This window comes from Felis catus, chromosome D1 (assembly GCF_018350175.1).
Source record: "Felis catus isolate Fca126 chromosome D1, F.catus_Fca126_mat1.0, whole genome shotgun sequence".
Taxonomy (NCBI): Eukaryota; Metazoa; Chordata; class Mammalia; order Carnivora; family Felidae; genus Felis; species Felis catus.
In genome coordinates, this window is record NC_058377.1 from 107,596,089 (window position 1) to 107,717,984 (window position 121,896).

Consider the following 121,896-nt stretch of genomic DNA (forward strand, 5'->3'; position numbering starts at 1 on the left):
TAGAATCTGTCCTCATAGGGTTAGCGGTTGGTGGGCGTGCTGACATTGGGCCTCCGCCTCCCCCCTCCCTATGCCTCACAGGCGGGAACGCTTTTGATCTATTCTCAGAAGTCCCCAGAAGTTTGCTCCAGGGCCTGACTCAAGGTATTTTTGTAAATTACTGTTTGTTGGATGAATGAATGAGTGAATGAATGAATGGGAGCAGGGAGAGCCCGAAGAGGCCAAAGAGAACATTCCATTGTTCCCTTTGCCTCCACCTGCTGAAAGTCTAGAGCCCTGTCCCCCCCCCCCAAGGTTAGCGGGTGGCCAAGTCTCCAGGGACCCCCCACCCACCCACAAATACCCTCTTCCACTCCCCCTCCGGGCACAGACATGAGATCGGGTTCCCTGCCCGTGTCCCTCGTGCCCCCCATGGCATCACTGGGAGGCACTGTGTTCTTTGGGTCCAGGAGGCGGCACGTGCCCTCACTGGGCCCCCCAGAACCCCCTCCCAGGGTGTCTCTAGCCAAAATGAAGAAAGAAAATCAATCAATCGGCCCTGCTCTGGGAGTGAAGCAGCAAAGATTGACATTTGGGGGCATCGGCCGCCGTGCTCTCCACTGTGTGTGGAGGAAAGAGATGTGCAGCGAGACCGGAACCACAAGAGAAGCAGAAGCAGGGGACAGAGGTAGTATTGCAGCCCCAAGGCGCCACACCGCCAGGGCGCCCCCTCCTCCCGTTACCAAAACCCAAGTTTGGCTGCCGTTGCTCGTGGCTCGAAAGGCCAATACTCCGGAGAAGGGCTTCGACTGGAAAGGAGGATGAGCTTTATTCCGGAGGCCGGCCACCTGATTCTCGTCCAAAGGCCGGCTCCGAGCTTTCTGCCTGGCCCAGAGAATTCTCAAGGGCGTACGGTGATCAGTGGCATTTCTTGATTATGCGCAGACTCAGACGATACCAGCTGGGGAGTCGTCTCCGTGCTCGGAGGTTGAGCAAGAGGTTTGGCCAGTCCCACCCAGGCCAGGGTGTTCTCATCGCTGCGGGCCAAACACGGCCTCCGTCTCCTCAACCCTCGCCAGCTGAGGCCAACGGTGCATACGTGTGTGCGAGCGTGTGCAGATAAAGGCTGGAGACTGACCTGAGGTTTCTAGGCTACAGAGCCCTCGAGTAGAGCCACAGAGGAAGAGTCGCAAGCCCCGTGGCAGACAGAGCCGCCAAAGGGGACGCGAAGTAACCAGGAGCCCGCAGGCCCGACCTTCCTTCCGCACCCCCGCCCCCTCCTGCCTTTTGTTCAAACAGCTTGGACGCGGAGTGAGCCCGAAGGTCCAGCCGCCCTCACATCCACACAGGTGTTCCTTCTCGAAAAGTAAGAGCTCCTCGTTAAAGCGGCCAAGCAGATATCAGCCATATGTGAAAAGATGAATCACATTTTGACCCAGATTTACAGCAGCGTCACTCCACGGTGTGTCGGGGCCCGTCCTTCAACCAGCATCTATCCCCGCTTGAATCTGACTCGGGGCCAACCCCGGCTGCCCATGAACCCTTCTCAGGTCAGCTTCCAGGGGAGCCCAGGTGTCTCCCCGAGTCCTCACTGCCAGGAAAAAAAAAAAAAAAGGATATTACTAACGCCTGCTGGGGACTGTTACAGGTGATCCGCGCCAACTCGCTTTGTCCTGAGCTTTGTGAGGTCAGAACCACTCTCGGCCCCATTTTACAGAGGAGGAGACTGAGGCACAGAGAGGTTCAACTCCTTTCCCAAGGCCACACAGCCCGGGCAGAACAGGAATTCGAAATCCAGGCGGCCTGTTCCAGAGGCTGTGTGCCTAACTGCCTCTCGTTTGGGGAGAGTTCGTGGGTTTGTTGAAAACACGGCTGGCGCTGGCTACTCTGATGGCAGGCTGTGCGCTTCCCGTCCCCAGAGGCGGAAAAGAAAACTCCCGATCGCCCAGTGTGCTTGCCCGCTGCTGTGCTTTCCGGCCAAACGAGAGGGATTTTGCCAAAATCTGCGGGACACCTTCCCGCGCCCTCCCCCCAGCTGGTCCTGGCATCCGCCTAAAACGATTCCTCCTGACATTAGGCTGCAACTCGCAAAACCAAACAGGGTCGGGGCCCTGCTAGAGGATTCGGTGTTCCTAAAATGCAGCTAAGGCGGCTTCTGACTTCTTCAGGAAAGATGCTGGAATCCTGAGCTCTGGGGGCCCCCCCGAGGCAGGGCTCCGGGCACTGGTGGGGGCAGGAGGGGGGGGGGCGGTGTTTGCACCCGGCCTTGTTAAAATGTGCCAGCCGGTGGCTGCCAGCGGTGGGTGAGACCCTCCACAGAGCGAGGCAAAGTTCAGCCCGTCCGCGCAGCCCGCGCTCTGACGAGCCTTATTCCGACGGCTGGTTAACATCCCTCTGTTGAATTTTAACACGAAATATCTTTTTGACGCAGCAAGGAGAGCGAAGTCCCTTTGGCGAAGGAAGGCCAGACTGGCCCGCTCCGCCAGGCACGTGAAAGGAAGGCTGCCCAGCGCTCTCCTTGACCTATTTAGAGCGCATTTGTTCAATGGGCCAGGGGGGTCCTGCGCCAGGGGGGCTCCTGGGCCTCGGAGGCAAGGGACAGGAAGCAGGGCTTCTGTGGACGAGGGCCACCTGGGTACGAGGCAGGTCCCTCGTGGTGCGGCAAGCCGTGGGGGGGGGGGGGGACGCGGGCTGTTCTGGGGGTGGCTCTGGAAGTCGGCTTGGGGAAGGCCCCGTTTCTGTCCGAGGAAACCGCTTACTGAGCTTCTTGGCAAGATTAAAGTAAAGCTAAAATCTGGTCCAGTGGGACGGGAGGCTGAGCTGGCAGCCTGGTCCCCGGTGAGGGGGGCAGTGGGGGGGGGAGGGTGGTTGACAGGGACTGAGGAGGGGTTCCCCTAGGGAGGTGCTGAGCTAGGAGACGGGGACCCTGGCGCTCAGGGAGAAGAGGACAGGAGGGAGAGGCCGCTCATCGGAGGGGAGCGGGGCCCCCGTGAGAGGGACAGGGGCGCCGAGGCTGGGACGCTTGCCATGGAGTTTTCAGTGGCTTCCCAGCATCCTCCTCTGCTACCCTCCAGCCTTCGGCCAACCTCAGGAGTTGGAAACATAGCGGGGGCGCCGGGGTGGCTCAGCCACTTGAGCCACTGGCTCTTGGTTTCAGCCCAGGTCACGATCTCACGGTGTGAGAGTTCGAGCCCCGAGTCGGGCGTTTGGCTGATCGCGTGGAGCCTGCTTGGGATGCTCTCTGCCCGCGCTCTCTCTCTTCCCCTCCCTCGCGCCTCAAAATAAATAAATAGAGTCGAAAGCATAGCTGCTGGGGCTGGACGGACCTGGGTTGGAGTCCCGATTCTGCCCCAGAGTACCTGGGTGGCCTAGACTCACCTCTCTGAGCCTCAGTTTCCACATCTGTAAAAATGGATGTAAGACTGGAATACCGAATTGGAAGGGTTGTGCGAAGGATTAAACGAGTTAACGCAGGGAGAGAACGTAGGATCGTGTGCGACACATAGTAAAGACTCAGCGACCATCGGGTGTCATCCCCACAAGCGACATCGTCATGGAACGCCGAGGCGTCTCTCAGCTGTGCTGGGGGGAGTTCTGAGTTGAGCCCGTGGCCACGTTTGGGGCACATCTTGCTGGCGACGAGGAGGAGAGGGGCCGCTGTGTTTGTCCAGCGAGGGAAGCTCCAGCCTTTCAGAACTGCCCAGGATAGCATTTTGGAACAAGTAACACAAGCCGGAGACCGGATCCTCAGACGTTCTGGAGAAGCTGGAACTCTAAACACCGCCGTGTGCGCTGGGGGGGTTGTCTCTGGAGAAGGTGAGGACCCTCTGAGAACCACGACTTCTTGTCTTGGAAACGACCTTGTGAGGTTGGGGGCGGGGGAGGGGGGCTCCATGATGCTCTTTCCCCAGGTGGCGAACTAGAAGCTCATCAAGCCAAGTCCATGGAGACCGCGTGGCCCCTGCCCTGCCCTGCCCGGAGCTCTGATCTGCGCGCCCGTTCCCATTCTAGGCACTTTCCTGGACACGATGACTCAGACCCGGCCCTTAGGAGGCATGTAACCCGTTATCTGACAGACAGAAAAGCCTGAGACCACGGCAGGGGCAGGGCGATCACGGAGCTGTGCAGGGGCAGGAGGGGAGAAGCTTGGAGGGAGGGGTGGGCTCGGGCTGGTGGGGTTGGTGGCAGTGGCTCTTGGACAGAAGAAACGGCAAACAAGGGAAGAGAGGGTGCGGGGCATTTCTGGAACGAGGCGTGTTCAGTGGGGACCGGGCCCAGGCCACGTGAAAGAGGCAGCTAAGCGAGGGCTCTGATGATGGGGGTGGGGGTGGGGGTGGGGGGAGGAGGACTCCAGGTGGCTTGGCCTTGGCTCTGAAGCACCAGGGTATCAGCGAAGGCTTTGGGCAAAGGCGACAAGCTGGAGGCTAGCAGACATCCTCAAAGGGACCGACCCAGAGTGTTGTCCCGGGGTAGCCATCCTGTCTTAAAGAATCCAGCCCGTGGAGGCGAGGGAAGGGAAGAAGGAGAGTGGAGGCTCAGAGGCCACGTGAAAAGGAAACTCTGGGGACCCCGGAGGCATGAGCAAACCCAGTGGGTTCTGGCTGCCGCCTCCTCCTCCAGCCGCCCGCCTGGATTGGGCCTGGGGAATTTAGCCGCCTGGGCAATTTGCTGAGTCACTGACGGTTAGCAGTCCTGCCTGCCCTTTCTCCTGCCTGGCCTGGGACCAGAGGCAGCTGCTGTCACCACAGGACATCGGGGGTTGGGAGGAATCGCAAAAAAAAAAAAAAAACCTGCCAAACGATCCGGCCAGAAAGATGTCCACACCGCATCCCCGGGTCCAAGAAAAAAACCCACGCTGGCGAACAGCTTTGGCCTGTGCCCGTTTGCGGACGGTCCGCAGGCTCCTAACGCCTGAAACTCACCAAGGCTGGCTCGGGGCACCACAAGCCTTCCCGCGACACCACCTCCCCTCTGTCTTCTGCCCAGTTGCCTCGCCCTCCGCTCTGTGACCCTCTCTTCGCCCACCGCCGTGACCTAAACCACCCATTTTTGCTGGGTGCTCCTCTTGGGCCCCCAAAAATGGGAGACCGAGGGCTCCATTTGAAACCTCATCTTTTTGCTGTGAAAGGCCGCTCCCCAGGTGAGCTCCCCGGTCCTGGACTCGAAGTGCCTCTCAGCCCTAATGACATCAAGGGGCCGACCCACCCACCCAGCAACATTGTCTTCAGTCTCCTTCCCTTTTTTTATCGGGCAGAAGATCTTGGGCTGAGATGGAAATCAAAGGATTCCTATGTTCTAAATTTAGCGCGGTTTGTCTTTGGAAACACTTTTCTTTCTCTCTGGGTACATAGTTCCATTTAAGCTGCGGGGAGAAGGCCTTGTCGAAAGTTCCTCCCAGGCTCGGAACACCAGCCTCCAATCTGACCAATCTCTGGCCACAGAGCTCCTTTTCAGTCCTTTCAAATACCTTGTTAAGTTGCAGTGGCGACAAACGGTACACGTTCCCGGCGCCATCGACCGGCTCCAGGGATGTGAGAGGTGCGCCACAGACAGTGTGCAAAGGGTACCGCCCTCCCAAGATCCAGGGCCACTCGCAAAGACGGCCAAAAGAGAGAGGTCTGAGACACGTGCCCCGAGAGCTGGCACCAGACGCGGGGGACCCTAGCTGCCAAGGGGGTGCAACCCACACTTCTGTCCCACCATGTTTTGGGGCTCCCGACCCGATGGTTGAGCTGTCGGCCTGTGCAAGAACCGATAACCCGCATGCCCCTCCCTTGTAGACGGGAAGTCAGGCCAAGTTCTCAGCACAGGAGACTGGACAAGTCTCTTGTCCAACAAGAAGGCCATGGCTGTCCCTGGGAGGGGAAGGCTCCACAACCGATGGGAATTCACGAGAGTCTGGATTTAGAAAGGAAGGGACAGTGTGAAATTTTACGTTCCTTTTCAACAGGGCTCTGCAGAGATCCGGGAAGAGCTGACTCTGGTAAGAATTCTTAGCCTATGGAGGCTTCTGGAAGTCTTCCCAGGGTCCCCTGCAGTCTGTAGCCATGGTGCCCGGGCAGGAAGTGGCACCACCTGGGGCCTAGAAAGGTGTTCCAACCGGCCCCCACGCTTGGGTGGTGGGATTAAAGAAGCCCTTGAAGGGGCCCCTGCGTGGCTCAGTCGGTGAAGCGTCCGACTTCGGCTCAGGTCATGATCTGGCGGTTTGTGAGTTCGAGCCTCGCGTCGGGCTCTGTGGTGACACCTCGGAGCCTGGAGCCTGCTTCGGATTCTGCGTCTCCCTCTCTCTCTGCCCCTCCCCTGCTCACGCTCTGTCTCTCAAAAACAAATGTTAAAAAAAATGTTAAGAAGAGGAACGAGGACACAGCGTGTGGGGAGAAGAGAAGGGGCCAGCAAAGGGGACAGAAGCGTGTGGGGAGAGTGGCGGCCCAGAGGGAGGAGGGCCAGCGGCTGAGAGGGCTCAAGTAAGAGGAGCCCTGAAAATGTCACCGAACGCGGCCGCAGCAAGGTCACGGGGGACCGGGGCGTGACAGGGACAAAAACCTGATGGGAACCAATCCAAAAAAGAAGGAGGAATTGGAGGCGAATGGCAATAACGCTTTTGGGGTCTTGTACCTAAAGAGTACCAGGAAAAGGGGTGGAGGCCAAAGACAGGCATTAAAAGGGAGGGGGCTTTTCTGAGGATGGGAGGGAGAGTGGCAGATGGGGGGGGGGTGGTTAACTTTTAATTTCTTTTTGTAAGTAACCTCTACCCCCAACATGGGGCTCAAACTCACGAGCCCGAGATCAAGAGTCACATACTCCTCCGACTGAGCCAGGCAGGCGCCCCGGAAAATGGCGTATTTGTACGTTGCTGGGAACTATCCGGCCGGGAGGGGAAGGCAGTTGCCAAAGAGGCCTTGGGCAGGTGGAGAGGTGGGCCGCAGGGCGCACGGCGCGGGGCGCAGGATGAGTGCGAGCGCGTGGGCCATCGGGCTGGCAGGAGGAAAGGCAGGATGCGGGGGCACCGAGGCGGGCGGGAGGATGAGACCGCTGGCTTCTCCGGACTTCTGTTTCTTTAGTGAAATAAGGAGAAAGGGCATCTTTTGCGAGAGGGTGGAGGAGGAAGGAGCTATCTGAACAGAGGAGGCGGCACAAAACGCAAGACTCTAGGAGTATTTACACCAAGCGTCAACAGTGGTGATCACCAGTTGGTGAGTTTAGGAGGGATCTTTGCTTTCTTCGCACCTGTCAATACGTTCTGAAACTTTTGAAAGGCATGTACGTTAATTTTATAATCAAAAGAAACAGAAGCTGCTTTTTTTTTTAAATGTTTATGTATTTTTGAGAGAGAGAGAGAGAAACGGAGTATGAGCGGGAGAGGGGCAGAGAGAGAAGGAGACACGGAATCCGAAGCAGGCTCCAGGCTCCGAGCTGTCCGCACAGAGCCCGACGCGGGGCTCGAACTCACCAACTGTGAGGTCATGACCTGAGCCGAAGTCGGGACGCTTCACCGGCTGAGCCACCCAGGCGCCCCTGAGAAGCTGCCTTTAAAACCAGCGGGAGCAAGTCTTTACGGAGGCTGCTTTAGCTGTCCAAACCCGTGCTGGTCCCAAAGATGCTCCAAAGAAGGGCTCCTGCCCTCCGGCAACTGGCTGGACATGAGACCAGTTGGACAATGATGAAAGGGTGCAGGCCAGAGCGAAGATGGGGCTCTACTACTAACTTAGGGCCCAGGAGGGAGGCAAGAGTAAGCAAGGAGAGCTCCCTGGAGGAGAAGGCCCCTGTGGTACGTTCAGGATGGGGCATTCCAGGCTGGGAGCACCAGCCAGGACAGGAGCAAGGCTAGGAGCCCGCGGAGCTGGCACAGGGCGTGCTCGGGGTGGGGGGCACAGAGGCCAGTGGATGGGCAGGGGGAGAGTGGGCGAGACAAAAGGCAATGGGGAGGGAGTTACCCCTAAAACGGGTGGCCTCGTGCCCCAAAGCACAGAAGAAACGGTTAGGTCACTGTCATTGTTCCCACACATCATGCACACGTGTCTGGTGACACTGGGGAGAACTTGCGAGGGCTCGGAGAGGGTGACAGCAGAAGAAGTTTGGGGGCATCAATGGCAGCAGATGATGGGGGGTGCTGGGCCACACAGGATGGGAGGTGTGGGTTCAGATGGCTGCCCATAACTTGGGACACACACACACACACACACACACGCACACACACAGGTCCCAGCAGCCCACGGGATGTCGCTCCAGCTCCTGCCAGTCCCAGGATCAGTAAGGTCCCTGCCCTTTGAGGCAGGCAAGGGTGTGGAGGGCAGGCAGCAGCCTACATCACAGTTGGGTTAAACTTCAACCAAGCCTTAACGCCTATTCCGTAAGCGTCACCTGGTCAGTGTTTTATTCCAGTCTGGGTGACTTCGGTCTCCACTTTCCTCACTTCCTTTATTCAGCTCCTCCTGGAGGTCCAGGGCCAGCTACGTCTCCGGAAGGATGCTGGTGGCTCAGGGGTCACACCTAGCAACCCCTGGTCCGAGTCGGAGGCACCCTGAGTGACATTTGCTGGGCGGGCGCCCGGAGAGTCCTGGCCCAGGGGGAGCGAAGCCGGAGGCCACTGCCATGCTCCAGGCTTCTCAGCTGACGAAGCAGGTGCTGCTGTGGGGGAAGCAGGTGGCCGGCCTTGGCCCCTTTGCCCTGGGCCAGCTTCTGTGAAGTGGGCACCTCCCCTGGGCCCCGTCGGCGGGCTCCATGGCGTTTTCTGAGCTCCTGGACCAAGTGGGCGGCCTGGGCAGGTTCCAGGTTCTCCAGATGGTGGCTCTGGTGGTCCCTATCATGTGGCTGACCACTCAGAGCATGATGGAGAACTTCTCGGCCGCCGTGCCCAGCCACCGCTGCTGGGTGCCCCTCCTGGACAACAGCACCGCCCAGGCCGGTGTCCCCGGGGCCCTGGGCCCCAAGGACCTCCTGACCGTCTCCATCCCCCCGGGCCCCAACCACGAGCCCCATCGGTGTCGCCGCTTCCGCCAACCCCAGTGGCAGCTCCTGGACCCCAACGGCACGGCCACCAACTGGAGCGAGGCCGCCACGGAGCCGTGCGTGGACGGCTGGGTCTACGACCGCAGCACCTTCACCTCCACCATCGTGGCCAAGGTAAGGGCCTCCCCTGACCCCCTCCCCAAGTCCTGGCACCTTAGAGGCCGAGGGCAGAGCTCACACTTGACTGGACTCAGCACGGCCCAGTCCTGGGAGGGACCTGCCCTCTGCAAGCCTCCTCACCCGCCACCGGTGCCCTCCTCCCGCACCTGCCCTACAGGGGAGTGGGCGGCAGGACCCAGCCTACAGACAGACACTGGCCCCTGGCTCGTGGAAGAGTGGGTGCTGCCCGTGACCGCCAGGCCAGCCCCGCTGCCGCTGATTAGCTGTGACACAGGCAGCTCCCTCCACCGTGACCCCAGTTCTCAGACCCCGGGGCGGGGGGGAGGCATCAGGCAAACGCGGGCGAGTGGGAGGGGCCCCCCACCCCGGCCAGGGGAAGGGGCCTCTCTCTAGAAGGGAGCGGCCCCGGGGGAATCGGGAGGTGACGCCAACTCCGGCTGGCGTTGCAAACCGGGTGACGCAGGGGAGAGATGAGGCCAGAGAGAACTTGACCCCGGACCAGAGGGTGATGTGGGGAGGCTTAGCCCTGCCCCACCACCCTAGAGGTCACCGGGCCATCCACCCACACCTGGTTCCCTCAGGCTTTCCCATCCTACGCCTCCACCCCTGCTTGTCCGGGCTCAGCTCCCCACTCCTCTCCCGCCAGTGGGACCTTGTGTGCGACTCCCACGCCCTGAAGCCCATGGCCCAGTCCATCTACCTGTCGGGGATCCTGGTGGGAGCTGCCGTGTTTGGCCAAGTCTCTGACAGGTGAGTACCCCCCCCCCCGCCCAGTTCTAGAAGCCCCCTTGTCCCTCACGCCTCTGTGCTCCCATCTCCGTGTGTCTCTCCCCTGATGCCTTCCGGCTCTGCCACTGAGGAAGCCCTGTACCTGCTCTAGGCCTTTGTTTCTGGGGTTGTAGAGGGTCGTCACTCCTACAAAACACCGCTAAAATCTGCCTAAAACCGCTAAAAGCTGTTGATCGCTCCTGCTGATGGGGAGCTCGTTCTCTGCCCGGGGCCGCCACCTGGGCCTACAAGCCTTTCTTGGGGGGGGGGGTGGATAACTCGGGTCTGGACCCAAGAGTCACCGTGACCTCTGCTCAGACCCCCGTGGCCGGTGCCGTGGCGCCCCGTGGACCCAGCCACCGCCTGCCCGTTTGTGTGCCCGCAGGTTTGGGCGCAGGCTGGTGCTGACCTGGAACTACCTTCAGATGGCCGTGTCGGGCACGGCGGCCGCCTTCGCCCCCACCTTCCCGGTGTACTGCCTGTTTCGCTTCCTGGTGGCCTTGGCCGTGGCGGGCGTCATGATGAACACTTGCACTCTCCGTAGGTCACCTGACCCGGGCCAGGCGAGGGAGGCTCGTGTGGGCTCCCAGGCTGACCCTTGCGGTCTCCTTGCAGTGATGGAGTGGACGTCCACGCGTGCCCGAGCCTTGGTGATGACTTTGAACTCCCTGGGCTTCAGCTTCGGCCAGGTCCTGATGGCCACAGTGGCCTACGGTGTGCGTGACTGGGCCCTGCTGCAGCTGGTTGTATCCGCCCCCTTCTTCCTCTGCTTTGCGTATTCCTGGTGGGTGTCGTCCCCCCTCCTCAGAGAAGGCCCTGCCTACCCTCCACCCTGGGGGCAGGGACCAGGGGCGCAGGAGGCCAAGGGAGCCCAGCCGGAGGGGAGCCACGGGCCGGCACAGCTGGCGGCCACAGGCCCACGGTGCTCACCCACCCCGGCCTGGGGGCTCCGGCGCCGGAGATCGCTTCTCCCTTCCTTGTTCCTCCCGGTGCCTCCTCCCCCTGCACTCATCCTCCCCCCTCCCCTCTTCCTTCCATCATCTCTAGGCCTTTTCCCTCTTGACTCCTTGCTTGCCTTGGCATGTGTGCCTCTGGGCACATTTTCTGAGCCGAGGCACTAGGCCAGGCTGAGGGGTGAGACACAAATACAACACACACACACACCGCTCCTAGGACACAGCCCCAGTCAGCCTTATGTACTGATATTTTACTAAAGAGCAGGGACCAAGACCCAGTGGTCAGAGGGGACCCCCAGCCCCCCACACAGGGCTGAGATATTAGAGTTAGGAAGTGTCTGTGCTGCCCTGAAATAAATCAGGCATGGCTCTTGCCAAACTCCCGGGACATAGTAGGTGTATGGGAAATATTTGTTGGATGGATATCTGGATAGATGGATGGATAGATGGATGGATGGATGGATAATCTCGGTAGATAGATAATAGATAACAGGTAATAATAGACAATAGATTATAGGTGGTGGGCAAGAAACGAGCTAAGCTGAGCTGAACAGGTGGCTGGAGGGGTAAGTGGATGAATGGATGTCCTTTGGGACAGGGCTGAGCCCGGCTCATTCACGCACAGACCCAGCAACTCTGGGTTTTTGGTTGGCCATCGTGGCCCCTGCAGAAAGACGTCCGGCAGAAGCCCAGGGGAGGACGGGGCACTGGCACCGGGAGGAGGGCTGACTTTACAGATCTCTCCAAGCCCCGCTGATTGGAGCAGACACGCTCTTAAAATGGAGCCCTGAGCAGCTAATTTGCAGTCACTCTGCAGAGCAGGAGACAGTCACGCTTCCCGCACTGGCCCTGAGAGGAAGCCATTCCAGCTGACGGGTGGCTTTCTGGGATGGCCGTTTGACCCCCGGGACCAACGGAGCGGAGGCTGGAGGGTGGAGGGCAAGGGTCAACGGTGCAGCTTCCGGGGCCTCCTTCCTGGCTCTCTGAGGCTGACGCTGCTGGCTCACGGGGGAGAGCCTCACTTTTCCTGACAGACGTGCCCACCCAGGTGCCGTGCACGTGCCCACAATCGTGCGTCACCCACCACGCCATGACTTCGGCAAACAGCTACCGGGTGCCCGCCAGGGGCAGGGCACTGGCTGATGCGGGGCTGACGACAGCGAAACAGGCACACTGCCCCGCGGGGAGCTGGCAAGACACCCCACACGTGATGGCTTGACGAATAAGAGGGGGACCATCTGAGGGCGGGAGCCCATGGCCCGCGAACTCCCACCAGCTTCTCTGCTTCTCTTCGAAACCCATTTCTCTCCGTGACAGGTTGTCTGCCTGTGCCGGCCCCACCCCCCTCCCCGTCTCCTCGAACCCGCCCGACCACCAGGCTTCACCCACGACGGCCCTGGCGCCCCGGCTCTGCCCCCACTGTTCTCGCCCCTGAATCGGAGGAGGGGTGCCCTCTCCCAGGCGACCTAACCTGTGTCCCCTGTGCCCTCTCCAGACCTGCCCCTCCCCAGACTCCAGCCTCTCATTTCCAACCCGCCTTGTGACATCGCCATGACTGATGTCTCGGATTCACAAACGTGAACGTCTTCTCGCACCTGCTCTTTCCCAAGGCTTCCCCAGCAAGGGTGGGGGGGATAGCAGCCCCCATCCGCCGGGTCCCAGAGTTAGAGACACCACGTCACCTCCCTGTCCCTCACTGACCTCCCCGCCCCACCCTAAGTCCAGCAGGTCACTGGATCTTGTCAACTCTACCTCGAAAGTATGCCTTGAGCCCCCCTTCTCTCCCCTGTTCTAACCCGGGAGGACCTTCGGGCCCCGTGCATGCGGAGCAGGTGACCCCACGCCTGGCTGCTGCTCCCAGGGGAAAGCGTGCCTGGCTGGGGGGCCTGCCTGAGCAGAGGCCTGGAGACAGGAGACAGGGTGGAATGGTGGGCGTGACTGGGGCCTCGGTGGGCTGGGCCAGCGCAAGGGATCTGGGCCGATGTCGAGGGGTGTGGGGGCAAGGTTAGGGTTAGGAGCTGGGCCCTGGCATCGGGGTGTGGAGCCGGGATGCGTGGGGCCAGCTGGCATCCAGGAGACAGCAAGTGTTGTCCTGACGTGGGCGACCGGGCCACAGGCGAGACAAGGGCAGGGGGGCGGGTCAGGCGCAAGCGGTGCTGCTGGTGGTGACAGGACTTGGTGTCTGCCTGGGTGCAGGTGGAGGGGGCTGGAGACGCCAGGACCAAAGACCCTGCCCCAGGCCTGAGCCCCCGGTTGGGTGGGAAGCTGGGGAAGAGCCAGCTCAGGAAGGAAGGCGCAGCCTTGGGGGTGAACAGGAAGGCCACAGATGTGACATCGGGCAGGTGCCTGGCCTCCCTAGTGAGAGGTGGGGGACCCCAGTGGGCTTGTGGCTTGTGGCGGGCTTGCAAGACTACAGTCTTCACTGCAGACAGGCTCACCCAGGCCTGGTTCCCGGGGGGGGTGGTGCCAGGGAAGGGCCACAGGGTCGGGAGGGAGGCCGGAAGGGGAGGATATGGACTCCCAACCCCAGTCCGAGGAAGAGAAGGAAAAAGGCAGAAAAGGTGGCCTGCGGGGGAAGGAGGGCGTCAGGTGGTGTGGCGTCCCTGAGCCTGGGGCCTATGGGCACCAGTGAGGCCACCCCCCTGGACAGAGGCAGACAGAAGGGCAGTAAGGCTCACGCAGCCTGGGGCCACAGGCCGCACCCACCCATCCTCCGCCCTTGACCCCCTGCAGGTGGCTGGCGGAGTCTGCCCGATGGCTCCTCATCAAGGGCAAGCTGGAGCAGGGCCTGCGGGAGCTACAGAAGGTGGCTGCCATCAACGGGAAGAGGGCAGCGGAGGACACACTGACTGCAGAGGTGAGGTGGGGCGGGGCGGGGCGCTCCCCCAGGGCTCAGCCCTCAGACCCTCTCCCTGCCCCTGCACAGGCCCCTGGGAGGGTGAGGGTCTCAAGGAGGAGGACCTGCCCGGTGCTCCCAATGCTGACAGTGACTCCCCTCCCGCCCCGCCCCACCCCACCCCATCCCTGCAGGCCTTGCTGTCAGCCATGCGGGAGGAGCTGAGTGCGAGCCAGGCTCCTGCCAGCCCGGCTGCCCTGCTTTGCACACCCGGACTGGGCCTCCGGACCTGTGTCTCCACTCTGTGCTGGTAGAGGCCCCTTCACCCACCCGGGGCCCCAGCCTTTGCCTCAGGCCTGCCTTGGGCAGCTGGGAACCTGGGCTCAGGCCCTGACTAGCATCCAGGCAGGGGACGTCTACGGACTCTCCTGTTGCTCCCGCCTCCAGGACCAGGCCTGAAGCATTCCATTCCCCACCCCCCCACTCCCCTGCTAGTAGTCAGGCTCCCAAAGGAAGCAGCCAAGGCCAGGTGGGGTCAGGCCGGGGAGAGGGGATGGCAGAGACCCCTAAGGAGGAAGATTCACAGCCAAGACGCTGGGAGAGCTGAGTTGCCCAGCAGGCCGAGGAGGCCATTCGAGAATAAGCGAGGCGAGAAGGCACACCCACCCCAGTATTATCAGAGCCCAGGGAGCCAGTCTCACCCAGCAAGGACACAGGACAGGACACAGGACGCCCAGAGGGAGGGAGGAAGGCAAACCCTGGCCTCTCCCCCACCCCACCCCACCCCCTGCACCTCCAGCCCCTCACCAGTGGCTCCCATTGGCCAAACCTACCGAGGGGTGTCACTGGGGGAGGGGGGAGGTCTGGGGCCAGGTGGTGCACAGAGACCAGCCCTCCCCTATGCAGAGCCTGCAGGGGGAGGCTGGAGGCGGGTCTGAGGACCGACCAGCAAAGGAGCAGCCCCCGCCCCAGCCTGACCCCACCTGCCCGGCCCGCCCGCAGGTTCGCCTTCGGCTTCACCTTCTACGGCCTGGCCCTCGACCTGCAGGCCCTCGGCAGCGACATCTTCCTGCTCCAGGTCCTCATTGGGGTCGTGGACATCCCGGCCAAGATCGGCACCCTGCTGCTGCTGAACCGCCTGGGCCGCAGGTCCACTCAGGTGGCGTCCCTGGTGCTGGCGGGGCTCTGCGTCTTGGCCAATATGCTGGTGCCCCACGGTGAGCGGCCAGAGGCTTCCCTACCTCGGGGTGCTGAGCCAGGGACAGGGGCCCCTGCCCCCTCCTCAGAGGGTGCTGGTCTAGAGCAGGGGCCCAGTGGGGAAGGAGGCTGCTGGGGCATCTGGGACAGATGGTGACGGCCCGCCCCAGGCAGCAGGAACAGGGATGGAGTGGAGGGGGTGGCGTCCTGCAGGGGGAGGGGAGGGGGCAGGGGGCCAAGGAGGACTCCCAGGGTCTGGCTCAGGGTTATCGGGTTGGGCAGCAGTTTGGGGGGCAGCGAACGGAACCACGGTGTCACCTAGGATGTGGTGCGTGTGTGCGTTGTGGGGGACACCCAGAGGGAGGGGAGTCATAGACATTTGGGAGGTCAGGGAGAAGTCCGGCCCCCATCTGACCTGGGAGCCCCGCCACCAACCTCGCTACCCCCTTCCCTGTCCACAGAGTTGGGGGCCCTGCGTTCATCCCTGGCCGTGCTGGGGCTCGGGGGCCTGGGGGCCGCCTTCACCTGCATCAGCATCTACACTGGTGAGCTCTTCCCCACCGTGCTCAGGTGAGGCTACGCCCAGGCCCGAAGAAGGGGTCACCCTGGGCTGCGAGGGCAGGGTGGGGGTGGCCTTCCCCAGCCCCGGATGTTCCCGCCGCCATCCCCCTCCCATGTGGTCTCAGGGCTGAGCAGGTGCATTCTGCTCCCCCCCCCCCCCCCCCCGCCCGCCCGCCCGCCTGAACCACTGTGCCTCCCTGGACAGAGTGGGGCTGGGCCGGGCTGGGAGGCCCTCACGGGTGTTTCTGGGACTGCAGGATGACAGCGGTGGGCCTGGGCCAGATGGCAGCCCGCGCGGGAGCTATCCTGGGGCCTCTGGTGCGGCTGCTGGGTGCGCACGGCCGCTCACTGCCGCTGCTGGTCTACGGGGCGGTGCCGGTGCTGAGCGGCTTGGCTGCATTGTTGCTGCCCGAGACACAGAGCCTGCCGCTGCCCGACACGGTTCAAGATGTGCAGAACCAGTGAGTGAGCTCGGCCCGGGGCCCGCCCTCTCCGTTTCCCCCCCTGCCCCCCGCCCCCACCCCGTCACTGGGCAGAGAGAGAAGCAGAGGCACAGAAAGGGACGGGATTGGCCCAGAGTCAAACAGCACATCTTTGGGAGAGCGGAGACCAAGGGCCGGGGCTCCTGGCTGACAGTGTGGAGTTCGTCTCCTGCTCTGGGCCGGAGGCTGGGCCACCCTCGGGGCCACCTTCAGAGGCGTCGAGGGGAAGGGAGAGTGTAGTCGTTTGTTAAGAAGGACGGGCCGAGGGTGTGATGGGCGTTGCTGGGGGAGGAGGGGTGCTCACCGGCCCCAAATTCTACCACGAAAGCCCCTAGATGGCTGGCAGGCTGTCACTGACCCCCCCCCCCCACTTCCCAGCACATGCCCATTCCTGGGCCCCCAAAAGCAGGGCAGTGGTACCTCCTGAGACCTCAGGAGGGACCCAGTTCAGGGGTCAGAGGTCACTCTGCACGCACGAGCCACACCCCTCTTGTCTTTCATGTCTGAACAGGGCAGTGATGAAAGCGACACACAGCCCCCCGGGGCGCACTGTCCTGAAATCCACACACTTTTAAGCTCCCGGACATTCTGCGATGGGACATTGGGAGAAGCACCCTCTCTCCTTCGGAGAAGGCAGGACGACAAAGGCCACCATCTCCAGAGGGTCCACGGGCGGCCCCGGGCACCCCACCGGACCCTCCCTTGTGACTTCGAAAAGGATCAAGGACCAGCAGGACCCTGTCTACCCCGTGCTCCCCTCCTCGCTGCTCACGGCCCCCAGCTGTCCACTGTTCCCCCCCTCCCCCCTGCAGCCCTCCCCCCCACCGAGCTTGGAGGCCACCGTCATCCAAGGTCAAAACGTCCCAAACTCATCGCACTACCCCGAGATCTCCGCACAAGTCTCAGCTCCTCAGTTGTACCCAAAGGGCAGCTCTGGCCCCCGGTCACCCCTCTGCACACTCCAGCCACGGGACCAATCCTGCCCCGCCCCTTCTCTACCTACCAAACTCCTCTTCAGCTTCCTAGACTCAGGGCAACCGCCTCCTTCCAGGGGTGCAGCCCGAGGCCATAGTGAAATCCTTACGCACAGCCACGCACCTGTCTCCCACCCTGCCAGCTATGAGTTCCCAGAGGATTGGAGTGGCCCCCTTGCCCCCTGATCTGACCCGGCCCCCGCACAAAGCCTGGCAGGAGGGGCGTTGGGGGGGAGGCGACAAAAGAGTGAATAAAGGATCAAATGACTGCCCCTGCCTGACTCCAGTGAAGAGCCACAGGTGGGGGTGGGGCAGAGGAGAGTTCTGGGGAGCTCCTCTGGGGGCTGGCCCTTTCCCAGGCCAGCCTATCTGCCCTTTCCTGCCTGTGTTGTGGCCTAGGCACCATCCTGGGCATCTCATGGCATCATCTCATCTCTTCCCGAGCCCTTCGAGGAAGATGCCCCATTTTACAGATGGGAAAGTAAGGCTTGGAGAAACCGATTGCCCATGATGCGCAGCTAGGAGGGACCGAATCAAGAGTCAGGCCCAGGTCTCCAGAGCCCAACCCTGGCTACGACACCCCCAGCCTGCCCTCAGGCCTCGAGACCGCTGGGAGACAGGAGCACTCCCTGCCTGGTCTTGTCAGCATAGCCTCGGGCCTCTTTAGGGGGGGGGATCGTGTCTTTTAGCCTCCTGCCTGTGGCCACCCCTCAGTGAAGAACCCCTCCCCACACACACACACAAGGACAAAGGGGACAGGGGTGGGGATCATGTTTGTTAAGATGCCCAAAGGCAAGGTTGTCCCAGCCTGCCCTGAACTTTCTGTCCTGTCTGCCTGCTGCCCAGCTGAGCCCCAGCTACTTCCTTACCATTGCTCAGCATTCTTGGGACCCGCTGGTATCCAGAAGCTTCCAGAAGAGAGAACCCAGGACTGGTGAGAGATGGCTCCTCCTCCCCGCTAGGGTATCCTCCAGTTCACCAAGTGGTCAGAGCTATCCCTCTGCCCACGTTCAGAGCAGCCTTGCTCCTGGCCCTTCCAGGCGGTCACGGTCTTCTAGGACCCAGGGCCGACCTGCTTCCAACATGTCTCCCCTCACTCAACAGGATCTGGAAGCTGGGAGGGTCCAGGACCCGGCCCCTCTGGGGCAGCTGGGGGTGAGCGTCATCCCCGTGGCAGAGTGGGTCCCCTGCAAAGGGAGAGGGGTCTCCCTTCACAGCAGTCCCAGGCCTGCCTTCTAGATGGGTGCTCCACTCAAGCGGTCTTCACTTGGGAGCCCCCAATTTACTGCTCACCACAGGGAGCACCTGCCCCCTGAGGCTGCAGGGACACTTGCAAGGGAAGAGCCCAGGAAACCGGGCGTGGGAAGGAAGTGGTCAACAGTCTCACAGTCTCATTCGCCCCATGGAAGTAGAGGCCTCTAGCAGTGGGGACAGGAAAGTGGCTTCGGACCCACTTTGGCCATCCTCCTGTCTCCAGCCAGGACTGCAGCTCTCCCAGAAGGGTGTGTGGGGAGGGCTATGCAGGCTCCTTCGGCTCCATATCCACCTCCAGGAAAGGGATGTCCTTCCAGAAGAGTGCCAGGACTGGCTGACCTTGTGTTCCCTCCACCGGGGGTTTGGGTGGTAGGGCAGGTCTTCAAGGTCAAAGGGATCAGCTAGACTCCACTTCGAGCTTCTTCCCCGGCTCGGTCCTTGCTCCTCCCCAGGTGGAATCTCCTGGTACATCCCTGATAGAACCAACTGTCAATGAGCGAGGTCCCTGGAATTTCAGTCACCCCCAGATGCTGTTTGGACACTCCTGAGGGTCAATGCCAGGCCAGCCAGACTCCAAAGGACCTCAGCTCAGGCCCAGGTGATAGGTTCAACATCAGATGCCCAGACGAAGGAGCTGAGACTGAAGTGACCATATCTTACAGACAGGTAAATTGAGTCAATGGTAGATTGACTCACAACCAACCCCTTGAGTGACAAGGAGCTCTTAGTCTCCTTACAAAGAGAAGAAAACAACCAGTCCTACACCCCCATGGCAATGAGCAGGACTGGGACCCATCCTTCCAACTCCTCCACTGTCCCTCTTTCTGGCCCCCTACTCTGACAGGCCGTTCAGGGCCATTCTAGAAATTTCTAGAATAAGAATGAATTTCTAGAAATTCTGGAATAGCAATTTAGAATTTCTGGAATAGACAAATAGAATTTCTAGAAATTTCTGGAAGAAGAACGTTCCCTTCTTGACACCAAGGAACTCCTGCCTGCCTCTCTTGGTTTTCTTTGGCCAGTGACGATGGGGCGGGGGAACCTGAGATAAATTTCCATCCCTCGGACAAACAGAACAGCAGCGGAAGACGTGGGCGCAAGGCCACGGCCAGCACAGGGAAAGGATGTCCTGGCCAGACCACCCTAAGTCAGGGCCTCCCCGCAGGCTTCCACAGGGGGTTACAGCTGACCTCAGGCTCCTGGGCTGTGAGCAACTGGGCAGAAGCAGGGCCCATGCCTCCCCCCAGGTGGCTGGTTCAGGAGGGCAGCTACTGGAGAACCCGCTCTCCCACCAGTGATAGGACTCTGGGGCAGGGCTCTCAAAGGCCCCTGGGGGCACACCCCAGGGTAAGGAGGATCCTGAAACAAAAAAGCTTCATCCCAGGATGGAAGGAAGGACGAGGAGGTGAGGCTCCTGTGGACACCAAGCCCAAAGACCTGGCAGATGTCCACGGACCAGACTTGCGAACTGGAAAATGCCGCAAGAATGGGCTGGCCAGCAACAGAGCCACCTGTGGATGGGAGCTTGGGGAGCAGCTTCAAGTGGCCCAGGGCGATGGCGAGCCAAGGGCACAAGAAAGCAGAACCAAGAGAGGGGAGCAAGATCCACCAAGCAGAAAGTGGAGGGGACCTGAGTGACAGAAGCACGGCTGAGTCAGGGCTCACGTGCCCAGCGGCATGGCGATCCCAAACTGCCACCTGGGAGAGGAAGACCATCCACCCTCCTCTCTCCTGAGGACGCTGGCACCTCACCCTCACCTAAGAGTTTCAAATCCAGACCCATCTCTCCGCGTGTTTGGGACCGTGGGCTTGTTCGGTGTCTCCGTGAAGGAGCAAACGCCCTAGGATGAAGCTCTATTTCTATCTACAGCTGCAGGAGCTGCCCACAGTCAGCCGGCGAGCAGCGTAGACTGGGGCAGTGTAGACGGGGGCCCGGGAGGGGGTGGGTAGGCGGGGTGGCAGAGATTAGGTTCCAAATCCCTAGAGATGCAGAAAAAGCAGAGACCCTGGAGTTGGGCAGAACTGGGGGCAAATGTGCACTCAGCCACTGGAGCCCTGGCCACCCAGGACCACCACCACCTTCCCCAAGGGCTGTAGCAAGGCCCCAGCAGCCCCCAGAGGCGTGGGCCCGATGTGGCCACTAGGGGGCAGCACGATGCTCTTGCCTCTGGTGATCTGATCCCCTCCAGAGCTCAGGTGGGTGGGCTCAGCCAAGACCACAGACCAGCTGCTTACCTGGCCCGATCCTGGGGCCAGGAGGGACATGGGGGTGAGACAAAGACAAGTCGCCCCCCGGGAGCCCAAAGCCATGCTCGGCCCAAATCTTTGGAGGCTACTTACCAGCTCTCATGGGCCGCAATTCGGGCCCAGACCCCAGGCCAGAGCCAGGACCAATGTCCCGACGGTACCCACCCGGAAAAAAACTGCACAGGACCGTTGGATTTGGAAAGTTTTTGTTTTCTTTTCCCACACATTTCCGGGGTTGGGGTGTTTTCCAAGACTCAGACACATTTGTTAACAAAGAGAGAAAAAAAACTGGGGGAGCAGGGAGCCCGTGGGCAGAGAAGTGACCCCAGCAGTCAGCGGGCGATGCCTCGCTCTCTCTCTTCCCTGGTGCCCGCGCCCAACGGGTGCCACAGGCCGCTGCTCGCGGTATCTAGATTATTTGTCTTTAATATATATCTGCATTTGCCTTTCCCCTCCCACCCGCCCCCCACCCCTGCTCCTCCAGCAGCTTCCCCATCAATGCACGTCGCCCGGCGGCACACAACAGAACAGGCCTTCGGCGGCCCGAGCCCCTTCCCTGGGCGGCACCAGGCAAGCGCCTCCTCCTGGTGGGCGGAGTCGGGGCGCTCGGGGCAACTCCCACTGCCCCGCCCCGCCCCGCCCCCTCCCCGCCCCACGCTGGGCCTCTCGGCCCACCCGCCCGCCCTTCTCCCACCGACTCTGGAAACCCAAGGGTAGGAAAGGAAGGGAGAAACCAGACACACGAGAAAAGAAGTGGAGAGAGGGAGGGTGGGGACCGAGAGACACGGCAAGCCTGGGACGGGGGCCGGAGGGCTTGGGAGGAGAAGGAAGGCAGGAGGGACAGAGGGCGGAAGAAAAATTGCGGGAAATTAAACAGGACGAGGAGCGGACACTTTACAAAACCCCCAGCCTTCCTTCCCGCCCAACCCCACCAAAATAAAACTACCCCCCCCTTAAAAAAATAAATCAACCCAGGGCTGTGAGCACGTGCCCTGCCCGGCAGGCGCAGGGCTGAGAGGGACAGACAGCCCCCGGGACTGACGGTGCCGCCGCCCCCGACGGCAGGAGGAAGGGGACGAGCACGGGGCTTCCTGTTCTGTTTTTCTCTTTTCCTTCTTTCTTTTTTTCTTTCTTTCTTCCCTCTTTTTCTTTTCTTTCTTTTTTTCCTTTTTTTTTTTTTTTTTTTTTTTTTTTTTTTTTGCGTTTCCTCTTCGAGAGAGAAGTCTGAGTGAGGCAGCCAGGGAGCGGGTCCCCAGAGCCCCCGGCGGGGAGAGGGCCGCACCCGCCTCCCGGGGCCGTCCCGGGAGGGGCAGCCGGCAGTGGGGCGCGGTGCCGGGGCTCACACGTAGTACTCCTTGTCTTTGTTCTTCTTGGCCTTGCTGGGCGTCTTGGGAGCGGCCGGGGCCTTCTCTTTGACCACTGCCCCATTGCTCTGGGCCGAGTTACTGATGTAGTTCCGGCTCTGGTCCACCTGGTAGGAGCCCTCGTCGCGGTTGCGATACTTGTACATGGCGTAGAGGAGGATGAGGATGCAGAGCGCCGCGGCCGCCACGATGCCCACCACCATGCCCGTGGTGCTGCTGGACTCCCGGATCACCTCCACCGCGCCGGGCGGGCCCCGCTCCCCGGGCCCCGTGGGGTTGGCTGTGGGCAGATGGGGGAAGCCGGGGGCGGAGGTCACGCCCGGGCGCAGGGGCGGGGGCCTCCGCGGCTCGAAGGACGTGGGGGCCCCGGGCCCCAGGGGCGGGTTCTCCAGCAAGGGCTGCAGCGGGTCTCGGTGGTTCATTTTGCCCGCGGGCAGGTTGGGGGCCGGGGCGGAGGGGGCCAGCAGCACCCCGGGGGCGCCCGTGGCCCCATCTGTCCTGAGGTGGGGCCGGGGAGCGGGTTTGCGGGGTGAGAGGAGGGTGGTGCGGTCCGTGACCAGGGGAAAGGTGGTGTAAAAGTCCTCGTCGTCCGTGGGGGGGAGGCTGGAGTCAAAGACCTCCCCGGACGCAAAGCCCGAGGCCTCGATGGGCTCTTCGCAGTCGCTGTCGTCCTGCTCGGCCTGGCACGGGCCCCCGGCGGGCGGGCGGCGGGCCGCGGGTGGGGGCAAGGTGTCTTGGGTGGCGCCCACGCCCGTGAGGAAGGGATAGAAGGTGGGGGGTGGGGGCACGAAGGGGGATCGGGTGGCCACGGGAGGGGGGTCTAAGGAGTCCTCCGTGATAATGGGCAATATTAACTCTCCTCCTAGAACAAGAGAGAGAAGAGAGAAGAGAGGGTGTCAGCGAGGGCCCAGGGCGCAGGCGGCTGGCACAGAGAGAGAAACAACAGCCTCACACACCCAAATCGGTTCCAATTGGCTTTGGCGGAGACTAGAGCGGGCTGGGCCCGCCCGCCAGCCTGCCGGCGCGCTGCGCTTTAAGCGGGCAGCGGCTCGGATGCCCTGGGCACCCCACGCACGGGCTCTGCGGCTCACTGGGTTTTGGTCTTTTGTTTGTCTTAAGAAACCAAAAGGAACAGAAAGGAAAGGAAATCGAAAAGAAACGGAAAAAAATAATAAAACTCTACTGGTTTAAGGGTTAAAAACAGATACAAAAGCAGCATTTAAACAAACCTAACAACAGTATCTTTTAGGGTTTTTTTTTTTTTCTAGATTTTTCTCTTTTTTTGCTTTTTGTTTTTTTTTTTTTTCTTTTGTTTTTTAAAAAAGAAGATAGCATACCACGGAATTCAGGCAACTTACATCAACAAATAGGCCGTGTGATTTTAGCATGAAGAAAAAAATTACAAACAGAGCTGTGTAAGCGGGTTCTCCCGGAAAAAATAAGAAAAAACAACTTTTCCGTACAACGTTTTCTGTCTATCTGTTTGGCATCTCCCTCCCTCGCTCTTCTCTCCCTCTGGACATCTTGCTTCCTCCTGCACGCTCTCTCGCCTCCCTCACTTGTGCCCTCTCCCCCTCGTTCAACACAAAGCTACGATCCGCACAGTGCAGGCTCGCTTGGGGAAACTGTTACCGCCACTTGGTGACAGCATGGGAGGAAGGAGGGAGCAGTGGGAAGGAGGGCTTGGGGGAAAGGGAGGTACTGGCAGCCATGGAGGAATCGATACATAGGTGAGAGGACTTGGGGGGGGGGGATGGTCATGGGAAGCAGCTTTGAAGGTTAATTGCAGGCTGGCCATGGGAAGAGGAGAAAACTGAGGTGGGAGGTGACAAAGTCCATGAGAAAGAGTGGGCAAGGAGGAGACAGGCTGGGGGAGGGTCTTGTCCCACAGGACTCTGGGAGAGGGTGTGAGAAGCCCTGTGGAGGCAGGGAGGTGGGAAGGAGGGGGGGGAAGGAAGGAAGGAGAGACAGAGGGAGGGAGGGAGGTGGACAGGAACACACGACTCCTGCGCTAACCCTAATTCCCCAACGTGCTCTTTCTTCACCCTCCACCTCTGACCCCCACTGGCTTCCCCCCTCCCCCTCCCCAGAACCCCCATGGGCCGCCAGGACCTGACCAGGGCTGGACTGCCTCTGGCCCTCTTATTATTCTTAAAACAATAATAAAACAACGGAAAGAAGAAGAAAGCAAAAAAAGAAAAGAAAATACATACACAGCCATCTGGGAAGGAAGCACTTGCTAATATAGGGCCCGGGGGGGGGGGGGGGGGGAGGGGGACTAGTCGGGAAGGTTGGGGGGCGGTGATTAGGTCTCCTCCCTTTCTCCCTTAGGTCTCTTAACTGTGGTACCCTGGGCATAAACTGCAATTCCCATCAGCCCCAAAGGGTGAGAACTACAACTCCCATTAGCCCTTGGAGCCGGGGGAGGGGGGGCACAGACTACAATTCCCATCAGACCCGGGGTCAACAACTTGACAACCCTCATCAGCCCACTGCCCCTCTGGCAAATACTGCATCCCACTGGTGTGGGGTAGATCCAGCTGGAGTCTAGGTCTAGGAGGCTCTAGGTCTAGGTCTAGGTCTGAGAGGGCTCTCTCTTAGAGGGACACCTCTGGGCCTGGTTGGGGCTGGAGATTTCCTCTCTAGCTCACCCTACACCCAAGCCCTGCCCCCATCTGAGTGCTTCTCCCTGGTCTCTGCAGGGCATGGTTTTCACAGATCGGGCCCTAAGCTCCCTATCTCCTCCAGAGGAAGCACCCCGGGGGCTCCACTCCCAGGCCCTGCCTGCCCCACTGCAGCCACGCCCGGCCATGTGCCACTGCCACATCTTGGCGTCTCTTCTCCTGCTCCCTGCCCCCTAAGCCTCTGTGTCTGTTGATCCTTCGGATCCCAAGCTCTGGCAAAATCTGGCAGAGCTGTCCTTGGCCACCCTAGCCTGCCACAGCCAAGGTCTTGCCATTGAACTCGTAGCCTTGCCTAGCTCCCCGGGCTGCTCCTCCCACCAGGCTCCCAACTCCCCCTGGGCCAGGGCTCACCTGCACCCCACATTGTGAAGTCCCAGGGCACCTGGCCCTCCAGGGGCTCAGCCACACTGAAAAACTGAGCCCAAAGCAGACAAGCATGTTCTGTGGAGCTGGGACCGTCCAAAGTTAGCTTTGTATGGAAGAGGATGCTGAGGCCCGGGGTGGGGAGGACTTCCCAAGGTCACTCGGTGTCTGCATCAGGCAAGGTGAACAAATGGACTCGCCAGTCCTTTCTGTGGCTCTCAGAGACCGGGAAAGGGTCAAGTTCTCACAAGGAGCCTGGAAAGGCCTGATTCATCCTCCCCATGCTTGCAGTAATCTGACTCTTGGCTTGTTAACCTGGGAGGCCACAGACCTGTTCTGTCATTAATTACTGTGTGACCACGGACAAGATTCTGTCACGCTCTGGGCTTCCTCATCTATAAAATTAGGGCATTGGGCTCCAGGCCCAGGGTGAGGCCAAGGTCTGGCCCTTGTGGACCTCCTGCCTATGGATGAATAATTGATCTCCCCATCCCCTCCTGAGCCCTGGACCCACCATGGATGGCCCAGCACCCTGGTCCCTGGGTAAAGGGCACATTCAGCTCCCAGCTCTTAGGGGGAGGCTGCCAGCCTGTGTCCCGTCACGGCACAGTTCCCCTCCCTGCTGGGCCACACCACCGGCCCTCTTCCTGACCTTTGCCTTCCGTTCCGAACACCTCGCCCCTGCTAATATTTCACTCGTGCTTCGAGTCCGGCCAAATACCTCCTCTCCCGAGAAGGCCTCTGGTGTGGGCTCACTGCTAGGGAAGGTTCAAGGCCCATCTGTCTATCTCCCTAGCACCCAGCACTGGGCCTGGTGCAGGGGGGCTCATCGTGTTTTGACCAAGGGAAGGGGAGGAATACTCACCAGGCATTTCCTCTGGGCCCGGCCAGGCTAGGTATCTGGGGATGGGGTGGGAGCCCCTCACGGGTCAGAACAGCTGGGTTTTGAACACCCTTCCTCCCCTGACCCACACAGAGCAGCACCGCTGAGTTCGGCCTGACCCAGCTCTCACCCATCACCATTTCTACCTTTGATGCTGGATGGGGCCACCGGTTGCAGGGGTTAATCAGGCCAGTCAGGGCACAGACCTTGCCTCTCTACCCTCTCACCCCCAGATAGCCTAGGGGTGGGGGAGGAGGGCCTCAGGCCTTGGACCACAGACAAATCCCGCCCAGCCTGAGCCCTCTGCAACCTTTGGTCCCAACTCACTGGTTCTTTAGGACCTTGGGGCACACAGGCCCCCCAAGATCCCCCTGTGCAGCATCTCCCAGGCTCCAGAGCCCTCCCAGGCCTGGTCACCTTGACTCTTGCCCCTGCCCTTCAACCCCAGCTGTGTCCTGGCCTCCATATCTGGGTCTCAGCCCCGTCCCTGTGTCCCCCAGCTTCTCTGGGAGCTTTCCTTGGGCCTTTCTCTGTCCAAGGCTTTGACGGCGTCTCCTGAGGGTGTCCCGCTCTCACCCACATCCTCCACACCACCACAACTGCCCCTCGGTGCCCCCTTCTCATGGCCCTGCACCCCAGCCTCCGTCTCCTCACCCCACAGCTCCTGCTGTCCCCACAAGATAACACGCTGTCAAGACCCCACGCTGTCTTCCTTCCCCCACATTCGATCAAAGCCGAACTGACTCTGTGGCAGGCAAGCCGCATGTAACATAGGGCACTGGGTTTCCCTGGGGTCGTTCACTGGTCCAGGGTCCAGCAAGCTTGTCCTGGCGAGGAGTTAGCAGGCTCTGGAGGAAGGGAGGACCCCTCAGAGACTCCTCACTGTGAAAGTCCAACCAGGGGCTCCCCTTCCCACTGGGCGTTTGAGGAAGACTTGGGGTGCCTGGGACCCCGGGTCCAGCTCTACAAGGCTGTACATTGGGATGGGGTGCTCCCGGGAGCCTGAGAAGGACTTCCCACCCCTCCCCCACCTCAGGCAGCTACAGCACTTGGGAAATACTCACAGGAGCACGGATCACAGAAGCCCCCCCACGCCCCACCCAACTCCTAAGTTGAATGCCAGGACATGTCAGTCCCACTTACTAGAGAGAATGCCATTCTGGCCAAGGAGACCAGCAAGCTGAGCCCTTTCTGCCTTCAGGGCACAGCGACTCCTGACTGGAAATGTACCCAAGAACCCCATTCCCACCCAAGCAGGGCGTGCCTACTCCCAAAAGAGCACCTAGCACTGAGGTTGAGCGTCACAGACTGAGCAATCGGCTGCCTGAGGCCCCGTCCGCCAGCGCGGGGTGCCTGCCCAGGCTGTGACAGCAAGAAAGCCACTAGCCCACAGGGCGTTTCGTGTGGGTTCGCAAAAAGGCAGCCCCTCAGTGTGGCCACGGACCTGCACGCACACGACTTGGCGAATAGCTTCTCTTTACACAATTAAAAAAAGGTACTCTGGCTTCCTGGAGGCCACAGCCCTGCTCCAAGGGACCAGGACACGCAGCTTGGTGAGCAGAGAGCACTGGCTAGATTTCAGCCCTTACTCACCTGTTCCAGTAGACAACAACCTGTGCCCAACTGCGTGCAGTGACCTGGAAGGTGGCGCCCCGCCCCACTCGGAAACAGCAGCGCAGCCAATGGCAAGCGTCAAGGCGGATTCAAGGTCAGAGCGGATGCGTATCATGTGTGTGTGTGTGTGTGTGTGTGTGTGTGTGTGTGCAGGAACGCACCCCTCAGAGTCTGTTCCTGTGCACCTGGGCATCGTGTGCACACGAACCTCAACGGATCTGAGCACGTGAGCGTCAGGGAATCTGCACAGACGTGTGCGTGTAAGCGAGCCCCTGGCTGTGCCTCGGTCCACCTGCTTCTGAGCCTGGGTCTGAACTCCTGTGTGCATGCGTGCATGCCCCACCGAGAGCCTGTGAGCATGCCCCCGTGGGTCCCAGCATGTGAGGCAGGCCTCTGTGAATGCCTCTTTCCCCAAACTCATGGTCTCCTTCTCCTGGGCTGCAAGACTACATTTCCCAGCACCCCTTACAAGTAGGTGTGGCCGTATGACTGAGCCGGGGCCGCTGCTAGTAGCCGCCTGGGAAAGTCTCCCGGGTGCGTGCCCTTTCCCCTCCTTCCAGTGACCTCGCAAACTGCCTGCTGAGTACGGAGGAGCTACCAGGAGGGAAGGAGGCTGGATTCCCAAAGCGCCCCTTGGGGCGGAGCCACCTGCTGATGGGGAAGCACCCTGGTGGGCTTTCACTAGGGAGAGATGCTTCCCTGGAAGAAACCACTGAGATCTGGGGGTTATCTGTTACAGACACACATGTTGCGCTCACAAGTACGGATGCCGAACCAGACCCGCGTGCCCCCCAAAACCCGTGGGCTTCAGGTAACAAGCCAGGGAAAGGGCTGGAAAGATGAAGCAGCGTACGATGCGGGACCTTGGGTTCCAGCCTCCGCCTGTGATGCCCTACGGGGCAGAGCGTGGGCTGGCGGAGGCCGAGGCCCCAAGGGAACGTGCCAGGAAAGTTGGGGTGACGATGCCGGCTTTTCCTTTCGGCTTTCAGTAATGCATCATAAGAAGACTGAGTTAGGCAAGAGTGAGTGGGGGCTTTGCAAGCAGAGACGAAGGCAACAGAGAGAGCCCGGAAACGCGGGGCTTGCCAAGCGTCCAGAGAGCCGATGCTTCCAAACTACAAATCGCGAGAGAGACCGAAGATGGCTGTGAGGGACAACGACCCCGGGAGCCGTCTGCCTGCACAAGGAGGCCTCGGCCTCGCCTCACAGATCAGATGGGGGGTGTGGCCTCCCCACCTGCTGTTTCGAAGGCCTTCAGAAGCGTCATCGCTGAATGAAGAGACAGGCTCTGACCCCACGATCAGAGCAACACGGAGATAAACGGGCTTCGCAAGTGCGTCTGGGAAAGAACGCTGAGGGCAGCCGCTTTGACGGCTGGAGCCTGAGAAACCACCTCTGGGCCCCCAAATATGCAGGGGCAGGAAGTGGGCCGAGTCCCCAAGGAGGACGTTTTCCCAACACCCACTTCCGAGGAGGCCACGGAGGATAAGCACTGGGAGACCCTTCACAGAGGCAGCACCAGGGCCACAAACCAAGGAGAGGGAGTTTCTCGAAGACAGTAGAGGACGGGGGTTAAGGAAGAAAGTTCCCCACCGCAGGGGTGGAGTCTCGCCCACTGCAGGGGGGGCTGGATTTCCTCAAGGCTTAGAACTAGGGGTCTTGGGGGGGTTTTCCATTCTTCTCTCTTTTTGCATGACAGGTTTGACTGTGATGGCTGACTCTGGCCCACTGGATTCGGGGCAGGGCTGAGCTGTGTGGTCCGTGAGATCAATTACCCTTTTAGTTCACGGGGATCCAGACCACATGTGGACACCCAGGAGCAAGTCTGGACCCGGCCAAGCGGGCCGCCATCTCCCAGACACCCTCTCCTTTGCGGTGACAGCCCTGAGGGGGTGAGGCTTCAGGGTGTCTCCCTTGCGGGAAGGAGGGGGAGGCATGCTCTGCGGGTGTGAGAAAGAGTGAAATGGACTGTTGGTGACCCAGAGGCCACACTGGACACAGAAATCGCTAGCTGGTCTGGTCACCGCATCTGTTTCTGCTTCCTCCCCGGGGGCACGGCAAGGCCATACCTCCCAGCCTTCCTGGAAGCTGAGCGGGGGGCCAGGAGACCGAGCTCCGGATGGCCGCGGGCAGAATCGTCGCAAGCAATGAGCGCCCCTCTCCACCCTGGCCCGTAGAACCCACCCGCGCGTGACCCCACCGTGGGTCACCTCCCGCAACTCGGGACCTCACCTGGTGGGGACAGTGTGGCTTCCAGACGGAAGGCCAGGCCCTGGACGAGTGCTTGTAGAGGAGAAATAAATTTCTAGGTATTAAACCACAGGTGCTGTGGAGTTGATCTATTATGGCAACTGGTGTTATCTTAAGAAACTCTGGAATGTGAACTCATTTGTGCTTCTGTGAATTCTGAGCTAGACGTGTGGGTCTGAGCTCGTGCGCCCGCGTCTGTGGGGTTAAGCCTCTGAGGGTCTCCCGTACGTATGCATGGGCGCAAAGCCTCCGAAGGGTCGTGCCTACACGGGGTAAGTGCACGAGCTGGCTCTGTGGGTCTGAGCCACGTGGGGGGCTTATATGAATCTGAGTGCTCGCGCATGTGTGTGCCCTCGGGGGTCTGAACAGCGGCATGTGCTCACCTGTGTGTGAGCACAGAGGCATGCGTTTTATTGGGCCTGAACACGTATGTGCGGCCTGAGGGCCTGAGGATACGAGCCCATCTGTGAGCAGCTCATGTGGACATCTGAGCATACGAGTAAGTGGACATCTGAGCATACGAGTAAGCGCATTGGTATCCGTGGGTGCCCGTGCGGGCCAGTGTAGACGTGTGTGTGTGTGTGTGTGTGTGTGTGCGTGCGCGTGTAAACACCACTGCAGGGCTCCGTACGAGTGTGTATGCCCTGAAGGGTCCGACCATGTGTATGTCTCCAAGCATGTGTGGATCTGAATGTACGTGTCTCCGAGTGTGTGTGCGTGTGTGTGTCTCTGAACACGTGGGTATGAATGTAAGCATGCGTCTCTGTAAGACCAGGCACCTGTATGGGTTTGTGCGAACTTACTGGCAGGACACGGGAGGCCTGAACATGAGTGTGGACTTGGGTGGAGCCGTGACACGCGGCTGTATGGGTCTGTGCTTCTGTGGGTCTCCGTAGCCGTGTGTCTGTGTGTTACGGACGGCGCGTGTGTCTCTTTAGATCTAAGCGTGTGTGCGCCTCCTTTGGTCTGAGGTGCGAACGGCCTGTGACCGTCTAGGTTTGAACGTATTCACACCTGTGCGAGTGGGTGTGCGTGAGCTTGCTGGTAGATCCCTAAGTGTGTGTGCACGGATGTACGTGCGTGCGCCCCTGGTCAGACACGTGTGCACGCATGTAAACGTGTGCCTCTGTGGATCTGAGTCCGTGTGCGCCCTTCCTCGGTGCCTCAAGGGGTGCAAACTCAAATCCCCACAGGGCACCATACCCTAATGTGCGGGTCAGGCTGGCGAAGACAGAGGGGTGGTGGGCCACATTCCCCACGATGCAGAGCACGCCCCCGCTGAAGGCACTCCCTCTCAAAAGAGTGAAAACACGGTGCCCATCAATCCATACCCTTCTTTGGCTGGCCAACCTCACGTGAAATAACCACGTTGGACGATGATCTCACCGAGCTATGGGAAGGAGGAGTGGGGCCTGGGGTCTGGGAAGGGGCCCAAGTGGAGAGGAAGGGTGGAAAGCGAGTGGGGACGATCCCAGGCTTGACATCTGGACCCAGGGAGGAGGATCTGGCAGGTGGGAGGGATGCCAACGGCCTGGGGTCCCTGGGGTCAGTCCCTGGGTAGCCACTGTCTCTAGCCAGGCTGCCTCCTCCTCTAACACTGACCTCGGAGCCCAAGGAGGCCCGGCCCTGTGCTAGAGAAAAGCCTCCCTGCACCCGGGGCACCAGAGGGTCTCTGGCTGGAGTCCCCTTTCTCGGTAGACGGGGCGGGTGGCATGGTCTAGATCAGCCTGAGGGGCTCTGGAGTCATCTTGGTTTTTGCCTGGCCTCCCATCAGGATAAAACTCCAACCTGAAGCATATGGGACGGGTGTGTGTATGAAAATACACACACGTGCCACGCACACCTGGGGGAGAACCTCTGGCTTCTGCCGGTCTCCTCTGGAGGCTTACACGTACGCTCTGCCCTTATTTTCAAAGCCCGGTGCCAGGCTGTCCACCAGCCTCTCCCTACCCCCCCCCCCCCCCCCCGCCCCCGGCTTCTAGTCCTCCTCTACCCTCCACCCTCCCCTCAGGGGCTTGGCCCTCTGATCCAGGGAGGGCGGCCGACCTGCCTACCTCGGCTCCCCTTTACTCCCTCGTCCCAACACAACCTAAGGGAGCTCGGCCAACCGGTGCACGCACTCAGCGACTCAGCGTCCGTCACATCCAGGCCCCTGACAAGACTCCAGGTGGCGGCTGGAAAGTTCGAACCTCGGGGAGTGTGTGGCCCCGGTGTGGCCCAGTATGCACTGCCTGTCCCTGCGCGGTGGCCGTGTGGCCCCACACTCCTCTCCACGGGGTCTGGGGAGAGCAGACCCCTCCTCTCACCCCACAGTCCCTCCCCCCCACCCCCCAGAGTGAGCACATGCGTGCAAACACATGTGATGGGGCCAAGTGCCCTTTTCTCAAGACCCACACAGCCCTGTGTCCCCGGAGTCCTATCCCAGGGCTCTCGTGGAGCTGATCATCACGGCCCCTTTCGGCAGGTCCGGGCTAGGGGAGCTGCTTCCATATACGGGAAGCCCCAGTAACTGACTGGGTAGAGGAGGTAAAGCAGGGTTGAGGGGGAGAGTGCTGCGTGGAAGCTGCCAGATGCCCAGAACCTCCCAAAGCAACGGCAGAGCATGAAGGTGCGTCCCTGAGCTGAGATCGCCTAGTGGGATGCAGCCAGATGGCCCCCCCAGCAGAGGGGCCTCCCCGCAGTGGACGGCGTCTGTTCCAGAAAGCACCAGCTCTCGGCTGTGGATGGGGAGGCCTTTGCAGCCCAACAGCCTGCAGCTCCCCCACGCGCCTCAGGGCCCCGGACCACCAAACAACGCTCTTCAGCTCTGGCCTGTGGGGTCTGGGGGCCTGTGCCCCGACTCTCCCCCTGCCATTGGTCTCTGGAACCTGAGCCTCTGCCCCAAGGCTCCGTGGTGTTTCTTGCTCTCCCCACACTCCTTCCATGGTTGCAGCCTACCCTCAGCTTGAGCGTCTCCTCTGGGACTGGCAGACCGCCCCCGCCAGGCTGGGTTCACAAGCTATGCCCCAGTGATACTGCCCCCCTCCCCTGACCCCATCACCGTCGCCAACCCCGCAGGCATCTGCCCCAACCTCCAGAGCCCAGGTGCGACCCACTGCAAGGTAACCAGAAGTCTCTGGAAACCCAAGCAAGGGATGAGGTTCCCACAAGCTCATCCAGGCCACCACCGGGTCCCACGATCCCTTCCTGGGAAATCTGGCCACATTCAGTCCTTCCTCCGTTCCCGCTGCCAGCCATAAGCACCAGGACCTCAGCTCCTCAGGCCCTCCCTCCCCCTGGCTCCTCTCAGCCACCCCCAATCTGCTCAGCTGAGCAGCCCTCGCACCCACTGTGCCACTCCATACCCCGCACTTCTCAGTTGGCAGTCGAGGCCCACCCTTGCTTTGCCAACCTGGTCTCTCGCTGGGGCCGAGCCCAGCTCTCCAGCTGGAAGGATCCAGCAGAGGCCTGGAATGCCACCCCCGGGAAGCCTTTCCTCCCAGCACCTGCTCTCCTGTTGGAGCAACTGCCCCTCTAGAAATCTAGACCAGACCTCAGGTCCCAAGCTCCTCAGGGGTCACGTGTCTGGCTAGGGGCACATCTCCTACCCCGCCCCGCCCCAGCCCACTCACTGCCTGGCACAGAGCTGCCGTGTGGCATAACTGCCCCAGCTTGGCCTGGCAGAGTGTCTGGCCACCTCCCTGAGACTGGGAATGAGGAGGGTTCTGGATCCAGCGGAGGTCTCCTCTACTACTGACCCAGGGAAAATCAGGCCTCAGGGACTGATGGGAGTTGCAGTTCTGGACCCAAGAGCTGATGGGAGTTGTAGTTCTGGACTCAAGAGCTGATGGGAGTTGTAGTTCCTAGGCCTGCGCTCCCCCTACTACCCCACCCCCAGCTCGCACCCCATAAAGACTCATGGGAGCTGTAGTTATTCATCTTTCTCGGGGAAAAGTCCCCCTCTTTCCCTCCCGGCATTCCTTGACCCTCAACCCCAGGATCCCAAGCTAAGGACCTCACTAACTCGGAGGGCTGGGGTACCAAAAGGCCAGAAACGGCCTTGCCAGAGGGACAATTGGAGGGACCTGGAGGGGAATGGCAGGAAGGCAGAGGAAGCTATCAGGGCAAGTGAAGGCCTGGCAGCAGGCCCCGTGGGCTTGGGCCAGGTGGCAGGGACAGTCGCCCCCCTCCCATCAGCGTCACCCGGGCCCGGGGCAGGGGAGGGGGGAAAGGCACTCACCAGTACTGGGCTCACACTCCTCCAGGTCCTCGTCGTCACTCGGACACTCAGCAGAGGCCACCAAGAGGTCATCTGTGTTCTGGGGGCGAGAGGAAGGGTGGGGCGGGGGGGAGAAGAAGGTTCGCGGGTGGGTCAACAGGTCCCAAAGCCACCTCTTGAGTAGGACCACACAGGAGACGGGTCCTGGGCTAAGACACACACCCTGGCCCGTGGCTGGATGGCCGAGGGCCTCCCTTCCCCCGGATGTGCAGAGCGAGGCTGGACAGCACCCGCCCTGCAGCAGCTGCCCGGCTCCTGGGGGTCGGTGAGCCAGCACATGTTGTGTCTTTTATTTCTAGGAAGGCAGGGAGGCTGGACGTTGGACCTGGGGGTGCAGGGCTGGAGCAAGGGGGCCCGGGGCAGGGGGGAGATAAGGCGTGGGGGCCACCGGAGGCCAGCACAGGCAGAGAGGGGGAGCAGGGCCTAGGGTGGGGGGTTGGGGGGGGTGGTTCTTGGCTCTACCCTCACTACCCCCCCCCACCCCCATCTCTCTCCCAGCCCCCTTCCCAGAGCCCGGAACCAGGCTGCACACAATAATTAGGGCTGTGGTTGCCATGACAACTGGAGACGACTTTGTCAGCATTTTCTCTCCTGATTGCAGAGAAAGAGAATCCCCAAGATGAGCGAAATGTAAGGGGCGGGGAGGGGAGTGCGCTCAGGGTGCGCTGGGGAGGAGACCCAAGCGGGGAAACCCAGAGTCCAGGCGGCAAGGGAGCCCAGGAGACTGCGGGATGTGGGGAGAAGGCTGCTGAAGGCCAAGGGTGGGAGGAGTCTGGGGTGGGGAGGGGTGCCTCTTCTCCACCCTGCCCCTCCCCCCACCCCCCCATCTTCAGATCACTGATTTTCCTTCTGCACCCTGGCCCCTCAGCACCAGTCCGTCCTGCGGGGGCTTCTCCAGCACAGCTGTGGCCCCTGGGGCCCCCCCCCCACCTCTCTTCCACCTGGATGGCCTGCCCACCTCCCTCCCACTGAGACCGGTGGGCCTCTCTTGCCCATGGGCGCCGGGCACAGTCACTGCCCAATCTTGGGTAGGGCCAGGCCTTTCTCCCGGGGCTCCCCGCTCCCTGGGGCAAGGTCTGGCATTCGGGTCCCCCAGCTTCTCTCGGCAGCAAAGGCAGAGGGGAAGGGGGTGCAGACTTCTCGCTCGTGCCCGGATGAGGCCGTCAGCCAGTGCCAGGCCCCCCTACACTCGGACTGGGAGGGAGGAGGGGATTTAGTGCTCATCGAGTCCGGCCCTCATTTACAGACGCTGAAGGCAGGCTGGCGGCGGACTCGGGGTGCGGCCCCCTGGCCGCCCCCTCCACCCCCGACCTCTCCCTCTCCCCGGGGAGGACAGCGCTCTCTCCAGGCACAGAGGCCCGACAGCCACGGGCAATGAGGGACAGAGGTGGCTCGGGCCGCGGGGACAGGGTGATTAAATAAGGTCTACCATGCCAGGTGTGATCCCTCCCTGGGCCGACAGTCATCGATGGCAAGAGCTAGAAAACTCAGCCAGGCCCCCCAGTTGCCTCTGTGAGTCACGCGTGCTCCGTTGGCTTTTGGCACCAGCAAAGCCGGGCCTGTCCTGCCCCAGCGCAGCCTCACCCCCAGGTACCACCCCCTCCAGGTATAAGAGAAGATAAACTCAAGTCACTTGGGCTTGACCTGATCCAGAGAGAGCACCTGAGCAGGCGAGGCAGGCAGTGTGGGGGGTAAAGCACCAGGCAACTGTCTGTACCCACACCCCCTCACACCCACAGCCACACAGGGCACTGAGGCCTGCTACGCGGTGGCACCTGCTCAAGGTCGCAGGCGGAGGACGGGCTTGCGGTCCCACCGCGAGGACACCAGCAATCAGGGAGACGCCGCTCTGGGCCTCCACCAGCCTCCAGAGGCGGGGCCGCCACCAGCTGGGCTTCTAGCCCCTCCAGGGCCGTCACCTACGTGCCCTGCCCAGAGCGATGCTATCCTGGCTCCATCCATCTCTCTCTCTCGCTGCCCACACAGCACTGGGCATGGCCTTTGTTATGGGGCAGGCAGATGGGCTCATTCCACCCTCACCCCGGTCCAGACTTCCTCCCTCTTGGGTAGGGCGGTCTTCCCTGGTCTAGCTGGAGTACCAAACTCCCCCTTAGCCCTGGGAGTGGTCCCTAGAAACAGTGCCCACCCTCCCATATACAGCATCCCTGGTCACCGGGGCAAAGGCCGCCTCGCGGAAGGAGACCTTTCCCACCTCACCCGAACCATCACTGTGACAGGGATGAGGTGGCAGCCTCCGGGATCCCGCCAGACCCTCCCAGGCCCTCTCTGGGGCGCCCGGGTGGCTACGTGGGCATCGGCCCTCTCCCCCAGCCAAAGTCTCACTCCTTGTCCGTCAGCCCAAAAGGCCCTCACCTGGGTGGTGCTGTCCCTCAGTGTGGGGGAGCGGCCCCGGCGCGTGGTAGTGGTGGCCATGGTGGTGGTGGTCTCCATGATGGTGGTGGCCATGTCGGCCAGCAGGGTGGTGGCCGTGGTCTCCGCGCTGAGCAGCACGGACGGCCCCTCCCCCACCAGGCGCAGGTGGCCCTCGGTCCGCACATTGGGGTCGCTCTCGGCGGCCAGCGCCAGCACCTTGAGCCCATTGTAGTAGAGGCCGGACACCTGGCCCTGGAAGGGACGGCCCTGGTCCCGGCCCCCGATCTTGATGGCAGCCTGGCTGTTGAAGATGGTCAGCTGGCGGCCTGGCGGGCGGGGGGATTGGTAGGGGTGACAGAGGAGGGACGGGCAGTGGGGAGAGATCAGAACAGGATGGGAGAACAGAGGGAAGCCAAGGGAAGGAAAGAGGAGTGGAGAGGGAAATCAGCAAGGGGGTAGGGGTGGGGGGGTAGGAGAAACGAGGAAGGGGCAGACACCAAAGGGAAAGTCCTCGTCAGCCACAGCCCCTAGCCCAGCCAGGTGGGGACCCCAGAGGGGGAGGGTCCCCAAGGCACACATGGGCTGGGAAAGGGAGCCCAGCTCCCCCCTGTCCCCACCATGCTCATGCCTCTGATATTCCCATCCCCCTCTCCTCTCCTGCTCCAGGGGCATCGCCCCCCCCCTTCTTTCCCTTCCCTCAATTTGATCCCCATCTTCTCCCTCTGCTCCCCCAAACGTCCCACACCCAGTGTCCAGCCCCGAGCCATGGAGCCCTCGGAAGCAGCAGACAGAGCAGACAAAGAGGCAGAGACAGAGAAGGAGACTGCCAGGCTGAGTGGTCAGCGCGTGTCAAAGCAGAGTGGGAGGCGACACCGAGGTGCCAGAGGTCAGGACGGTGCGTGGGAGGAGGGCCGGCGTGCGTGAGGGTGACCTCACTCTGCCCTGCCAGCCACCACCAAGCCCTCTGACCTCTGGCCAGGCTCCTCTCTCTCCTCCCCCCTCCAAGGCCCAGCCACTGCCCGGGGACCAGGCCCTGGAGAGCAGAGGCCTTCCTCCCCGCCAGGATGTGCAGGCACAGAGGTGGAAAACGTTAAAGGGACCTTGCTTCGCTCGCTGACAGCCCAAAAAACCGCTCCAGCTCCAATCTCGCTCCTCGCTCAGCAGTTAGACCTCAGAATTCCCACCTGGGTGGGGTTTGGCGGTTCTTTTTGGTTTTAGTGGATCTGGGGGTCGGTTTAACCCTCTGAGTTTGTTGCTTTGGTTTGGTTTTTAGAAAAGACATTTATTATGTTTAAGTTTAGATTTAACTTTGGTTTTGGTGTTGCTTATTTGGGGGAAGCGGGGGGCAGAGGAACCACTACATTGCCCCCTGCCCCCGGGACCTTCAGCTGCTGGCGCCGGGGGGGTTTAAGACCTGGCTTAGCCCTTGTTAGCCTCTGGTTAGTGCCTCGTTAAAGATCTGGTTTAGAGTTAGGTGCCTGAAAGCCCTGCCCCCGAAACCTGGGCTGAGGACAGTGCGACTTGTGAAACACCCCTCTTTGGAAACACGGGTTCCCCGGGCCGCGCGGCCATCTGTCTGGCCTCTAGCCAGTGACCGGGCGCGGGATGCGTCTGCCTGGCCCTCTGCTCAGCCTCTCCTCCTCCTCCTCCTCCGGCGCCCTCTGGCCACCTGGCCCCTTACTCAGCCCTGGACAGAGTCACCATCTTACAAATGGGGGGGGGGGGGGGAGCCGGAGGCAACCAAAGCTGAGAACTAGTCAGTAGCAGCTAGAATACCAGACCCGGGGAAGCCCTTTAAGGACTATCTCCTCCCAAGATTATTCCCCGCCATTAAGAATTAGGAGGAACACGGAGAGGAAATGCGTATAGTGGTCAAACCAGTTTGGGAAGCGACCACTTCACCGGGAAACAGCAGGTTTCTCTCTCTCTCACACGACTTCCCAGAACCTTTGTGATGAGACCAATGTCCGTCTGCAGCTCCAAGAGACAGAAAAGGGAGCCAGCACTTCCCAGGCTCGTTTTGCCACAAATCTCTTTCTTGGGAAGCATCTCACGGGACTTAGGCTTCACCGGACATGGTTTGGAACTGGAAATTGATTCATTCGAGAAACATCTATCGCACACCCACGTGCCAGATGCTGACAGTAAAAGCATCCCTCCAACAATGCCCAGATCTTGTTCTCAAATACCTTCCCGCTTCCTTACTTCATCTCACTCTCCCCAGCACCCCTCGGGAGGTAGGCTGAGCGGGGGCTCGCTCTCCCTGTCCTTCTGGAAGCCTTGAGGCAACAGGTGTGCTCCCCCCTTCCACGCTCTGGGAAATACCAGAGCGTTTGGCCCCATCTTTCACTTTCCAGGAGAGGAAACTGAGGTCTCCAGAGAAGGGGTGACCACGCAGTTAGGAAAGGACGGCTGGGGTTCACCCTCACCTGATCTGCAAGCCCCGCTCCCTACCCGCCCCCCACCCCCCCCCACCAGGGCCCATCCAGCTCTGCCTCCTGGGGGGTCACAAGTTGTCCCAGCCTCAGCCCAGGCTGCTCCCCTGGCCTCTCTGATTCTGGGAGAGGGAAGTGGGTGATCGAGAGGAAGCTACGTAGGTTAGCGAACTTGGCCCCTGTGGCCCCGCCCGCCGTGAACTCCTCAAAGGGTTAAAGTTCGCCCCGCTGGAGACAGCAACCCAGTGCGGCTGGGGGCTGTAGGTTTTAGCGATGTCTGTTACAGTCCCTTTAACTTTTTGTCCTGTTACGGATTTATCACATCTGGTTATCAGCATGTTTAGTCCCCACTGGCTGTGTGGGGGGCTGGAGGTGACATCTGGGGGTTTTAGCTGGGGCAGGCCCCAGTGGACATTTAAAAGCACAGTTATCAGCTGGTTAGGTGGGGGTTTAACACTTCTACTGCCCCCCTAGAGTTTAGCCTTAGAGGTACAGAGCTCGCCCCCTCTCCGAAGGGAATGGGATGGCTTTGCCCTTGGCCCCAACTTCCCTTGGCGACAAGTGGCCTTCTCCCTCACACCCAGCAGTGCCTCGCTACATGTGGCCTCTCAGCTAGCCTGTTCTGTCTTCCTCATCAGCTCGGCACACACAGAAACCCTTGTGGGACACCTGCCCCTGCCCCTACCTCCTAGCAGGCCCCCTGCCCTCGCCGCTGCTCCTTCTAAGAGGCCTTCTGGACCAACGTGGGCCCATTCCAGAGACAGTGCCCCGGAGCCATTCTCTTGGGGGGTCTTTCCAGTAGGATGGCAGGCCCTCACTCTTTCTTTTCCTCCTTCGAGGACCCTGGCGAAGCCTTCCTACCCTCCCTTTGGATCCTAGGATCAGCACTTCCTGCTTCCCAGAGCCTTCCTGCTCCTAAGTGCAGTGCGGGCTGCCCTGGCTGCTGGCCCTTTGGGAAACCTCCCTCCCCATCTGATCTGCGTTCCCGCCTGCTCTACCGGGATGGTCCAGGAATCCCATGGATTATCCCAGCCCATGCCAGGTTTGGAAGAAGCCCTCTTCTGAGAAAAACCCCACCCTTGTCCGAAACCACCCCTCTAAAGACACAGACTACTGACTCCAGAGGGGAAGGGGGCATCCCGGCGGGAAAATCAGTCCCTCGCTAAGGGGCGGGCGATGGGGAAGGCACGGTGGGGAAAGAGAGAGCTCTGCACCTTTAAGATAGTGTTTTTAAAGTTAATTAATTAATTAATTAATTAATTCTGGTTAATTACCTTTGTCGAGCAGCCACTCATCTACTACTCGACCAAGCCGGTAGGGGATTCTCTGTCTAGCAATCGCCAGGCGCTCGTTATCAAAGTTTCCTTGGAAAAGTTTAGAAAGACAGTAGGTTTCTCAGGCGGCGAAGTCCAAAGGAGTTAGAAAAGTAATTACGCGTTTCTCAGGAGACTCAGAGTAAGCAGCGACATCCAACGGAAAGGGGGGGGAAGGTCCACCCAAGGCGGGAGAAGAAACGCTGGGTCCCCCGTCCTCCCGTGTCCCCTCCCTAGGCTCCCATCCGGAGCCGGCCCCACCCTGGGGGCAACGAGCGACCCAAAGAAAAAGACAGGGACATGGAAGGAAAGGAAAGGGGACCGAAAGAAAAGGCAGCTGGAAGGTCAAAGGTCAGAGGTTAAACAGGTTTATCTGTGCTCAGGCTGTTGGTACCCACCTTCCTTCCCCATCCCGAAGTGGGGTGGGGGGGCAGGGAGGGGCATTTAGCGGGTTTAAGTTAGGGGGTGGGGGGCCTCAGTGGCCCAGCTGGTTACTGAGTTTAGAGGGTGGTTTAGAAGGGGGAGGGATGGGTTAAGTGGGGTTTATGCGGCATTTAGGGGGCAGCCCGGCACTCGCACTTAACAGTGAGATTTAAACGACTTCTCCAGGCATCTCGGCTCTCTTTACCTTCTGTGCTCAGCAACTCGCTGCACCTTCCTTTGCCAGCTCCACCCCACCCCCCTACCCCACCAGCTCCCGCCTTAATCTCCGCCTCCTACAGGCTCTGCAGCCTTGTCAGCCTGCCCACCACCCTGTCTACCTGCCACCACCCACCACAGGTGACACGCCACCCAGCAGCCCCACCCGCCCCCCTGCCCTTCTCCACAGCCATCTCGAAGCCCCTGGCAAGCCCTCTCCGCCTGCCCTGGGCCCCTCCCTACAGGTGCACCCAGCCCTGCCACCTCGGGCTCTCTTTCCCCATCTCAGTCACATTCCGAGACCCTCAGACTCGTCTCTGCTCGGGTCCCCTTTCATTTCTGCCCTGGGGACCCAGCCCAGCTCCTGACCCCTCTCACTCACTAGCCTTTCCCCTTCTAGCTCCTTTCCCCAATTCCCAACCCCACCCCTCCTCAACCCTGCTGTGCCCACCTGTCCGTCTTTCCACTCACCATTGTCTAGTTCTTGGAGATGGGGAGGGAAGGGGTGTATATGTGTGGGGGGGGGGAAGGGAGAGGGAGGGAGAGGGAGCCTGTGGAAAGGGGTCTGTCAGTGTGCCTAGGAGTTGTGTGTTCCTCCCTGCATCCACAGGCTGTGGATTATTCCAGTCTGCAGCAGCGGAAGTAGAAATGATTTCCTTTGGGAATCTGGCCACGCTTCCCACTGAAACCACACACAGGGTTCAATAACGTGTTATGGGGGTGCTTTTCTGATCATCTCACACTGCACAGCTACACTCGCTGCCCGGTGAGACCGGGCCCGGGCCTGCGGTGGACCTCTCTCGTGAACAAGCACACCACGTGTTCATGCGTGCGTGGCAGGTGCCTCCCTGGGTGCTTCTGGGGCAAATGAGACCTTGCCTTCCCTACGGATTTAGGTCGCTGGTGTTTTAAGTAAACAAGGGATTGTTCACTCGTGTAGTCACTCAACAAACACATCTTGAGCATCTGCTCTGTTCCTGGGGCTGGGTATCAGAGATGCAAAGGTGAGGGCCTGGCCCTTGCCCACAGAGGACCCCAGCCAAGCACGGGAGACTGGCAAGTGACCGGCAGTGATCTTTGCTCCGTTAGAGGTGGCACAGGGCATCCCACCCTGGGGACAGGAGTGAGAGGGACTGAAGAAGACGCTGGAGGAGAGGTGAAGCGGCCAGAAGGGAGTCGGGCAGGGAAAGCAGGGGCGGACCACGCATGCAGGGGCAGAGAAGCAGGAGGGCAGGAAGCATTTAGGGACGTACCTGCACTGGGATACTTGTGCGTGTGTCTGTGTGTGTGTGTGGCCGTGTATTTGTCCCTGTGTGTGTCCTGAGAGGAAGGGAAGAATGTACATCCTTCTCACTGAAGCACGTAACAATTCTAACCCAAGTTCTGTTTGTTGAGCGCCTCCTCTATACCATGCCATTCTGGCGCCTTCCTTGGGTCATCGGACAGAATTCTCTCAGTATTGCTATGAAGCGTGTATGATCCCTACCTCTCAGAGGTGGAAACAGATTCAGAGAGGCTGGACGACCCACCCAAGGCCACACAGCTTGTCATCAGGAGATCCAGGATTAAAAGTCTGGCCCTGCTGACTCAGAGTCCAAGGGCTGAGTCTCTGGGCTTCCGGAAAGTCTGGAAGGCCCAGGCTCTGGGCCCATGCACTCCACTAACCCAGCCTGCTTCGCATCGCTGGGGATGACACCCTCGGCTTTTGCAGACCGTCCGCCCTCACGCCGCAGTCAGGGGCCGGGCTGTCTTCCCCACCCCCAGCCAGGGGTCCCTGAGCAGAGGAAGGGCAGACACGAGTCCTCCAACCTGGCCTCTGGCCTGCTAGGCTCCGAGGGAAGAGTTCTGGACCCAAGTCATGGCTCAATGTGGTGAAACCTTCATGTTCTCCCAGCCCGGCTCTGTTCAGCCGAGGCCGATGTCCTCGCTGCTACAAAGGTTGCCCTCCTGTGTGTGTGTGTGTGTGTGTGTGTGTGTGTGTGTGTGTGACAGAGAGAGAGAGACAGAGAGAGAGAGAGACAGACAGACAGAGAGAGAGAGAGGAGACTGATGATCACAGGGCAGTCATACCTACACGGCCTGGCCTGTGCTGCACATGCCAGCCGTCACATGGGAGTGTCTGTGCACCTGCATGGCCCCACAGGCGCCCAGAACCTTGGGGTAGGCTGGCACCCCTCTGCAGGACTTTCCTTTCCCTTACGTCTGTCTGACCATCTGAGTATTTGCAGTCATCTGTGTGTCCGTGGTTGGCCTGTGTGTCCATCACCCTCTGTACTTCTCGGGCCACGTGGTTCTCTTTTTTTTTTCCAGAATGTTGGGGACAAGCCTGCGTGACTGGGAGCTGGGAATCTCCACCGGCGTCTTTACGACGGCGTAAGCGGGCCCGTGAGGGTGTGCACACCTGCACTTTTCCCTGTCCTTCTGCCCACGCCCTCCTCAGTCGGGGTGGGGCAGCCCCCGCCTCGGCTGTCACTTCTGCCTCGGAGAGGGACCGAGGCTGCACCTGCTCTCGCTTCTCCTCGGTCGCCCCCGTGTGTGTGACTATGCAGGGTCACTCAGCCATATTATACCTCCGCATGTCTACGTTTCTGCAGTGTTCCCCTGCAGTGGTTCTGTTTCCCCCACCCTCTCAATCTCCCGCACTGGGCTCTCTTCCTCTCCCTCCCGAGGCTCTGTCCACCTCTTCTCCCACTGGTTGGGTCTGTGCCACCACGTCTCCATATATCTCTCTGCCTCACTTGGGGAGCTGCCTCCGTCTTTGCTCTTGTCTCGGTGACTATTTCCATATCTCTCCATCACCCCTCCCCTGGCTGCCCCCTCACTCTGAGGCTCTTTCTCTGCCTCCTCATTCCTCCCATGTCCTCATCCCCTTCTCTCCCCGTGCTCCTCAGACCTGGGTTTGTCCCGGGCCACCACAGCTGTCACACTGTTGAAACTGGGTCTGGTTGCTGCGCTCACCCCTCCTAGACTGCGAGCTCCCTGCAAGCAGAGGCCGTGTCCTGCTCCCCGGTGTCTCTGGCACAGGACCTGATGCCTAGCAGGCTGCCAGTGAAGGTTCGTGGAACGTGCTGGCACTCTTGTCATTTGGCCTTCTCTCCCTTTCACCATGTCCCCTATTCCCTGAAACACGGGTTCCTTTTCTCTGCCTCTCTGTGGTCACTTCTCTTCCTTTGTCTAGGTCTCCTGATATGGATCTATGATCTGCTGTCTGTAGAGACCTTGGTTCGTTCCTTGGCTCTGTCCTTGGGAACAAGCCTGCCTCCTCGCCAAGATATATTCTGGGTTACTTATGGATCTTCTCTTTTTGGTTTCTGCATCTGCCTCCCCATTTCTGCCTGTCCCTCAATTCTAAACCTATTCTTTCCTCCATCGAGTCAGACTCTCCCTACTTCTCCCCTTCTTCCTCTTCTTTTCTCCCCCAGCTCCACCTGGGCCCTGGCCTCGCAGCCTTCCCAGCTCAGCTCCGCCCTTGCCCCCCTAGCCCACCAACTCCCACCACCGAGGACTAGCTCGCCCTCGCAAATCCCAACCTTTCTCTTTAGCCACGCCCCCGCCCGCGTCCCAACTAGCCACACGCGGTTCCCTCGGCCCCGCCCCCAGCCGGAAACATCTCCGCTCAGCCCCGCCCCGGTACAGGCACGGATCCTATCAGAGGCCGCCCTACCTGCCCCGCCCCGCCCCACCCACAGCGCCTCCTCCGCCCGCCGGCGCCGCCTACCTGCCGGGTACCGCTCATTGACCGGCCAGCTGTCCACCTGCAGGGTGGCGTTGCCGCCACTTCGAGTGAAGCGCACCACGTGGTATTTGCCGTCGCTCACGATGGCGTTGGGCTCGTCGATGGTAATGTCGTCCGTGCCCACGTTAAAGATCACCCCCACGGTGCCCTGGTCCTGGGGACAAGGAGGTAGAGGTGAGGAACCGGGAAGGAGTAACGGTTCACTCTTTCTAGAACACCTGTGACCACCACCGGCCCAGCTCCGTGGCACTTCACAGCTTTGCAATGCACATCTCTCAGCCATGCCTTTGCTGGACAGTGTCACCTGCCCGAGGAGGCCGGTGAGCTTGCCTGCCCCCCCACATGCAGCCCAGAGAGTGGGCCTGAGATCCAGAGAGGTGGGGGCCGCCATGGGGTACAGAGCCTGGACCGAGAGCACTTCACCAAACCATACCGGCTTCTTGCCTTTTGGTTCATACAGAATATTCACAAATGTTTACAGGGCACCCATTCTGTGTGAGGGCCACTGAGCCCAGGCCCCAGACGAGGTGACCGGGACTAAGTTGGGGACCAGTGGGAGCTCAGAGGGCGGAAACCTCTGTAGGGCACGACCAACAGAGAAGTCCACGGAAGCCAGCCCCGTGCCTGAGGAAAGTCTGGCCTCCCCACTCCCCGCCGCCCCCAGCCTCAAGCCTCCCCTCCCCGGCATGCTCAGCACTGAGCGGGGCCCCTGGGACCCCTGCCCTGGGGCATCAACATGCCTCTCCTGGAAGTTCATCATCCCCCATGGTTGTCAGGCCTGAGTGTGAAGTCACAGGAGCGGAGGTGGGGTTCTGGACTGTGTGTATTGGGGGGTGATGGGTATGGGAAAAGATCAGGGAGACAAGCCACAGCAGACTCACTAAGGAAAGGTGAGCAGGTAGGGGTAGAGGACGGGGCTGGCGGCTGAGGAAGGACAGGCGAGGAAAGACAGGGACTGCAGCCTGGAGAAGGGGAGGAAGGGGTCTCAGCGACCCCCAGGACCTAGGACCCAAGCCCCGAGCAGGGCAGTGTCTGAGGAACCCTGCAGAGGCCACCCAGGATCCAGCCCCAGAAGAGTTCCGTTGATGGCTCCAGAGTGGGAGGGAGCACTTCACTGAAACCTTAAAATGTGCCAGGCCCTCTGTGGGTACTGTGCACGTGTGTCCTCTCCATCCCCACAGTGACCCTCTCAGGAAGCTTATGGTACCCCCAATTCACTGAGGAGGAGACTGAGCTCAGGGAGGTGAAGTAACGTCCCCAAATCCACATCACAAGAAAGGAACCCCAGGTTTGAGCCCCCGTTGGCCTGACTCCAAAGCCAGTGCTCTCTCTTCCTTGCCCACTAGTCTAAGGAGACACGGACTCAAACTGTGGGGGGGTGAGGAATGATCTGAGAGGCTACTGAGGCCAACTACCTGAGAGACAAAGACATCTAACGGAGCCAGGGGGAGGCCCAGGAGGCCCTAAACCTGAGCCTCTATTCCATTCCCCTGAACTTCCCAGCAGCACTCCTGAGCTCAGCCTCCTGAGTCCCCCACGCCCTCCTGCATAGGACAGACACCCACACAGGCTCACTTAGGCCCCCTGGATCACACACGGTCATGGGACCCATGACCCATCATCAGAGAGGACACACACTCCTGGGGTCTTCCTGAAAGACTAGCCCGGTCCAGCCTGGGCATTAGGACCCATTCAGCTGTCAACTCCTGCAGCCAACAGAGCCAAGCAGCTTGGTGGCCCTGGGGATGGGGAGGGGATTGGGGTTTTGCAGAGACCTGTGCAGGGCACAGGGGGTGCAGCCGTGGCTCACTTGGAGATCCACGCCCAATCCCTTCCCCATTTGTGGGTCCAGTTCTCCCCATCCTAGAACTTGGGAAAGCCACCTGTGCATACGCGCGCGCGCACACACACACACACACACACACACACACGCAGCATCTCTCCTCAGATGCAGTAAAGCAGGGAAACTGAGGCTGGGCTTGCCTAACAAAGAGTACTCGCCAGCCCCCGCCCCCACCACCCACAGACTGACAACATCATGGGGAGACGGGACGGTCACGGGCGCCCCACGCACGTGGGGGCAACAGCCAGTGCCCCTCAGTACTATTGTTAGTAACGCCGCTGAGAGTTTCTCCCCGTGAGGCTCAGCCAGGCGGTGATGGCGGTCAAGGACCCCAGGCAGAGGGCCGGCCAGGACGACTGGAAGGCAGGACACCTGGGTTCCCTAGGAGGCAGCCGAGCTCAGAGCCACGCGCTCCGGGGGAGAGGCAGCTCCCAGAGCTGCTCCCGACGTGAAGTCAGTTGTCACTTCTGTTAAAGTCATTAATTCCTAATTCCCCAATTACCTCATTAGGCGGCGGTGGGGAGAACGCGGCCGCTCCTACAGCAAATAATTATGGGAGTCAAAATTAATTTGGCAAAGTGGAGCGACGCTTTATTAGAAACGTCAAATTGCTTTTCTCTTATTTTGCTGCCGCCTCCCCACTCTCTGAGAGCTGCTAATGACGCGGTGGCGGGAGCTGGTGTGTCACCAGGAGAGGAGGGGCTGGGGGGCTGCCCCCGAGGGGCTTCAGGCCCGTCTGGGCCCGGCTCCTTCCCCAGAGCTGGCCTCTCCCGTGGCTCCCACACTTCCTCCAGGGCCCCCACCCTCGCCAGGCTCCCCGTCACAGCCTGGCGCCCCCCTCCGGCCCTCTGCAGCACCAGGCGCCGGGCCTCATTCCTCCATGACCCCGCCACAGGCCTCGCCTGCTGGGAGAGGAGACCCCTTCTCCCTGCACCCCGATCCCCTACCCTGTGTCTTCAGCGCCGGGGAGCCCCGTCCCCTTGCCGCACAGGCACAAAGACACACAAAAGTGGTCAAAGAGGCAGACACGCAATACACGCAGATTGACTCGCCCCGTGGAATCGCAGATGGTTGGGGTGTGGACTGACACTGTGCGCTTCCTACGGGCCAGGCCGTGTCCCGAGGGCTTGATACGCGCCATCTCATTTAAACCTCACGGCCTCCCTTTGTCCTCTCAGCACCCAGCTACTACACGGATGAGGAAACTGAGGCTGAGAGCCATGGGGTGACCGCACAAGGACAGAGCAAGGAAGTGGCACGGCTGAGACTCCAATCCGGGCCCTCAGCTCCGAAGCCACGCATGGCCCCTCGTGAGTGTGTGGAGAGAGAACAGGAGCCCTACTCACAGAGAGAAGGACACGGAGACACGGCCACACCTGCCACAGGGTCAGGAGACTGGAGCAACAGCAAATACCAGTCCTCTGGGAAAGGCAAAGCGATCCGAGGCCACCAGCCTGTGCCCCCACCCCAGTCCCCCAAGGTCCCACTGTCACTGCTGACGCCATCGATACGCACCCAGCCCCACGTCACACACAGTCAACGTGCTGTCCGCAGTCACAATCTCCAGAGACACTGTCACACGAGCACGAACCTTCCAGGCCTTCTTCCCAGGCTCCTCGTCACTCCACACCCCTCTCCTACACACTTCCCTGCCTGGCCTCCTCCATCCAGCACCCAGCGGCTGCCGCTTCCACCCCAGCCCATGGGACATCTCACACCTCCTTCCTTGGCTCCCCGGCGGCGGGGGAGGGGTCTGCAACCATGGCACCCCGGAAGAGCTGTTGCGCAAGGAGGGGCCGGTAGCCATGGTCCCATCAGGGGGAGAGGCCAAGAGCCCAGACATGCTTCCTTGGTCCCCTTAAAGCCCAGATCCCCACCCCCCACACCCAGACCTTTCCAGCACACAGGGCCTGGCCACCCTACTCAACCCCCCCAGCTCGGGAGTCCCGGCCAGGGTCAGCATGTGGGAGGCGGGCGGCGAAAGGACGCAGTTGTAAGGGGACTTGGAGGTGGAAATGGAGACTGAGGTCAGAGGCCCAGGGGTTAAGTCCGTGGGGAGGGGACAGGGAAGAGGCTAAGGGCAGAAATGAAATAGGGCAAGGCCAGAGGCCATAGGGAAGGGTGTGGGGCTGGACCAGAAGGGGAAAGGGTCACAGAAGACAAGGGGCTACCCGAAGACTAGAGTTAGGATGGAAACTGAGAGAGGAGCCGTGGGTGCGGCAGGTAGGACGGGGCAGGGGGTGGTGTGGCAGGTGGACGGAGGAGGGAGTATGGCAGGTGGGGCAGATAGGGAGGTAGGGCGGGTGGAGGGCATAATGGGTATGGCAGGCAGGGGGTGTATGGCAAGAAAGGTGGGTATGGCAGGGGGAGCGGGTAGGGTATGATGTTAGTGGGGGGAGGGTGGGCAGATGGGGGGCGGGTGTGGTGGGAGGCCCAGAGGGAGGCACTGGGAAGAAGCAGATGTGGAGGAGGGGAGCCCGGCGAAACAGCCAGAGCCAAGTGGGACAGGGGGCCAGGATAAGGATGTGGGGTGGGGCCAAGAGGCCAGAGGCTGTAGGGGAGGCAGGGTCAAGGGGCTGCCGGGAGGGCAAAGGTCATGGGAACAGAGGTTTACAGGCGGAGCACAGACAGCAGCAGGATCTCAGGCAACGTGCCTTGCGGCTGCTCTGGGGCTGGGCGGCCTGAAGAAGTGTGGCAAGAACAGGCGCAGGACACAGTGGGCTGCCCCGGGTGGCCCAGCGGGGAGCAGGCAGCGGGCCCCGGGGGAGTCACAAAGTGGGCTGCAGGAGAATGGCCCAGAAGGCTCAAGGAGGCCCCTCTGCTCAGGAAGGTCAGAGGACCCAGAGCCAGGGAGTGGGGAGCCGGAGAGCGTCAGACCGGCCAGGGTGGCTCCGGGAGTGCAGAACAGGAAGGGGCTAGGTCTCGGGGGCAGAACCACGCAGAGGAACCTCCAGGAATCGGGGTGAGAGGGGGGGGATTTGAGGTGCTGATCCCATGGCGGTGAGGGGACTGAGCGGATTTGGGGGGGGGGGCGGGGTCAGGGGCCAGGATCCTTACGATGTGCAGCTGCAGATAGTCTCCGAGGCCGGAGGCACTGTCCACCCGCACCAGCACGGCACTCCGCTGGTGCGTGCTGAAGCCCACGGCCAGGCGGTCCATCCTCGTGCTGGGCCGGTCATTGGGGGGCCACGTGTAGGTGATGAGCGCTCCCCCCTTCCCAAAGATGTATGTGGTCCCGGCTGCAGAGAGAAGGGAGAAGGAGAGATGACTTCAGGAGAGCGAAGCGAGCAGGTCCTCGGGGCTGCAACCAGAGCACGGGGACACCAGGCCCTGCCACCCCAGGGAACAGTTGGCGGGCGGGTGCCCGGCGGAGGGCCTGCGCACGCGCACAGACAGACGTAGCTGCCTCATCAAGGATTCTAGCTGTAATTACAGCAAAACAGAGAGGCGACAGAGAGAGTGGCACAGAGAGGGAGCCCAGAGAGAGGCTGCGAGGGGACGAGAAGCGCACCGAGGGCAGGCAGGACCGACCTCGGGGGGGGGGGCCTGGGCCCCGACCGGCTCAACTTCTCCCAGGGCTGGCAGAGGTGACAGATCGGAGGTGTGTGCTTCTGTGGGGCCAGGCTGAGCAAGCACCGAGGCAGAAGGAGCCCCAGGCGATGGCGAGTGGAGCAGGGGCTGTGTTCAGCTCTGACTCATCGCCTACAGGCTGGCACCCTTCCACTGCCTGCCCCCACCTCCTCCCAAGCCCCTGGAGATCCTGGTCCCAGTTCGTCCAGGACTCCTTGCTTTCACTCCCAATTAGGAGGGGGGCTGCCTGGGGCCCAAAGAGGGGGTGCCTGGAGCCTTACCCATCAAAGAAGAGACAGACCTTGGGGGATGGGGAGACGGGTAGGACGGACTAGAGACTGACAGCCAGAGGAGGAAGGAGGCAGAGAGACAGATGGACAGAGAGGGACAGAGAGGGGTGTAGGTGAGAGAAAGTGGGAGAACAGGAGCCAGAGATGAAGGCTCCCTCTCCCTGCCCTCCCCCACCCCACCCTCTCTCCCCTCTCAGTCTCCTCCATCCGGCTGCCGGGGGCGGGTGTGAGGTCCCTAACGATCTCAGCCCCAAAATAAACCCCATTAGTTGCCATGTTCCCTCCTGCGGCTGACTGGGCTCCCTGGGGGGTGGAAGGGGTAGGTAGGGGCAGACCGTTGGCTGGGATGGGGGTGGGGGGCTGGACGCCCAGGTTCCTGGAAGGGAGCCTTGTCTGGGAAGCCTAGAGGACTTCTACTCCGGGGGGCCTTCAGAGAAGGAAGGGAACTATCTTGCATTCTTTAGAACCTAAATAGAGCAGATGAGATTCATAAAATGCTTAATTAAATAATTAGCCACTAACGACTCCTCTCAAAGCACTTCTTGGGGGGGGGGGAGGGGAGAGGGGTTTAGGGGAAGACTTATCCAGAGAGAAAGGCGGTGGGGCCTGAGGGCACGTGCCTGAAGTAGGCTGGGAGGAAAGGGGGGCCTTGTGGGTAGGAGAAGTTGGGGTGTGGGGTCAGGGAGCTAGGAGCCAGGGAGGGCAGGCCCGAGGGAGACTTGAGGAGGGCCTGGGGCCTAGACACTTCCGAGGAACAAACTCTGTCAAGACGGCAGCCCAGCTGGTCACCCCCTTCAAGGCCAGACCCCTCAAGCACCCTGGGGTCTCTCACCTTAGGGTCTAGGAGTCCCAGTGCAGTTTGGGCAATCACAGAGGAGTGGGATCTACCCCAGGAAGCCCCTAGGCCCCTGAAGGAGAGGGACCCTGAGTGCCTTGGACGGAGGCACTGTCTACACCATCTGCAGGCCCAGGGAAGAGCTGAGGGGAGAAGGGGAGACTCCTGCCTCGGTCCCAGAGAGGCAGCAGGGGTTGGGGGAGAAGGAACTGTTCTCCAGAGCGCTGGTCATCAGCGCCTTCCCTCTCCCCAGATCTGGCCTGAGAGGAGAGATGACCCCGGCCCCCAGGGCAGGGCAAGCAGGAAAGAACCACCTCGACGTCTAAAAACTGACATCTGGCCACAGCGAGTCACTGGGAGAGCACCCTCAGCAGACAGAGGCAGCTTGGCTCTGGCCCCTCCAGACCCCCGAATCCTTTATACTTGGGGGAGGGGGGGTGCGGTACGGGGTGGGGGCTGGAAGCCCCGGCGTCAGGAGGGAGCCCCAGGATCAGGGTGGGGGGCTGGCTGGGGGCAGGGTACACAGTGAGCCGCACCCCCAGCCCAGGCGGGTCACCTGCCCGGAAGGGGCCAGGCCTGAAGGCCGGGTGCAGGGCAGGCCTCTCAGCCGGCAACAGTCTCTCCATTCCCAACACTGCAGCACTCTGGAAAACCGGCTGTTTCCATGGCAACCATCATACCAGGGTCCTCCCTTCCCCCTCCACTCACAAGCTGCTAGTCCAAATTTGGGGGGTGGGGAGGGCCAGGGGAACAGAGATTGCTGACCTTCTTCCACACGGCCCCCTGACCCGGCCTCCCGGACCAGAGGCCGCTGCCTCTCCACCCTATGGGCTCCGGGGAGGCCCCCAGGTAGATGCGGGGAGTGGGGCTCATTGGTTTTCTTGGTCCCTCACACCTGCCAAACCCCATTTCTGTGGAGCCCGTTCCCAAACCTCCCAGGTCTAAGGGAAGGGAGGCCCTCTCTCCTCACTTCCCCACCCCAGGACCCCAGACAGTACATCACCTTGGACAGAACCCGGCCTGAACCCAGACAGGGCCTGAGGAGCGGGCAGGCCCCGTGCCCCACGGGGCAGTGAGGCCTCCGGGATCGGGGGGCCCGGCCGGCACCCCCAGCCCCGGGCCCCACGGCAGACACATCCCCAGTGACGCACCCGCAGACCCCACACCCACACCCACACCCAGGCGACGACACACCCAGCCGCACACAAAGACCCAGCGTGGAGAGGCAGACTCCGGTAGGAGACACGAGGCGGCCAGCAAACGTCGTGGTAAAAGTGCACAAAGGCAGGCCTGGACGGCCAGCGTCCCCACGCCCGAGGCCAAAGGGCACCTGCCCACAGCCCTCCGGTCCCCAGCCCAGGCCACGCTCAGCCCGGCTTCCCCGGGGGCTTTATTACCCAGCTGTTCTGCGGCTGCAGCTGGCTTATTACGCGGGGCGGGCCTGTTAAAGCCTAAGGGCGTTTATTACACTGTGGGGGAATCGGGTGGAGAGACACCGTCTTAGACCGAGGAGGTTGAATGGCTTATTGGACTGGGGCAGCAGTAATTACCCTGGGGAGACATTTCTCCCCCCAGCAGGGCGCCTCCTTCCATCCCGGTGGGGGAGGAAGGCAGGCAGGGGGATGGGGCTCTGCCGGGTCCCTTCTGGTTGCTCCCCAGCTGGACCCCGAGCCCTGGAGATAACTCTCGCCTCTCCCCCACCCCCACCCCTCTGCAAGCTGTCCTGTATGCCCCCGGCCACCAGACTCCCCTGGAGGGGAAGGCATGGAGACAAGGAGCCCAGGACACCACACCACATCTAGAACCTCTGAAAGCTTCCAGAAAGGGCTCCGGAGAAGAGAGGGGCCTAAGCCAAGGCCCAGGATATTAACTCTAGGAGGCCCAGACCCACTGTCTTTGACCTCCCCATGTAGCTAGTGAGCGCCATAGTGCACAACAGGGCGGTGGGGGGGGGGGGCACACAACCCCAAAGCCCAAGACAAGAGAGCCTCTGGCCAGAAGCAAAATGCCACAGGCCCAGGTGCCCACCGCCAACAGCCCAGGGCTGGCACCTTCTGTCCACACCCCGCATAGTCTGGGCCTCCTGGACGCAGAAATTCACTGACCCAGTAAGACACTAAATGATCAAGAATCTTCCATATAGTTCCCACACACCTGCATTCTAGAAAGACACACACACACACACACACACACACACACAACCATTAATAATGGTTAGCTAACCCAGACCCAAACAATAAACTCATTCCATGTGAATAACCACCCATGCAGTGATGCCCCTGTGGTTCAAACTACATATGCAGCCCCTCCGTCTGCCCGTCTCCCAGCTGCATCAGAAGCCATGACAGAAACCTTCTGGTAGATCTCGAAATCATGAGAGGATAAAACGTCCTGCACAATCCAGAAAAGCCACGGCCCTAGGTGCCCATAGCCCATCCTGGCTCTTTGTAAATGGACCTTCACTACCCTGGCGGTGGGGGGGGGGGGGTGTCTCCACAATCCCTGGGCTCAGCGCTCCTGGCCCATTTCTGGGCCACACACCATCCAGTCACAGACCCCAAGTTCACCCACCCATGTGCAGAATCAAAATAAATGCCGGCCCCCTTTATAAGCTGGAGTGATGAGTCCAGAGCTCTCCATCCCTGGCTTCAGGGAGTAGTAGAAACAAAGGTCGGGGGCTGAAAGGCTTTGAAACCAGAATCGGGGTCAAGGACCAGGAGAGTGTCACCCCCTCGGGGCATTTTTCGGATCCAGGTGTACTGGTCCCCCCCCACACACACACACCCACCCACCCAAGCCCAGATGACATCAGGTGCAGGGGTGTCAATGGGTATCGGGCAGGTGGATATGGATATTATGCAACAGGAGGGGTTGAGGGGTGGAGGTAGATGGAGGGAAGGGAGGAAAGGAGGAGGGAAGGGGGGAGAGGGGGGAAGGAAGGCAAGGAGAAATACGGGGAGAAGCCCAGAGAAAGGACACAGAGAAGCAGGTGCAGAAGGAGAGGCTCCCTCACACCGGGGGATGTGGGGGAGACGTTGGGGCAGAGAGGGAGGATGCCCCTTGGTCTAGAAAGCTCTCCCAAGTTGGCCTCTTCCTCTAGCCGAGCAGGGGGTCCCAAGAGAAACCTGTCCCTTCCCCTCCTCTCTTGACTAAGGTGAACAGAGGTGGGGCCAGCCAGAGGGCCTCCTCCCAACTCTTCTATCTGCCCTCTGACCCTCTTCCTTCCTCTCACCTGCCTAACCCTCCATGGGTCCCTCCCTTCCGGTTCCCACCACCTTCCACTTGTGTCCTGCGGCTGCTCCTCGGTTGCCCTGTGGCACCGGGCAGCCATTAGCCCTCTTGGGGCTATTTTTCTCCTCCACACAGCAAGGGGGTGGCCATCTCTGAGGCAACCCCAAAACCAACATTCCCTAGCAGCGCCACCCCCCCCCCCACCTCTATGCTCTCTCCTCCATTTTCTCTCCCGGTCTCCCAGCTCCTTGCGTCCTGACCCCAGCTCCTTCACTGAGCCCTCCTCTGCCACTCAGCTCCTAGGAAGGTCCCTCCTTCCGATCTGCTCGCCTCTCCTGGGCCTACTCCTCTCTCACCTCTGGCCCTCTGTTCCTCACTGCACGCACGCGGCCCCCCCCCCCCCCCCCCCGCCCAACATCCCGGCCTCCCCTCTATATCTCACCACTTTGCACATCGCCTCAGTGCCCAGAAGGATCACGTCCTATCTGGGCCCCTTTGGGAGGAATCACTGGGCCTCTGGGGAGCCAGAGGGGACAACGAAGAGGAGGGACGAGGGCACAGAGGGCCCAAGAGCTTGTGGGGAGAAAAAAAAGGGGGTTAAGAGCCAGAGAAGGTGTGGGCTGGGGAAGTGGAGGAAGAGAGAGACCTGGGAGCAGAGCGCTGGATGGAGAGGACCCCAGCCTTATGAAGACATGAGAGGAGGTACACTGGGGGAGAGAGAGGGGGGCGGTAGAGAGGAGGGTGGGAAGGGGCCACTTTTGGGAAGTGGACAAAGACGGAATAGAGCACGGAAAAAGAGGAAAAGATAGAGTAGGAAAGGGGGTGAGAAGATTGGGAGGGACACAGGGGCAAAGGTTGGGCAGCAAAGATGGACGGAGGAGGAGTAGCACGAGAGAGGCAGAGCGCAGAAATGGTGGGCCGGGAGGGGCGCGGAGGAGAGGCGACGAAGACACAGGCATGGCAGGTGAGGGAGGAACAAGAGTGGAGTGAAAAAGAAAGAGAGGTGATGGATGGGCAGAGATGGAAAGTGATGGACGCGCAGAAATGGGAGGTGACAAGGGTACAGAGTGAGAGCTGGTGACAGCACAGGGATGAGAGATGATAGGAGTCCAGATAAAAGGTGATGGGAGCTTGGAGATGTCAGAACACCATGGGAGTCGAGGTGGGAGGTGAGGGGGGGACAGGAACAGGAGGCGAAGGAGGCACAGAGATGGGAGGGGGGGAGGTGCAGAAGTGGGAGGGAGAGAGGTACACAGATGGAGGGGATACGGGTCCCCTATGGAAAGGGATGCCAGTATGCAGGGAAGGGACGTGATGTGTGGACTCAAGTGGGAAGTGATAGGGTCTCCGGGATGGGAGGTGACAGGTCTGATCTGAACTGGGAAGGAGGGACCTGAGCTGGGAAGCGATGGGGTCCGGCACGGGAAAGAGGGGTGGTGAAGTGTCAGGACGTGTCAGTGATGGAGAGAGTGCAGAGGCTGGAAGTTGTGGGGTGCGGTGACGAGAAGCGAGGGGTCACGGGGACCAGGGAGGACAGAGGTGGAAGGCGGCAGGTACTGAGTTAGGAAGGAATGGCACACAGAGAACCTGAGGGTTGAAGCTATGAAGTGATGGGGGGGCCGAGGCGGGAGGTGATACAGGGCGGAAACAAGAAGTGATAGAGGTTGGAAATAGAAGTTGATGAGGTCTGAGAGGGAAGATGAAGCCGGTTTTGAGATGGGAGGGTTATGAGGGGCTGAGATAAGAGGTGACAGGAAGTGGAAGGTGACAGAGGACCGGCCCAGGTTGATGGGGTGACCGGGATGAGGGGAGGTGGGGAGATTGGGCTGGGAGATCATAGGGAGCCTGGGGCGGGGAGGGGGGGAGTGTGAGCTCCAAGCAGTAAGGTTGCAGAGGTGAGAGACGCTGGGGGTCAGAGGTGCAGGTAGGGCAGAGGTGCAGAGGGGTTGCAAAGGAGAGATGAGGCCCGGAGAGGGCTGGGGCAGGGGAGGGAGCTGACTGTTTGGGGGGTGATGGAAGGCCAGTCAGAGGGGAAACGGGGTGGGTGGGTGGGTGGGGGACAGAGGTGAAATAGAGGCGGACATGGGAGAGGTGGGAGAGGAAGAGACGGGACACGTCAGAGGGCAGAGATGACAGATGGGGCGGAGGGGAGCACAGCTGGGGGGACAAAGATGAGAAACTAGGCCCAGAGATGCCGGACGAGCAGTGGCAAGGTAGGGAGGGGCAGAGGTGGAGGTGAGCCGGCTGGAGAAACGGCGAGGGGCAGAGGTGGAGGAGAGGGCAGGGTAGGGTGAGAGCTGGACCCAGGATGAAGGCACAGAGATGGGGAGGTGATGGGAGCGGAAACAGGAAGGGGTTGACAGACCGAGATGGGGAGAAGGAGGTGAAGGTGAGGCAAGAAATGAGCGATGACGGCCAAGCTGAGGCCGATGCAGGGGGTGATGGAGAGGCCAGGGTGGGGCCGAGGAGCTGGGAGCCGGAGATGGTAGGTGAGGGAACGCGGGCCCGCAAAGCGGAGGGGCCGGGCCTCGGCGCGCACAAGCTGGGGTGCGGCCCGCGGGGCCGGGGCCGCGCGCGCGGGAGGCCCAGGGAGGGGGGACGGGGGTGGTGGGGGGGGGGCCGGCCACGGCAGAGCGCCACTTACCGTGCCCGCCGCGGGTGAGGAAGGGCATGCGGTTGATGGCGATGGGCACGGTGCCGTGCTTGCTGTGGAAGTGGTGGACGTGGTGGGTGGTGCTGAGGCTGGAGGAGACCCGGGCCCCCTCGGCCGCCCCCAGCAGTAGCGGCAGCAGCAGGAGCGGCAGCAGAGGTGGCGGCGGCGGCGTCGGGGGCCCGGCCAGGGCGGGGGGGCGGCGCGGGCACCCCCCCGGCCCGCTCCCCCCGGGGGGCATTTCGGCCCGGGGGCGGCCGCCTCACAGCCCCATGGCCGGGGGCGGGGACGCGGGGCTGCGCAGCCCCGCGAAGCCCCCCTCCGGCTCCGAGCCCCGGGAGGGGGGGTAGGGGTGAAGAGGAGGAAAACCAGAGCCCAAGCCTCGGTCCGGAGCCAACGAAATCAACTGGATCCCGCCGGGGAATCCGAGGTCCGCGGAGCGGCAACGCCAAGGTCCAGGACGCCTGGGTCCATCTCGAGGAGCTAGGGGTCTGCCCGCATCCCGGCGGGGTCGGAGCGGCGCAGAGGGCCGTCAGAAACCCGGGGGAGCGCCCGGGGGAGGGGGCATGGTGCCGGGTGGAGAGGTAGGGGAGGCGCGGGGGCCAAGCAGGGATGGGAGAGCGGGGGAAATCCTGCGGAAAAACCGAGCCGGGGGAGGGGGGAGGCTGGAGGGGAGAACGACGGAGACTAGGGCCGGCCGCGCCGCTGCTGCCGCTGCCGCCCGACGGAGGCCGGGGGGGAAAGGAGGGAGCGGCCGGGGGGGGGGGCGGGAAAAGGGAGGAGGGAAGCAAATCCGGGTGAGGGGGGGAATGAAGGGAGAGGAGGGGAGAGGAGAGGAGGGAAGCGGGACTGAGCAGAGGAAAGGCGCGAGCCTGCGAGATTCCGGTGGAGAGATGGAGGCAGCGGAGTGTTGCTGCAGAGGCTGAGGGCTGGAAGGGAGAGGGAGGGAGGAGAGGAGAGGAGCGGAGAGGGGAGGGGAGAGGGAGCGCGGGAGGAGGAGGGGGCAGGGCAGAGGGACCCGAGCGGCTCCCGATCTGCGGGCGGCGCTGGGCAGCTCCGCCGCACGGCACCTGGCTAGCCCGCCCGGCGCTCGCCTCTCCTCTGCGCGCGCCCCGCCCCGCCCCTCCCCCGCGCCCGGGCGCGCGCGCTCTCCTCCCGCCCGCTCCAGAGAAGGGGCCCTGCTGAATAATTGAACAGGACTGAGGCTAGCAAGAGAGGCAGCTCTCTTCCTCCGCCTTCCCTTCCCCCGCACCTGGACGAACCCCAGTGGTGCCCTCTCTGGTCCAGCGCGCAGAGATGTGGCCACGGCCACCTCTGCACGCACCCCTCGGAACACACGTGCACGCTAGGATGTGGACGGGTATGGAGACACCCACGTGCCCATACAGGCACCAGTGAGCGCGCAGGCACACACACAGGCTCAGACACATACATGCATACATGTGCTCATAGACACTGGCGCACGGACTCACACTCGGCGCGGGGGAGGGGCAGGAGGTGTGCACATGCACAGAGGCACACATGCGCGCACACATACGTGTTCGGCCGCAAGCGATGAACAGCCAACATACACACAGACACCTCCTCCCAGCTCACCCTCCAAAAACAATGACCCAGAGCCTCACAGGTACTCAAGGGGAAGACACGTCACACACGTACAGTCTTCTCACTACCTTCCCAAAAGGGTGCTCCCCTACCCAGCACACCCTCGCTGGACGCCTCCGATCTTCCCCTCCCCCGGCCTCAACCTCTCCCTCCACGGAGTTTTCAGGACACCTGTCCACTGAGTGTCCCACTTAGGACAAAACCCTTCCTGGGTCACTTAGGTTCGGCCGAGGAAGCCACTTCTTCTAGGTGCCCCTCCACTGGGATCTGCCTCCCCCCACTCCCCACCGCAGAGTTTTGGGGACCTCTGGGAAGCACCTGTCATAGCCCAAGAGGTAAGTGCAGAGAGACTCCCGTCCCTTCATCTGGATGTGACCTCTGCACCCACATCAATCTGGGTTCAGTGAGACGATGGTCTCCTCGAACCAGGGAAGGGGTGGGGGTGGGGGGCAGAGGGTCAAGAAAGAGGAAGAGGGAGGGAGGTGGAGATGGACCTGGAAGGAGCCAAAGAAACAGGGTAGTAGAGTGAGGAGGGGTGGTGAAGAAAGGGCAAAAGGAAAGGGGAGGTGATGTGAGAAAGGGGACAGGGAATGGGGGCGCACAGGCAGGAGAGGGCTGGCTCCTGCTAATTGATTCTGAATTTCATCTTCCAGCACCGTGAGCCCGACGGGAACGCCTGAATGCAGTCAGCACCCAGGACAGCTCCCCTGTTGCCCAGGTCACCTCCCCAACCTTGTGGGAGGACGTGGCCCCATTTGGCCCCTGGCCCTTCAGAAGTGAAGAAAGGGGTCCCCAGAAGAGAAGGAAGGCTTCGAGGTGGAACATGGCTCCGTGAGGAAAGAGACACTGCAGCCTGCAAAGCGGGGCTGGGGCCCCCTGAAGCCTTGTCCGCCTGCCCTCTCCATCCCATCCTTGTGCCCCAGGCTCTGGAATAGAGACTGACACAGCTCTGAGCAGGCAGAAAATTTATGGTCCCAGAGGGAAGGAGGGAGGAGCCGGTGGCGGTGAGAGGAGAGGAAGGGAAACCGCCTAGAGGCCAATCAATATCAGTGAGTGGGAAGTGGAGAGAGTTGGAGGGGGTGACGTTGGGGAGCCAGGGGGGGAGACGGAGGGTAAAAGAGGAGAGGGAGAGGTGTGCAAGACATCAGTAGAGCCTGCGGAGATGAACAGAGCAAGTGGAGAGATAAGAGGAGGGCAGGCATGGGGAAGAGCTGATATCCTGGGAGAGGGGGGTTCTGGAAGACAGAACCCTGAGCAGGCCTGATGGGAGCGCCTGGGTCCCAAACCCCAGTTCTGGAATTTCAGCCCCATGTCAAGCGGTGTCCCTCCTTCTAGCTTCCCTTCCTCCCTCATTTCGTATTCTGTTCTCCATTCCCTCCCCCACTTTCCTCTCTCTCATGGCAGAGATGGGTTCCCTCCTCTGATCTCTCCTGCCTTCCCAGAGCAGACTACTGAACTTTAAAGGGACACAGAGGTCCTGCACACCCCATGTTACAGACGGAGAAACTGAGGCCACAAGCTGGGAAAGGTTGTCCTGAATGAAGGTCAGACGTCTCCCCACCTCAGTCTCTCCCCCACCAGACAACCCCAACGCTCTGAGGACACCCTGGCCATTCCCACCCTCCTCCCTCTCTTCCGGCTCTGGGCCCCTTCATGCCCCGTGCTGTTCCCAGGGCCTTCACACTCAGGCAGGGTGAACTGAACAGGCCTCTCGGCCAGGTTCCTGCTTGACCTTGTGCAGCGGCCGGGCCCCAAGAAGACCGGCCATAGAGGGACAGCACGAACAAGACACAGAGCCGAACGTGGAGAATTAGGAGGCACGATCCCAAGAGAAGAGGGAATTACGGTTTGGGAAGTAATGGCACAGCCCCCAGCCCCAGGTTCCTGCCCTGCCCTTCCGGGGCAGAGATCTCAGAAGGTCCCCCAGGGCCGGTATCGGGGGAAGCAGCAGGCAGAATCCCAGCAGCTGCCGGTTGCACCCACCTTGTCTTGACCTCCACGGCTCTGCTCAGGCCTGCCACCAGACACAGACCAGTGCTCGGGGATGGTGATTCTTCCCAAGATATGCCCTGCTCCCCAGCCCCGAGTCTCCCTGCCTCCCGCCTTCCTGGAACCTGAAGAAGCTGTCCCAGCCTCTCTTCCCACCCTCGCTAAAAGATGACATAACTCCCTAAATTCCCAACAATCTCTATGCCCGCTTCCAGAAGGCTCCGGTGTGTGCCAGTGTAGTAGTGACAGTGGGCAGCAGTATTTCTTGGCCTTGATCCTTTGCATCCCAGGCAAGAAATGCCCACTATTAGGGGCGCCTGGGGGGCTCAGTCGGTTGAGCATCCGACTCCGGCTCAGGTCACGATCTCGCGGTCCGTGAGTTCGAGCCCCGCGTCGGGCTCTGTGCTGACAGCTCGGAGCCTGGAGCCTGCTTCCGATTCTGTGTCTCCCTCTCTCTCTGCCTTCCCCCACCCCCCATTCACACTCTGTCTTTGTCTCTGTCTGTCTGTCTCTCTCTCTCAAAAATAAATAAACATTAAAAAAATTAAAAAAAAAGAAAAAAAAGAAATGCCCACTTTCAGCACCACCACTCGGCACTAAATGAGTAGCAGGAGGTATTGGAGTCAGGAGCTCCCAGGTTCCAGCCGCACTCTATCCCCCCAGCACCCGAGAATTTAGGGCACGCAAGTGGCCTCGGTTTCCCCATCAGTTAAACGGGACGCTCAGTCTCCAGCCCACTGCCTTCACTGAGGAATAAATTAAAAGAGCTTTGTGAACTGCCAAACGCTAAACAACCAGTGGGGATTATGACTGTTAAGCATCAAAGTTACCACCGTCTCCAGATCTGTGCACAGTGAGTGACCTGGATAGAAAGAGGCCCCGCCCTGTCTTTCTTCCCCGGGGAGCCAGGGCTCCAGTGTCCCTGAGCCCTGGGGGACATCATCTGGGGGCTTTGGGAGGAACAGAGAGGAGCAGGTCAGACGAGGAAAACCCTGAAGACGGGATGGGAACAGGAAGCGGAGATCCTCAAGCCTGGGCCAGGCCTCAGAGCCCCCCAGCAGTGCTGAGGAAGAGGGCAGGACATGCTTCCCACGGAGAAGGAAGAACCAAGGTCTGCCCAAGAACCCAGTCCCTGGAACTTGTAGGTGGATCCGTAAGAAACTCAGGACTCGTGCCCGGATGACTACGGCTCCAAGACGTGGCAGGGAAGCAAAGGCACCGACCCCCGTTCTTAGCCCACATCTACGATTAACTACCCCCAGAAATCCACTGACCCCTCCAGGCCTCGGTCCCCATGTTTGTAAAATGAAAAAGCCCAGTCCTGAGTGGTGTGTGTGTGTGTGTGTGTGTGTGTGTGTGTGTGTGTCTTTTCCCAGGCAGCTGACTGGCCACACCCCTGGTCTCTCCACAGGGCTACCCCGAAGGAAGACCATTCAGGTGATGCCTGAGAAGACTGCCCTCTTCCTCGCTGCTGCCCGCGGGCCAGTCGTCCGAGAGAAACTCCGCAGCCCCCCTCAGATAGGAGTCGCCCTCTCTCCACTTCCTGCCCCAGCTGCCCTCCCTCTGCCAAGCCCTAACCCACTGCTGGCCACCAAGCCCCGGTACCAGAAACTGCCGCTGACAGTGCCCTCTCTAGGGAGGGGCCTCAGACAATATGCAAGTTGGCAGACAGATGCCCAGACAGGGAGAAGAACGAGGCAAGGACGCTAAGGAGTGTCCTTGTGGCTCCAAGGGGACCACCTACAGCTGAGATCCTTGGCGGGGGGCGGGGGGAGTCGGGAACAGCATGACTGCTGTCTAGGGAAGCCAGCTGTCCAGCGGCCTGGCCTCCTGGGAATCTCCTGAGCCTGCCCCCTTGGGAGCGGGCCGACTCTGGGCAGGAAATTCGAGACTTCCGCTGCACTCTCCCGAGGGCACCGGAGGAAAGGGGGTGCAGGTCGACGCCTGCCCCCTGTCCTGAGCTATAGCAGGTAAATCAAACCTGTTAAGACCATCGCCAAAATCTCACAGGGAGAGCAACAGAGGCTGACATCTTTGGGTACAGGTGAAGGGGGCAGCGTCCAGCCAGCTCCGAGCAAAGGGAGGAGGCCGTGTCATCAGCAGATTGCCCCAGGGGCTCAGGCAGCAGCAATCCCGCCCAGGCCCCAAAGGAAAGACTCCAAGGGGTCGAGGGTCGACAGCAGCCAGCAGCTCCCCTCCCCCCCCTCCCCCCCTCCCCCCCCCCCCCCCCCCCCCCCCCCCCCCCCCTCCCCGTGCTCTCAGGACAAGAAGGGATAAGAAGGAAGCAAGCAGCATGGCTCTCAGAGACCCTCTCTCCTCCCCGGCAGTCCCTATGGCTGGGAAGGGGCCAGATCCCCCCGGGAACTCACGGTCATTGCAGACAGGGCCTCCGTAGGAAGTCATGGTGCAGTCACAGGTGAAGCCATCCCACTGCTGCAGGCAGACACCCTGGTTGGCACAGGACTCTTCGGTGCAGGTGGTGCTGGGGCCTGGAAGAGGCGGGAGGAAGGACACCCCCCACTCAGCCAAGCCCCCTCCCTCCCCAGGAGGCGCGGAAGCTTCAGAGCCCGTGAGAGGCCCCGCCCTCAGTCCTGCCAGGACCAAAGTGCCAAAAACCGAGGAGGGCGTGGGGGGTGGCCACGGGTGGGGAGGGGTGCTCAGGGACGGCTGGGCTTGGCTTTGAACTGCGATAAGGGGCCAGGGCGAGAGGCAATGGGAAAAGTGAGTGACCCTTCACCCCCGGCACCCCTGCCCCAGGGCTGTGGGGACAGGCTCCCACGAGGCCTGAGAAGCAAGGCCACTGTGCTGCCCCAGCGAAGCCCTGCGGCCGGCCCTCCTGCGGCCCGCAGAGTCGCCCCCAACTCCTGCACCCGCCACTCACCGTCACAGCCCCTCTCCACCTGCCCGATGCGGTGCAGGGCGTCGGCGATGAGGTCTGGGAGGCGTCCGTTGAGGTCCACCGAGGCCAGGCAGCCCTGAAAGCCATCCCGGGAGGCCACCAGCTTGGGCAGGTTGCTGAACATGTTCTTGCTCAGACCGCCAATGTACAACTCCCCTGTAAAGGGAGAGGGGTCAAAACCTGAATCCCGGTCCCCATTCCCCTCCCAGGATACCAGCATCTGCTTGTCAGGTCGTCCCAGACTCGGGCTTCCGTAGAGAGATCCCACGACCCCGCCCCCCCTTCCTTCTTTCTTCTCCACTCTGCCATCTGTCTGCTCCCCTCCCCGAGAAGCCCAGATGCCCAGGGTGGGGTGCTTGGGGGATGGGGAGCAGCTGGGAGACCGGGCTCCATGCTCTCTCCCACACAGCTGATTCCAGTTCCGGCCTGTAATCAGGGCCTTTCAGAGACGTGAGGGCCTGTCTGCGCCGCCCCCACCCTCTCCCTTCCCCCTATTCCCTGAGCTCCCTCAGGCCTCTCTCTCCCGAGTGCTCTAACCCAGCTCCCTTTCCCCAACAACTAGGGCTGGGCCGGGGACTCTGGGTGACTCCAGGAAGTTCTCCTCGGGGACATCCGATCCCACGCATCACTGCCCTGGCCATATCGCGCCCAACTCCCCGGAAGACTTGGCCGGCCCAGGGCGCAAGCTTCAGCGAGACGGGGGTCTTGGCCACTGGCTCGATGCAACACAAGACTAACCCAGACCACCCTTGGGTCTGCCAGCGCTTTGGATAATCTGTGACATGCTGCCCCCTTCTGGAAGCTGGGAGAATTGGCAGCACTAAGCCGAAAGATCTGGCCGGCACCTGACCGGGCTTCTAGTTCCCACTCTGCCTCCAGCTCACTTGGGGACCTCAGGCAAGCCTCCTAGCCTCCCGTTTTCTCCCATTTCCTCCTTCTCAAGGCGGGGGTGACTTCAGTGGTCTCTGAGGACCCTCCCAGACCCCAGACGATGTGAGTCACACGGACCACGCAGGGGTCTCCATGGGGCTGAGGGCTGCTCGGGGCAGATGAAGAAGGTCGCTCGCGTTGCCCCAGAGGGTTCTGGAGAAGCTGCAGGCCTCATCTTTGTTCTTGTCTCAAGGCCTTGACTCTAGGTTCCTCCTTCTTCCCTGTTCTCTCCAGCACCCCTTCCGGGGGCAGCCAATGACCACTTCAATAGCTACCTAAGGGCCCCTGGGGAATGTGTGACCCTGATGTGACACCGAGCCTCCCAGGGAAGCCTGGGTCCAGAAGAGTGCCCAGACAGAGCCTAGTCGATGCCCAGTGTATAGGACAGGCCGCATGCAGGGACCCCGCAGCGGCTAACCACCCCCCCACCCCTTATCAACTGTCCCTTCCCACCCACTCGGGGGGAGCTATCTGCCAGGACACTATGCTCCCCATTCTCTTTCCAGCCCTCAGCCAAGGCAGGCCTCTCAATCTTGGGCAACCAAGAGGTCTTCAGAAGCCCTGGACTGCCCACCCCTAGCTCTAGAGTGAGGCCACCAAGCTCCCCGTGAGGCACATCCCACGGCCGGGCTTTCAGTGTTGAGGGCAGCCTCACGGGAGAGCGGAACAAAACTTTGACAGGAAAACGTCAGGCTGCACACAGAGAAGAATAGGAAGGAGTCGGAAACCGTGGCCAGGAGGGGAGAGGGAGAATCACGTGAGTGAAAGAGCACGCCAGCCGGTGTGGGGGAGGGAGGGTCTTGCTGGGGCCGAGGGGGCATCTGGGTCAGGGCCAGGCCTTCTCCACAGGCCCCAGGCCCCACCTTTGAGATCGAGGTTTCGGGCGCCATTGGAGTGCTGCGTGACCGTGCGGGAGTCGATCTTGAGCGTGTGCACGTTGCCTGGGTCCCTGGACACCACCACGTTGTGCCACTGGTTGTCATTGACTGGCTTGTCTGAGTTCCCCTTCATCAAGGACGGGCCATTCCCCAGGTCAAACACGTAGTGGATGTACCTGCCCCGCGGTAGGGAGGAGACACTGGGTCAAGGCGGAGGCAATACTGGGAGGGCAGGGTAAGGAGGAGCTACGGCTTGCAGGGGTCCTGCGTGCCGCAGGAGGAGGGGATAGAGGGGGAGAGCCCACGGTGGAGGGACCCAGCCCAGTACAAGAGGACTCTGGTGTGAAGTCCCACCATGGGGACAACGTGGGGACAGAGGGCCACAGAGGAGCCGGCTCCTGTGACAGGCTCAGACGAGGAGCTGGTTGGGGGAGAGGTTTGTGGGGACAGCAGGGGCCCCTGGGGGCAGGGCACAGCTGCTCTAGGGTGGGGTCCCCTCAGGCAAGAGAGGCCATAGGGACAGGGCCCTGCCTCCCGCCTGCAGAAAGGATGCGCCTGAGCCAGGACAGTGAACGACAAGGACACTGGCAAGGAAGGAACCGGGGAGTCACCGGGTTGGAAAAGGGGGTGCCACTCTTCCGTCTTGGCGGGGGGCTGGGGACCTGAACCTCGAGCTGTGGTCTGAGGGGACTAGATATCTCAGCCAGTGGCGGGGGCCGTATCTCGGTCAGCAGGGGAAGGGGACCCCTTCCTTGCCGGCGGCGCAGGGCGCGGCAGCTCACCCCTTGACCAGCTCGATGACAATGAAGTCATTGCCGTTGCCCGAGTTGAACAGGAGGAGCCCGTCGGGGGCCGTGGTCTTGAACTGGAAGAAGAGGTGCATGGAAGCGTAGGCTTGGAGCGTGGCGAGCGCCAGGTAGCTGCTGCGACTCTTGAAGGTGACAGGATCGGCCACGATGGCCCGCAGGCCGAAGCGGGCGTTGAGCTCGCAGTAGGTGATGTCGCCGTCCTTGCACTGGTCCATGTACGGCTGGCCGTTGAACACCAGCCCGCTCAGGTGCCCGATGAAGTTGGAGGGCACCACGGAGATGAAACGCCGCTCCGTCATGATGCCCGTCTCAATGTTGTGGAACTCTAGCCGCGTGTGGGCTCCCGCCATCTGTCCTGCTCGGGGCCGGAGACAGAGATGAGGGGGGCAGGCTGGGGGGGGGGGGCGGGTTCTGGGGCTGGGCCCCGGGGTGCCAGGAGCCTCCCCTCCACACGAGGGCCACACCGGAGAGACATCGGCAGACACCCTCGGTGGGGGTGCCGGCGGCCGCACGCCTCGCCGGCCCAGGGCTGACGGGCACCGGGGACAACGGCGTCCGGGCCCTCCCCCCCCGTGACATGCCACCCCTCGGGGAGAAACGGCAGCGGGGGGTCTGCCAGAATGCTGCCCGAGGAAGGGAAGCCAGGCGGTTGTCACCGAGAAGAACAGGGCCGTCCACAGGTCCCCGGAGGCGTATCCACCCCGCTGGGCTCAGCGCGCTCACCCTCCACGGTGACGTTGTCCACAGACAGCTGCAGGCTTTTGCCACGCCGCACCACCCTCACCGTGTGCCACTCGTTGTCATTGAGCTTGTGTCCCGCAAAGAGCGTCTCGGGGCCTTTACCTGCGGCACCAAGGGGGGAGTGAGCACGGCGTTCCGGCTCGCTCGCCTGTGGCTCCCGGTCCCAGCCCAGGCGCACAGAGTCTCCCCCCCACACGCACAGCTGCACACCTACGGCCTAAGGCACGCGGCCAGCTGTGCCACACGCACCCCCACCCCCCGCACGCGGGGACGCACGCTCACCCAGTCTTTCCACACCCAGTCAGAAATCCAGACAACACCCACCGCCTCTTTGCGCAACTCCCAAGGCCGTCGCTGGAACAGAATTGGATGCGAACGGTGCCTCTGGAGTTGTGCCCTGAGGCCCTGCACACAGCCGCCCCGTACCTACAACCAGCGTTTTCTTCCCAAGTCTTCTCAGGAGCGTCAGTGCCAGTGTGTGTAGCCAGCAGTGAAATTCTCAGCATCCAGGCAGAGAGGCCTGTCCTTTTCAAACTCCCAGACCACCCCCGTGCCGCACGTGTGAGCGCGCGCCCGCGGCTTCGCTGCTGGCGGTGACACCCTCAGCAGACACACAGCTCCCCCCGCCCCCCCCCCCCGCCCGCCGCCTACAGAGGGACCCGGTGTGACCTTTCTGTACGCCTCTGGTTACCTCCACGCACCCGGACATGCGACCACACACACAGCACAACCGACCTGGCCAGAGAGGGGTACGCTTCTTAGGAATTATGACCCTTTATTCGAGGCCGGGATTCTCTGATTCCAGGTCTCAACCAAAACCTCTTCTTCTTTAGAAGGATGCTCGACTTTGCGGCACTCCCAGGGCTCCCGCCAGCGGGGCCGGGGCTCAACACGCACGCGCCCACAGGTACCAAACACACAGAGGGACACGCTGGGCGTGGGCCCCCTCTGCCGGTGTCTGCCAGGTTCCTGTGCTCTCTCGCACGACACCAGGGCACGCCATGCAGAAACACTCTCTCCGAGACCGCACTGAGCCCAGCACCCTGGGATGCTCGGAGGTGGCCACACCTGCTCTCCTCCTCACCCCCAGCTGAGAGACTCACTGTCCCTTCTGAATGCGCCCCGGCGTGACGGGAACTCAGCGCCCCGCCCCCCCCCCAACACAGGAGCTGTGGAGGGCTGAACGTTGAACCTCGAACCCCTGACCCTGCTCCCCACCCTCCTCTTCTTTCCTGCGTGCCTCGCCCGCCCCCTTGTGGCCGCCTCTGGAGATGCAGCGGAATATCCCGGCTCTTCTCCGGCTTCTTCCGGCCACAGGGAGGGGGGTCCTCCTGCCATAGGTGCACCCGAGTCTTTGCCCCACCCTCCCAGGGACTTGAGATGACAAGGCTCCCTGGCCTTCCTTTTCTCAGTGAGCATGCTGACCCAGGGCCCTCCAGCAACGCCTCTTGGTTCACCTTGGCTTGGCCCGTTCTGCCCTCCACAGCCACACCACCCCACCCGCCCTCATGCCTGCTCCCCTCCCACCACCCCCACTGCCCAACCCCCACACAAGCCAGCGAGGAAGGCTCTCCTCCCCCCCACTCTCCCTCCCCAGATGCCAGTGTCCAGCATCCCAGGCCCCTGGGGGCTCGGCAGAAGAAGAGGGAAGCCACTTACTGGGTGCGCAGCCGACGCGCAGGCAGTCTGGGGGGGCCGTGGGGCGGGCAGAGGGGGAGGGGAGACAAAAAGGCAGAACAAGTTTTTTGTTTTCTTTTTTTTTACATCCTTCACAGGGAGGGGTGTCTGCGGGCGGGGGTTCCCCCCCAGGACCACTTTCCGGGGACCACGCGTGCCCAGGTGCCCTCTCCCCTTCCTCGGTTGGACCCCTGTCCCTCCTGCCCCCAAGAGGGCTCCAACCCTCCCCAGAACTGGGAGGCAGGGCAATCAGGTGATGGGAAGAGGGCTTGCCGCCTCCCGTCTTAGAAGGGCCCGGGGCCTCTCACGTCTGAGGGAGATGGCACCTTGGGAATCCCAGTCGTACAGGGGATCTTCGTGGGGCTGAGGGCTTGACCAACCCCACATCTCCACATCTCTCGGAGGGAGATGGGTGGGGAGGGCCAGATTCCCCGCATCCCCTGCTCTGGGACGACTCCCCGCTCAGAGCCCAAGTTGTGACACATCACTCCCCATGCCCCCCTGGGCTCTGAGCCAAATGGAGGGGTCTGCCCCAGGGCTCCCTACCCGTGGCCACACATCTCCCAAAGTCCCAGGGGGCCAGCACCACCCCCTACAGGAACCTTCCTTCTACCCTTCCTGATGGAGGATGCCAGGCTGCCACTGGGGAACAGGGCGATCTTTCACCCTGAAGAGGAACTAGAATCCATCTGTTTTCTCAGGGAGGGGCCAAGGCCTCACAGATGGGGCTCGTGAGGCCCCCAAAGTATGATTTCAGAGGACACCCAGCAAGTCAGAGGCAAACAGGCACCACAGGCAAAGTCTGCCCCAGCCTCCGCATGGCTGTCCTATGACCCCAGGGTCAGGCGGCCCCACATGGTCAGAAAGCACACCGTCTACACAGAACTGTAGCCCAGGACCCCGGAGCCTTGGGCCATCCCTCTGATGGGACACACGACCCACAACATGTCAGTTGGCCGGCCTTGCAAGGGGAACAGAGCACTAGGGTCCTATGAAATTGGGGCCTAGGGCCCTTGGGACACCTGCACCATGCCACCAGACCCAGATGAGCTGGGGCTGCAGAACGTCCTGCACCCGGAGGCAGAGGAGCTGGGTCCCAATTTCACTGTGTGGCTGTGGGCAAATCTCTTTTCTCTGAGTTTCATCTTTTCGCCTTGTGAGCCCAGAGCAAGAAAGAGGTGTTCAGTGGGCCGGCCCCTTGTCTTTCCGGGAATATCCTGGCATCCTATGGCTCCTCCCAGAACAGGCTCTGCCTGCACCCCTAGGCCCAGGACACAAAGGCGGCTGGGGGCATCTGGCATCCCTTGGGCCCCTGAAGGTTCCTGCAGTGGAGGTAAACAGGCTCCCCTGTGGCTCTGGGGGCATGGGCCCCTCGGGCAGTACGGCTGAGCTCCACACGCGTCGTCAACCGCAGCAGAAGAGTGGGGGGAGCAGCCGGGACCCTGAGCCACAGCCTGGCACCAAAGGAGGGAAGAAGCAGCAGGGGAAGGCAACGGAGCAGGTTCAAGGGGGAAGTCAGAAGGGACAGTGAGAGGAAGGAGGTCAAGAGGGTGCAGAGAGAAAAGAGGAAGGAAGGGGGAGCAGAGGGAAGCAGAAGCTAGATGGGGGATGGGGAGGGGAATGTGAGGGTGGGAGGGTGGGAGGGTGCCAGGCCTGGAGTCAGGTCACGGGGGCTCTCTTTGGGCCAGCAGAGTCTTCACCAATGAAGGGTCCAAAAAAGAAAAAAGGGGCTGGAAGGACAGGCCGATCCCCTATGGGGAAGAGCTCAGTTCTTCCCTTCCCTAGCGGGGGGGGGGGGGGGTGGGGGGGGTGGCGCCAGGAATGGGGGGTCCATCTGTCCAGAGAAGAGGTGTCAGCTCCAAGTCCCCACCCCCTGCAGTGACTCCACCCTCAGAAGCCCCACTGCAGTGGGGTTGGAGGAGAGCCGACGCCCCGTGAGGATGGGCACCCCAGGAGGGGGCCGGCACCACCCCAGAGGCAAGCAGAAAGTGGGAGCGATGGGAAGCACCCACCTTCGTGCACACACCCGCCCAGAGCCCAGCTCAGGCGGCATTAGCTAGTGACCCGTGCAGGAAACGAACAGAAGTGACAGGTCTGCACAGACTCACCAAAGTCCTGGCTGAACATAGAGACCAGGATGGGGTTATGAGTGTGTAGGGAAACAAACAGGTGGGAAGAGGTCACCGGCATGTGAAGGAACCCAGAGTGAAGAAGCCAGGCTTCCCATCCCATACCCCCACCTGATCCCCTGCCCCACCCAGGCTCCACAGTTTGGAGACGGTGGGTCCAAGTCTCCCATGCAAGGAACCTCAGGAGCCCATGGGCCAGACGCTCATCTCAGAAGTGACATCACAGAGTGACAGTATGCAGTTCTTGTTCAGAGCAATCTCCCCGGCTGCCCAGCCTACGGAAGGTGCCTGTGAACTACTGAGAGCCCCAGGTGGGAACCAAACACCCTTCCATGGCCTCAGGGATTGATGGACCTTAGAACATAATGTGTATTCAGCCTGGCTTACACGAACAAGAGTTGGGCTTACTCTGTATGGCCTTGAGAGGGCAGAACTAGGTCCACAAGAGGGAATTTCAGAAGTTGACGCTAAGGAAGAATGACCCAGTGATTAGAATGGCCGTAAGAGGTGGGGAGCTCCTGACATGAATGGCATCTGAGCAGCGATGGAGGAACTAACGGGTAATTCACATATGGGGCAGGGGTGGAGCTGGCTGGAGGAGATAACTTTTAAGGGTTCCTCCAGCTTGGAGATTCTTCAGTTACAATACATCCTTCACGTTAGCCTCACTGACAGCTGGGGCTGCAGGAGCACAGCTGGTGGAGGGCAACTCCAGGGAGGGCGGCAAGGGACAGGCTAGGTGGGGCAATGGCCCAAAAGGCCAACCAAGGGCAAAAGGACCGGGAACACAGGTCACACTGGAACAGGGTGAAGAATCCCGGGGACTCTAACATTCCCTGGGAACAGAAATCAACCACCCTGCTCAGGGCCAGCAGACCTTAGGGTACTTGCTTGGGGTCTGCAGGCGTGGTGGAGGCCTAGGGACAGGACAGGAGACACAACCCAGTTTCTCTAGCATCCTCGGCCTGGAAGGAGGCAGCAGCTCCTTGTCAGCCTTTTCTGGCCCGGCAAACACCCTGCCTCCCAAAGCTGGCACTGACTGCCTCCTCCCAGCTGTCCCACCAAGTGGTCACCGGCAGCCTTGGTTTCCTCTTTAGGACCCAGCCCCACGTCCATGTCATTCCACTGAGCCTCTGACAGGTTGCACAGATGCCTGCGTATGTCTGCCTTCCCTCCCTCCCTACAGGATGAGACTTTGACGCGAGAGACCAAGCCTTGTGAGGCCTCTCTCTGCTCCCCGGGAGCGAGTCCAGCCCGGGATCAGAGCCTTGGTGTGGTTCCCTGCCTGCGAGGCCCCACAGGCCCTGGTAGCCAGCAGGATGGGGAAGCAGGGGCCAGACCGGGTCATGCAGTGTGGAAGCAAGCCCCAGGCCTGGTTCTAAGCTTAGGTCTCTACTCCCATTAGATTTTCTTTCGAGAAGGGCTGGGTGAGTCTCTACACATGTGGCTTGCATCTTTACAATGCCTTCACTCCCATTATTCCGTGGGAGCCTGAAAACCGCCCCAGAAGGTAAGCAGAGCAAGGATCCTTAGCCTCATTCTACAGAAAGAAACAGACTCAGAAGAGAGAAATGACTTACCCAGCGGTCAAAGAGACCGGGCCCGAAACCCAGATCTCCTGGCCCCAGGCCCAGTGCTCTTCCCATCAGAGCCTGAGGCTGAATGGCTGGGTGCAGATCACACAGCGGCCGCACTCCTCCCTGTACATGCATCGCTGACCATTGCGGACAGAGGCATCTGCACCAAGCACTTGGTCACGGCTTGTCACGGGGCATAGTAGAGATAGCATCTCTGCGCGTGGGACCCAGCATGGCCAGGGATGAGAGGCATCCCTGGTGAGGGATGAGTGGCAGTGGCATCCTGAGGGCCACCTGGTTCTCTGATTTCTAAGTACTTATGAGGCACAGACAGAAAAGTACGCCAGTGGGAAGGAGAGGGTAGATCCTATGGGCGAAGGTCCTGAGGATCCGCCAGAGAACATGTTCCTGGCCAAGAACACCGCCTCCTGTCTAATATCAAGGAACCCAAGCTTCTTCCCCATGCACCTAAGACAGTTCAAGTAAGGAAGAGGCATCGGCCTTCCCTGCAGATAGAGGGCCAGAGACTTTCCCTGCGGGATCACTTCCGAGCACACAGAGCCATGAGCTTACTGCACAGAGGACACACCTCCTAGGCGAAGGAGTGGCTCGTGCTGGGTCTGGGTACACAGCCAGAGCAGTCTGAGAACCCCAGGGCCACTCATGGGGTCCTGGACTGGCACCTTCCTCCTGTGACCATTTCAGAGGTTCTAGGGGACGTGGTACGGACCACGGAATATTGGCCAAAGCGTGTTTCCCTTCCCACGTCCCCCTTGCAGCACTGACACCCACCACCCGCTCTGGGAGCTGTGACGGTGGTCCGAAGCTGAGCTTCTTCAGTTCCCCAAGTCTGAGGCCCTTACTGCCTGCACACCTCCCTACCTCCTGCCCCCAACTTGCTCGGCAAATCCTTGTCCTATGGGTACCAAGGCCAAGTGGTCCAAAGGGGAAGAGGAAAGATGTAGTATAAATTTATTAACAAGGCAATGGGTCCCCAAAAGGGCCACCATCTGTCCCACAAACGGCCTAGAGATGAAAGTTAGGGTGAAATCCAGATATTTCAAAGCTCAAATCCTCTGAGTTCTCTCCAGTTGAGGACATAACGAGGAACCTTCATGGCCCGCATCTGCCTACGTGGCAGGCCCTTGGGTGCTATACGCCTTTGCGTTTAGAGAGGCTAGGGTGAAATGGACAGCTGTGAGTCCAGCCTGGACGGCTGAGGACCTCCAGCGTCCAGTGTTCCCCTGACCGAAGCCCCGCGACGGCGGGGTCCTGGTCTTCGTTGCTATTGTAACCCAGGTTCAGAATACAGTGGCACTTACTTCCCGTAAATAGGAGTTGAGTGAGTGCACCTGCTGTGTTTTTGTTTTTGTTTTTTTGCCCCAACCGGCCTGATGGTGCCCCCCCCCCACCCCCGCGTGGACACCCTGGGGACTGCCTGCAAAGCGGAGCTGATCTGGGCTCATCTGGGCAGGGGCAGGGACGGCGAGGGCCCCTGACGCCCTCCGCCCACCCCAGCTCTGTGAGAGGCAGTGGGGAGACGCCGTACTTTAGGGCAAACGACCTGGCGTTGAGTCTGGGCTCCGACCCCAGCCACTGTTGGCTTTATGACATCGGAGGAGTCAGTATATGAATTCTACAGTCTATAAAACAGGCCTGGCACAGCCCATCAGGTGACCCTGCGGCTTCAAAGGGCAGCCACGGGACGCAAACGTGAAAGCAGACAAGGGAAGATCTGTCCCCAGGCGTCCAGTGTCACCTGCGCACACCTATGCGCACAGACAGACACGGCTCTTCAAACGCAGAGCCCGTGAGAGAAGCTCTGTCCTCCTCAGCTCCAGATCTGCCGCTGCCCTGGGCTCAGCCTCGGCACTGCTAGGCACCCGCAAGCCCTTCCCAAATGAATGAACCAGCGAATGAGTAAGTGGATGAGCCGACAGCCCAGAATGAGCGACGCTGTGACGCGTGTATGCAGGACAGACGCCACCAAACCCAAATGAGCGCCCCCGGGAGGGCGGCGGTCACGCCCAGACACACTTGGGCAGAGGGCACGGCCAGACTCGGGGTGCCCCCCATACACAGTGTTGCCAAGCACGGAGCATCCCCTACGCTGTGCACCCTTGCTGGGGATGAAGCTTTCAGGGGCTCTGGCTGAGGCCGGCCCCTCCCCACTTCCCACTCTTGGAGGTGCCACCACCAGCTTCTCCAGACAGAGGGGGTGTGCTCAGAGGCAGGGACAGGGAAGGGGCCAGAACACAGGGCGGGGTGGTTACCGAGGTTGACAGTGAGCTTCATCTGGCCCCCGTCCAGCTCGAGGCGCAGGGTGTCGGCTGACTCCCTGGAGGTGGTGGCCATCATTAGCCCGTAGGCCCGCTGGGACATGAAGCGCAGGGACACATCCTCTGCCTCCGTGTGCATGGCGTTCGGCAGCATGATCTTCATGTACATGGAGCCATCGTAGCTCAGGACCGTGGCCTCTGCCCCAGAGGTAACGGAAGAGGGAAATCAGGGCACGGCCGAAGGCCAGTGGAGGGAGAGGGAAAACCAAGAGGATCGTTACAAGGACAGACCCGGGGCTGGCCTATGAGGGGCACCCCGAGGAGGAAGGGGCACAAGGAGGGGCAGCGGGGACCCCTGGAAGGAAAGCAACCTCACCTCTCTCACAGACCCGCCCCAGAAAGCCGGTCCCAATGCAGTCACAGACGAAGCGGTTCCAGCCCTCTCGACAGATGCCCCCGTTGCGGCAGGGGGCAGACGCACACTGCTTCAGTGTCTCCCGGGAGCAGAAGGGGGCGATGCCCACCGCCCCCTGAGCTTCGGCCAGGCCCCGAAGATCTCGGCTGCGCCCGTCTATGAAGAGGTCCCGCACACAGCCCACGTAGCCAGCCCGGAGCGCCGCCGTCCACACCTCCGGGGGCAGGGGCAGGTCCACCCGCCCCCCCTCAGGGAGACCGCCCAGGTACAGCTCGCTCTCCAGGTCCAGAATCTCACTCTCCCCGGTGGCCAAGAAGGGCGTGCTGCGGCTGTTCACCGAGATGGAGCCTAGGGATCGAAGGAGAGCGGGCCTCAGTGAGGAAAGCAGGATCGAGAGTCGCTGCAGGCCAGCAAGGGATCCCGACCCCCCACCCCGCACCCTGCAGCAGCCTGGGCCAGAAGCTCAGCCTTCCTTGCTGCTGTGGATGCTACTCAACAGAGATTCTGAGTTCAGGGACTCAGGTGAGCCAGCCCCAGCCCAGCTGCAGGGTGCAGTGGGCCTCTGTCCAGACTCCTCCTTCTGTACCTGAGTGAGTCCTCAGAGGATATACAGGAGGTGGACATGCCCAAAGGGGCTAGATCATTCGAGGGTCATTACCCCGGCCCGGCCCTTAGACCGGAAACCAGAGGCAGAGAACACTCAGGAGGCTGAGAGGTTTGAATCCAAAGTGTTTTCCCCCTACTTTAGTGACTGTATGTCAGGCACTTAGCACTTCATTTATGTCACCGAGTCGCAAGGTAACCCTATGAAATTGGCCCTTTATGACCCCGACTTGAAATGGCAGGTGAGGCTTAGGGAGATTGGGAGACCTGCTCAAAGCACCACAGAGGGTGAGGAATGGAGCCAAAGTGCCAGCCAGGCAGTGGGACCACAGAGCCTGCACTGTCCAACCCTCTGCCTGGTGGGCAAGATGGGTAAGCAGATCCGTCCTGGAGCCGGACACAGGACGACACCCAGGAGAGGGGATGCCAGGCACAGAGCTCCTACATACTAAGACTTCTTTGGAAGGAAAGGCTGGCTATCTTAGGAAAAAGATTTGGGATCAAGTAGGAGCTTCAAAACCTCTACTGAGATCTTAAGAAGCAGAAACCTATACATTAGAAAGTATTCTGTTTATAATTTTTTTCCTATGCTTTTTCCTTCCTCTCTCTTTTCCCAAGAAGAACTTTTTAAGAAATAAGAAGAGAAGAGAAGAGAAGAGAAGAGAAGAGAAGAGAAGAAAAGAAAAGAAAAGAAAAGAAAAGAAAAGAAAAGAAAAGAAAAGAAAAAAGAAAAAAAAAAAAGAAAAGGTCTAGCTATCTCCATGAGGTTAAAGAGAGGTAAGGAGGATTTGGTCTACATTAGGCACAGGGGTGTCACTAAGGAAGCAGAATTAGTACCTCCTCTACAGACAGGACTCTATCTAAAGCATGGTCTCTTCTGCTCAAAATCTTTCCTGAACCAGAGAAGCCACTCCCCTGGGCCCCATTTAACATGGCCCTAGCTTGTCCTTCCCCGACAAGGTGTCAGATGCTCCAGGGTCTGGCTGCTACAACCCACCCTTCCACCAGCACCCCCTCCCTCCAATATGGCCCTCCGCATCTCTATTTGTAGCAGACTCCCCAGATGCCTGCTCTACCCACCAGCTCCAGGGTCTCCTGGACATGGACGTTGCCCAGCAAGACTCTCAGTAAATGAACCAAATGTGGGAGAAGGAAGAGACAGGGAAAGGAAGAGGTGGGAAAAGAGTGTATAATGGAGAGTCAGCAAGAGGAAATTAAAGTGAGTACAAGCTTGCTCCAAGATCCTCCTCCAAAACATGGAAATGGGACAACCCAAGTGTCCATCGGCAGATAAACGGACAAACAAAATGTGGCAGATACATACAATGGAATAGTGTTCGGCCACAATGCTACAACATGGATGAACCTGGAACCACGCTAAGTGGAATGAGCCAGAAACAAAAAGACAATTATTGTGTGATTCCATTTACAGGAGGTCCCTCCATTTAGGAGGTCCCTGAAGTAGTCAATTCATAGAAACAGAAAGTGGGATGGTGGCTGCCAGGGACTGGGGGGAGGGGGACTAGGGAGTTAGTGTTTCATGGGGATAGCGTTTCAGTTTGGGAAGATGAAACTATTCTGGAGGTGGACGGCGGTGATGATTGTACAGCAGTGTGGATGTCCTTAATGCCACTGAACTGTGCACTTTAAAAATGGTTAAAATGGTAAATGTTACGTGTAATTTAACACAATTAAAAAACAAACAGGGAAAAGGTCAAGGAGAGCTTTGTTGCGATGACTGCCCCAAGTCTGGGCTTAGGTGCATAAATGAATGTGGGACATCAGAGATGGCCAGAGCTGGTCAAACAGCGACCCAAGGACCAGCCAGACCTGGTATGTGGGCTCTGGAGATCTGTGGGAGGCTAAGGAGAAGAGAGAGAGAGGGGTTCTCTGCAAGGCCTGGACAGACTTCCGATCTAGAGAGTCACTAATCACCTGTGTGGAGACCCTGGGAGGCAGCAAGTGCCCTGTGAAGACCCCCGGGTACCATCATGAGACAAAACCGGGGGATGAACTCATGTACTGTAAAGCCCAGGAAAGGCGACATTTCTCTGGAGAAGAGAAAGGAAGAAACAGCCAGCCACGAAAGGTTGATGCTTCCAGGGGCCACAGTGCTCCTGGGGGGGGAGACCATCCTTCCACCCAGTCTCAAAGGTCTGGTGCAGTGACAACTGGGGAGCACAACAATTTAGCTGACGCTGGTAAGTGCTTGCGCTGGATAATGTGTCAGCTCCCCTTTACATCAATTCGTTCTCTCATGGTCAACAAGATGGAAAAGAGAAAAAGAGAGCAACGGGCAGGAAACAAGAGAATGGGAAAAGAAGACCGAAAAGGAAGAGTAAAGGGGTGGCTGGAAGCAACACAAGGTTTGAGGAACAGCACCTGCCTGGCCCGAGCACTCTCTGCCCTGCTGCTTTACTGAGGCTAGAAGCCTCACCAGGTGGGAGTGCCAGGTTGTTTAGCGTCTGTGTCGCCCCCAATTAGAGCCTGAGCTCCATGACAGCAAAGACCTTTGAGTCACCGCCATCCCCGTCCCAGCACCTTGGACAGCGCCTGGCGCTCCATAGGTACTCGGTAAGAATTTGTTGAGTAATTAATGAAAGAGAGTTGCATGGACCTAGCTAGATAGAAGGGAGATGTGGTTGGGAAGTTTTGTTTTTTTTTTTGGGGGGGGGGGAGGAGAATGGGATGTCTACTCTGCGTTAGGCACGGTGCTAATGCTTTTACAGGTATTTTCTTATTTTCTTCTCTTAAGGACCTCCAGTGTAATGGATGTAGATAATGAAACTAGGGTTTTATAAATAATGAAACTAGGGCTTCAAGGGGTTGAATAAAGGGCCTAAGGTCACACACACAGTAAGTGGGAGAGCAGAGGTGCGACTCCAGGTCTGCTGACTCCAAACACTATGCTCCTTCTGTCAGTGCGCCATGACAAGGAGGGACAGCAAAGGGGCTGACGGGGCCAGAGGAAGGGGTAGGACAGCAGTGGAAGGGACCTGGAAAGAATGTCAGGGCGGGGGGTGGGGGGGGGGGAGAGGAGTGGCTGGGAGGAGAGTGGAAGGGACCAGAGGCCTCCTGACCTTTGCGCCCGTCCCTTTGGAAGTCCACGTGGCACCACTCGCCATCGTTGACCTTGCGGCTAGATGCCCGCAGCTTGATGCCCCCAGAGCCCATGTCCAGCAGCAGGTAGAGGTAGCCATCCAACAGCTCCATGGCAAAGTAGTCGGCCCGCTGGGCAGAGCTGTGGCTGCCGGCCCCGGCCCCAGCCCGCCGGCCCTGGCTGAAGAGCAGCAGCCCGTTGGGCTCAGTGGTACGGAAGTCTAGGGAGATGGAGCTGGTGCGTCTGGCACTCCAGCGGGGCAGCGCCACAAAAGCCTCAGGACTCTCAAAGGTCACGGGGTCCAGGGCAGCCACATCCTCACAGCGGAATGACAGGTCCCCCTGCAGCTTCATCTTGGGGTCCCCTTCCTTTGCCAGGCGAGACAGTTCCAGCTTGAAGTCATTATTCTTATAGACCACCTGCAGGGAGGGGTGGGGTCAGGGGTGAAGAAGCAAAGGCGGCTCAGGGCCTGGCCACTCCTGCCCAGCTTGGACCTCTGTTCTAGAACTTCGTGCACAGAGGCTGTGAACCAGCACCTCCCTTGCCCCGCTTATTTTCCGGGTTCCGTCTTCCAGCCCAGCACTAGCGGGACAGCCCTCATTGTCTGCGGGACTGCGGTTCACAACAATGGCAAGACAATCTCTGCTACCATCTAGTTGACATTTTCCGATTGCCAGAGTATTTTTATTCACACTCTCATCTGCTCCTCACACCCACCTTAAGAAGTAGGCACTGACTACTCATTTTATAGATGAGGAAACTAAGAATTAGACTGGCCAAGGGACTTGGCCAAGGTCACAGAGCTAGTGAGGGGAAGACCCAGGACCAAACACAGGGCTTTAGTGTTCACGCCCAACATTCTTTCCTCTGTACCGCAGCTGCCCTCCAGGGTCCTCTGAGAGGCTGGGGGACTTCAGAGGCTCAAGGAAATGAGAGAGAAGCTTCTTGATGGAGTCAGTGGGGCTTAGGTTTTGAATAGGAGAGGTCTCCCACCACCTTGGAAGGAACAGAGGAACCAGGCGGTTGGCCAGGTCAGACTAAATCATGCTGAAGACAGGGACCAAAGGGTTTCCTGGCTGACCCCAGACCCTTCCTAGACCTACTCACGTCCTTCAGGCAGCCCATAAAGTTGTTGCTGACGGGTGAGCCCGGTAGGTCAGCCGTGTTGGGACTGCCCCCAATGTAGAAGAAGTCATCAGAGCCCAGCATGGTGTAATCCTCCTGCGTGTAGCCTGTGGTGGTCAGGATCCCGTCCACTGAGATGGTCACCTGCCCAGCCCAGGGAGGGAGGGGGAGAGACAAGGAGACAACCGGCATCAACCCCCTGGGAAAAGCCACGGGCTGGGCAAGGGAGGGGCCAGGGGGCTGCGGGGGAGGGGGACCCCCATTTTTATGTCTGCTTGTCTTGGAGGAGGAACAGTGGGGGGAAAAGAGGGAAGGCGGGAAAGGAGGCAGCACAAGATTTGATGGTTTCAGGGTGGGCTAAGGCCTGCCCCACGGCCCCCAGCTCAGCAGGCAGACGCCTGGAGGGTACTCAGAGGGCTCACCATGAAGTACACCAAGAAGCAGTTCCTGGAAATGGCTCCAGAAAGGAGCAGGGACCTCAGGACAAGGCCCCATTCTGGGGGGATGCAATGCACCCTCCCTTCCCTCCTCTTGAGGTGCTCTCTATATCCTCATGTGATTTCAGAGCGTCTTTCATAAAGGAGGTCGAAACACCCATTCACCTTGGATCTTGGTGGCTTTGCCTCGCCTGCAGCCCTTCAGAGCACTGAAGAGTCTTTTCAGTCTTAGCCCAGCAGGGAAATGGGAGACAGCGAGGGCATGGGAAGGGGGGCTCAGATACTACTGGGGACGGTTGGAACTTCCTGAGGGATGCATAACGCCCTTCGCCCCTCGGGGCTGATTCCCACCACCACGACATCAAGGGCTCCCACTGGTCCATGCCCTCTTTCTGAGTCTGTCTCTTTACTTCCCAGGTCCCTCTGTGGCTCTCTCGTCTCCCAGGGAGAGGGTAACCCTTCGCCAAGTCACCGGCCTGAACTTTTTCTTCATCGTCTTCCCTACGAACATCACCACTGTTACTCAGAGCCAAGTTAGGGAACAGAGGGTAACGGGGCTAACCTCATGACACCTTAACCCTGGGCTGAAGTCAGGTAAGAAAGCAACATGGGTAAGGATGGGGGAGTAATTCAGCATTCCAAAGAGGTGAAAGGGGCTCAGCAGGGGCCTGATGAAGGCAGAAGTGACCTTGGGGAGCAGGGACAAATGCAGGAAACTCTCTGTCTACCCACTCCCCAGATGCCCACTTGGTCCCCAAAAAGTTTAGCCATAGGAGCAGCCCACAGGGGCTCTAGAGACCCAACAAGGTTGTAGGGGAAGAGCCAAGGGCTTCAGGACCACGAGCGCTCGCTCTAGGAAGGCTGTGGCTTAGGGCAGTCGCCTGGGAAAAGCAGACAGGCTCCTGCAGGAGCCATCGGGAAGCTGGCTCACGGTGAACCCCGACACTGTGCTTCCAACAGACCACAGCTCACCCCCACTTCCCAGGCCCCAAACATGCTTTAGCACCCCCTTGTCAGGCAAAATCTGGAGGTTTGGGCCTTCCAGTCACATCCTGGGATGTCCCCACCCACACCAGTCCATACGCACATGCCACCAGCCATCTTCCCGAGACTGGTCTCCGGGGTTCCATTGTCACGGGGGTGGAAGGAGGATGTTAGGAATTCCTAAAGAACCTGGGCAGAATGAGGCAAGAGGAGCTTCCCCCACAGGGCCCCTGAGTCCCCCTCGTGCTGGGCTGGGGCCTCACAATGAGTGGGGGTACAGCTGAGCAAAGCGAGGGCTGAAGGGGCCCCCTCCTGGGAACCATCAAACCTTGTGCTGGGAGGGGGGCGGGTACCAGGCTCAAGGACAGAAGGCAAGGGGGTGTCTTTGTGGAAGGGGGCAGTTTGAAAGATTTTGAGTCTTGTCTTGAGGGGAGGGCTGGTCATAATGGTTTATTTCTTCTTCCCTCCACCCGCCCGAGGCTGGGAAGCAGGGATCTGGGTGGGAAAGGGAAGGGTCAAAGTATTAGTCACAAAAACATGCAGACAAGATTAGAATGGGCAGAAGGGAGCTGGGGAAAGGGCAGAAGGGGGCTGGGATGAAGGGACAGGATAAGACAGGGAGGGGTGGGAGGTGAAGGGTCTCCTTGGGGCAAATTCAGTTCTATTCTGCCCTGCACCTCCACTCCACTCGTGATGCTACACTGAGACCAGGAAATGGGCCACTAATGAGGTCCTGAGCCTGTGTCTGGTCACCCCAGTTGGAAGGTCAGCGCCTGAAGGGCAGGCCCCGGCATGACATGTCCCTGTAACCACACTAGTCCCAGCACGATCCAGGGGCACATCATGGCCATTAAAGGTGAACATCAAGTCACCTTGTGACCCAGGGAAACAGTGGGCTCTCACTGCCTGTATCCCATCTATAAGCCCAAAGCCTCAGGAGCCTCGAGTGAACAGGCCTCCATCCTCCAAGACTGCTCTGGTCATGTGCCCCTGCTTCTGTGCAGGGGGAGAGCCCTTCCAGCCCCCTCAGCCACTAAGCTGTGTCCTCCCTCTCCAGGCCCAGCAGCCAGGGCACCAGCTGCCATCTCCCCCACCCTATGGGCTCTCTTTGGCCCAATCCATGCAGTGAGCTCATCTGCCTTTGCCATTCTAGAGTCAGAAGGACTCGACCTTTGGGGGGCGCTCTCCTCAACTCCCCTTCAGACTAGGCACGAATCTGACCTTGCCCACTACAGCTTTATGCAAATCACTGCCATGGGGCGCCTCTTTTGGGGAAAAAAACCACCCTCCTGTCTGTCCCCCAGATTTACAACTATTTTTTTGGAGCAGCCCTGGCCCAGGGGCTGGGGGAGAGGGTAGCAGGAGACAGGGTAACATACGGAGGTGCACGGAGGAAGGGCGGTCAGCCTGGGGGTGGAGGAAGTTGAGGGAGAAAGGGGGAGACGGGCACTGGGTGGAAAGGAAGCCAAGAGTAGGGGGGTGGAGGACAGTCTCTGGGGAAGGCAAGGAGGGAGGTGACGGAGATTAGTAAAACCCGACTGTTCCCTCAGACAAATCAAAGTCCAGACACAAAAATGGCAGCTTCGTTAGTAAAAGCAGGAAACAGGGGAGTAATTCCCCCGTCCCCCTCCACCCCAGGGGTTTGTGTTGCCCCTGCCCCCCAAGCCCCCCCTCCCCGCGCAGCTTCTGGAAGGGGTGGGGCCGGCGGGGGAGGAGGGCAGGGGGGCCGTGCGACAGAACAGCCTCTGCAGCTAGGGCACATGCAGGTTAGAGGGCCACGGGTGGGGGGCCAGGCCCAGCAAGAGAGGTGAGAGAAAGGCAGCCGCAGGTGAGAAGGCATGCGGGGCCAGGGGAGATGGGGAAGAGCGGAGATGGAGGTGAAAGATCTGTGGGCGCAGGAAGGAGAAGCTTCCTTCCAATGGAGGAGGGGAGAGGAGTCGCCGTGAGGACAAAGACATCTATGGGTGGAGGAAAAAAGGGAAGAGACATGAGGCTCAGATCTTCCTCACCAGAGAGTGACTCAGACGCTCATTCCCACCACCCATTCACTACTGGTCACTGACCCAGACACACCTGCTCACACGCCACATCCTGCTGGAGGCAGTGGGAGGACGTCCCGACCGGCTCATTTCCAAGCAGCCATCTTTCCGTCATCAGGACCACGGCTAGCACCCGAGACACTGCAGACACTCCGCACTCAACCCACACCAACCCATCAACGCAGACAGGCAGGGCCCTGACTGGGGACTGAGTAGGCCAACGGGAATGAGCCACAGCTCTGCCCTGGAAGAACCAGGCCCAGCTAGCGGAGAAGGGGTGGAGCACCGAAGACGTGGAAGCCCAGCCTCCCTCCACGCCCCAGGAGCACGGAGGGTGGCTGGAGGTGGCTACCAGGGGCAGCCTACGACCTGGGCGGGGTCTCAACCCTCCCTGCCGGGCCCACCTCTCTTCTGCTCTGCTCGGCTGGGCTCCTCTTAGGGAGGCTGGTAGGATGTGAAACCGGGCTCTATCGCCCCTCAGGTACGCTCCGTGCCTATCATGACCCAGGAAGAAAGGCTGAGGAAGAGGGGAAGACCCTCTGGCATCATCCGGATCCCTTCCCAGCTGCCTGCTAGGATCACAGGGTCACTGACCTCCCCTGCAGGGGAGAATAATATTGTGAGCATGGGTGTTTCTGCCTTGTGGATGGGCTAGATGGGTTTCTGGGATTTTGAAAGCCATTGACAATGTATGCAAAATTGCCTCCTTAGTCCATTGCCATCATCAAATTCTCAAAAGGATCTATGAGCCAAAGACGGTTAAGAACAACTAGTTTAGGAAGAACTAGTTTAGGCAGAAGGCCTGGGCTTCCCTTAGGATTGGGTGGGGTGGGAGTAGGGCAGGAAGACAGGGGAAGGACGGCTGAGGGAGGTCATGCATCCCTGCTACATGTTTAAGTTCAGCCATCTGTTTGTGGTAGGGAGAAGCTAAAGAGAGAATCGGGTTGGAAATAGGAAAACGACTTAGCCAGCAGTCATGGCCTGATGGCGAACCCTGACGTTTGGATTTGATGAAGCCTGGGACTAGAGGAGAAAGACTCCAGGCCAGAAACCTTGAGTTCCTGTGCAACCTTTACCATTTTCCAGAACAATCTCTGCCTCTCATCTGTAAAAGGGGTTCAGTGACCTCCATCGCCCACACTTCTTCCAGGATGACCATGCAGATTAAATGAGGTAACCAAAGGGAAGGCACCGGACCCTTCCATAACTGTCATGTAGTCCTGGGTTTTCTCTAGGCCTCAGTTTCCCCCTCTGTTAACTGAGAACAATCTCTGATGTCTCAATCTGGGCATTTGTCAAGTTTAAATTATATTCAGACTGTGAGAGCTGTTTAGAAGAATCACAGACCCCAGGGTATGCACAAAGAGCTATTTTTATTTTTACAAGAAAACTTCGGGGGCAACTGGGTAGCTCAGTCTGTTGAGCGTCCAACTCTTGGTTTCAGCTCAGGTCATGATCCCGGGGTGGTGAGATCAAGCCCCGTGTCAGGCTCCACACTGAGCGTAGAGCCTGCTTAAAATTCTCTCTCTCTTCTGTCTTTCTGCCTCTCTTCCTCTCTCTCTCCAAAATTAAAAAAAAAAAAAAAAAAAAAAAAAAAAACAAGAAAACTTCCATCATCCTGACCACATCTAACCCAAACCTCTCAACTGATTGGCCTTTTTGGTCTGTATTCACCCTCTACCCAAGGAGAAATGCTCAAATAACAAGAAAAGAGACCATATACAAATGCATTAGTAAGATAAATGCAAAACCAACAGGAACCTGGTTGAGGAATACCTGGGAATAATAAGAAAAGGGTGAACCCCGTCTTTTTGGTGCCCCAGGCTCTAACTCCGGTCTTGGCCTGAAAATGCTGATCCCTGGGACAGGTGTTTGAGGGCTTATGAGGCTACTCAGGGCGCCGAGAGGCAAGCAGCTCTGATCGTCAAGCAGTGACGCTCACACCGTGGACTTTAAAAACTTCGAATTTAGCGGGAACCTCCCTTGCCAAGGCTGAAATCAGACAAGGCTGTTTGCCTCTTAACCAACTTCACCGTGTTACTCCGTCTTTCCTCCTCCTCCCCAGGCCAACTCCTGAGGCATTCTGGGGTTTCTTGCAGTTATTTTGGGGACTGATTCCTAAGAAGGGATGATAATAGCGTCTCCAGTGGGGCCAGAGATGATGTATTCTCCAGGGTTCGCTATAGGAAGGGGATCACTTCTTTACAAAACATCCTCACCCTGGAAACACTGAGATAATCAGTTAACGTGTTACGAAGATTAATAAAATTATGGTTCCCTTTACAGAGCACAGACGCTTTCACTCCCATTACCCTACTTGATCTCCACACTGACCCCATGGAATAGACAATGCGGGTGTATCATCACCCGTTCGGTAGCTGAGGAAACTGACCTTTGGCTCAGGTCCACGTGGTCAATCTGTAGCTGAATTGAGACCAGAAGGAAGGTCTACAGCACCCTAACCCCTAGATGGTATTCCCCGGGTGTTTGGGAGTGTGCCACGTGGGTTTATCTTGCCTCCTTTCTGTCCCCAAGGTCACAGGTTGGCTGTCCAGGGAAGCTCTGTAAAGAAAGGGTTCCCAATGCCCGGCTCCTGACAGGCACTCAGTGGCCTGGCCTGAGGGGTGGCCAGCACCTAACTTCTAGAAGCAGTAGCTGGAGAGCAGGGCCTGGGATATGGGGTGGTGCTGGGACCGCCACGTGGTTCCATGGGAACGTCAGGGGGGCTGGGAGTGGCCAGACGAGGTCTTGGAGCGGGGAAGGGCGGGGCTGGCTGTGGCGGTGGGCACTACCTCGGGGACAGGGCAGAGGACAGGGCTACCGTGGGTCTGTGGGCGCAGGGAAACACGGGTGCGTGGAAGCATCAGGACAGGCCAGGCGTAGCCTCACAGGTGGAGCCTCCTGGGGAGGTGGGGGGAGCCACTCAGCCCCGGAGCCCCAGCTATCGAGCTTCCCTCATCGCCAGCCAGCCACACGGATCTGGGAGGCTCGGAAGGCCAGGCAGCTGCCCCAAGCAGCGCAGGCCCCGCGGGAGCAGACACATCCATCTGCAAGGTCCCCAGCCTGGCGCTCAATCACTCTGCATTATTAATAGGCGATGAGTAACCGCCGGCTGCTGCAAAGCCAGGACGGGCAGGCACGAGGGAATCCCTGGGGATGGCACACGGCACAGCCTCCAGGCGCACGCTCCGAAGCCAGGCAAGGAGCAAAGAGCCAGCCCCAGCTCCTTCCCTGCTCCTGCCATCACGGCCCCCAGACCTCAGGGCTGGCCCCCGCGGCCCTTCCCCGCGGAGCCCTTCCCCGACTCAAACGTACACACGGTCCCGCGGCCCCCCTGCTCACTCCCGCACTTGCACGTGTGGAATCACCCGCAGAAGCCCCCCACACACACACACACACACAGCACGGTCTCCCACTAACACCCCCTAAATGTCACACCAACATTTACACACAGCCGCACCCACACACCAACACACACCAGCTGCGTTTACACAGACACCCACATCAACACTCACCGGGACTGAGCCCAACCCAAACAGCGGAGCTTGGCAACAGCTAGCCTGATTCACCCCTGCTGCACCTCCTCCTCTCATCCCCTCAACAGGGAAGGTAACCACCCTGTCAGAGGCCATGCAGGACAGGCACGGGGCACAGATCAGGGGAGATGGAGGGGAAGGAAGACAGTGTGAAACACAGTGTTAGTCAGAGCGGCAGAGTGGTGGGGGAGACTGAACGCTATCCCTCATGGGGGGAAAGACCATTCATGCCATGCAGATGTGGGGGGGGGGCAGACGGAACCACGAACCCTCAAGGCTGAGGAGTGAGGGAGGGGATGTCACCTCTTCCCTGGCAGCCAGCACGGGACAGCCCCCAATCTGGTACAAACTGCCGATCTGAAAGCGCTCGGGACTGGTCCCAGGCCGCTCTGCATCTCACGAGGCCATCCCCCCTCTGGGGGACTTGCCCAGCTGGCTGCCCCCGGAGGTCTCACTCCCAGCCCCCTCTCCCAACTCGAGGGGCCTGTCCGGGAGCTGACAGTGAGCAGAGAGCGTAGCATGTCATGGGATGGTGTTTTCCATGGATTTTCAGGAGACCAAGAAAGAAACTAAACCAAAGAGAAAAAACGAGGGAGCGGGGTTGGGGGTGGGGGGTGGGGAAAGGAACAAAATAAAGCAATAGAAATAAGCAGCCTGGCATCGGGGCTGGTCTAACCAGAGCCGATGAACATGGGGCCTGCCCCCAGGTCTCTCTCTGGCCAGGAATCTGAATTCGGGAGTCAGGGTTATGGGGTTGGGACAGGCCAAATTCCTCGATTTCCATTTGCCTTTTGGATTTGAGTTTGGACCAAAAAAGAAAGAAACGGGGAAAAAGGAAAACTAGAAGAGAGAGAAGCAAAATCTAAAGACTGTCCAGGACGCCAAAAACAATCGGAAGAGCAAAATAACCAAAACCAAAGGGGGAAAGGAAACAAAAGAGGGAGAATCGAACAGCTAAAAAAACCCACGGCAAACCAAACGGTAAGACAATTAGAGTGATATCTACCAGATAATGCAGTTTGTTTACCATAGCGTGTCCAATTCCTGCGTGCTTCACCGGAGATATGGGGGAGGGGGTGGGAGGGGCCAAAAAAAAAAAAAAAAAACAACAAAGACAACAACGAAAGAACAGAACGGAAAGAAAAGAAAAATAAAATGACCAACTGTGAAACTCAAGGAAGGAGGAAAAATATATAGCCATATATATTTGGTTGGTTGTTCAGACCCTCCCACCTTAGGCTTAGCGGCAGTATTTTTGCTTAAAGAAAATTAAATTATAATGGGAGGGAGAAATAAAACACACACAAAAATTAAAGCCCTTCTTCTCCCAATCGCCCCCCCCCTCCAACCCCTCCTCTGGATTCCTCTGCCCCCCCAACCCCTCCCGGAAGAGCCGGCTGCAGAGAAGGGGAACAGTTAAAGACCTTGGTTAGTAGAGAAGAAAACAACAAAAGAACTGGACCAGGAAAGCAAAGACTTAAAGATGGCCGACATTCCGCAATGAGACAGAAAGGTTAGTTTGGTTTTTCACTCATACCTCACCCCACCTGTCCCTGCCCATCCCTTGGTCCCCTGGGTTATAAGCGTGTTAGTAACACACACAGAGTCGGCAACGGGGTTTTCCAACAGAGGGTGAGAGAGGGAAGGCAGGGGGTTAAGAAGCAGACCCAATTATGCAGTATTAGTAAGTCCTTTCAGCTGAAATGTTAGGGAATTGAAGGGAAGGTTGGGGGCGGGGGGGGGGGGGACAAGGGGTGTGAGAAAGGGATGGGCTATTGACTCGGGTAATGGACAATGGGTTGTTGGCTAACTGGTCAACCAGATGGCTTTCCAGAGAACTGGCCAACTGGCTGACCAGTGAGCGTGTTGAGTTAATGGGTTAACTGGTGGGTGATGGGCCAGCTGTCAGGCTGGGAGAAGAGTGGCCGGTGCCCTAGAGAATCATCACAGGACTGGCTAGAATGAGAGGTCATTTCATTTGGAGGCAAAGGGAAGAGGTTCCCAAGGAGCAAGGGAAGGGATACAGGTGTGTGCTTTCTGTGGGCATGTAGGACAGGCAAACTGATTCAGGGAGTCATGGAGGGGAGGGGGCAGCTCCTCTTTTATTGGTTCTCTTCCGTGAGAAAAGAAGAGAGATAAGGGTCACCACCAGAAGAGGGAAAAGGAAACCTTGCCCTCCATGGGCTGGCACTGGGCTCACTTTCACGGCATACCTAATCCCAAACCCTCCTCCCTCTCCTCCCGCTCTCCCACTCATGGCTGACCCGTCCTTCCTGCCTAATTTGATTGTTCAGAGCCCATATTTCCCCCAAAGTCCCCCATGCTCTTCAAACACCCCACCCCCGTTCTCTGATGCTCCTCTGGGCAATCATCCCTCCTAGAATCAAGTACCCCCCACCACCACGCCTGCAAGTCCCTGGAATTGGTTAACGTTTTCCCAGCAGCCCAGCCTCCTCCCAGGCACACCCCATAGACCCCTGAGACTCTCCTCCCCACAGCCAGCACTGAAAATCCATAACCCCCACACACCACACCAGAAAAAGGGACACAGAGGCCCACCTACCTCTAAAACCCCTTACTCCTCCCTAAGCCGTAAGCTGGCCTCTTCTATCCCAGCCTCTAGAGTCCCCACCCCCATGTGGCTCTTCTCAAGGCCAAAGGCAAGGGCAACAGTCACCTTCAAAATCAACCCTGGTCTTTGCGGAGGCAATGTCCGTGGGACTTGAGGCAGCTGCACCGAGAGTGTTGGAGATGATGGGACACCATTGTGTGATGTCCATTAAATACTAAACTGCACCCCTGAGAGTATGATTTCGAGAAGTCTTCTATGGACAGATCCATTAGTGACAGCATTGTTATAACCAGTGGGCACAGGACTAACCCAGAAAGACAAGAAATAAGGGCCTCGTATAATGAAAACAAAAAACCAGAATTCAATATTTAGTAGCCAGAAGAAGGGTTAAATGACCAATACCAATTAGTAGCAATGCAGAAGCAGTTTCCCTAAGAGGGAGGCAAGAGTCTCAGGTCAGGTGCAGTGACGGGTGCAAGAGGCTAACCCATAATACGAGAGTTAGCACAGCCGGGTAGTCGGACTGTCGTGAAGTGAAGAAGCCAACTAGTCAGGACAAGGACCGATTGGTTCCAGGGCAGCTAAACCAACTGCATCCAAGACAAGAGTTTTCTGATGTCACCGACTAGTCCAACAACGCAGGGGGAAAAGGTGGGGGTGTGGGGGGAGGGGTTGGGGGTACAATTCTAACTACTACTACTACTCGTTTTGAATGAAGACTGGTTGTGGAGACTCAAATAAGGGGGAAAAAAAGAAGAGTTTTCAACTTTCTGGGACAACTTTAATATTTAACAAGCAGAACAGCAAATTAAGAAACGGGACTGAGAGGGAAGAGACGTGCGTTCAAAGCCCGGAACTTCCACTAACGTCGAGACTATCCTGGCTTCCTCTGAAAAGCAGCAAGGTTGGAGTTGGCTGAGACGGGGCCGGGTGCAGAGCCCAGACCAAGGCGATCGTGGCCAAATTAACTAGAGTGGAGTTTGCGCTGGAAACCATTCCTGGTGGCCTGTGACATAGCACAAGCCCGTGCCTTCCCAGATGCCAGGACCTGGAATACGGAGGCTTCAGACTAGCAGATGAACGATAAAGGCTGTTCCCCACTCACAGAATCAGAGGGCTCTTGAGAGTCCAGGAGCGTAAGAATGACAGTGCGTGAGGAAGGAAGGAAGCATCAAGTCATTAAGTCACAGAGGGCAGAGGGCAGCCATAATATCCAGTGGTAATCTACCCCCCTTCTCCACCCTGAACTCTGCCCGTCGCTCCAGCCCCTCAAGAAAGCCAAGACCAGGATTATACACTCAAATCGCAAAAATCCGGATGAAGGCCATCTTCGTGGAGCTTGGGCAGGAGAAGCTCGGACAGAGAAGAGGCGCTCGCTCTGCTCAGGGCTCGAGGGGGCCCATTTTTCAGAGAGACGAGCAGAACACTCAGACGGTCTCAAGAGTTGGGAACATCCAAGAAGGGCAGATCCACAAGACAAATCACATAGTAGAGCCGCCTTTGTATTTCACACCAATTACAGCGGCCTCTCCTTGGGAGGCAGAGATGGGCGCGGCTGCAAAGTCAGACAGACTTTCCAATTCTACCGCTTCCTAACTGGATAACGTTGGGCAAGTTCTGTAACCTGCTGAGTCTCGACTTGCTCACTGATAAGAATGGGAATATGGGTGGGGGGGGGGGTGGCGCCTGGGTGGCTCAGGTCATGATCCGGCAGTTTGCGAGTTCGAGCCCCGCGTCGGGCTCTGGGCTGACCGCTCAGAGCCTGGAGCCTGTTTCAGATTCTGTGTCTTCCTCTCTCTCTGCCCCTCCCCCACTCATGCTCTGTCTCTGTCTCAAAAATAAATAAACATGGGGGCGCCTGCGTGGCTCAGTCAGTTAAGCGACTGACTTCAGCTCGGGTCATGATCTCTCAGTTCGTGAGTTCCAGCCCCACGTCAGGCTCCGTGCTGACAGCTTGGAGCCTGGAGCCTGTTTCACATTCTGTGTCTCCCTCTCTCTCTGCCCCTCCCCGCTCATGCTCTGTCTCTCAAAAATGAATAAACATTAAAAAAAATTTTTTTTTAAAAAGAGAGAGAGAAGAAATGAATGCAATATGGAGCACACGGAAGGAATACGATCCTTCTAACCCTATCAAGGGCTAGAACGCAGGGTCTCCTAAGGGGGCACGAGGGGGCACGCCGTCCTGGGTTAGGAACCACTGCTCTAGAGACAACAGGACCCAGTAAATTATTCTTAGAAGCCCTGAAAAACAGGCAGGGGCTCCAAGGGCCTGGTGAGAAAGTACTCAGCCGCAGGCTAGACCTTGAGTGAGGATGATGAATCCAGACCACAGCCCCGAGGCTGACCTTCCCCGTGATGGTCACAAGGGCCGAAACAGAATGGCACCTCGCGTTTATGGGTGTGGACTGGAGTCCAACAAATCCCTCCAGAAACCCTTCCTCAAGAGTGCTCTCAATCAAAGCCTTTAAGTGGACACCCTCTTTGGCCCTGAAGGCCTGTGTTCAGGTCACCATGACCAGGCTCTGCTCTGACTCATCGTACAAGAGGCCAGAAGGAAGTGGTTCCCAGCAGTTCCCAGCTTGAGCCCTCAACTCTGGGAGCCCCACAAGGAGGACACCACGGGTCGCTGTCCACGCTCGGTGCTGCCGAGGCCAGGCTTCATCCCCTCTGGGTGGCTTTCCTGCCTGCCGGAGCCGCAGACCTTCCCCTCCTCTTGGTGTTCCGCAAGGTCCTAGAATTTTTCAGGACCCTGCTGCTCAACGGGCGCGCGCACGAGCTTTGCTCTGCTAACTTTTAACAGACTCATCCTGACTCCTCGAGAGCAGAGCTGGGAGAGAAGAGACTGTCTTTTCTCCCCCTCTTTTCCCCGCTGGTTTGTCAGTAGTGACAGCACCCGTCCAGCGGAGGGAAAACCAGCAAGGGGCACAGAAGCAACCCCCCCCCCCACCGCCCTCTCCCGCAAGTATGACAGGTGGGCACGACGCACTCGGGTTTGCTCAGATAACAGTGACAACACAGGACAGCCCTCCGACGGGATCGGAGAACGATGTGACAAGAAGAGAGAGAGACACTGCACCGAGGAGGGTCCCCCCCGCACCCGGGCAGGGGGGGCACGGAGAATAGGCACGTGGAGAGGAGCCCACGACAGGTGGCAGCAGGCAGGGTTAGTCCCAGAGTCCTCCCGGCAGGGGGGAAGGCACTAAATGAGGAGGATTCCCCATTAGATCATCACCCACTGGGGGTGGAGAACAGGTAGGAAGTGTGACAGCAGCCAGGATCCCGACTCCCATCAAGGAGACTTTCGGTGGGGGGGAAGGGGAAGGGGAGGAAGAGGAGGAGGAGGAGGAAGAGGAGGACAGCGAGGACCAAGACAAGGAGAGAGAGCGGAGAGTCAGACGCCACACAGCCAGATCGAGGCAGTAGAGGGAAGGAGAAGGCCTAACCCGGCAGCAGCCGTGCCTCCGGGGACAGAGACGTTCCACGTTGCTGGTGACACTCGGCCTGCTGGCAATGCAGCTGGAAGACGCTTCCCTGCCACGGGCTGTGAGACAAAGGGGTGAACCCGAGAGAAACGGACCGGCGGGAGGCTGGCCCCCTGGGCCCTGCCTGAGCCAACAGAGAAAGGAGCCAGGAGGTAGAGACAGGTACCACCCGGATACACAGGGACCCCTCAACAAGGGTCTGGCTTGGGCTCTGCTCGAGGCAGGAGCTTGTCAGGGCTGGAAACAAGCTGGGCCGGGGCGGGGACGGGGGGGGTGGGTCACTGCCAAGGCCAGAGACATGGCCTCACCTGCTCTAGCCTCCCTGGGCCTTAGAAATGGTGGAGAGGCCACTACTCAGAGGACAGAACTGAGGCCCTCGCCAAGCGGCCAGTCTGGGAGCGGGGGCTGAGGAGACACCGCAGAGAAGAGTCTCGTCCCTCCTGCAAGAGGCTGACCCGAGAGTCCCGTCTGGGCTCCTGCAAGGGGCCTGGGAGCCACTGGCAAGATAGCCACGGATTGCTGGGGCAGCCAGGGAGGGAGAGGAGAAAGGGGCGTGCTGCCCAGAGTGAGGTGGGGCTGAGCCGTGTGCTCCCTCACACCTGCTGCACCTCTACCTCGCCACCACACCCCTGCCTCTGCCTCTGCCCTGGAAAGGTCCCGCCTGAGGGCAAGCCACACCCTGTCCCTACACTACCCCAGGCTTTCATCTGCGCCTTGCTGCCCTAGAGTCAGGATACCCACAGCTACTCGGCCAATCCGAAAGGCCCTCTTGCCAGGTCACCTGACTTCTCAGCCCCCAGCCCTTGAAACCCTAGCCACCCCACCGGTGTGAGCCAGACCCTTCCCCTTCCCTCAGGTTCCTGCCCCACGGCAGCTCTGCGGCGTCCCCTGAACTTGGCTTCCTGGTGCCTGCATCCTGCCCGCTGCCCCCCGCACTCCCAGGCCCTCACAGCCCGAGCCTTGAACTTCTCCAGAACCACGCCTGGCTGCCGGGCCCCCGACGACCCCGTGCCAGGCTGCCTTCTGTCCCCACCCCCGTTGGGCCCCAGACACAGCCGGCCCCCGGCCTTCTTCTTGCTCCCCCTACCTGGCGCAGGTTTCGGGTGACCCGGACGTCGTGCCAGGCGTTGTCGTTGAACTTGCCGTTGACAGGTTCCACAAGGGCCTCGAAGGCTCCTGAGCCCAGGTTGATGACCAGCCAGACGGCCCCGGACTTGAGGGACAGGTTGACATAGTCGGCCGACTTGCCCGTGTGCAACATCAGCCCGTTGCGCTGCAGGGTGCGGAAGGCCAGCGTGATCTCATCCGTGCTGCTCTGGATGGGGTTGTGGGACAGGTCGTAGCAGAAGAACTCGTTTCCTTTGAAGGTCGCCACAAACTCCTCCTTGCCTGGACGCCGTGGCGTGGGGAAACGGGAGAGGCTGAGTGGGGTGGGGCGCGCCAGACCTCCCCCTGCCCCTCCGGCAGCCCTGGCGCGGGCGTCAGGCCCTCTTCCCCCCACCCCTTCGCAGCCTGCCCACCCTCCTCTCTGCACCCAGCCGTCTTTCCTGTCAGAAAGCAACTTCCCCGTGTCCATTTCCAAAGCGGGAGGCTGCTAAACGGCTCTCACGCTGACAGCTGACAATTCAGCTGCCACGGGGCAGGCAAAGCAGACGTTCTCGCTGTCTCCTCCCTGGCCCACTCTCCGTCCCCTCCGTGGTTTTCACAAAGGGATGTGGAAGAGAAAAGAGGGCCCGGCTTCCCCCTGGAGCGCCTCCCCTGTTGAGGGGGGGGGGGGTGGGCACCGAGGGTCTCCTGAGTGCAGCCCACCTCCCACTCCTGCCTCCTGTCTGGTGAAGGTCATTCTCAGTGCCCCCGGGACAGTCGCAGGCCTCACGTGGGGGATGGGGCCGGCAGGCCTGTTGGGCAACAGGGAGCAGAAAAGGAGGACGGGGCAGCGGTGGGGTGGGGTAAGGCATTGGGAGGACACACGGGAAGGGGATGCACGTGACAGCGATGTGCACCGGGCAGCAGTGGGCCACCGGGTGTGGCCGGTTCCGACGGCCATCGTGCCAGTTATCTTCCCCAGCCCCGTGTTCTAGTCCGGCCTGAGAGGGCGGCGCAGACAGGCCCGAGGCGGGAGCCTCCGACGTCCCAGGGGGCAGGGGTGGGAGCCCTGAGCGCCAGCAGGTGGCTAGGGTGTGTGCACGCGTGCATGCGTGTGTGCGTCCGCGTGTGCCCATCAGCACCCCACGCGGGGCTCCCTCCGCGGGCACTTGGCAAGCAGAAGCAACGTGCCCGAAAGGGCCTTAGGGATTTGTAGCGTTTGGTAAGTGGGTGACGAGTGACAGGACAGCAACAGCCTGTGGAGGACGGCCGGGGTCGTGGCCCGACACCTTCACCAGCTAGAGCGCACAAAGCGGGACGAGAAGGGGACACGGGCCGAGGACCTGGACCACAACAGCGACTCACTTGTCCCCAACAGACAGCGGCACGGTGATGGCTCGTCCCGCGCACCGCACAGCGTGGGTGCGCGTGAGGACTGCCCGCACAAAGTCTCTGTGGAGGGCGGGGGCTCTCAGTACAGGCCCCCAGGCCCAGGAAGGAGCAGGGTGCAAGGCCGGGGCGCACGCACAGCCCTCAGAAGACACCTGCCCTCCCGTGAGCCAGGCCACGGTGGCAAGCGCCACGTGTGGAGGCCGCGGCTCCCCGGGTGCACTCTCTGCGGATGCCCTTCCCCAGCACACAGCAGCCTCGCTTCTCTCCCTCCGGGCAGACCGCCCGGAGGCTGTCCTCACTGCCTCCGGACGCCAAGGCACCAGCTGCTGCCCCAGAGCCTGGCACCGCGCTCGCCGCAGCTGGCAAGGCCCGGTTTCCTGAGGCCACGGGGCAGCGAGGCTGGTGGGGGCACGGGCAGAACCCCGCTCGGCCTACCTTCGGGCTCCAGCAAGAAGGGCCAGGAAGCAAAAGGGAATCAAGCAGAGACAGCAAGGGCCAGTGAGGAAGAAGGGCGATGCAGAGGGAGGCCACGGAGAGGGGGAAGGATGGGGAGCCGGCTCGGAGCACCGAGGGAGCAAGAGGTGGTGGAGAGGAGAAGTCTGGTTAAAGACAAGGAGCAAGCCTGGAGGGGACAGGAAGGAAGAGGGCCAGCAAGGAAAGGGGGACAGGGACCTCTAGGGAACGGAAGCCAAGGCTTTCTCGGGGCCTGGCCGTTTCCATAGCAACTAGGCCTGCTGCCCAGGCACCGGCAGAGCCAGGGGGCCGGAGGACCAGAGAAAGGAACATGTTTGACCTTGGCTTTGCCACACGTCCTAGTCCCTCCCAGAAGCCAGGCCTCCTCTCCCATTCCCTCACCTTTGCGGCAAAGGAACAAACGATCATTCAAAGGAGAGCCAAACGGAAAGAAAGAATAGAACAATCACGTGAAGAAGTGATTGGGACAGAACAAAAGAGACCAGAGAGGAGGGCCAGGGGCTGGACCACAGCTGCCAAGGCGAAATGAAGAAACGAGGCCATCCCTTGATTCCTCTGGGCTCTGCCTCGGATCTCCTAGGAGAGGAGGCGAAGCCAGTCGCGGAGCCGCAGTCTACGCGTTCTCCAATTCCCGTTGCCGTCAGAGACCCGGACGGGCCCAGAGACAGAAAGAGGCTTGGAGCAGCCAGAGACAGAGGGAAAGAATTTGAGGAGAGGGATAGACAAGAGCGAAGGTGAACAGGACAGCCCAAAGATGGCGGGAGGGACAGAGACAGACCCTGAAGGGGGAGGAGGGCAGCAGGACTTCAAGGGATCGCTGGAGGGGGGGTGGGGGACACTCGAGGTAAGGATTGGGGGACTGCCCTGCCCCCGGGCGCTCAGAGGAGCCAGACCCAAAGCACCAGGGGGCGCTCTCCCCCACCATCCCACGCACACCACCCAGGGAACTACAACTCCCGGCAGCACTAGAGAAACAATCGCAGCTCCCCATACCCTCCACCGCCCCCCCTTGCACAGGAAAGGGGGGGGGGTCAGGGCTGATACTTGTTCACCTCCCATGGTCAGGGACTACGGAGCCCAAGTGCCCCCAGCCAAGCTGAATGTGGCCAGAAACCAGTTGTTGTGGTCCTGGACTTCTAAGAGCCATGAGGACCAGAGCAGCTGCCTCATTTCCAGGCCCAGCTCGGAGCCCTCCTCTGGGAAGGTCTCCAGCCCCCTTCTGCCCCTCCCTACTCTCCAGCACTACAGCTGTCTGTTCTGCCCATTTGGCACTTACTGCCTAGTAACATCTTGTACTGCTCCCTTGAGAGGAAGTGTGATGTGAGAAAAAAGGCCTGGGCACTAATGCTGCCTCTTCCACCAGCTTGGTGACCTTGACCAAAAGGCAGATCTCTAAGCCGCAGCTCTCTCCTCTGGACAAAGGAGCTAACCACCGACCTACCTCGCGGGCTGCTGTGGCATCTAGAAAGAGAACAGATGGAATGAAGCTTCATAAACTATAAACTATTCGACTAACAAATGACTCCTGCACTGGTGTGTAACTTTCTGTGTGTGTGTGTGCGTGTGTGTGTGTGTGTGTGTGTGTGTGTGTGTGCGCGCGCATGCGCGCGCGCGCGCGCTGCCTCTTACTCTCGAGACCAATGAATAAGTTAACTCCTCTGGACGATGTCTGCACGTTTCCTACACCTTGCATGTACCACACTTTCTTGTAGCCATTCGTTGGAATGTCAGTGAGCCCCTTGAGAACAGAGACCATTCACCCATCGAAAATAAATTTGCCGAGCACATGCCTACGCATGTGCCGGGAGCGGTGTGGAAGCACCGGGGAGGGTGTCCAAATGAAAACACCCAATCGCTGTCCCCAGGGAGCTCAGTCGGCTGGGAGAGGCAGACACGTGAAGTGACAGTTAGGAGGCAGGGTGGCGAGCGATAAAACGGATGTGTGGACAAAGGGGACACCGAGCGGTGTCTGGGTTTGCTTGGGGAGTTCAGGGGAGACTTCCAGTGTGGATGGCCTGGCTGCTTTGTCAAGAGTCGGCTGAAAGAGATACCAGATAGTTGGGGAAGAAAGCAGGGATGGCAGAAATCCAGGCCGACAGAACAGCACGTACTATAGAAGGCAGGCGGGATTCGATAGCCCCAGTGCTTGGCACCCACGGGAGCCCCTTGACAGCTGCTAACTGCCCATAAACTACTTAGGAAAGACACTCTAAGAAAGGCAGGCTCGGGGCAGAAACAGGAGCTTAAAACCCGTAGCCCTGACACAGGCTAAAAGGCCCCGTGCTGGTTTCAGGGGGTTGGCGAGCATCCGTTTCTGCATCTGTAAACCAAGGGCAACAAGCCCTTCCGCAGAAGGTTGTGAAGGCTCACTTAGGTGACCCGTGCATAAGATGAATGCCACATCTCCTAACCAGAATCCCCCTGGGCGGGCACCTAGCAGGCTTCCAGAACTTGAGGGTTCAACGGGGGGTTTACCCTGCCTCCCCGTCGTTCTATCAGACAAACAGGTACTTTCTAGGGACGGGCCTGAACAACTGCCACAAAAAGACATCTCTTTGTCCTCGAAAAAGGTCATTAGGACGGCCGGGATTTGGGGAAAAAGTGAAGGTTTGTGGTCCTTTACACCAGAGAGGCAGGCCCAGCAGTCTTCGTGGACCTCAGACGCGGTACAAAGGGACACGCTTCTGTTGACTCAGCTGCCCCCCCCCCACCCCAACGCCAGGAAGTGCAGTTCTGCAAGGGGCGAGGGCTGGGCTCTCTGGGGACCGTAGGGTCACTGACCTTTCGTTGGCTGGTGCACATCGCCGGCTCCTCCTCTCCCGGCCCCCCCCTCGGAGAACAGTAAGGACCCTACTGGAGAAGCAGAATTGGGGAGTCAGGCATGGGGGGGGCTACCCAGCCAGTCCCACCCCAGCCTCGAGGTGATGGAGGGCCCTCTCCGGGGCCGAGGTCCTGCTTGGAGGTACCGGTGGGGCAGGGGTGCTGCTCTGGGGACTCACTTGCTTCAGGGCCTCTAGGGAAGGAGCCAGATGACAAACCGAATCAGCCCCACAGAACCCTGAGACCCACAGCCACCAAGGTCTGCCCTTTGCCCAGGGGTAGAAAGACCACGGGGAGGGAAGAGTGTCCATTGTCGGTTCCGGTTCAGGAGCTCCTTCGTCCCAAGAACGTGCAAACAGGCCAGCCCTCAGGACTGTGCAGGCCCCGGCCTCCACCTCCAGCCTCTCCCTGCCTCTCCCTGCCTCTCCTCCCCACTCCACATCTTTGCTCATCGCACTTCCCCTGCAGAGACTGAGCTGCGGCTCTTCAACTCCTGCAAAAGCCTGACACGGGCTCCCCTCCACCAGAACCTTCTGGATTCACACGCCGGAGACCTCTTGTGTCCTCTGCCCATCCTCAAGGCTAACCTGGCTTTTGGTCTACACCTGGCTCTCTTACTCGTGAGTGCTCTTAATGTCACCTCTGTCCCCTTCTTTGCCGACCAGGTCATGGGCCTTCCCAGGGGCAGGGCCACCATTTCTGTTTGCTTTTTGTCCCTTGAAATCGTGTCTCCAGCAGGGCTATGCACACCGAAAGGGGTTCTGCCTGGCTGGACTCATCACATGCATGGGGAAGGCCTTTCTCAGGGATGGCTTCCCACCTCCCCCCATGGGCTCATCAACCCCTGGGCCTCCTCTCCAAAGGCCCCTGCGGGCACACGTCACCGCATCTGGGTTCCAGGCTGGCTCGCGCTCTCCACCCACCCCTGCCAGTGACTAGTGCACTCAGCGTCTGGCTCCCAGGTGCCCACACCTATTGCCAGACCCCACAGAATGCCTTCTGGAGGGGAACTCAAGAATGGAGTTGAAAAGTCCGTGTCTGAGCCCCCATTCCACCTCAACCCCAAATCCCCAGAACTAAAAGCTAGAATAACACCTGAGCCGTGGGCCCTTCAGGGGCGGGGGCGGGGTTCTGGACGCTCCAGGTCTTTCTCTATGACAAAGGTGAGCCACAGCCAGCACCCCCAGAGCCAGGCCTTGAGAGGCGAGAAGGATGTGAGCAAACCGACCAGGTCCTGACCACCCCCTTGGGATGTCTTCGTTCTCCACAGTTGTTGCCAGAACTTCACATCCCTGTAAGAATCTCAGGCTCCTACCTTCCCAGACTTTAAATCCAACCCCAATTCCAGATCCGAGTCTCTCCCTATGGCCCAGTCTTCATCCTGCAGGCCTCTCCCACCTGCAGGCTACAGACCCCATATGGAAGATGAGGCCTCACAGAGCTCTGCCCTCGGGATGGGGAGCGGTGCAAAAGGGTCTAGAATTCCTGAGCCCAAGAATCAATGACGAGGACACCCGGGAGGGGTCAGCACTGGGAGGACGGCAGTCAGGACCCCCGGGCTGTCAGGTTTGCTTAACAAAGCTTTTTGCTTTTTAAAGATGCTTTTTAAAGATGGGAGGGATTTGGTTGAAGGGAGGCTAAAAATAAAGAAGGCAGCCCCAATGGCACCACCACCTAAAGGCCACATAATCACTAATAAGTCACCTCATCTCTCTGGGCCTGAACGTCCTCATCTGTCAAACAGAGTCAAGAGATGTGGGTGAGGGTGGACGGTGGGACAGCTGTGGGAGAGGGGACACCCTGCCCCTCCATTTCCCCTGCCTCTTCCCTCCTCACTGCCACCGTGGAGAGAGGGGACATCCCCGCAGCAGCAGGGCGAGGCCAGGGAGGCTGCCTACGATTGGCTTTCTCCGGCCCATGCTTTTTCTCTTTTATTTGGGTCCGCAGAAAAGACAGAATGACCAGAATGAGTGGAAGGAAATAAAACACCACCATGAGAAGGAAAAAAGAAGATACGCCACCAGGAAAACGCAAAAAGGTGAGGCGACTTGAGACAACGGCAGGAGTTGAAACATCTCTTGATGTCAGAAACCAAGGCGCGATGAGGGTGGATGGAGCGCATCAGGGAAGGTGGGGGGGAGGGGAGAGCACAGACGGGGGGTGGGGCCGGCCCCTCCCCCCGCCCCCACCCCAGCACCCGGGGGAACATAACATAAAGACGTGACAGAGGAAGCAGGTAGGAAAGGCAGGAAGGAGGCAGGACAGGTGGAGGCCGGGGAAGGAGAACAGGGGGAGGAACAGAAAATCCAGGCGCAGGTTGGGGGCAATCCAATCCAATCCAATCCAAACCAGAACTTCAAACCATACCTTCGCTGTTTAACGTCAGGTGAGCCGGACCTTGGAAAGGGGAAGGAGAGAAAGAAAGAAAGGAAAAAAAAAAAAAAAGAAGAAGAAGAAGAAGAAGAAGAAAGAAAGAAGAGGGGAAAGAAACAAAGAAAACACAAGTCATCAAAATCAGCCAGAGAGAGAGGAGAAAAAAGCTTTTGCTGCCACAATTTAAAAACCCTTTTTAACTTGTGACAGACATCGGGGGAAAGCCCTCAGCCGGGAAGCTGAGGAGAGGGGCCCGATGCCGGAAACAGAGGGTGGAGGGCACGAGGGGCGGGGGGAGAGAGAGAGACAGAGAGAGAGAGAGAGAGAAGGGGGCACCAGAGAGGGTGATGGGGTACAGGCAGAACCGGAGGGGGTGGGGGGGTCCAGGCAGGGAGTCACTGCAAGGGGGGGGAGAGGAGATTTGGTTTCTTTTTTTTCTTCTTGCCGGAAAAAAAAAAAAGGAAAAGGAGGAGAAGCAAGAGGCTGGGAGGGTTGCTTTTTCCTTTTTCTTTTTTTCTTTTTTTTTTTTCTTCCGGGAGGCGGAGAGAAAAAAAAACAGTCAACGAGAAAAAACGATTCGGATGGAGGAGAAAAGAAAACACGACACAAAAATCAAAGCCACCTGGAGAGAGAGAGAGTGTCCTGTTAGCGTGGGATTAAGTGGGCAAGGAGGACCTCCAACCCCACCCCCGCCCCCTGCCCTTACCCCTGTGAGCCTGGCAGAGAAGGTGGGCTGGGGTGTGTGGAGCCTGGGCCTAGGAGGAATCTCCCCCCAAAGGGGCTTTGGAAAGGCATCTGTCCAGGTCCAGAACTCCCAGCTGCCCCCCCCCAAAAAATCTCCATATGGATTGCTGTGTTCCCAGATTCTACGAGGAAAGCGGGGCTCGGCTGGGGAGGACAGAGTTGGAGCAGAAGCAGATAGGAGAAAGGGAGACGTTGAAGTAAAGATGGGGAGCTCAGATCCTTCCATAAGGAGGACCGGGAGACTAGGGCCAGCGCTCTGGGACAGCAAGAACCAAAGAGGCCAGCCGAGGCCCACGGGCAGGAGGTCCAGCTCTCTGAGAGGTCAAGTTGACTCTACGGACCCCCTTTCTCCGGCCCGGGCCCCTCTGAGATGAGCCAAAAGCTGAATTTTGAAAATGGAAAACAGAAGCCCTATATTCAAGACCGAGGGCAAGACGGGCTGGGGTTTTTTTCCAGGGTTACCTCGTAAGGCCCTTTGAAAAAGCCTGGTCTAGCCCTGATCTGGGCCTTCCTAAACCTCAGGGGGAAAGACTCTGGCCCATTGGACCAGCACCCTAGGCCCCAGAGAACACCGGCCACGGAAAGTCCTGTGCCAGCGAGGGTGGAAGCACCAGGTCCCACAGCAAAGCTGAGGAACCCCCCTCCCCCCCACCCTGCATCCCAGGTATCTAGCCAGAAGGGTGGGGGAGGAACAGCCCTTGAAAACCATCCCAGTGCTGTGCAACGGTGGCCCTAGGGACAAAAGGCCAGGCCAGGGTGGTATGATCGAGGTAGAGAACTCCAGGTTCCTCTGAGATGAAGCTGAGCCCAGGATGTCTCTGCTCCAAGAGGAAAGGCAGCCAGGAGGTTGGGAAGGGGGTGGCCAGTGGTCAAAGGCCTGGCCCCTGCAGAAGACGTGGGCAGAGGCTCACAGTGCCCCCTTCTCCTCTCTTGGGGGAAAGGCCGGGGTCCCTCTGCACCTCTGCGGCTAGGCCAGTTGGGGGAGGGGCCGCAGCTGCGGAAGGGAAGGACCAAGCATTTGGACTCAGTCGTACTCCTTGCTCTGAATGCCCCCCTCCCCCGCCACAAACTTTCCCCAAGATCTACCCGCGTCTACCCCTAAATCCAGGAGCGACACCCAGAGCCTTAAACCTTCAGCCAGCTCTTCCTGGCAGAAATAACCTTGCCTGCAGGCTCCCATCCTTGGAAATCGAGGCGCGGGAGCTGGGTGCCCTATGACTGGCCCTCTGTCCCCCGCGGGCCTGTGCTACTGCTCATAGGGGGCAGGGAGGGGGTGGGGAGGGAGCCACATCTCTCCCCTGGCAGACCCTTCCACTGCCCAGCTCCTAGGCAGCCTCATTAGCATGCAGCACTCTCCCTCTGTCACCACGGCAACCAGCTGCTCAGCTCCCTCAGGCGTGACAGCACCAGCCATGTTGGTGAAGGGGAGGCCGGTTCCCTGCCCGGGCTCCCCACGGCTCAGCCCAGCCCGGCCTGAGGGTGCTCTCCCTGACGCCTACTGCCACTCCCTTGGACCCCCCCCCTCGGTCCCCCAGGCCTGAAATCCCTGCTCCTTCCTCCTGCCCAGCCCGCCTGGGTAAGCCCCTCCCCACATCCACCTGTGGCGTCAGCCCCTCCTCCCACCCCTGGAGAGAGGCTGGCAGTGACGGATGGCATTACCAAGGGTCCTTTCCTAGGGCACTTTATCTGGCTGCTTCTGCGTCCTCTCTCCCCGCTACAGGAGGCTGGGGAGAAAGGAGGAGGGGCAGCCAGGCTCCCCAAAAGGAGCTGCTGTCAGGGGCTGGGGAGCAGCCCCAGCCCTGTGACTGGGTTCCTAGGAGAAAGCTACGCCTGAGGCACAGCGCTGGGGGTCGGGAAAAGAGGGTGAAGCCACGGGGGACCCCAAGATCTGAACTGCAACATCCAGAGCACTGTGCCACAGAAAGGGGTCCCAGCCCCGCCCCCCGAAGCCACACCTCCCCACTCAGTCTCCTCCTTACTCTCCTACCAGAAGCCCAAGAGGACCAGCAGGAAGAGGGTTACAGGGGACAAGATCGAGAGACACACAAGCAGACACGTCACAGAGAGACACACAGATGCACCACACCTCCAGGTGTACACACCCGCGTGCACGCGTGCGTGTGGTCACGTGCTGTGCACCTCCAAACCAGCAGGCCACCATGCTGCTCCCAAGATACGGCTCAGCGGTGTCCAAAGGGTCTCGTTCCCCACCCGTCCCCGAAACCCAGCTTCCCTTCTTGTCCCTGTTGGTCTTGCGTGCTTGGAAGAGAACCATTCCCTTTTCTGTCCCCTCCTGGCTCCGTCACCTCTCCCCAGCAGCCCTCCTGCTTTCTTCCATGGCCTGGTTGTTTTCCCCTCCCCAGTTCTCTCCTTTCTGCCCCTCCTTCCGCTTCCGCTTCCTCTTCCTGCCTCTACTTACCTCCTCCTTCCTCCCATCTCTCTGCCCCCTTCTTCCTCCCCACAAGCCTCTCCCTTCAGGCTCGCCCCCCGCCTCCCCTTCCTCCCTCCGTCTCTCCCTTTGTTCCAGAGGAGACATGACATCAAGAGCAAGTAAAAGTCACATCAGCACTAAATCTTATCTCCAGCCCTCAGAAGGCTGCGTCCACCCAGACACACAGACTCTCTCTGTCTCACGCACAGAGGTAAACACTGACACAGAGATGCGGACGCAGATGCAGACTCTCCTACAGAGGCACACAGAGACGTGGGCCACGATGACACAGGCGCGCACACCTCCACACACACTCGGGCCCATGTGCCCAAGCACGTATGCACAGACGTGCACGGGGGCATGCGGGCACAACAGAGCAGGAGAGTCCTATGAGCACGTGTGCGCACACACACTCTCTCTCACACGCACGTGCACACACACTTGCACACGCACACACATGCACTCTCTCATACATGCACCTGCACACATACACACTCCCTCACACAATGCACACCTGTACACACATTCTCGCCCATGCACCTGCACACACACTCACACATGCACGTGCACAGATACACTCTCACACATGCACCTACACACACACACACGTGGCACACATACGCACCTGCACACACATACACATGCACACACTCTCACACACATGACACACACTCTCATACATGCACTTGCACACATACACACTCCCTCGCACATGTGCACACATGTACGTACATTCTCACACACGCACCTGCGCATACTCATACAAGCACATACAGATACACTCACACGCACCTGCGCACACACGTGATGCACACTCTCGCACACGCACACCCACATACTACACTCACACACGTGGCACACACACACATGCACCTGCACACACACACTCTCACACATGTGACACACTCTCACACGTGTACACACATACACTCACATGTGCACACATGTACGCACATTCTCACATGCACCTGCACACACATGTGCACAGATACACTCTCTCACACGCACTCGCACACACATACACACGCGACACACATGTGCACACATGCATGCATGCACTCTCACACATGGCACATACACACCCACACACGCACCTACACACATACACCCACGACACATGCACACACACACCTGCACACACACTCTCACACGTGCACGTGCACACACATTCACATGTGCACACATGTACACATTCTCACACATGTGCACAGATACACTCTCACATGCACCTGCACACACGTGCACACACGCACGCACTCTCATACATGGCACACACACGCTCACACGTGACACACACATGCATCTGCACGCACACACATACACACTCACATATGACACACTCACACACGCACGTGCACACACATACACACACGACACACACGTGCACACACACATGCATGCATTCTCACACATGGCACATACACACACACGCACCTACACACAGACACACGCACACACGCACCTGCACACACACTCTCACACGTGCACACACACTCACATGTGCACACATGTACACATTCTCACACACATGTGCACAGATACACTCTCACATGCACCTGCACGCACACACGTAACACACGTGCACACATGCACGCATACACTCTCATACATGGCACATACACGCTCACACGTGACACACACATGCATCTGCACGCACACACATACACACTCACATATGACACACTCACACACGCACGTGCACACATACACACTCTCATACATTCACCTGTACACATACACTCCCTCATACATGTGCACACATGTACACACATTCTCATACACACCTGCACACATGCATGTGCACAGATACACTCTCACGCGCACCTACACACATACACATGTGACACACACATGCACACACATATGCATACACTTGCACACATGTGGCACACATACACACTCTCACACACGCACCTGCACACACACTCTCACGCATGTGACACATATACACACACTCTCACACACCTGCACACACATATTCACACATGTGACACACATACACATTCACACATGCACCTGCACACATACACACACTCTCACACACGCATGTGCACACACATTCATACATGCACCTATATACATTCACACTCCCTCACGCACATGACACATATACACACACTCTCACGCATCTGCACACAGATACACTCTCACACACATGACACATATACACACTCTCACACACACACCTGCACACACATACACATACATTCTCTCATACATATGAGACGTATACACTCTCACACATGTATACACACATGTTCACACACATCCACACTCACATAATGCACACAGATACACTCTCACTCACATGTGCATGCAGATACACACACACTGTCTCTCACACGTGCACTCTCTCTCTCTCTCTCTCTCTCTCTCTCACACACACACACACACACACACACACACACACACACAGATGGGTGCCTGCCCACCGGGACCAGGGAAACTGAAGACTTCCAAGGAGAAGAGGCATCTATCAGTAAGAGACAAGCCGAACCGCGGACCCCACAAGGAAAAATGGGTTCCAGCCCACACTCAAGCCCAAAGCACTTCCTTTCTTTCTTGCCCAGGACTCCTGCATCCTGGGTGCTCCCCCTGCTCCTCCCACACCACAGCCCAGGCCCAGGGAGCTCTCAGCCTAGAGCTGCTGCATCCCTCCCACCTGCCACTTGCTTCTTGCTTCTCCAGGAAACGCGCATGGGACACCTTGCCCCCTGCCCTCTCTACGGTGGCCATGTGGGCGCCCCCGCGTCCCTGCCCCCCATCCCACGTGATCTTCCCCTCTTGCTGATCTAGTCCACCCCCGAGGTGGGAAAGGGCCAGGGAAAACCACAGCAAGAGGGGAGGGTTCAGAGAATGACAGGAGCCCAGAGAGAGCCTGGGGACCGGCAGAGCCAAAGAAAGAGGTCCAGGGACAGAGCCCTAGTGAAAAAGAAAAGTAAATATAGAAACCAGAAAGAGAGAGAGAGAGAGAGAGAGAGAGAGAGAGAGAGAGAAGGCAAAACAAAAGACAGGGAAAGAATGGACAGAGGGACTCGGAAGAGAGGCACACTCCGGCCCTTGCCCTTGCCCTTGCCCTCGGCCTGGGCTGAAGGAAGAAGCAGACCGCCCCTACCTACCGGCCCCGTGGGGCAGGGGCCAGGGGCCTGCCCCAGTGTCAGTCAGGGCAGAGAAGCTGCCACCCACCTACACCTGCTGCCCCGGGGACCCGGGCCCCCGCCCCTGCCTGCATTCTTCAGAGCCCAGAGCAGACCGTACGTGAGCACCGCCCCCCACCCCGGCCCCCCGGCTGCATGGCTCTCTTAAGCCTTCTCAGCGGGGCTGGGCAAAAGGGTGCCCCCTCACTCACTTCTCACTCCTCCAGTCCCCTCCCCTCACCCTCACTCCAGTCTCCTCCCTAAGAAGAATCGCCAGTGGCAGCCTGGCCCCGAAGACTGGGAGTGGAAGGGCCTGCCCCCTGCCCGGCAGTTCTCCCCAGCAAAGCAATAAAGAGGGAACAGGCAAGGGGCGGGGCTGAGGGAGCCGAGAGGACACCCAGACATCCTTCCCCAAGGGGCCCCAACCATGGGCAGGAGAGGGAGCCCGCAGGTGGCCAACGACACACCCTGGCACAAGCCCGCACGGGGATCGATCCGCCACCCCAGTGACCAGAAAGCATCACTCACCTTCCATGGGGTGCTCCTCTGTAAGCCAGCGAGGGTCAGGAAAGGGTGAGGCAGAGAGAGAGAGAGAAAAAGGGAAGGCTAGTTAGTGAGGGTGCCGAGGACGGGGTCTCAAGGGGAGGGATGAGTTCAAGGTCCCGGTGCCCTGCCGTCCCTCCCCGAGGCCCTGACACAAGTCACCCACGCCGGAAGGCTCTGCTAGGGACAACATAGAGACAGAGCTGTTCCCTGAGTCAGTGCCTCACACACAGGGTCACACGGTCCAGGAGGACCCACGTCTCATGGTGCATTTCAGGAAACTGAGGCCCGGGGCAGGGAAATGAGCGCTCAAGGTCACATGGAGAATCAGAGGCAGAACCAGGCGCAGCAGTCAGGCAGTCTTGACTCTCCCAGGCACAGCTCCTCCCCTGCCTTCCACTGTGGCTCAGAGACAGATGGGGACACGCTCACACTCAGTGACACACTGACACACATAGGTACTTAGCGATCCAGAGACGCATATAATCTCTCACGCAACTCACCCTCGAGGCCTTTGCACACCCAGACCCAACCACCACCCCGCCACCCACCCGGGGGGGAACAGTCACCCACACGCAGTCACAAAACACAGTTCGGCCTCCAAGGGCTGTGTGACTCCAGTCACTTAACCTCCCTAGCTGCTACCGGTCCCTCTTCCGTAAACACGACAGACATGGACCACATCGTTTCTGCGGCCCCTGTGGCTCGGGTTCTGTGATTCTAGGAAAAACAGCTGGGTGAAGTGAAGTGCCCCCCGGGGCTGGATGGGCCACTTCAGGGGTGGGACGGGGTCCCATTGCAGCGGGCCCATCCCCAAGTTACGTCACAGCCTTTGGGTAGCCAGCCCTCACCTCATTAGGGGTCCGCCTGGGCCTGGCCCTGAAGTGCACCAAATGGGTCAAGAGAGGGTAGAAGGGGGAGAGAGGAGAGGCAGTTCCTTCAATTAGGCTGCAACTCCTCAAGTAGGCGGGGCTCTGACCTGCTCTGTGGGGGGCTGTGCCCCACCCCCAGCCCCCGTCTCCAGACATTTCTCAGGGACCACCTGCTGAAGCCGCAGGCGGGAAGCGAATCTGCACAACCTACGAACATACAGACCCAGGGGCGCCTGGGGGGCTCAGTCGGTTGAGCTCCGACTTCGGCTCACGATCTCGCGGTTCGTGAGTTCGAGCCCCGCGTCGGGCTCTGTGCTGACAGCTCAGAGCCCGGAGCCTGCTTGGGATTCTGTGTCTCCCTCTCTCTCTGCCCCTCCCCCGCTCACAGTCTGTCTCTCCCTTTTAAAAATAAACATTTTTGCGGGCTGGGCGGGGGGGCGCCTGGGTGGCTCAGCAGGTTAAGCGTCCGACTTCGGCTCAGGTCATGATCTCCCGGTTCCTGAGTTCGAGCCCCGCGTCGGGCTCTGTGCTGACAGCTCGGAGCCTGGAGCCTGCTTCGGATTCTGCATCTCCCCCTCTCTCTGTCCCTCCCCTGCTCATGCCCTGTCTCTCAACAATAAATAAACACTAAAAAATAATAATAATAAAATAAACATTTTTTAATGAAAAAAATACAGACCCAGCAGGGAAACACACACATGCACACATGCATGTAGGCCCCAAGACACGCACGCAAACACACCAACAGCCGTTCGGTGCACACCCACGCCCGCGTGCGCACACGGTCTCCTCCCTCCGGCATCATTTTGTGTTATTTGCTCATTCGTTCTTAGGGGGTTAGCCATACTCCAGAAGCACACACACACTGTCGATTATCAGACCTTCTACCCCCTCCATAATATACACACACAGGCTGAACGCAGAATCAATACCCACACGGTGATCTAATACCTAATATTAGATGCGTGCACCACCACTGCACCCCACACTCCTCCGCTGGCTAAAGACTCATGCCCGGTGATGAGCACAGCTCTCTCTTTTTCTGTCTGTCGCCCCACCTCTCTCCATCTGCTAAACCCCCCCACACACATACGCCTTTACGTATCTACGTGGGTCACAGACACAGACCTTCTTTTTTACCTGCCAGCGGCATCCCCCAATGGCTGTGTATACCACGATTTTCTTACATAAACTGCAACACATCGCATTTATGGCAGGGGGTGATGCTGGGCTAGAGAGGGGCCCCCGGGAGAGCCCCTGGATCCCCTTGGAACCCGTGGGTTAAGGCCCTGGTCACTCAGTGCCAGTGTCTCCCCGGCACCCGTACAAACAAGGAGGCCCGGTGATTTCGAGATACTCCAACATGGCTGGTATTGCAAAGAGTATTCCCACCTGCCGCAAACGTGGGTCGTCGTGCCAGGCTCCGGAAGGTGCGGCGACCAAGCTTGGCCTGCTGGCCGCCCACGTCTTCCCTCTCCTGGCTTCCGAGAGACCCGTTGACCTCTCCTGCTCTGCTGATTCACCTGTGTCCCTTGCCTGCCATCACGGACCCCTCCAGGCTCAGTCCTGCGCCCTCCATGCTCCTCCCTGCCCCCTGCCCTCCTTGGCCAGAGCTCGCGTCCGTGGCTTAAGGACTCCCAAACCTGTGTTTGCAGATTGGGCCTCTTCCCTGGATGCCAGATCGGCGTCCCCATCTGTCGGCTCAGAGGTGACTCAGACAGCTCCCCGACCTCCAAGCGCCAAAGCCACGCCTGTCTCCACCCCCGCCACAAAGTGCCCATTCCCCTATACCTGGCAAAGGCACTGCCTTCAGCCAACACTCCTTGAGCACCCAGCATGTGCCCCCCCCCCGCTCTGCCAGGCTCGAGACGCCGTTAGTTAGCTAAGTGCCCAAGTGCCCATGACCCTCAACATGCATCTCACACATCAGCCCCACAGCGATCTCAGGGGGTTGGTGTAGTACCTACTCCTGTGGGCAGAAAGGGAAGCACGCCCCGCAGCACAAAATCACCTTTGGCTTTGATCGCTGCGCTCCTAGGTCATCATAGCCCACGCCCTCACCCTTCACCCCTGGTTTCCTGCAACGGAGCCTCCCCCTGGTTGGTCTCCCTGATCAAGGTAGGCACCCAGAAATCAGCCTTGCCCTTTTGTCATACCAATCGCCCGGTCCTGTCACTTCCACCTTCTAAAACCTTAGAAGGGGCGCCTGGGTGGCTCGGTTGGTTAAGCGTCCGACTTCAGCTCAGGTCATGATCTCACAGTTCGTGAGTTCGAGCCCCGCGTCGGGCTCTGTGCTGACAGCTTGGAGCCTGTTTCGGATTCTGTGTCTCCCTCTCTCTCTGCCCCTCCCCTGTTCATGCTCTGTCTCTCTCTGTCTCAAAAATAAATAAACGTTAAAAAAAATAAAAAAAATAAATAAATAAAACCTTAGAAGTATTTTTCATCCCTCCATCCCCTCACACCCCCAAGTCCAGACCCCCCCTCAGAGCCTCCCCTCGGAACATTAACAAGCCTCTTAAATGATCTCCCCCTACAGCCAGTCTTTTCCCCTACAATTCATAGTCCGCAAACCACAGTGGTCCAACCAAGTCACAACCCTGCTTAAAACCCTCCGAGGCTGGGGCGCCTGGGTGACTCAGTCAGTGAAGTGTCTGACTTCGGCTCAGGTCGTGATCTCACCGCTTGTGAGTGCGACCCCCGCGTCAGGCTCTGTGCTGACAGCTCAGAGCCTGGAGCCTGCTTCCGAGTCTGTGTCTCCCCCTCTCTCTGCCCCTCTCCCGTTGGTGTTTCTCTCTCTCTCTCTCTCTCTCTCTCTCCACCCCCTCTCAAAAATAAATAAACATTAAAAAACATAAAAAATAAAAAAACCTCCAAGGCTTCCTAATGCCTCCAGGAAACAGCCCAGTCTTCTCAGGAAAGTACATGCAAAGTTGGGCCATGCCTCCCTCCCACCTCCTTTCCTGCAGCAGTCCGGGCTCCAGCCCCACCCACGGCTGTCCATTTCCCTAATGTGCCACATTTCTGCACATACTGTTCCCTCGGCTTGAAACGCCGTTCTCTATCCCCACTCCTGTCACCCTCAGCTGCCTGAGAAAGCCAACTCTTGTTCTAAGACCAGGTCAGTTACACCTCTGTTTCTGGTCCCGACTGACCTCCCAGTCAAGGCTAGCCACACCTCTTTTTTTTTTTTTCCCACCCTCTTCTTAATTTTTTTAAATGTTCATTTTTGAGACAGAGAGAGAGGAAGAGTGTGTGAGCGGAGGAGGGGCAGAGAGAGGGGCAGAGAATCTAAAGCCAGCTCCATGCTGACAGCAGAGAGCCCGAGGTGGGGCTTGAACCCACAAACCCCAAGATCATGACCTGAGCTGAAGTTGGATGCTTAACCGACTGAGCCACCCAGGCGCCCCTTTTAAAAAATTTTTTAAGTTGATTTACGTTGAGAGAGAGAGAGAGAGCACACACAGAGGGGGAGTGGGAGGTGGGGGGGAGGGGCGGAGAGGAGAAAGAGAATTCCAAGCAGGCTCTGCTCTGGGGAGGGCGGGGGGCGGGGAGCGGGATGTGGGGCTCCAACACATGAACCGTGAGATCACGACCTGAGCCAAAACCGAGAGTCAGATGCTTAACCGATTGAGCCCCCCAGGCGCCCCTGGCCACCCCGCCTTTATGCCAGCTTTCAATATGCACATTGTGTTATCATTTCACTTATTGTATCTCCTTTGCGACCGCGTTTCCACGTCTGCTTCCTGACTGGACTGTGTAACATCCAAGAGCAAGGACAACGTCTCATTCATCTCTACCTCCAGCTGTGTGCACAGTTCCTGGCTCAGAAAAAGGCATGCCTATGTTTGTTGAATGAATAACCAAAAACACTTCTCACATACCGAGTACTTCAAGTGTTCCTGGCTCTTTCCACGCATTGTTTCACTTCCTCACCGTCGCCACCTCAGCAGGGCACACTGTTTCTACTCTTGTAGAGATTGGGGAAACTGAGGCTTAGAAGGTGGAAGAAACTTGCCCAGGAGGCACACTGCTGGTGAGGAACAGACCCAAAATCTGAACCCACATCTGTCTGGCTTTCATACTGCCAAAGGGGGGCAAGGGGCGCCTGGGTGGCTCAGCTGGTTGAACATCCGACTCCAGCTCAGGTCATGATCTTACAGTTCGTGGGTTCGAGCCCTGCGTCGGGCTCTGTGCTGACAGCTCGGAGCCTGGAGCCTGTTTCGGATTCTCTGTTTCCCTCTTTCTCTGTTCCTCCCCCACTCATGCTCTGTCTCTCTGTCTTTCAAAAATAAATAAAGGTTAAAGAAAATTAAAAAACAAATACTTCCAATGGGCCACATCCTTGGCTGGAAGTCAAGACTTTCTAGATGCCGACTTTAATCTACAGTTTCTGATCTTAACTCCCTCGAAGCACAGCAGTCCTGGTCTCCTCATCCGCCCCGACCCACCCTGCCCCACGACTCATCTCCTAGACTCCTCATTCAGGCTGTTCACCTGGAGAGAAAGCCCTTGCCCTATCCTTTCCACCTCCACAAACCTCACTCAGTCCGCCTTCAAGTCCCGCCTCCTCCTTGCAGCCTTCTCTGACCACCAGGGTTAATAATCACGGTAACACTTATCGATCATTTAGAATAGTGCCTGGCGCGTTGTAAAGGATTTCCGTGTAACTCATTTAGTCCTTACAGCAACATTATAGCCTCCATTGTACAGAGTAGGACATTGAAGAACAATGTGATTAAGTAAATGGTCCAAGCTGACACACACAGCAAGTAGCAAAGCCGGATTCAACCCCCGGGGCAGCCCTCGCTCTTAGCCACTCTGCCATTGGAGGCTTTCCTTGTGAGTACATGTCTTCTCTCTGGGCTCTTACGCCAGTCACTCCCTGCACTACTCTCTCGAGCCTGGAGCCGTCTCTACAGCAGAAACTGTCAGGACCCTGGGTATCAGAGGTGATCCCACATCACGTGACCTCAAGTAGTCCCCTTTCACACACAGGGGGCTTACCCGCCCCACCAGAGGGCATGCGTGGTATTGCCTAACACGAACTCGAGATCCCAGCAGGTTCATAATCAAAGACAGTGATGAGGACTGGAACACAAGAAAAGAAAAAGTTCTGAGCGGCCGAAACGAACATCCTCAACAGTGATGCCTGAAAGACTGTTATTTTCGCACAGGAGAGCCTCTCGGACCTTACCCAGAATCCACTTACTGGTGGCGACACACAAGCCTAACACGCTTGGGAATGCTGATTTTCCAAGTTCGCAAACGGGGAGACAGAGAGGAGAGAGAGAGAAAGAGACAGAGAGAGAGAGGGAAAGAGAGATGGTTGTGGGCTGCTCCTTGACAACTCCTCGTAAGGGCGGAGGTGGAAAAATCAGCAAGAGCTAATATAAGAAATCCAAAGTACAGCAGCCAGGCATCATTTCAGGCAGGGACAAACCTCAACGAAGGAACGAACCACTGTGTGACAGTGCGATGCAACACCTGAGGGGAATCACGACACCCTGAGTCATCCGGAAAAGGTGAAATCACTCTCCAAATATTATGCTTAGTGAGGCAGAGGGGTGTGCAACGTATATCTCCGAAAGATTTCCATCCGGGATGCTCTTTCACTGTTGGTGAGTTGTGTATTTTTTTTTTTAATTTTTTTTTTTCAACGTTTATTTATTTTTGGGACAGAGAGAGACAGAGCATGAACAGGGGAGGGGCAGAGAGAGAGGGAGACACAGAATCGGAAATAGGCTCCAGGCTCTGAGCCATCAGCCCAGAGCCCGACGTGGGGCTCGAACTCATGGACCGCGAGATCGTGACCTGGCTGAAGTCGGACGCTTAACCGACTGCGCCACCCAGGCGCCCTGAGTTGTGTATTTTAAGTGGGATAACGCTCCACTTCCCAGGGTGAGTTCCTCCCCCAGGGCTCCGGGAGACTGACATGTAACCGATCGATTTCTCAGTGCGGGGACAGCTGGCTGACAAATACAGTAATGCCCTCATCACATCCTGGCTTACGGGAGGAGCTGTGACCTGAAGAATTTGGGGGGTTGCTGGTTTCTGATGAAACACGGTCGCTAAATACCCCAATAAACCAAAGGCAAGTAATTCACGGACACAGCTCACCCGCTGCCTGAGTCTTTGGAGGCAGAATGGACAAAGGTGGGGGGCAGCAGTATTCAGATGCAGGCTGCGGCCACGGCCACGAGGAGTGAAAATGACCTAAGGCATTCCAGACACCTAGCAAATGCTCACCAGCTGTGAGGCCCCAGGCTCTGCCCCCTTGACTGTGTGATTCGGTCTCTTTTTGTTGCAACTGCTCCTTGGCTGTGTCTGCGGCCACTCCTCTCCCTCCACCTCCCAACTGTGGGCTCCTCTGAAGTCTCGTCACCTTCTCCTTGGCCACCTCCTCTGATTCCAGAGCTTCAAATACTCTCTCTCTCTCTCCACACACACCCGTGGTGCCAGGGTCTCCCTCCGCAGCCCTGCCTCCGGCTCAAAGCTCTGGTCTCCACATTTCCGGCAGCCTGGATGCCTCCGTCTAAGAACACTGAGGGGCAACGCAGCTCAACACGTGCATGATCTGTGGCCCAACACTGCTCCCCGCCCCCCGGCTTCCCCTTTCCTTTCACCCCTCTACCTCCTTCCACCGCAGCAAACCTGAAACCTCATCACCTCTGACTCCTCCCTGCCCCGCAGGAAGCAGAGTCCTAAAGATTCCAGCGACAGCTCCCAAGTCCCGCCACCCTCCCTCGCCACTCCCCAAGACAAGCTAGATCCAGGGCCTCAAGATCTCTTTCGACCACCCAAGTCTCTCCCAACTATCTTTTTCTATCTCCCGACCAATTTCTCCACTGCCTAACCCTGCCCCCCAAAATCCTTCTACACCACACTCCCAGCTTCTGATATAGAGCTCTGCCGATTCCTCTATCCGCTCAAAATTCTTTTGTGGCTTCATTTGCCGATTCCCCGTACACAGCCTTCAGTAAATGTTGGTTGAATGATTTAAGTCAAAACTCCAAGACCTGGCTTCAACCTACTTCTCCCGCTTTATTTTATGTTATTTATTTTATTTTATGTTATTTATTTTATGTTATTTTATTTAAAGCTTATTTATTTATTTTGAGAGAGAGGGCAACGGGGGAGGGGCAGAGAGGGGAGAGAGAGAATCCCAAGAAGGCTCTGCACTGACAGTCAGATGCAGGCTCGAACTCACGAACCGTGAGATCATGAGCTCAGCTGAAATCAAGAGTCGGACGCTTAACCACCTGAGCCACCCAGGTGCCCCTGATCCCCCTGCTTTCGACTCCACTATTTGCCTTATATTCTTGGCGCCCCTCAATGGCCGTGATGTACACATCCCTCCCTTCCACGCCTTAGTTCTTGCCAGGGCCTGCACATGGGGGCCTCCTCAACCCAACCTTCTTCATCCGTGTTCAAGGTCAGTCTTCAATAGCACGCGTCTTATTACTGATCACCACCCTCCGACTTGTAAACTATCCCCTTCCTAAAAACCCCAAGGGCACTCTGCTTGTGATAGTAGTACATTCCAGTCGTGTATCAGGTATTCCTTTAACTTCTACAACAGACCTGTGAGACAAGCACACTTAGCCCCACTTACACACAAGGACAAATTAGTCCACACGTGAGGCACCCACCTGCTGTCACGGGCCCAGTGAGGGCAGAAGTCAGATTTAAACCCCCTTCTGAGCCTCAGGAGTCTGGGGTTGAATCACTAAGCTGCACTGCCTAGCTGCATCTCTTTGGGCACGTACCACACAATTTTGTGTTGTTCTTTTGCCGTTGTTTATTGAGCATCTTCTATGAGCCAGACGCTATTCTAAGCATTTTACGTGAATTAGCTGATTCACTTCCCATAACAACTCTGTAAGGTAGGTACTGTTATTACCCCCATTTTCCAGAAAAGGAAACCAGGGTGGAGAGAGCTGAAGTCCAAGGTCACTGCCCAGGCAGTCTGGCTGCAGAATCTGGGCTCTTAACCACAGACTGGACTGTTTTTTTTTTTTTTTTTTTTTAATCTGTTTCCCCAATTAAACAGTCAACTCCCAGAGCAGTGTCTTATTCATTTCTGGCTCCCCTTCAGCCCCCAATACATGGCCCGTCACGAAGGAGGCCTCAATAACTACTTGTTGAGCCTGGAGCCTGCTTCCGATTCTGTGTCCCCCTCTCTCTCGGCCCCTCCCCCGTTCATGCTCTGTCTCTCTCTGTCCCAAAAATAAATAAAAACGTTGAAAAAAAAATTTAAAAAAATAAATAACTACTTGTTGAATTGAATCACCAACAAACTTAGGAAACACGCACATGAGGGGCTCCTGGGTGGCTCAGTCGGTTAAGCGTCTGACTCTTGGTTTCGGCTCAGGTCAAGATCTTGCTTTTGTGAGCTCAAGCCCCGCCGAGGGCTCTGTGCTGACAGTGCAAGCCTGCTGGGGATTCTCTCTCTCCCTCTCTCTCTCTCTCTCTCTGCCCCTCCTCTGCTCTGCTCACACTGTCTCTGTCTCTCTCAAAAAGAAATAAATAAACTATAAAAAAAAAAAAAAAAAAAAAACAACAGATATCCTAACAGGGAAGTTCTCAGTCAATGGGTAAGCCCAGACCCAGGAAGGCAGCGGGAGATTCCAAAGGACCCACAGATCCATATGCACACCAAGTACTGAAGGCAGGTTGATATGTCTTGCATATAAAGCCAAAAAAAATTTTCTAAGGTATATTTGATTAACCACAATGGCAAACATAACATCAAAGTCATCTAAAAGCTTTCCTGAATTCATAGTAGCTTTGAGCCATCTATTCTCACAGCAAACGGATACAAAAATAACTACTATTTGGAAAGGGTACTGCGAATGACTGACCTTTAAAAATGCCCACAATCTTGGGGGGCCTGGGTGGCTCAGTCAGTTAAGCATCAGACTCTTGGTTTCGGCCCAGGTTATGATCTCACGGTTCGTGGGTTCGAGCCCCACATCAGGCTCTGCACTGACAGCACAGACCCTACTTGGGATTCTGTTTCTCCTCTCTCTTTGCCCCACCCCCTGCATGCACGCACATGTTCTCTCTCTCTCTCTCTCTCAAAATAAATAAACTTTTTTTAAAAACGCCTACAATCTCAAAAAAGTTGAGAATCACTCAAAGCAGATAATGATGAAATGACTGGAGGTCACCTGGGTGGCTCAGTCGATTACGCGTCCAACTTCAATTCAGGTCATGATCTCGCAGGTCATGGGTTCGAGCCCTGCATCAGGCTCTGTGCTGAAAGCTCAGAGCCTGGAGCCTGCTTCAGATTCTGTGTCTCCCTCTCTCTCTGCCCCTCTCCTGCTCGTGCTCTGTCTCCGTCTCTCTCATAAATAAATAAACATTTAAAAAATTTTTTAATAATGAAATAACTGGAACTTCTGGGGAAACATGGGGACCCTGGCCCTGAGATCTATCTCAGAGATGAGGAGATATTCCCCTCAAAGCCTTCGTCCTCAACCCCAATACCCAGGGGTGGGAGTGCATTCCTTTCCTGGAATGGGAAATGAGGTGGAATTCTCATCCCGGCTGGATGAGAATGTTCTAGAAGAAGTCTAATGAGCACAGGATATCGCAAAAGCTGCCCAGGAAATAGGAACAAATGTAAGGAGAGGGAATGAGGTCACAGGGTGGGGAGAGGAAGGCCAATCAGTAGGGCTGTCACTGGACCTGTCATCTCCAGACACAATCAGTGCGTACAACCCCGTGCCAACCCCCAACATATATCTGAAAATATCGGCGGACAGATTTTCATATACACATACAGCCTCACCCAAGACTTGATTCTCTCAAATGCTTATTAATGTCTCTTAATTCATTCCACAAATTTTTATCAAACACCCACTAAGTGCCTGGCACTATATTAGGTGCAAGGAATACAGACAAAGCACCACCACCATCACAAACCACAACAGCTACCCCATGCGCGCGCGCGCGCGCGCGCACACACACACACACACACACACACACACACAATGGGTCAGATACACAGCCATCTCCCAGCTCCAACACAGCTAACGCGAACATTCACCCCAAACACATCCAACACGCCCCCGTGATACACACACCTGTCCCTCCCACACGCACGGACGCCAACACATCTCTGCCACACACCTGCACAGCCCATATTCAGAAGCACACACCTTGTGTGACTCACTAGGAGCCTCTGGCCAATAAATCCCTTCAGGGAATGGACACAAGGGCTCTGACTGACCAGTGTGCCTCTGGCTGCATTTTTCATACTCTCGGGCCCAGTTCTGCCCGTGAGACGGGCTACTGTAACCTCTCTCTAACTCAAATTCCCCTTCCATCAAGTTGGAGGGGTGGTTCATCCCATTTTCTTTTTATTTATCTATTTATTTATTTGGGAGAGAGAGGGAGGGCAGAGAGGGGCGGGGAGAGAGAATCTTCAGGAGGCTCCACGCTCAGCATGGAGCCCGAGGCTGGGCTCGATCCCAAAACTCTGGGATCATGACCTGAGCCGAGATGAAGACTCAGACACTCAACCGACAGAGCCACCCAGATGCCACCGTCCTGTTTTTCTTAAAAAGGCTCGGAAGGGAAAGGTCATAGAGACCAGAGAATCAAATCCAAAGTCATGGAAAGAAAGATTCCTTACGGAGTTCCAGTGTCTCTGAGGTCTTGCATTAAAACACACGCACACGGGTATCTACGCCTGAGCACACGCCTTACGCGTGTCTACTATTCACTCTCCTAGGCACTGGACTCCTATCTGTAAACACTACTAGTCAAGCAGACCATCTGCACGGAATATACACACTGCCAGACTCGCAGCCTCTGCGTGCTGGCAAACACACACAGACACACACGATCACAGTTTAGGGAGCACCGGAACTCCTGGGAGAAAAGGTGAGAAGGTGTCAGGTGACTTCATACACACAGTTCCTGAAGATACATCCCGCCACTTGGTACAAATAACCCCACAAAAGCAATCCAGACGCTTTCCTCATGGATCCCTCTACCACAGCCACAGACACACAGTCAAAATACAGTGCATCCCAAACCCAGGGCCACACCTGCAGACTCAGCTCCTGGGGTGGCTGTCCACAGGCCCGCAGCCAGGAGCACACCCACCCCCAGAGCAGTCCCAGAGCCGCACCAGTTTGTGGGCACACACATGCACCCGCACACGCTCCCCAAAAGACTCTACGGCTGGGCAGGGGTGGAGGGGCGGGGAGGGGATCAGACACACACAGCTGCTAGGTGGCCCACAGCTTCTAGGGGTCTGCGGCTGGGGAAAGCATGCCTGCGGCCACCGACCAGGGCCGAAAGACACGGCCACCCCCGCCCGCAAACTGATGGGGACCGTCTCCCCCACGCCCTCGCCAGCCAAAGTACCACAGATGCCTTCCAGTCCCCCTTTCCCCATCCTCCTGAACCACAGCCCGCAGAGTCCCTGGCCCCTCACATCACTCAGCTCCGCCTCTCGCAGCTGGGGCGCTGGTGAAAGCTCTCCCTCCCCAAAGCTCCCTTTCCAGTCACAACCTCGCCATCCCCACTCTCCCTCACCTGCCGCCGCAGCGCCGGCGTTCCCTTCTCCCCACTCCCAGGCCCTCATCCTCCGGTCCCGCCCCGGCCTCACCCGCCGCGCTCCCAGATCTTCACTCGCAAACACTCACAGGCTTCTGCCGGGAGCACCTGCCGAGAGCGCCAGGGCCCGCCGCGCCCCCGCCTCACAGGCCCCGCCCACACAGGCCCCACCCACCGCCCTTCACGCCCCGCCCCGCCTCAGGCCGGCCTCTCACCCTCCGGGCCCGGCACCCCGCCTAGCCTCGCGGGCCACACGGGCCTAGTTCAGGACTCCGCCCCAGGCCCCAGACCTTAAGTCCCCCCGCAGTCCCCGCGCACAAGACCCCGCCCACACAGATCAAGAGCACACGCTCCCTCACCCACCCGCCCCACAGGCCCCCCAAGGGCCGGACCCTCATCCTCTCGCCAGCCCCTTACAGGACCAGACCACACAGCCCTACCCACAGGTGGCCCCAGGGCCCGCACTGGCCACGCCCACACGGGTCACTGGCTAGCCACACGCTCCCTCTCCTTGGGACAGGTGTCCTCACCGCCGCTCACAAGGGCACGCCTCACGACCCTCGCGTGCAGGTACACACTCTCACACGCCCTCGCGCCCGCCGGCCGCAGGCGCCCCCCCAGGCCGCGCGACCCCAGGACACGCGCGCAGGCGGCCCCTCGCTCCCGGGCACCCCCCCACAACCCCCTCCCCCCCGGCGCCCAGCAGCAGCCACCCCCCTGCTCACCTTCGCTGCAGAACTTGCCGCCGAAGCCCGTGTGGCTGCAGTCGCAGCCCACCTCGCCGGGGGCCAGCACCGTGCAGAGACCGCCATTGGCACAGGGGTTGCGCGCAGGCGCGCACAGTGGGTCCGCGGCGGCGCCGCGCAGGCCCTGGCTGCCCAGGAGCGCGGGAGGCCGCTCGCCCAGCTTCAGGTTGGCCAGGAGGCCGCGGAAGGGCGGCTCGTACTTGACGGTGCTGAGGGTGAGCGCCGAGAGGCGCACGTCGGGCGGGATGCCGCCCACGAACAGGTCGCTGGCCACCTGCATCTCACGCCGCTTGGAGCGCACCTCGGCGGCGCGGGCCTCGCCGTCCACCGCCAGCGCCGTGCGGCGCGCGTCGCGGGTCAGCAGCACCATGTGCCAGCGGTCGTCGGCCACCGGCGTGTCCAGCTGCAGCGTGGCCGGCTCGGCGCACGAGAGCGTGAAGCGCAGCCGCAGGCGCCCGTCCACCAGCAGCAGCTCCAGGAAGTCGCAGTCGCCACCGTCGTCCAGGTAGAGCAGCAGCGCGCGCGTGGCGTTGGTGCGCAGGCTGAAGCTGAGCTCGCCGCTGCTCGCCGCGCCGGCCCAGCGCGCGTAGCGAGCCCACTGCCCGGGGCCGCCGCCGAACTCCAGGCCGCCCGCGCCCGCCGCCAGCGTCAGCAGCAACAACAGCAGCAGCAGCGGCGGCGGCGACGGCGGCCGCCACGGGCTCCCGGCCGCCATGCCTCCGGCGGCCCCGGCCCCGCCCGGCCCCCGGCCCCGCTCAGGCTTCAGAGCCGCGGGCGCATGGGGCGGGGAGGGGGCCGGGCGCCCCCCGCGCCGAGCGGGGCTCCCTCGCCGGCTCACAGTGCCATGGGCCCGGCCGCGGGGCGAGGCGCAGAGGCCCAGGTACCGGCTTCCCTGGGCGGCGGTGGAGGCGCCCCTCCCCCGCTGCGGGCTCCGACGAAAGACGGGGGAGGGATGCCTGCGGGGAAACAGAGAGAAAAGGGTTAAGGGGGGGTTCGGAGGAGGGGAAAGGGTTAAGGAAGGGATCAAGGGTCGTGACTCCCCCCATCACACCGGCAGGCACCCAATGGTTTCCCTTTAGGACTTGAGGGGTCGGCCCTGACCTGAAGAGGGTCCCAGAACAAGAGATACCACCATAGATAGTAGAACTGGGGGCCCAACACTTGCACTCATTAGGGTAATTATTAAT

At 59.2% G+C, this 121,896-nt stretch overlaps 2 protein-coding genes and 1 long non-coding RNA gene across 16 annotated transcripts; 2 read left to right on the forward strand and 1 right to left on the reverse strand.

The window, feature by feature from the left end:
- Positions 1 to 8,339: 8,339 nt before the first annotated feature.
- Positions 8,340 to 17,154, forward strand: SLC22A12 (solute carrier family 22 member 12). 2 transcript variants are annotated; one of them, XM_003993566.5, is made up of 10 exons: positions 8,340 to 9,102; positions 9,755 to 9,858; positions 10,262 to 10,416; positions 10,492 to 10,660; positions 13,566 to 13,689; positions 13,863 to 13,978; positions 14,671 to 14,885; positions 15,327 to 15,435; positions 15,684 to 15,887; positions 16,420 to 17,154. In XM_003993566.5, the coding sequence occupies exons 1-10, from the start codon at positions 8,701 to 8,703 to the stop codon at positions 16,481 to 16,483; spliced, it is 1,662 nt and encodes a 553-aa protein (XP_003993615.2). In that variant the 5' UTR covers positions 8,340 to 8,700; the 3' UTR covers positions 16,484 to 17,154. The 2 variants fall into 2 exon arrangements, with proteins under 2 accessions (XP_003993615.2, XP_019668204.1); XM_019812645.2 differs by having other exon boundaries at positions 8,972 to 9,102; positions 9,690 to 9,858.
- Positions 17,155 to 21,066: 3,912 nt separating this feature from the next.
- Positions 21,067 to 121,424, reverse strand: NRXN2 (neurexin 2). Of its 13 annotated transcripts, none has more exons than XM_045039507.1 (22): positions 120,689 to 121,424; positions 107,506 to 107,523; positions 100,660 to 100,689; positions 98,254 to 98,322; positions 93,608 to 93,909; positions 87,494 to 87,517; positions 79,453 to 79,614; positions 78,326 to 78,764; positions 74,604 to 74,990; positions 74,222 to 74,425; positions 68,225 to 68,251; positions 66,548 to 66,667; positions 65,798 to 66,179; positions 65,001 to 65,191; positions 63,190 to 63,363; positions 62,678 to 62,797; positions 49,196 to 49,377; positions 44,278 to 44,449; positions 39,882 to 39,971; positions 36,173 to 36,498; positions 33,761 to 33,839; positions 21,067 to 22,027 (listed from the first exon to the last, which is right to left on the reverse strand). In XM_045039507.1, exons 1-22 carry the CDS (start codon positions 121,422 to 121,424, stop codon positions 21,723 to 21,725), a joined length of 4,539 nt encoding a protein of 1,512 aa, XP_044895442.1. In that variant the 3' UTR covers positions 21,067 to 21,722. The 13 variants fall into 13 exon arrangements, with proteins under 13 accessions (XP_044895442.1, XP_044895441.1, XP_044895440.1 ...); XM_045039506.1 differs by having other exon boundaries at positions 98,254 to 98,325; XM_045039505.1 differs by having other exon boundaries at positions 87,473 to 87,517; positions 98,254 to 98,325.
- On the forward strand, positions 56,117 to 59,272 carry LOC123380647. Its single transcript, XR_006586690.1, has 3 exons — positions 56,117 to 56,277; positions 58,541 to 58,654; positions 58,973 to 59,272. It is a non-coding gene; the product is annotated as an uncharacterized LOC123380647 (long non-coding RNA).
- Positions 121,425 to 121,896: the final 472 nt, after the last annotated feature.

Coding starts and splice junctions, on each gene's coding strand:
- SLC22A12 (XM_003993566.5), top strand. CDS start 8,701: ATGGCGTTTTCTGAGCTCCTGGACCAAGTGGGCGGCCTGGGCAGGTTC. Junction 10,417..10,491: donor GATGAACACTTGCACTCTCC/GTAGGTCACCTG, acceptor GTCTCCTTGCAG/TGATGGAGTGGACGTCCACG. Junction 14,886..15,326: donor CAATATGCTGGTGCCCCACG/GTGAGCGGCCAG, acceptor CCCTGTCCACAG/AGTTGGGGGCCCTGCGTTCA.
- NRXN2 (XM_023240000.1), bottom strand. CDS start 121,424: ATGGCGGCCGGGAGCCCGTGGCGGCCGCCGTCGCCGCCGCCGCTGCTG. Junction 66,180..66,547: donor GGACAACGTCACCGTGGAGG/GTGAGCGCGCTG, acceptor GGCCCCGAGCAG/GACAGATGGCGGGAGCCCAC. Junction 39,972..44,277: donor CAATGAGCGGTACCCGGCAG/GTAGGCGGCGCC, acceptor AACTTTTCCAAG/GAAACTTTGATAACGAGCGC.